Source organism: Populus alba, chromosome 10, assembly GCF_005239225.2.
Source record: "Populus alba chromosome 10, ASM523922v2, whole genome shotgun sequence".
NCBI lineage: Eukaryota > Viridiplantae > Streptophyta > Magnoliopsida > Malpighiales > Salicaceae > Populus > Populus alba.
The window spans coordinates 4,462,201-4,580,415 of record NC_133293.1 but is presented as its reverse complement, the minus strand read 5'-3'; the positions used below and the strand labels follow the sequence as shown (position 1 = coordinate 4,580,415).

Sequence of the window (118,215 nt, the reverse complement as noted above, 5' to 3'; positions counted from 1 at the left end):
TAATGCATATATTCTTGGATATTGATGGGATATTAGGAGATTAGTCATAGTGATTTGATTTAATTTCACTTCAATTTAATTTTACCTATCCTTTCTCAAGGACGAGTGAAAGCTAAGTGTGGGGGTATTTAATAAAACCATATTATTCGATAGTTTCACCCACATTTAACTAGTGTTTTGCCTATTTTTTTAAATATAAAATACCTTGATATTTTTTGTTTTATGTTTTGAAGGCGCTTTTGGATGAAAGATGTAAAAATAAGTAACTTGGAGGTAATTGACAGATTTGACCTTCAGTTGATGTTTTATGCAAAGTGTAAGCTCTAGAGGTCGAAATGAAGTGATTCTAGTGGCATTAAAAATCTAACATCCATAATTTTCTAGACATCTAAGACAAGAAAATAAAATAAGGAAGATCATGAAAATCGCAGCCTTCAAAGTCAAATCTCGCAATCTGCCAATGTTGACCTTCGTCCATTCCAACTTGAATATTTGGAGCTATAGAAGTCCAATTAATGTAAACTTAATGTTTTTGGATTTCTGAATCAAAGGCCTATCAACGCTCCAAATTTTAGCCAAAAAAAATGTTGTATGAAGGAGATATGATTTTTCAAAGATGACAATTGAATTCTACCAGCAAACAGGTTTTGTGAAGAAACAAGCCCAAATGACATTCCGAAGCATCTAACTCAATATCCAAGTTTTATTTCAGCAATTTAGCTCCTCTAAGTCAAAGCTTAAAGATTTCATGCAAGGCCATTTCTTCTTTTTTAGGAAAAAAGTTATTGAAGTACTTAAATGTAAACAATCTACTTAAGGGAGGACTATTTTGTTAAATAAAGACTAGCTAGGGTTTTCTAGGATATAAAATGAATGAGAGAAGAGAAGGGGGGAGCCAACCAAGAAGAGAAAAACACCCCCTTCCTCTAAGAAACCTGAAATCATGCATTCCTTCTTCTTTTTTATTAGTTGTTCAACAAACATGTAAAGCTAAACTCGTTTTCTTGGTGCAAGGACACGGAAACCTTCAGATTTTAAGAACTGTGAGATTTATTTTACTTTTTCTTTTTAGTTTATATGATGAATATGTTTGTTCTCCTATGCTCATTTTTTCTATGATTTTTTATTTTAATTGCTAAAACGGACTCTAAGTTATTATTGTAGACAATATATTGCTAAGTTTGATATCAAAACTAGAGTTGTGGTATATGAACTTGTGAAGCAACTAAGTTTAATAATTGTGGTGGATCTACGTTACTAATCTTAAGGAGAACATTCAATCAAATCAAACATAGACTATGAATAATTATGTTTTCTTGATTAATCAACTTATATAGTTCTTAAGGCTGCCATTGAATTAAATTACTAGTGCGGACACTGTAGTTGCTTGATGGTTAGGATTAATTATACGGCGGATCCGTTAACTAACCAATGTTAAAAAGAGATAAATATTCATAATATAAATTGATGTTTCATTTCCATTATCAATTCTGATTTCTGTAGGTGGATGTGTGCTTGCGATCAAGGTTTGTTCTCTTGATAATTTTCTGATTTTATTTAATTTCGCTTGATAGTTTTCTATTTTCTTTTGCTTTAGCCTAGATAACATCCAAACCCCTCTCCCAAAAAAAAATTTCCTTTTATAGCCTCAAAAGGGTAGGTAGTTGTAAAATCATTTGTGAGTTTGAAGGTAGTTTTCCAAAACTAGATCATAGAGGATTATTTCCTATTTTTACCTCTGATATGCTAAGAGACGATTCTTCTCTCTTCTTCTTATACATTCCCTCTCCCTAGATGTCTAACAAACTCTTGGAACTTTTAGAAAAAATTAGGAACTTCATAACTGGAATTAGGTTGAAAATGGCTGACTAGGGATGCACCTTCCATAAATTAACCATGAAAAATAGGAGGTCAATGAAGCCAACCAAACCATATATCTTGTAGAGGGGATGTAATTCTTAAATTAGGATCAAACCATCCTTTATTTAGTAGCCTGTAGTTTTTTCACCATTGCTCCAGAGTTAGGAGTAACACTGCCAAATTTTACTAAACCAGACAAAGTTGTCTTGGGATAAAAAGTTGAGGGCTTTCATATGGTGAGTGAGGCATAAATAGTGAAAAAGGATGGCACAACCTTGTAAAGGGGAATCTTCTATTTCAAAAGGTGGTGATTTGAGTCCCTAAAGTGGTCTAAGATGACACGTTCATTCATTTAAATGTAACAACTCAATTAGCCATTTCAATTAAAAAAGATATGCAGGGACCAAACATCGTGTCACTTTTTCCTTTCATTAACCATGAGTGACATGTCATTCATCTTAAACCCTAGAAATTAAGGTTTTCTATTTGGGATTTTATAAACTTCAATTTGGTCCTTATTGTTTCAATTTAAGCTTAAACATCTTTAATTGAGACAAAATTGATTAATTTTATATAATTAGGCTCTTGCCAAAAATTAATTGAAATCTTTCAAGTTTGGTGCCCTTTTCAAAGTAGCCCTTAGTTTTTAATTTGTTCAATTTAATCCTCAATTAAGCCTTAAACTTTGATGTTCTAGGAATTGAACCATTGATTGCATCAATTTGGGCTTTTAAAGTTTCAATTGTGTCCTTAATCTTCTAATTTTTGCATATTGATATGAATTAGGCCTCCAAACTTTATTTTCCTTCAATTGAGTCCTTGACTAACTCTTTAAAACCCATTAAAGTTTAAATAAGTCCTTGAATTTAATTAATTCTTCTAATTTTGATCAAGTCGGATTTCAACCTTACACTTGTTTCAAATCAAGTCTTTCATCAGCCCATCTTGTCAATATACCCTAATCTAGTCGTTCTTTTATTATTTTGGTCTTTTGCAGCTCAAAAATTTATTTCCTCATGTCATGAAAATATTTTTGGATTTTAATTTTTTAAGATTTTAAAATAAAAAATATGTATTTTTTTTTTTAAAATTATTTGGGTCCAAATTCAGTTATGACATGTAGGTGGAAAACTATTTTTTTATTGGATGGCATGACAGGTGTATAGAAATATATCTATATATAAATCTAGCGTGAAGGGTTCAAATAATAGATTAGATGTAAATAGAAAAATTGAGAATGATTATGTTGATGAGTGTGACATACATATATGTTGATAAGGAAATTATGCATAAACAAAGTTTTTTATTATCACATTATAATTACTTTTGAATATTATATACTCACTCCCTAAGAACCGGAATGTAAAAAATTAATTTGAACATTGTGTTTGCAAGTTGTTTTTATTCCTCATACTCTAGCTTAATGAAGGAAGATCAAAGTGTAAGAAATAAATTGTAATAGTCTTGTATTGTTTTTTTTTTTTTTAAAGTACCTTGATTTTCTAATTTCAAGGCTCAAGAAAGCTATTTTACGTGTGGAAATTATGGGGTGTTACATAATATTTCATGACAACCCATCTTTGAAAAACCACCATAGAAATTATGGGTGGTTTTATAACTTTCTAGTTTTACTTTAGCTTATAAAAGGGGTATTTTTCCATAAGGAGAGAATGGGGGATCGAAAGAAAGAAAGAAAGAAAAATAGTAAGCAAAAGTGAGAAGAGAGAGAGAGAGAGAGAGAAGAGAGAAATAAAGGGAAAAATAAGAGTATGGGAATAAAGGCTGAAAATAAAAGCTGAAAATAAAAAGAAAATGAGCAATAACATCCAAAAAAAAAAAAGGTTATATTTTGATTGAAAGGTATATCATTTACCCTTAATGAGATGGTATAGCTCAATGGACATACCCTTTTTTAATTCCTTTTAAATCTTTGCTTGAATGTTTAATGTTCATCCATCATAATTAATTATTGGTTTGATGAATAATGTATGTGTTTTGATATGTTTAATCATGTTTTGAAGTAATATGCATGTTTTGATGAATATATGTTATGGTAGACTGTAAATGTAAGGTTCATGGTCTATTTAAATGACAACAAAATCAATTTCAATGGTTAGGTTAGTCAATGGAACTTGGTTCGATTGAAAGTATATGTGTTGGTAAGCATGATTTATCAATATTGTGACCATTGGTTGTTACGGGTTGAAGTTTATGTTTATTCAAGTCATATTCATGATAATTTTGAATGAAAAATGAGTGTTTGAATCAATGTAAAAGTGTAATGTGTTGAAGAAATCTATTTTGAAGTTTTATAGTAGCCATTGGTTTATTGCATTGTATTTTTATTTTTATTTTTTTGTTTGTTTGTTTTCTTGAGGCTTTAATATTTCAAGGAAGTCAATCTAAGCGTGCTTGAGCTAAGGTTGCTAAGTTTAAGCTATGTTTCTGGGGTTTTGGCCATTTTTTTAGGTTAAGGCATTTTTTGGATTTATAGATTTGGTGTTCAAAGGTTTTCATTTTGATTTCTTGCAAAATAAAATTATTGGCCTAGCTTGTGTGTTTCGATCGAAGCCTAGGCATGTATATGAGTGTTCTCTTCTCCCTATTAATTCATTTGAGGTCTGGTTTGGATCAATCGATCCTTAATTCTTTTTAAGACATGGGTTTATGCTTGAGGTTATTGGGTTTGATTCTTGAAATATTTTGCATATTGTTCCTTTTTAATGAGTCTTTAGCTTTAATTTTACATGGTTTAGGTTCCTTTTTAATGAGTCTTTAGCTTTAATTTTACATGGTTTAGTTCTATGTTCCTATAATTTGATGCAACTAAAAACCACCATTTCATCTTTGCAAATTATATTATGAACATGTGTTGTATTTGGCAAGCCTAGACCATGTGACTAGGTTAAGCCTTTAAGATTTAAGATCGTGATTGGAAAAGCTAAGATTTTTCAAAGAAAAAATGCATTTATTAAAGAAGATGTATTTTCAATATTAAAAAAGGCAAATTAAGCTTATATTAAATAAAATAACCACCATGTCTTCTCTCTCATTTTTTTTAACTTTTAATATTTAAGAATTATAACTTATATGTTAGATGTATTTCTAGAATTAAAGGAAACAAAAATATAAAATATAATAAAATATATTTTAGCTTTAGAATGGATATGTTTTAGTCATAAAGTCATGATCCACTTTACTAAGACATGTTTGCTTTAACCAATAGACAAATCAATTATTAGAAAAACACAACAGAGCCTTAATAATAATAATAATAATAATATAAATTAACAATACAGTTTACCTTAAATAGAGTGTGTCAGGGGTGATATTGTTTTTCATATACACAACTAGTCCTCTTATACAGACTTTATAGACTAGTTAGGACTCTTAGTAGCAAAAATACTATGTGACGACTCCAAACCTTTAAACCAAAAAATGATAAGAATTGTTGTTATTTCCATACCCAAATTCACTCCAAGAAGATGATTGTTGCAATGTCACATATGACAACTAGAATATCATGTAAACATATGGTACCTTGTATGAAGCATAAAAAAATTGAAATTGAAGATTTTTTTCATACGTATTATACTATGGGAACATTTAGGAAGACATACTTCGTGGTTACTCATCCATTACTAGAGGTTGTATTGAATCTTAGAGATGTAATTGTACCACCCCCAAACCTGAAAAGCAATGTGAATTGACTAAGAAAAAAATAAAAGAAAGAGAGAAGGACTTGGTAATGTAAAAAAAAAAAGGTTGTCACACTATATTGTAACAACGGCAAACAATATGGCCATAATTCCAAGACATGCCGAAAAGACAGTGATGCCCAACTTAGTGGTGGCAATGGTGTTAGAGTATCCAAAGGTATGAGATGATCAAGGGGTGTTGTTAGGAGATTTAAGGTATCAATGATTGTTGTGAGAGAAACTATGGGTGCTATAAAGGGATCCATTGGTGCTACAAAAGGATCTAGAGAATTAAACAATATAGGCAAAGCTAGTAGAAATAATGCTAGTACATTATCCTCTGCATCCTTAACAGGGATATATGTGGTGTGTGTGTGTGTCTAAACACACACACACTCCTCACATATTATTCATGTTAGTTCTATTAGTTTAGAAATTTACATTTAAATAATCAATCTTTTTTATTTTAAATTGCGTACTTAATTTATATTTTCTTAGCATTAAACACGAAAAAGTTGCATTGAGTGAAGAATATGAAGATCTTTAAATTGTTATATGTGTTTATGATATGGTATATAAACATTTAAGATGTTAATGTTGCCTTGATGTATGCAGCTTTTAAAACATTTGCATTATTAATGTATTAATATTAATGTTGCCTTGATGTATACAACTTTTAAAACATATTTTATAGTTGATTTTTTACTATTAATGTTACCTTGATGTTAATGTTAATGTTTCCTAGGTGTTAATGTTTTTTTTAATGTTAATGCAATATTTATATCTAAATTTATTCCATACATTAATATCATTTATTTGACATAAACATTATAATAGATTTAGGCAATAGCATTGCACATATTAAATTAGCTACCACCATCAACTTTATATATGTAATGCTAGCCTTCATCAACTTCATACTTGCAATGCTAACCTTTACATTATGATTCTTGACCCAAACCCGACATGACTTATCTTTCATTCTTTTTACTTTATTTAGTATAAGCTTAATATCATTAACACATATTGATTTTTTTGTAGTTAATTTAATTTTATTTATAAATTTGCTCTTGCCAATAAAGATATTGTCACGCAACATGTTATAACATACGTAGAATAGCTTGTTTTTACTAGTTGAACTTTAAAATCCTAACAACTATTTTTTCCTATATTTCATGCAATTTTAATTCTTGAACTTCAATCCATCATAGTTATTATAACTTTGTATGCCATTAGTAATTGGTGTAGATGAATTCATGTTATGAATTTATGATTTATAGAGATTTTTTTATGATGAGAATAAATGGTTGATGAGAAGAAGGGGTGTTGTTTTAATTAGAATATTTATGTGTTTTTATATAAAGGAATTTGCAGGTTTTGACCCGCTAAAATATGTATTTTGATGAGAAGAAAGGGTTGCTTTTAATTGGTTTAAGATATATATAAGGATGGGCATTAACAACTACTTTTTCATTAAAAAAAGAAGAAGAAGAAGAAGAAGAAGAAGAAGAAAAAGAAAAAAAAAATAGTTTCAACGGCAACTAGTATCAAACCTTTAAATAATGGAAACTTTTTTGCACTAGAAGTTCTTTAATCTTTTAAAAAAAAATGGTAAACTTTTAAATAATAAAAATTTTATATTGTCTTTTTTTTTTCCACCATTTAAAATGTTATACACATACAAAGTTCATGATTTTTATTTTTTAGTAATTTATGAAATGATAAAGGAAAGTGTAAAACGAAGTGGATTTTTTCTAAAATTAAAAAATATAATTGTAATGTATTTTTTATTGAAAAGTATTTTTTAAAAAATAACCCTATATCATATTATCAATCAAATAATATATGTTTGGTATTGTGATGTAACTTATTTTTTAAAACTTTTTTTCTTAAAAATACATAAAAAAAATTTAGATTTTTTTATTTTGACAACAACATATTAAAATCATAAAAAAATACTAAAAATAATAATTTAATGTTTTTTCAAGTCAAATATACTTTTAAAACGTATTTAAATACAATTTTAAACACAAAAACAAACAAAAATATATGTTTAGCTATGCATGTTACTTATAAAAAATATATTTTACTTAAAAAGATTTTAAATAATTTTTTATTTTTAATATTAGCCTATTAAAATTATAAAAATGCTAAAAGTTTAGTATTTTTTTAAAATTAAATATACTTTTAAAAAATTACCATAAAAACAAATCGTGTCAAAATCTCGATAATCCAAAACATCGATTAGGGCTTTCATTTAAAGAAAACAATTTTTTTTATATTCTAAAAAGAAGTGGCCTTTGTTTTTCTCTCTTTACTGTCTGTGTAGAGAGTTGTTTTCTTGGAAGATGAACTTTTGTCTGTGCATAGAAGAAAAGAAAACCCATCCATGCACACAACCTCTCTCCTTCTCTCTCTCATTTGCGTCATCATCAAACCCTTCGTTTTCGTTGTCCTCTTTTTTCTCTCTCTCTATTTCAAGTTTTTTCCTTTATATTTTCTACCGTCTTTAACATTACTATGCCTTGGTTCTTTCATCTTCTTGAGCAGCGATCCTGTGCCCCAAAACAGCTACATTTCTCCTTCTCCTGAACCCCCCACCGTCACCGGATGATCATAGGTAGACTAGAAAAGGTTTTCAACTTTTGCTTCTGCTTAGGGCTTAGGGCTTAGGGCTCAGGCTGCTTTAGTATTTCCTTTTCTTCTTCTTTCAACTAAAAATTCCTTTCTTTGGAGGTTTATTCTAATTCTTTTGTAAAACGTTTTCTTGGGTATAACCCAGATTAGAATCATTAATCGTCATTTTGAGAGCCTAATTTCCTCTTTAAACACCGAGAGGTTTTGGAGACATTTCGTTTGCCTTTTCCATTTAGGGTTTGTTTCTCAATTTCCGTCGTCAAGAACATGGCTTCCCACAAAATTACTCGTTCCACTGCTTCATTGTTGAATTCATAAGATACCCATTTCAATATTTCCACCATAATTTGCGGGGATGCAATTTTTAGGCCCGTATTAATTTTTTCTCTTTGGACCTCTTGCAAATATTAAGCGTGCGGTTCAAAATTTGCTCTTTTTAGCTCTTTGTTTGCTCGTATGAAACATGGGTTGTGTTAATGGCAAGTGTTGTAGCAGGTACCCATCGTCAACAGATGGTGATTCAGGGGGATACGGTGAAATGGGTTCATGTAGGAATGCTACCAACAAGCATATACTTACACAAAGATCACTAGAGATTGTTCCTGTCCCTTCACAAAACTATGAATTGCAGTACTCTGTCTTAACACAAAGAGGTTACTATCCTGACTCGCCAGATAAGGAAAACCAGGATAGTTTCTGCATTAGAACCCAAATTCAAGGTAACCCAAATGTACATTTCTTTGGTGTGTTTGATGGGCATGGTCATTTTGGTACTGAATGTTCCAGGTTTGTTAAGAATAGGTTATCTGAGATATTAGCAAATGATCCCACGTTATTGGATGACCCTGTTAAAGCTTATAATTCAGCATTCTTAATGACAAACTATGAGTTACATAGTAGTGAGATTGATGATTCAATGAGTGGTACAACAGCAGTAACAGTTCTTGTTATTGGAGATGCAATTTATGTTGCTAATGTGGGTGATTCGAGAGCAGTGATTGCTGTTAAGAATAGGAATAGGATTGTAGCCGAGAATTTGTCTAGTGATCAAACACCGTTTAGGAAAGACGAGTATGAAAGAGTTAAGCTTTGTGGTGCTAGGGTACTGAGTGTTGATCAAGTGGAAGGACTTAAGGATCCAGATATACAGACGTGGGGTGATGAGGAAAGTCAAGGGGGTGATCCTCCAAGATTGTGGGTGCAAAACGGGATGTATCCAGGAACAGCATTTACAAGGAGTGTAGGGGATAGTACAGCTGAGAAAATTGGTGTTATTTCTGTTCCAGAGGTTTCTATGGTTCGCCTTACTCCAAATCATTTGTTTTTTGTTGTTGCAAGTGATGGAGTTTTCGAGTTCCTCTCCAGCCAAACTGTTGTAGATATGGTATGGCATTATGACCCCTTTGTATTTCTCTTTTCCATGTGTTGCATTTATGATTTAGTGGTTACTTTTTGATTGCCTTTATATAGTTAGGCCTCTGATTGCTCGCTGCTTTTGGTTGTCTGGTAATAACGATAGGTTTTTTTTCATGAAAGTTCATAATTACATGGAAAGAAGAAGTGGAATGTAAACGAAGTTGTACATATATTTATGTCAGTATTAACTATCAAGTTTGATTTGCCGCCAGACTTTCTGATTTGATTTAGGAAAGAGTGCCGTCGTATCAAGGAAATTAATCAAAATAGACTAAACGAATCTGCCTTCTTTTTTCTTTTTTTCATCAAAATTCATTGAAATACATAGTCATGAAAATAGCTTTTCTTCACAAGTTTTTTCTCAGAACTGTTGATAGACATGTGTTTGGCATTGCCCCTCACTGCAGTGCCAAATAAGGGTTGATTGGCCTAGTTCATCAAACCATGCCATCATGTGTTGCTATAGATGAATTATTAGCATTTCTAAGTTGCTCGTGGGTAAATTTAATGTACTAGAATGTTCTTTTCCACTAGAAATTGCAAAGCAGTTATATTGAGACATGGTCAGACACTTGATCGGAGCTGACAATTACTGTATTTATTTAATAACTTCTTGAAATGATAAAGAAGCATGTGGATGTTAACTGCATGTTCTACTAAAATGTGTAATCTTCTTAAAAATGAGCTGTATTCATTTTTATTTTTTTCTTTCATTGAAATTAAATTCAGCAACGAAGAAATGATTTCTTGATAAGGTAAAAACATAGCTATTGCTAAGTTTGAGAATTTGTAAAACAAGCAACCAAAATTTAATTAATTGTTATATAAAATTCTATTGCAAGTAACTGGACTTAATGTGATGTTCTTTGTTGTGAAAGCTAAAAAATAGCATGCCACTTGCTATAAGCAACTGGGGGTAGTATATGCCTGTATGTTGATTCACTATAATCTTTTGGCATCAATTTGATGTCCACTGAAATCATGTCAAAAATCAATTCATACCATTGAAAAGAGAGGGGAGGGGGGTATATGGGATTCCATCGGAATTTTGAAGATCATCACTTTCTTCCATGAGGGAATTCTAGTCAAGTTGTTTGTAGACATTTTTATCTATGCTTTTCCTTCCTCTCATTTCTGTTGTTCCTGTCCTTAGTAATTTTACAGTCTTTCTATTGATAGGTGGCAAGATACACAGATTCCCGAGATGCTTGTGCAGCCATTGCTGGGGAGTCATACAAAATATGGTTGGAACATGAAAACAGGACAGATGATATTACGATCATTATTGTTCACATCAAGGGCTTATCTAACGTGAGTGTGATTAGAAAAAAATAAAAATCATCCTCTGGCTTTGCAGTTTTCAATGTATACATCTTTTTCCGATGCTCTAGGTCGAATCTCATGTTTTCATTTTATATTAATCTCTATTAGTGTTAGTGTTGGTGTTCTGTACTCGAGAGATTGTCTTTATATTGGAAACATTCAGTTTTCAAGAATAAGCTCTGTACCACCTGAAAATGCAACTGGTTGTGTTTGGGGTGTACTGTTGATGTGTTTGGGTTAAGATTTAATAAGTGGTGCTTTGCTTGTCTTTTGGTAAATTTAAACACATAAGCATTGGAATCTTGGTAATGCTATATCTGGGCCACTCATAGATCTCAAAGTTGCAATTGTTGAATTATTTTTATGAGGCACCTGTCACTGGCTGATGATTTCCTGATCTCTATTCTTATCGATACAGTCAGGTGCTGGTGACACAGATGGAACCACTGGAGCTAATAGGAATCCCACAAGTTCAAGGACAGGAAGAGGATCTTCTGACAGCTCTGCTGCCTCTGGATCAGAAATATACCGTTCAATAAGAAGTGAATTCACAGATCTGCAACTTTCCATGAATCGAAGCCCGGCTATTGTTGTTCCATCTCCATCTCAGCCCTGGGAATTGGTGGGTCTCCTGATCGGCTTATGCTATTGAATCGTATCTATATTATTGACTTGGTGATGTTTCTTTGTTTGCTATAATAATCCAATTAAATTGCTTCCAAAAAGCTGCTTCACATTCATTTTTATTTTTATGTAGTTTTACTTGTTTCATACATTCGATGCAGTGCATGTTTCCTCATTTGCCTCAAATTTGGTTTTAAAGAATCTATTCCCTTGAAGTCTCAATAATCTTTCTTTTGGTGGCTGTATAGGATGGGGGTTAGTGGCGCCTTCTGCCAAAATTGAAGGCAACTTTTTCTGCATGCTCAAGGATCTCCAGGCTGCAAGCTATTGCTAATGTTACTAATTACACATGACTTTGCGAGGTAAAAAATACTCTCCACTTTGTTGTAGCTTTGCCCCTGGTAATCCAAGCTTGAAGGGAGTTGGAAATCCAAGATTCCGGGATGTTCAGAACTGATAATCATGAATTCCATAATGACTCATCTCAAGAAAGAAAAAATTCCATTAGGTTTCTGGCTTGATTTCTGGATGTCGGTTGTAAACTCAACGCCTCAACCTCCTGCAATTTTGATTTCTTGATGTCAATTGTAATCCCACACACCTTCCTGATATCTCTGTGAACAGTAGACTTGTAAAGATAATGAAGTAATTGTATAATGCATTTACTCCATGATGTCTTTATCGTTATTGCATCTACTGTGTTTGATTTGTATGGTTCATGCTGACATACAATAAACAGATCCAGTGAAATCTTGTTCTCAACAGACATCGTTCACTTATTTGAATGATTTGATGTTGTCACTGTGTCGAAGTTCCTGCAATGACATTGGATTAGCTGTCTGATCCATTAATGTTCTGAGGTAAGGGGTTGTTTTCGTAGGGTTTGACCTCGTGCTTGTGTTATTGTTTCTTCAGTAAGTGACAAGGGTTTGAAGCCCATAGTGGTCCACACGCCCTCACCTTTTGGAGAAAGCATGGATTGATGTTGGCATGCCATTGCTGGAGCTTGAGGTAGTGAGTGGCAACAAATCACTTGATGGCAACTTGTTCTTAATTGTGCATGCCCACTTTATCGGTTGAGCTCACAAATCACAATAATGCAGGAAAAAGAAAATGAAAGGCAACTTTCGCCATCTGATGGTCCCTGGCAATCCAGGAACAACAGTGGCAGAGAGTGGACGAGGTTTTGAGATTTAAAACTGACATTGGTGAGGAAAGAATGAGCCAAAAAGAAACAAAGTCCGAATACAAAATGGCAAAACAGAACTTACTTGAGTGGCTGGAAGAGAAAATAAATAAATTCGTTTGTCATGATAGAAAATGAAAGGTGAAGTTACAAAATGTTCAAAGGTGAACTTGTATTTAGAACAAGTTCAAATATTGCATAACCCTTCTTTTTTCCTGTCAAAGGGGAAAACAACACATCGTCACAAGTGCAATCGAGCAGTTAAACAGAGCTCTCCACTACTATCTTTCACAAATACATGGCAATTCGCAAGTATAGTACAGAACTAGGGATACAAGACCCTCCCCTCCTTTTAAAATCAAGGATATGTTCAGGGAAACAAAATTCGTTGCCTAGTATCAGAAATAAACGGAAAGCTTCTCACCTATTGAGTTTTGCACTACGTTACACTGCTCCAACAACTTGCTTAATTTGTCAGCTTCTTTGGTTACTTTCCTGGAAAACACAACCTCAGTACTACCAGTAGTGTTTAATTGATTACTTACAGGATCAATGTTCTCTGTCTCAAACAAATTGCCATTTTGTGCTGAAGTTCTTCGGTTATCCACCAAGTCACTCGTGTTAGTGTCCTTACAAACATCGCCATTTGAAATTGTCCTCGGTGGAGGCTGAAAAGTTTCTGCGTGTCCTTGATACCTCCCTGACATAAAGAGGCTGCAGCCAGCATCAATTACTTCATCAAGGGTAGGTTCAATTAGATAAGGTGAAGATCCCCCTCCTTCAAGCTGCAGCTCATAGGGAATTCTTGAAGCTGTACCAACATCATGACATCTTAAAATGAAGGCTGAAGAGAAAGCTCCACTGGATAGACTTGTTAATCGCCAATTAAAAATCCGTTTAAATATCATAATCCACTTGGGAACTATATAGTAGCTTGACTCATGGAGCTCAAGTCGAGCACTTCTTTGTAGCATTACATATGCCTCTTTTGCAGCTAAGAGAATACCCATCATCCCACTTAATTCAGTCAGGTATGTCACAAAGCAATTCTCAAGTTGAGATCTCAGGTCTTCAATCTCATTGAACGTATTTGCACCTTTATCCAACCAGGGTATGGTATCGGGAAAATTAGGAAGTTTACATTCCCTTATTGCACTTAAAAAGGGTTCAATTCTTTCTGCCAAGCTCCAACCTATGCTTGGCAAGTACCAGTTCATCACCATTAGCTCATCGCAGCAATTATCCAGCAAGGCAATCTCAGGACAAGGCCAATTGGTAGGATTTGATTTGGCAGCAGCAGCAATTTCTCCCAGAGACCAATCCAAGGCTTCATTGAAGGCTGAGATACAATGGTTTGGACTTACCTCATTATCCCTCATGTTTTCAAGGACATCCAACAAAGGATTTAAATGGGTTAGAACCAAATCCCGTGTTTTTACGCAGTGAACATCAGGTTGTCGTGGTGATTCATTTGCCAACCACCGTAGTCCTTCCCTTAATCGCATGTCACTGAAAAATCCATCCCACATTTCCACTTGTTTGTCTTCAATAAGGAAAACAATTGAAAAACTACTAATCTGTGATTTGTCAATGTCCAGAAGGTCCAGTTCATTGACTATAATAGAAGAAAGATCCAAATCCTCTTCATAATTTGAACCACTTAAGACAAGAAGGGGCAATTTGGAACCGGAAGGGATGTATGCTAGAAGTTTACGAAGTTGGATTTTTTGAATATTCCATGGGATGCTTTCAGATACAAGGAAGATAACCGCACTTGCTCCATCTACTTTCTCATTCAAATTGTCAAATTTAAAATCCTTAACAACTGACAAGCAGCAGTTTAGGTGATTACCAGATTGACTTGGAAGCCATTTTCTCCATATTGCCAGGCCAGGAGATGAAATAAGCAGATCACCATCATCATTATCTTTTACAGAAGGCATGAGCTTTGAAAACACCCATGAGTCAGCTGCCCCTTGCATAACCTGGCTTCTCTGCCCAAGTCTGTCTCCTTGGTCGTTGATCTGAGAACATAAAATAATTTTCCAGCAGAGACATTTGGCATCTGGGTTTCTTCTGATAAGAACATCTGCGATCTCATCTGAAACATTCAGCCTTGACCATGATTGTTCATGTTTTTCATACCTCTCCTTCATGACATGATTGATGTCAAATACAGTAGCAGTGATAGATTGCTATATTGGAAGAAAAGGAGAGTCAAAAAAATAGAAATCACCCAAAAGAGATCTGCTTGCAGGTAAAATAAACCATTGAACAGGATAATAGAGGTAAAGTCTACTGACTATATTGTTGAATAAATCGCCATCAAGAAATTCAATTTGAGATGCATAAAAAGGAAGTGGTGTATAAAAATGAAATATATGAAATGAAAAACTCACATCTCTGGCCTGTCGAATTGGTGGTCCCAATGACAATGAACTTAGTGCGGCATTTGCTGCCATCTGCCTTTGCTCACGCAACTCCCTTCGCTTTAAAGATCGCCGCCTCCATAACCTGGTTGGAGACAAATGCAACAACAGTAAGAATACGGGACAAACCCCCAAAATTTAAGCTAAACAGCTGAACATGTGACCAACCTTATAATCAACTTGAGTTTTGCCTGAGCAATTTCTTCATCTTCATTACTTTCCATAACCTCGTCATTTTCACTTGCTTGATTTATATCAGAAGGTTCTTCATCTCTTGATTCATTAATAGCCACAACCTGGGAAATTGAGTTCTCCCAGTTATAACCATATTTATCACTCGGGGATCTCTCTAGCAAACCTGTTCTTGACACAATTGGTAACGACATTTCTTCTATGCTAGAAGGCATCTTTCTCTTAGGAGAGACTCTGAAAAGAGTATCATGGTTTGGCTTCTCCACAACTCCAAGCTTAGCTGGCAGAGCTTCAGGGGAGCTATGAGCCCAGGATTCACCCCATGGAAAGATATAGGCACTAGCTACCTGATGATCATCTTGACTCGTTTGGTTAACTATAGGCTCTTCGATCATTGGCTCCACCTGTGCTACAATACTTGGGGATGCAACAACTTCGAAGTCAGGAATTTCTTCATCAATTTCACTGGCAAAACTCTTTGCATCCACAAAAGGAGAAGGAACAGCCTTTGTTTCATGCTTGTAGATCATAAGAGGCTGTATCTCTTTAGCTGCTTCAGCAGGCAATGGTACCCTCTGAGAAGGTGGTGAAACATCATCAACAATCCTTTTTGATTTTTTCATATGAACAAGGTTTGAGCACTTGATAGGGTAATCCTTGTCAGCATTGAGAAACAGGCCATCCTTCACCATATATGGTTCTTCGAATTCCCTTATGGCAAAGCCATGATACTCCAGTAGTTTTTCTACTTCCTGATTCCAATCATCCAAGTACAATGTAAGACAGGTAGGATCTTCCTGTGCAAAGAATAAACAAAAGAAAGTAACTCTCATCAAGTGAAGGAAAAAAGATACCTCCATTGCAAGCCACTTGGCAATAAGGCCAACCGGGAGACCTTGGTTATTTTGTAGACCAGAATGCAAAGAAGCAAGTGCCTGGGTTCGTAACTGACCAAAAAAACATAACACATGAGACAACATTATGAAAAACACATCCGTGTTACATGCTCATGCAAATGAATCTGAAATCCAAGCAGTATAAGAGGTGAATGCTTTTATTAACACCCAAACGACACTTAAATGACCGACCCTGCAAGTGGTATCCCCTTGAGTCATATCATGAAGGTTATAGGTAATCAATCGATTATAGCAGTTAGACTTAGTGTGTTTTTTTGCGTTCAAAAAGCGCTTTTGAAAAAAAATTAATTTTTGTTTTGCTTCAAATTACTATTATTATTATTATTTGTGATTTTGGATCATTTTGATGTGCTACTATCAAAAATGAATTTTAAAAAATAAAAAATATATATTTTGATGAATTTTCAAGCAAAAAACACTTTGAAAAGCAATCGCTATCACAATCCCAATCACTATTGTAAACTACTATCTCAACATATTTTCTTCCTAGGAAACCTGGTTTTTTTTTCTCCCTTTTGCAGGAAGAAAACAAATAATGAGAACAAATAAAGAGTACAGACAAGTGACATTTGGCAATAAGGAAAATGAGCACATTGAACATAAGTCTCATGAATTAACAACAATTTATTTGAAAAGAAAAGATTTTAAAAATGTACACATGTTTAAGTACATTAACAAAGCCAGCACTTACATCAAAATATAGGAGTAGTTAACTCTACAGCACAACAGAACAGGAAAGATTGATGTGTGTGTTATGTTAAAAACTGAATACCTTGTGGGCATTATGCAGTCAAGAAGGCCAATGTAAATCTCTACTCTTATGTGGAAAAAAAAGGCAAAAAAAAAAAAAAACAACAATGACTTGTACCTTTGCAAAGTGAGCGTGCATTAAGCATGCTTGAAGGTAAGTTGCTTTCCTTGCAAGCCGAAAAAAGGCAATAAAGTTACCTGTTCTACAAGCCCTGGAGAAGCAAACTGATCCACTTATCAGAAGGATAATTCTTTAACCTAAAAAATAAATCAAGGGGAACTAACTACCTTGCTACATTACGAGCAAAAAGCACTTCTGGGGTTTGCCTTATCTCTGGTGTCATCTTCGCAAGATCCAGTGAGAGTTCTGCAGGTTCAACCTAGCAGAAATTGCTTATTTTCACAGAGAAGTCTATATAAATCTGTAAAACCAGGTCACCACTGCAGATGACTTACTTTATATCCAGGATGCTTATCTAGTTTGAGAAGTGCATAATAACCACGAAATTCTTTTTCTGTTGGCACATTAATCCCTTTCTTCCGATGGTCATCATACATTTGAAACAGTTCAACTGAAGTTTTGTTCATCTGTTCAATGTTAAGGTGCGCATCAAATCCCTCAATTGACCCCTCTCCTGTTTTGTATTTGCATAACTCATGCATGGCAATTATATGAAGCCTTATCTGACATCCACAGCAATAGCAATACATTTAGTCTTGGGAAAAATAAGATCATCGCTGGCATTATCATCCAGCTGATGCACATTGCCGAATACACAAAACAGACTACAAAATTGAAGCTGAGACACGGATGAATTAATATGGCAAAGATTAAAGGGTGGAATTGAGGAAACGGTAGATGCATGCCATTCAACTTTAAGGTGGTGCTGACAGCCAGAAAATGATATACCAAACCATCTTCTGAAAAAATAAGGCATTGCTTCTGTGCATGTGTGTTTGCGGGACAGAGAATGTGTTTGTGTCTATATCCTTGGCACTTGAAATAATACAGATTGAAAAGAGAATGCAAAGAGACAAGCTCATCATTACTGCAAGAGAGATCTGAGGATAGAGTCACTAGACCATGATCACGTAAAGGATCATTCCCCATAAGAATGCTACTCTTACATCAAATGTAGGATCACTGTGGAGAAACTAATATTAATTCAAAGAAAAAGCCATTTGACGTATGTAACTCACATCATAATTCCATGCTAAAAAAATATAAATATAACAAGTGCTGATTTCCATCCTCCAGTATGGAACTGGGAAAATTTACCAAATCAAGTTACAAGAATTAAGCATCATCCACGGTTGACGCTTTACTTTTTTCAGAAGATGAAGTGCTAAATAATTTCAATACTGAGAAAAAAAACAGAACAATGACAAACCATTTGCTCCAGCATAGTAATCGACTCTTGGCTAAAAATGTGCTGCATCCTGAGGTCCATTCGGATTGCTCGCATCCTATCCCATAAGAAGTTATACATGCCAAGAAAGTTATCATTGTAAGGCTGATCTAGCAAATTGATCAAATAATCAATAGTCTTCTGCAGGATTGGCAAGGGACGTATGAAGTTTGCTTCCCTCTCCGCCATCCTATTATACTGTGGAACACAATTATCATAATTAATATATAAATAATGAGCCAACAAAAAGTAGCTTCTGAAATGCTGCAAATAGACAAATTAAAAGTTGAGAAAGAACATACTTTCTTAACAGCAAGAAATTTGTTGGTTTGATTTCTATCTCCATCCAAGCGCTCATAATGGTCAAGATCCCCTTTCCTTTCTCTTTCTGCCCTTTCTGACTCTGAAAAATCAAGATTTTATGCCACATCAAAAGTATGGAAATTTCAGATGCTCTCATAAAACAGAAGCCAGATACCTTGTTCCAGATGACAGGAGATTAAATGAGAGAAAAAATTTAGTAAGAGTTATAAACAACTTTTTTTAATTGTCAGAATTGAAGTTTCTCCTCACCAGGAAATGATGAAGAAACCTAAACAGTGTGAAGACTGAATTATGGCAAAGAAATATAATCTCATGACATAAGAGGTCGCATCTGAATGTCATAATATTAACAAGATTACTCTTAAGTCGAGCAGTTAAGAGGGATACCAGGACACATATACGGACATAACCCAACAATAATGGTGGGTGTTTCGGACCCATCAAACTCTGGTGAAATATTGCTGTTGCTTAAATCCCCTGCTGATTCAATAGAGTGACCACCATAAAATTTTTGACTTCCAACAACAGCCTGCTCATGTCCACTTGCAGAAATCTTCTGGTCAGCAGCATCTCGGCTATTTTCAAAATCATCACTTAATTCTGTCTTGAATCGAGCTAACCGCTTTGCCTTTGCTTGTATCTCTCTGAAAAGTGCATGTGAAAAGAATTGTTCAGCTAGATTGATGATGGATGAAATAGTTTTAACCATTAATGGAAATCAATGCGCTGAGTTTTACCTTTCCACGTCATCTTGGGTGGAATATGAGTTTTCCAGAGAGACTTTATCAACTAAAGGGAAAGGTGGTGATCTTGTTCTTTTTGACATAGCAAAGCTGGTGGTCTTGGTGGGAGTGGCATCAACAGTAGCATTTACAGACAGAAAATTCCTTTGAGGAATTTGAGAATTTGAGGTGCTGAAACTAGCATTTGACCTACTAACTAACCTAGGAGGAGACACAGAAGTCCTGGCAAAGGAGGCGCACAATCAGCTTATAGAGGTGTGGAAAGGGGAAAATATGACTAACAGCCAGTATGAAGAGAAAGCTTGATGCATCCATGTGTGAAAATCAGTTTCCTATTTAATCACTACACAGATCATTAGATTCCCATTTGCAACATCTATAAACTTGTTGAATATCTAAAGGTTGTCTAGCAAAGTGTCTACTTTAAGTACAAAAGAGCAAGATTATATCATTATCTTCCCCACTACTCTCTTGAATTCCTAAAGTTATTAAAAGTTGTCGTTTCTCATATGAAAATGCTGGCAGAAAACAGTGATGAAGAAAAAAACATGATATTGCTTTGTTATTCTAAAGTTTCTTACATTTAAATTCGAAATAGTATTCAAAAGCACACTTGAGGTTCGTAAATAGAAGAATCAACACAAAGATTCTAACTCAAAATCCAACTCCAAGCAGCTCTCTCAATACTGCTACCAGATATATGGTCCTAGGAAAACTGATGTGAGCTATTACATTTGTGAATCACCTTTTATATTCCTTTTGAACAGGAAGATTGTTATTATGTGGAACTTCAGTAGCTTGTGAAACAGGCGGTGACCTAGTTCTCTTTGAGGCATGGATAGAATCGTGAGAGCCTGCATAAGATAGGACTGATGGGTCTTGGTGAGCCAGCAAGTCAGGGTAATTTCCTGGCAACTTGGGCTGATCATCCCATGCAGATGGAGGCAAAGTAGGCCTGTACAACAATTAACAGAATCACTTTCAAAGAGATAACTGTAGGAAAGTCAGCAATACAGTACATAAAAATCTATTGTCATGTGTCCTCCACCAACCAAGAAGGCACAACCATGCATGTCAATGAAGCAACTGGCTGTAACAATATCAAGATATGATCTTTATAATAGTTCACCATTAATGAGCATCCATAAAAGACATAAAGGATGCATCCAAACCAAAAAACAAAAACATAGTTTTGATAAACAAGCACCATCTAAGCATGAGTTACGAGATGAGTGATTAAATTTGTTTCTGCCATCGCCTGGTATTTTTTTCATGATTTTCTTGATAATGCAGTCGTGATCATCCATGCTACCAACACAATCACCTACATACATGTGCACACAACAAAAGAATTCAAACTTACTGTTGGCCTTCGCCAAAAGGATAACTAGCATGCTTAGCTGTTTTATTGCTTTCAAAAGCCAAAGGAGGTGATCTTGTTCTTGGTGGTACTGAGTGATTCCCACTGCCAGCATGAAAATCTGAAGGGCTACCAGATCAAGCAACGAAGAAAAGTCAGAAGTCTCCCAATAAGCTTGCAACATACTTCTTAAAAAAGACATGAATCTGTCCAAAACCATTAAACAAAATATTTAAATACAACTAATGATAACTGAGGAAGATCGCAAAAGCAAAACAAAAGATCTAGGATTTTATAGAGAGTGAGAAAAAGGAGACATGAGTAAAAAGGTACAATCTTTCCCAAAAAAACAGAGAATGAAAAGTGATTTCAATTAAAATACAAAATTAAAAAGTGAGGACGTAAGCATCCCTTTATACTACAGCCATTTGTAGCAAGATAATGTCTCCCACTCTCCCTTTCTAAAATGGAGAAGTCAAGGTTCCATCCCATGTCATGAGCCTGAAGGTTGGAAATTCAGTTGAGCACTACCCCATGCCCTAACCCACCTTTTCCATTTGACCAATGCAAAAGTAACTGGAGTGAAAATCTGTAGAACCAAGGAGATGCCTCCAAGCTCCCAGATTTGAGACAATTCTGAATGTGGAACTTCCAAATAAGCACAATGGGTGTAAACTTCAGCAAAGCACTATGACAACTAATACCAGTTCTAGGAATAGTCATGAAATGAAATGGAAAACCAAAGTGACATAATGGGAAATTGTCAAATAAAACCTGGTGCAAATTCCAAAGTAGTAATCCGTTAATTGGATTTGCATAGAGAATGCTTATGTAAAAATAAAAGAAAAACAAGAACACCTTACCTTGGAATGAAATTTTGAGTGGGATTTCTCGCAATGCCTTCATCAATAGAATGTGGAGGAGGTGATCTGGCCCTCTTCAGGTCCTGAAATCTAGCACCTTTAGCAGTTACAATAGTTCCAGAATTACGTGAAGCAACAAATGATGCGACTGCAGAAGCATCATTAAACAAGGATCCCTGCTCATTGACCCGTCTAGAAGGAGGAAACTGATTGAACGAGGGCTCACTGGATGGGTAAGAAGGGGTAGTAGTCGGACGGGATGGAGGCGACCGTGATCTTTCAACAGCTTCCGGCCTCCTATTACCAAAACAAAATCCACTAACAAGAAAAAAAAAAAACGCAACGCTTTCTTTCTTTTTTTTCCCTCTAGACATATATTGGGAAAATGAGGAAAAAGAGTAGAGTTTTTATAACCTGGGGATCCCGGTTGATTGGTAAGGAGTGGTAGCAAGAAAAGGGTCTTGATAAGTTATCGGCAGTGACCGCACAGCTTCCGAACCCCTATGATTAAAATAACAATAATTTCATAACTGTCTCTAACCACCAAAGGATCACGTAGGGCACAGAACCTTAAGCTGAGCAGAGATTTTACGAAGTTGGGTGAAATTGAAATTGATCAGCATTAATGAGTTGAAATAGATAATAATAGAAAAGGCACGAGAGTACCTTGGGGGGAAACGGGGAAAAGGCGGCTGAGGAGGACCGAAAGGAGATTCGGATAATGAAGATGGGGTTGGTCCTGCTTTCTTTCCAAACCCTGAAGACATTATCTTTTCTTCCTTCTTTCAACTAACCAAGAGCATCTGTCTGTCTATCTGTTTTATTTAATGACGGTGATCACAGCAACTCCGCTCGGTTTGGAAACTGATACTCCGCCGTGGACTGGCCGTCTTTTATTTGAATTCAGTGGAGGAGGTACTCATTGCTCGGCTTCTCGGATTTTAAATTGGGGTTAAAATGGCGTCATTCTTATTGTTGTTCTCTTCAGAAAACACTCGCTTTCTGGGCCGGGTAGTGGGTTTGAGAATCTCTTTCATGGGCCGGACCCAAACCCATGAATGCCAAGACGGAATGGCTCAATAAACAGAGTGGCTACAACCGTGTCCTGAACTTCAGGGACAGTACCCTTCACAGATATCTGAACATATCCTTGTATTTCTGGGTTTCCATCCAAAGATTTATACCAAACAAATTCAGAAAATTTCCTGAAGCGGAGGTGGTGATTCTGAGTGATGGGTTCGTGGTATTAAGTTTGAAGAAGAGTGTGAAGGTAAGGAACACTCACTGGTGAGAAAACAACTGATTCATGGAGAGCGCGTGAATGGACGGAAGATAACAGCAGTAATGCTCTAGTGAATGCTGTGACGATGATGTTGAAGAAGAGGTAGGGGCTAGACATTAGCGATATTAGTAGCAGAAAAGACAACAGCTGTGCTGGTTGTGGAACGCCACCTTACAATTCCACTACTGGGATTCAACTCTGGCTGTGGTTGGCCTGCTTTCCATGAAGGTTTCCCTGCAGCCATAAATCCCTGATGGGAGGAGGACGGAGATCACATGCTCAGCTTGTGGGGGGCCGGGTCACGGTTTCAAGGGCGAGGGTTGCGAGACTCCAGCTGACGAACGCCATTGTGTCAACAGCATCTCAATCAAGTTTGTTCCTGCTGATTAATCTCCTCTGTGCAGCCAATAAGGATTGCAGGGAGAAGGTTGTCAAAAATATTTTTTTAACATGATATGAAATATACAATATAAACTCGAATTATAATTATAAAATTATAAAAAAAATATTTTAACTAATTATATATTAATAATTTTAGTCGTAAATAATAATATAACAAAATAAAAATAAAAATGAAATAAACAATACAAATATCCAAACATCTTAAAATATATAATTCAAATTAAAATTCATACATGGTTTAAATAACTTAAAAATATGAAAAGAAAAAAAAAAGATTAAACAACTATGTTTTATTGATAGAGTTTCAGAATATTTTCTAGAGAACAGGTCTTGAAACACACTGCAGACAACTAGTAAGATGATACAATATTCTATTGTTTGTTTTTGCGTTTCAAAAGCGCTTTTAAAAAAATTTAAATTTTTTTTTACTTTTTTATTAACTTCAAATTAATATGATGATGTGCTGATGTCAAAAATAATTTTAAAAAAATTCATTGGCATGGATTTTGGCACGAAAAGTTATTTGAAAAATAACCGCAACCACACTATCAAATAAGCTACCAACTTCAAAAAAAAATTAACAGAGACCAATACAATGAACCCGTGACAACGAGAACGAAAACATACAAAATGACATCAATTTTATCCCATGCCACCTCACCTTCCACCTTTTTTTATGTTAGTAACAAGTCCTAGAAATAATGTCTAAATATCCCGACATGTATTTCAAGTTCTCTATGAGTCTTTGTTGTTTCTCTTTATTGTTAATAATGGTTAGTCTAAAACACAGTATTTCTATCTATATAATTATTCATATATCTTATTTTACTCATTTTATTCCTCACCATCTACCTCTATCTACCCATGGTTTCGATCCTCCGATTATGCCTTCCCGACCTAAAATATAGTATACGGCTTCCCCATACTCAAGATCCTCTAATGCTGGTGTTAGTCTACTAATGTTGAAAATTTGAGATTTGGGCAACAGGGAAAGGGGAGACTAGGGAGGGGGGACTATGTAGTGAAATGTCACGAGACTCGGATAGGGAGGCAGTAATTTTTTTTACTTTTGTGGGTTAAAACTCAAAATCGATCAAACTCATAAAATCGGTCCGATTTTAACCGAATTGACCATTTTCGACCGAGTTTGACCGATTTCAAGTTTTAACCCTATTTGACACATTATATACATGTTAGCTCGTAAAATCATAAGATTTTAAAAGTCAACTCGTGATTTTAACAACCATGATGGGGAGGTGGTAAGGGGTTGAAGCCTCCAATAGAACAATACAGCTGCGACGAGCATTCTATCAAAATTATTCTAGCTGATATGTCATGTGTCTCCTCGATGGAGTGAATAAGGCTTTCATGTACGCCAATAAATCCCCGATGCCTGCAAAACTAGTCAATAGAAGCCATTGCCTTGTATAAGCACAATAATAGCGAGCTTTGAGTGATGTTGTGCTCACCAATTGTCATATGAATGCTGGTAAAATTGATGCATTTGCCTTGCAATTGTTAGTATTCGTCCTCCCATTTTTTCTAATCAAAAGTAAACTCTTACTTGCGAAGAAGTCCTAAAAATATAACTAGTCTAGAAATCAAGGTTGGAAAATTCATTCTAACAATCTTATTCATTCTTTATTGTCAAGATAGTTGATAAATTATACTTAATGCTTGGTGGACCGAGATAACTTGTAGCTATTACCAGTAAAAAGTCTTTTTTAATGAAAATTGGGAACTCTCTAATACTTAAATAATTATCATTTTAGAGAGAAAAAATAAAAGAATATTCTAGAGAGATATGCTCTGAATACACACACACACACACACACACACACAATAAAAAAATGAATATTGTGAACTTTTATTCTAAAGGTCTTATGATGTACTTATAGCTCACGAGTCTTGTTTTTTATGAAGAGAAGAGTCTGGAATGTAATCATACCTTAATAGCATTTAATGAAGGATAAATTTCCCTTACATCTATATTAATGTGTTGATGGGAATATGATGAGTCTTTGGAGGACTTTTATACACCTAAAGTGTGGAGAGATTAGGGTCTAAGACACCATATGTAGTTAAGCTCACGGAGGCTGAGTTCTTCCTTAAGGTTAGACTCAAGGGAGGTTGGTTATTCCCTTGAATGTGCCAAGGAAGAATGGTCATTCACTTAAGCATGTCTATGGGAAGATAATCATTACCTTAGACTTGATTAACTATTAAGTTCAAATGTTTTAGGTGTAGGTCTAACATGTTTGCTAAACTCACGCTATATTAGACTTGGTTGACTGCTAAATTCAAGTATCTTGGATCTAGCATGTTTGTCCGACCCACATTACCTCATTCTCTTAAGCATGTCAGGGAAGGATAGTTATTTCCTTAAGCATGTTAAGGGAGAATGGTCGATACTTTAGACTTGGCTAACTATCAAGTGTCTTACGTCTGATATATTTTCTAAACTTATATTGTCTTGGATTTAGCTGACTACTAAGTCCAAATATCTTAGGTCTGGAATGTTTGTTAGACCCAAATTATATCATTCCATTGGACGCACCGAGAGAGGATGATCATTCTCTTGGGTGTGCCAAGAGAGGATGGTTGTTACCTTGAACTTGGCTAACTACCAAATCCAAATGTCTGATATGTTTACTAAACCCATGTTATCTTGGACTTTATTAACTACGTAGTCCAAGTATCTTGGGTCTAACATGTTTAATAGAGTCATATTACCTCATTCTCTTGAGCGTGCCAAATAAAGATGGGCATTCCCAAGGCATGCCCAAGCGAGGATAGCCATTAGGGGTGAGCATTTCCGGTTCGGTCCGGTTTTCTTCTAAAAAAATAACCAAACCAAATATTTTTTTTAAAAAAAAAAAAAACCGAAACTGATTCAAACCGACCAGTTTCAGTTCGGTTTGGTTCAGTTAATTAAAGAGAAAAACCGAAAAAACCAGTTCAATTTTTTTGGCTTTTTTATAACTTTTGATGGGGTCATTTAAAAGGCTTGTAAATTTATAATCGATATAAAAAACCTATATTCATTGTTTTACTTTCCTTTACTAGGATTTATCTCAAATGACTGGAGAAATATTTTTAATTTGCACCCAGTGGTTTTCTCAAACCAATCAACTCTAATCAAAATCCAAAATAAAATTATACATCAAATAACACAAACCAAGAAAACAATGCCTCTGATAAAATTAAAGAAATACAATCTGCAAGAGTCTTTGAAATTGAAATAAAATGCATCAACTATCTCTCTCACGGCATTCACAAAAACAAAACAAAAGGAAAGATACTGTTGTTTTAATATTATTGTTAAGTAAACCAAATGCCTTCAACATTTTATTGCTTGTATTTTCTCAGAAACCAAGTGAGAAGAAACTGCAAAGAAAAAAACCAACTATTAAGGCACGCAAGCATGGACATTAAAAGTGCATCTTGTTCTCTTGAATAGTTCACCTGAAAAGTTTAACAAAATAGGTTAATATAAACTGATAAAAACTAAAAAGAAAAAAATTAGAAATGAATAGAAAGCATCAAATTTTTCATCCAACTTGGAGAGGCAAAGAACTTGAAGGAACGACTGCTAGTTTTGATTTAGAGACAGATAATTGAGAGATGAAGATTTGATTGAGAGATTGAACAAGAGGGAGGGGGCGGCGGCTGGGTTTGCTAGGGTTGGAAGAATAAACTAAAAAGTAGATCTTTATATGGGAGAGATGAAGATCTGAACGAGAGATTGAACAAGAGGGAGGGGGGCGGCGGCTAGATTTGTTAGGGTTAGAACAAGAAACTACAAAGCAGATCTGTAGATGGGAGAGAATAGAGATGAAGATTTGATCAAGAGGGAGTGAGGGGGGCGGCGGCTAGGTTTGTTAGGTTAGAAGAAGAGACTGAAGGTGGGAGAGAATAGAGGAGATGAAGATTTAATCAGGAGGGAGTGAGGGGGGGCGGCGGCTAGGTTAGAAACTTAGAAGAAGAGACTGAAATGAGAACTGTAGATGGGTTTGGAAGGTATTTATAGTACTATTTTTTTTTTATTTGAACCGGTTCGGTTCGGTTCGAGTTAACCGGTTCCTGCATTACAAAACCAAAAACCGAACCAAACCGGGATTTTTTCTAACTATTATAATCGGTTTAATCGGGTTTTTTTTTGTTCGGTTTTTTCGGTTAATTTTTTTCCGGTTTTCTCGGTTTATTCGGTTTTCCAGTTTTTTTGCACAACCCTAATAACCATTCCCTTGGACGTGCCAGAAACTTGGAATACTATCAAACCTAGCGTGCCCAAGACTTGGCATATTGTTAAACCCAATAACATTTGGATCTGGTTGGCACCAGACCCAATGCGTCAAGGCTTGACGCTCTTACTCAGCATGTCGGGACTTGGCACACTATCAGGCCTAATAGCATCTGGGTCAAGCTAGCGCCAGATTCAACATGCCCGAGGCTTGGTACACTGCCCAGCCCTCACTCAAGGCATGTTTATTCCTTTCAACGTGCCAAACAGAGGTGGATTATAAGGACTTTTTAGGCCGTTAAAAATAGATTATCAACTTGTATTGTTGATTTCTTGTCCAAGTCCATCCTTCTGTTGTATCGTAGAAGAATCCAATAAGTATGCAAACAGCAGTATTGGATGCAATGTGACAATCTTTTCACCGAACAGTGATACAAGAGAAATTTTAAATTTAATTCTCAAGTTTTCAATAGAGATGAAAGATTTTCAATAGAGATGGAAGAGCAGGCATTGCTTCGATTACCAAGGAGCATCTGCATCTCTAGTCTCGAAGCAACAAGGCCTTGCACGAGTCAATTTAGTTGTTAATTGATGTATAAAAGGGAAACAGAGAATTCTGAATTACATAGTTGGATACAGCCATTCAAATGTTCTTCTCTCTTTTGCATCATTAGAAATTTCAACCAATTTCGGCAATGCTTTTGATTCAATAAGAGCCACCAGCTCACCAATCCCTAAGATCACTATCAAGGAAGCATGCCGGTAATTGCAGTTTCTATGCTATAACTATCACAGCAAATCATGTCCTAGAAACCCAACTTCACGAGGTCATTGCCAACATGCTAATTAGCAGAACTGGCTTCTACCCTGTCTATTTCTCCTCTTCTTTTGCAAGCCCGCAGGCTGATAAGCATTACTTCATATATGTGATTCCCAGTGCCTATATTCCCGCTGCACAAAACTATTTCTCATCTCTTATTACCCTGTTTATTGGACACAATAACGTGTTTCATGAATTGTGATACAACTTTGAACAAAGAAAAGCAAACGCCCTAGTTCTTTTGAATAGCTCAAATGTTTACGGCAATCTATTGCATTACAAAAATTGCCAACCGGAGAATCTGAAATCAAGAATGCTGAAGTCAAGAGTTCATGTGAGCTGTCATTTAGTCACTGTATGGGAGCTTCTGAGTTACAGAAATCTCACTTGTGTCACTTCCCCTTGTCATTCTTCATCCTCTCATTACAAACCTTCAAAGCATGAACTTCTGTGAAGCATTTTAACAAGCACGTCATATGTACGCACTTCTTCAAAAGAAATGATGCAGAATCAAGCAAAAAAATAAAATTATAGCATACCCTTTTGGCAAGACTTCCAGTTCCTGTTGGAATTAACAAGGCATTCCTGAGAATTATAAGAAAAAAAAAATGGGTTTATGCAAATCAGTGACTTATGGAAACTCCCTCGCTGGGTTTAGGGTTTTAGAACTTTATATATATATAGTGGGATATAATACCTGTAGAAAGAGGTAGAGAGAGGAGCATTGTTTGAGTTGCTTAACGTTGTCATCGTCCTCATCTGCATCGATCTGGTGAAGCGGTTGTTGTGGACGGTGTGTTTGGTTTGGAGGCTCAGCCATTGCGGGGGTAAAGTCAGTAACCGCTACCTCACCAGTCGAAGCCTGACCTAGCGGAAAATATATTTGGAAACTGAAAAACTTACATTTCACATTTACCTGACAAGTTTCTGTCGAATAAGTGCCTGTTTGGGACTGAGATTTAACCTATTTTTTAAAAAAATTTAATTTTTTTTTTAACTAAAATTGAGTGCGATTTATACTTTTTGGATCGTTTTGATGTGTTAATATCAAAAAATAATTTTTAAAAAATAAAAAAATATTATTGGCATGCTTTTTCGGCACGAAAAACTATTTAAAAAACAACCGCTACTACACTCCCAAACACCCTCTAAAAGTGTGATGGTGAGATAACGAGAGCATTTGAAAACACGGATTAATTTATATTTTATTAAAAATTAAATTATATATATATTTTTTTTAATGTGTTGATTTCAAAAATATTTTTTAAAAAATAAAAAAAAATATTTTAATGTATTTTAACATAAAAAAATATTTAAAAAATAATCACAACAAATTTTTTAAACAAACCAATTAAAAATAACTTAAAAATACTTGTATATATATAAAAATTTATAGCAATTCATATACCTTTTTATTTTATTTTTTGAATACCCAATGGCTAAAGTACTATTTACTTCAACATTTCAAGCATTCATTAAATGGTGTTTTCTCACAGCATTATATTAAAATTAACTATAGTGGAATAGTTGAGTTGTAATATATAATATGTTGCTTACTATATTTGTTGTCTCTTAATTTTTTTTTTTTAAAAAACAATTTTATCTAACGTTGTCCATCATCTATTTTGTTATTTTCGTTCAATGTTGCTGTCATGGTTTTTTTCTTTTTAAAAATTATTTTTTTATTTTATTATCATATAATTAAATAATTAAATAAAAAATAATATTTTAATAACAAATTATTAAATCTAATGACATGCATGATTTATATCATGAGTTTGATTGATTGACTTAAATTTATTTAAGTTTTGTTTATTAAATTTTATTTTTTTATTATTTTTGTTTTTTAATAATGAATTAATTAAGAAATGAATTTTTTAATTTGCTTTTTTAATATTATCTATACATGTTTCGTACGTCAACTTGGATTGGCTCTGTAGACTCAATGTGTTTTCATCTTAAATATTAGTAAAAATATCATTTAATATGCAATTGATTTTTAATTAATGGTTAAAATCTATTGTTTTTATAAGAAATATTAGTAATTTTTAAATATTTTTTTTATATTTAAAATTTTTTACTTGACCCACAGTGCATACGGGCTAGTTTTAAGTTTTAACTAACCATGGTTGGTTAGTTGGTTTGGTTAAAAGTTAAAATTATGTTAAATCTCTTTTTTTAAAAAAAAAAAAAAAAGAAAAAAGAAAAGAAAAGAAAAGGGAAAAACATTACTACATGGCATGAGAATCCCTCCAAGCCCATATATTTATTTATTTATACAGACAGTGAGTGACGTTCATCGTTCTAGCAAAAACTATAATTATAAAAAAATAAAAATAACAACATATATTTCTGCCCTGTCTGTGATGTTTTGAGATTGTTCCCAAATAATAATATACCCTTTTGATTATTTTTTGTTAGCTCACAGTTCTGGTACGTCTCGATCATTCTTAAATCTTTTTTTTTTGTTGGATTTTTTTTTTAATTTATATCATTTAGTGTTTGCCTCAATTGGTAAATTTTCTTTTTTTGAAGGTGTTTTGATCCATTCATTGATTGCTGTTCAGATTAATATGGTTGGTGTTACGATATTCTCAACTGGGTTTGTTATTAATTCATTGGTTCTTAGATTTTTTGTATCTGGAATTCTTTGTTCTTGATTGATTTTGCGAATCCTGATGTGGGTTATTCCTTGATAGTGAGATAAAAGAGTTTATACGTAAAGAAATGATTTATTTTTTTATTGTTTGATTTGTATTGATTTGCAGTTGTTGGCTTATTTAGCTGTTTTTTTTATATATATATATTGAATTTGAGATTCAATGTTCATTCTGTCATCTTGATGTATTTTGATTAGTTTTCATTCAGGGTTGACGAATAGTTGATTGATAAATTTTGAGTGATAGAAATATTGGTTTTGTTTGCTTGCAGATTAAAATGGCATCAATGGTTGCTAAAGCCAATAGTAGTTGTTCCAGTCAAGTATCGCCATTGGCGTCAATCCAAGAAAAGGGAACCAGGAATAAGAGGAAGTTCCATGGTGATCCACCTTTGGGTGACTTGAGTAAGATTATGTCCTCAGCTCAGAATGAGTGTCAGGGTTACGAATTCTCTGCTGAGAAATTCGAAGCCACCCTGGGTCATGGGATGTCCAGTGCCTGTGACATGTGTGGTGCAAACCAAGACCATTCTGATGGGTTGAAACTTGACCTTGGATTGTCTAGTGCCTTAGGTTCATCTGAGGTTGGGCCAAGCCAGCCTAGAGGGGGAGTAGAGTCAGAGGAATCCCATGATGCTGATTGGAGTGATCTTACAGAATCTCAGCTAGAAGAACTTGTTTTGAGCAATTTGGATGCAATCTTCAAGAGTGCAATTAAGAAAATTGTTGCTTGTGGTTATACTGAAGAAGAGGCTAGGAAAGCCATTTTGAGGTCGGGTCGTTGTTATGGGTGTAAAGATACTGTCTCAAATATAGTGGATAATACCTTAGCATTTCTTAGGAACGGTCAAGATATTGAACTTTCAAGAGAGCACTGTTTTGAGGATTTCCAACAGCTGGGAAAGTATGTATTGGCAGAATTGGTTTGTGTGCTTCGGGAAGTCCGGCCTTTCTTCAGCACTGGAGATGCAATGTGGTGCTTGTTGATTTGTGACATGAATGTTTCCCATGCTTGTGCAATGGATGGTGATCCCTCGAGCAGCTTTGCTGCTGATGGTGCTTCAAATGGGGCCTCATCTGTTTCCACCCAACCTCAATCAAAACCAGAACCCAAATGTTCTGAGCTAAATTTTCCAAATCCTTGTTCTGAATCCAAGGCAAGCACTAACGAGACAGCAGTTCCCAAAATTATAAAACCTAAGAACTCTGCTGTTCTCAATGGACCAGTCTCAGATAAAGAGGGATCAGATTGTACAGTTGATCCTATCAATAAATCCTTCGACATTGCGGGATCTTCTCAATCTACTATATTGGAAGAAAAGTTTATCATTACTAAGAAGGTCCATTCTGGTGGTAATAAGAGAGATTACATAGTTCGACAGAAGTCACTCCATCAGGAGAAGAGTTATCGGACATATGGGTCTAAAGCTTCAAGAGCAGGGAAACAAAGTGGTTTGGGTGGTTTAATTTTGGACAAGAAATTAAAATCTGTTGCAGAATCTACTTCTGTTAACATAAAGAATGCTTCATTAAGATTAAGCAAGGCAATGGGAGTTGATGTGCCTCAAGATAACAGGAACCTGAATCTTCCTAGCAGCCCCCCTTCCCAAGCAGCATTTAATTCAGAATCTTTTAGTACAGGCTCTTCTATCCCTAAGACTGATATCTCATCCACATTAGCCCCGGTAAGTGCCCTGCCAGCTCTACCTGCAGTCAATACCCCGCCTGCATCATCCGCTGCTGATACTGAGCTTTCTCTTTCACTGCCTGCAAAAAGCAACTCAACTTCATTTCCTGCTAGTTGTAGTGCTGAGGCACCTAAATCTAGTTATGCTGGGATATCATATGACAAGTCTCTGATGCAGTGGGTCCCCCATGACAAGAAGGATGAGATGATTATAAAGCTTATTCCCAGGGCACAGGAACTACAAAATCAGCTCCAAGAATGGACAGAATGGGCAAATCAAAAGGTTATGCAGGCTGCTCGAAGGCTCGGTAAGGACAAGGCTGAACTTAAGTCACTAAGGCATGAGAAGGAAGAGGTTGAAAGGCTCAAGAAAGAGAAGCAAGTTCTGGAGGAAAGCACCATGAAGAAACTTACTGAGATGGAAAATGCTTTGTGCAAGGCCAGCGGGAAGGTGGAGAGAGCTAATTCTGCTGTCCGGAGGCTTGAGGTGGAGAATGCTGTGTTGAGACAAGAAATGGGGACTGCCAGGTTACGTGCAGCTGAGTCTGCTGCAAGCTGTCAGGAAGTATCAAAGAGGGAGAAGATAACACTAATGAAGTTTCAGTCATGGGAGAAGCAAAAAACTCTGCTTCAGGAAGAGTTTGCGACTGAAAGACGCAAGTTTTTAGAGCTACTACAGGATCTTGAGCGGGCCAAACAAATACAGGAACAGCATGAGGTATGCTTCCGAGAATGTGGCACTAATTTCCTTCTCCATCTTTTTCAGAGGTTACACACTGGATATGTTGTAACAATGGTCTGCCAGTCATTTGATTTTTAATGTAGCACAGGTGCGTTAGGTCAATCATTGAGTGGTGCAGCCAGTGACAGGTTTCTCATTCCCAATCTGTTGACCATTTCGAAACATTGTAACTTACCATGTGGTGCATAGTTTAGATGGTTGATATAGGTTGTGACACTGCTCTGAAAAAGAATTATGGATGGAATCGTGAATAATGCTCAATCAGGTTGATACCTGATCTGAGACTCTTTACTACATTTCCACGTGTGATGTGTTGCATGCAATTGTGTTCATTGACAGATGCACACGACATACACCATTGGGCTACTTCTATTAGAAGGCAAGTTCATGTGGTAAGCGATGTAGTGGTAATGATTTATGCATTGGACATAGAATATATGCAGAAGAATAAACAACACTTCTCTGCTGGCATTTGCATGCATTGGCATTGAAGCGTTGCAAATATACATTAACATATATATATATATATATATATATATATATATATATATATATATATGCTTGGGTTATGGTGATCAAGATTTTGTCAACAGATTTTTTTCAACTGTATTTCCTTGTCTTGCACTGTTGGCTGCTTAAAAACTGAACAACAAAATGTCTGGTTGGATTGTCCTCTAGATGTTCTTACTTCAAATTGGTTCACAAAACTGAGTTCTTATTTTGTCATTTCATTATCCTTCTCTTGTCTGTGTTCCAAGGAGCATTTTTGTTTGTCTTTGCCTGACCACCTCACCCTTGAAACAAAAATTTTTATCCATGTCCTATTAAACATCTGCATTCGATTGTTCTTTTTTTTAAAAAAAAAAAATCCTCTAGTGTGCATTGCCATTTGGTTTTCACAGATCCCTTCTATTCGTGATAGATGCTTCCAGTAATGACACTTTAGCCATTTCTCATTGAAAATGAAAAATATCTCAGGCTAGATGGCGACAGGAAGAGAAGGAAAAGGAAGAAGTACTCATGCAGGCCAGTGCGACAAGAAAAGAAAGAGAAAACATCGAGGCTTCAGCTAAATCCAAGGAGGACATGATCAAATTGAAAGCGGAAACCAATCTGCAGAAATACAAGGATGATATTCAGAAACTTGAAAAGGAGATCTCGCAATTGAGACTGAAGACTGACTCTTCAAAAATTGCAGCACTTCGAAGGGGAATTGATGGAAGCTATGCTAGCAGACTTGCGGATATAAAAAGTAGCCCTGCTCAGAAGGAGTCAAGGACCCCTTGTATCTCAGAAGTGGCCACAGATTTCCATGAATACTTTGAGATGGGAGGTGTGAAACGAGAAAGGGAATGTGTGATGTGCCTCTCTGAAGAGATGTCCGTAGTTTTTCTACCATGTGCTCATCAGGTGGTTTGCACAACATGCAATGAGCTCCATGAGAAACAAGGGATGAAGGACTGCCCTTCATGTAGGGGTCCCATCCAGCTGCGCATTCCTGTACGCTATGCTCGATCCTAATGTGTTATGGAGGTGAGTGTTTTGAGTAACAAATCCGGGACTCATTGGAGTTGAATAATGCTTCAGAGTTAAACCTTTGGAAAGAGTTGTAAAGACAATCAAATTGGCTTACAGTTGCAATGTTTATGCTTCACAAAGTGCTTTCCCCATATTTTGTGTCTTCTTTCCCTTAAATTTCATAGAGCATAAAATCAAAGCTTGAAATGAAATTCTAGACTAAATTGCTTGGTCATCTCTGTGGATAGATGCCCTGCAACAGTTGTGAAAAATGTTGTAGGTGAAATGTTTTCAGCTTCCAAGGGATGTTTTAAGTTGAAACAAGAGAAGTAAGTTGATGGTTATAATAAACTCTCATCTCTCCTCGTAAAGGGCAAAAACTGGGAAGGAAGGAAGGAACTGTCCATTTGCCATTCAACATCAAGTGTTCTTGTCTGCTTTTCTGTCAGTTGGCAATTGCAAATATGGGAAGGAAGGAACTGTCCATTTGCCATTGATGAAATGCTCAACTTGGATGAGGAGTAGAGTTGCTATTTCAGCTTGAGAAATGGGAATTGAGTTTTTGAGCTCCAGAATCCTTTCCGTAGAAATGGGACTCATTGATTAAGAAGTGGACTGAGCTGACAGCAACGAGATAGAGATAAGATGAGTTGAGAGAGGGCATGATCGCATTTCCTGTGTGGTCCAAGACCGAGCCAAGTGGCTCGACCTATTTGAATATCCATTTTGTGAGAAAAGGCCTCCTGTCCTGCCTGTGATTCTTCTTGTATTCACTCATCCAGTGGATGTAGAGTCTGCTGACCATTCATTTGTTCTGACCTGAAGAAATCTCTATTCTCTGATAAATATCATTTTTTACCTCCTCCTGTCAGGGACCCACGTCCGCCTTGCCCTTTTCCCAGTGTATAATTTTAAAACACAAAAACATTAGATTTTTTAATAGTTTTGATAAGATATCAAAATCATTGAAAATCTTTATTTCTTGCGAAATATAAACCGATATCGTTTAGTTAAATTAATAGGTTTTACTGCCAAACGTAGAATCGAGGGTCTAAGGGTGTGTTTGGTATTGCGGTTGCTGTTGTGGTTGTGGTTTTAAAAAAGTTGTTTTATAAAAAGTATTTTTAATTGAGGTTGGTTTGAAAAAATATATGTTTGGTTAAAACTGTGGTTGAAATTGAGGTTGAACAAAAAGTAGTTTAATGTGTTTGGTTAAAAAAATGCTTTTCAAATTGAGGTTATAAAATAATTAAAAAAATACTTTTAATTTAAATATTGTAGATTTAACTATTATTATTACATCATGAAATAAATAATATTGATATCAAATATTTTTTATTATTCTATTAAACTATATGCAATGTCATCACATACGAAATCTATCCAACAATAACTATATTTTTCATGGTTTCTTAAACACGCAACAACAAAACCTAAATTTTTTGTTACGTCATCAAGTGATCTCCTTCTAATTTTTTTGAATAAAACACAATTAAAATACAAATAAAAATTGAATTTTTTTAATTGGGTCGAACACGGCAAGAACATAATTGGAATTGTGATGAAATTTCACAAATGCTACGTCATCATGCTATATCCTTCTAATTTATGTAGTGTTATTAAATAATATTAAATACTATTTTTTCAACTAAAACTCATTTTTTTTAAAAAAAAAAATTACAATTTCATTACGTACAAAATTCATTCGACAAAAACTACAGTTTTTATGATTTAAAAAAACAAAAAAAAATATTGTTCACGTTCACATGAATAATGCGAGTCAAACCATGTAATTTTTTCTGATTTTTCAGAAAAAAAAAAATAAACTCAACTTTTTCTGGTTTTTTGAAATTAAAAAAAAAAAAAAAAAAAAAAAACGAAACTGATGCACTCGCACTGTACAGTGGAGCATGGCTCCACTGTTCATTGAACAGTGGAGCCATGCTCCACTGTTCCAGCTTTCTTCCATCAGGAGAAGCAGCAAAATGCTGCTTCTCTTGAACCTCGATTTTAATTCAACTTTTCGTGGGCCCTACCAATGAAAAGCAGAATACGGAGCGTTACCAAACAAATTTATGTGTGGCTGCGGGTGAACCTCACCCGCAGCCACGTTACCAAACGGCGCCTAAAATGTTATAGTGCATGTAGTAGAGGGGCCAGTTACAATCTTTCTGTTTTTACAGCTTAACTTATTAAAATCACGATCCATATTATAAATTTTATTGAGTTTAATAATTTTTTAAAAAAATTATATTTTACTTATTATATAATAATAAAAATAAAAGCTCATGGAATTGCACCAATCAAAGGGAGAGTAATAGTCTATAGCTTTTTTTTAACTTAATTATTATTTTATTTAACAAAGTACTAAAGGATGGTATTAAAAAATGTTTTTCAAAATTTTAAAAATAGTGGAAAGAAATAATAAAAGCACCATAATGTTTTTGCATAGAGAGTAACAGCGCATAATGTTTTTAATCATGGGAGAGGGAGAGGAGTTTTTGGTTGTTGAGTTCCAAGGAATTTCCAAGTGACGACAACAGACGAGCAGGGAAATCGTAAACGACGTTATTCTCAATCTTTGGGGTCATATATGGAATTGTAATTTTTAATATTTTAATATTTTTTTAATTAATATAAATATTCAAACTAGTTTATGTTATACATATTTAAATTAATTTTACAAGAATCATGAAATAATTCTAAATTTTTTTTAAAATAATGACTATTAAAAAAAAATCTATTTAAACTGAATTAATTTTTTTAATTTTTAATTTTATGGGATCTCACTTAGACGTAAAAATGCTATATAGTTGCTAAATCAACGATTTAAGAATAGCACAAGCGTGAAACACGTGGGTTTTTGGTTTTTCCAAGAAAAGGGAGCTTATGGAAGTGTGTGTAAAAAGTGAATGTAATTGGCTGAGTGGTTAAGATTTAAGAAGGAAAGGCTAATATACTTCTGAAGTTTGCCGCCCAAGTTTGAATCTACCTTTGTTCATTCTTTAATTTTGGTAAAATTTATTCTATTTTTTCTTTTATCCTATAATTTTTTTTTGTTATTATCTAATTAAATAAAAAAGTTAAAATAAAATTATTATACCATTTAAGTTTATGACCCGAGTCACAATTTTAATGATTTAAATTACAAAACCTATATTGATTCATTATATTATTGTTTTAATATTTTAAAAAAATATCATCTTAATTTTTTTAAAAAACATTTGATTCATTAATAATAGATATTTAAAAATAATAGTAGACGAGGAGTGATAGTGTTGTTACTGAAGGAGGTTGCGATGTAGAAAGAGGAGATAATGATAGAGATAATTTGAAAATATTATAAGTGTATTATTATTTATAAAATATTTTACATGTAATATATTTTTTAGTTATGGTGGTGGAGGAGCCAAGATGGTGGCAAGATAATGATGGTAGTGATGATATTATAAGTAAATTACTATCTGCAAAATATTTTACGAAATTTTAGAAGCTAAAAATATTTTTCAATAAATAAACTAAATTTAAAGGTTGACTATAAAATATTTTTTATTAACCAGTTTCTTGTAAAATATTTTTTGAAAAATATTTTTCAAAAACAAACATATAAAAATCTGAAAAACATTTCCTTCCCTATAAAATAATTTATGGAAAACAAATGTAACCTAAAATAATTACTTTACTCTTGGATGCCTACTATTGTAACATTAAGTCATTCTTCCATGTGATTAAAATAAATATTATTAGTAAAGGTCACCAGTTCGAGTCTTGTAAACCTCAAAGCCACTAGAAACTTACATTGTTGTTAATTTCAGGGTCCGAAAAATTAGTTGAGGTATGCATAAGTTGGCTCAGACACTCATATTAATCTAAAAAAAAACATTATTGAATTATATAAATATGTGTGAACAACTGAATTTAATGTTACATAAAAAAGATAACCTGCTTATTTCAAAAAAAAATCCTCTATCAATTAAATCCGATTTAAAAGGAATTAATAATAATAAAAGAAAGAGAGATAAACTTTTCGGGAAGCAATTGAACTAAACCTATCATCAAACAATGGATTTCACTTTTAAAATATATATTGACGATAACATTAAATCATTTCATCTTTAAAATTAAAAGTTATAAGAATTTAAAATTTTAGATCTAAAATCTTTCAAATTGATGATTTTATAAAATTTTGTATGTTCGAGGAATAGGTTATTTGATATTTAGATAATAGTTAATTAAATTTTCATGTTATTAATTTCCTTCTTAGCTCAAGAAATACAAGGCCAACAGTAGAAGTCTTAATATCTGTAAAAATAGTTCCTATCGATGAGATTTAAAGACCCTTCGATAATAAAATCGATAAATTTAAATGAGAATATAATAAATAAAAGAAAAAGTTTTAAATTCTAAGAACAAAAGTGTTTGTTCTTGTTCTTGAATGTGATTAATACTTTGAAATATATAAACTTTAAGAGTAGAAAAAATTGTGAACCTTCTTTGCTTTTATAACCCTGAACCTTGTCATCTTCAAGAAAAGAAAAGATTAAGAAGTTCTTTTGCTTTTGATAACATTAATGATGAATTAATATCTCTAACACATTATTAATAAATAAAAAAATATTCACACGTTATTAATAATGAGGGATAAATATCACTTATATATTATTAATGAGATGAAAAATGCAGTAAGCTTTTTAAAAAACTTTTATATATTTATAGATGTAGAGACCTCCTACATGAATATTTCATGTATATAGAATCATATGATCCTAACATGGATCTTTAAGTTCAGTTGGGTATGATATATAACCAAATTTAAAGGAAATAGATTTGATGTTTTGTTAGACTCGCGGGGTTTAGCTCATGGTTGAATCCAAGTAGATTAGATTTGACATCTTGTTAGAAACGCGGTAACTTGAACCCAATTCATAGCTAAACTTGAGATTATTTGGTATGATGTCTTATTAAATTCACATTCAATTGGGCTAATATGCTATCTATAGATTTTGTCATTTTCAAAGCATAAAAATATTGAATCGAGAATATTTACCCATCACAAATCAATTTTTAAGGTTTATTGATTGTTTAAATTGTTTTTTGAGATTACACTTGAGTTTAAAAGAGTTATAAGAATTTAAAAGTACTTTTTTTATGAAAAAAATAAAAAAAAAATAACATTTTTTTATACTGCCACGGACTTAGCCAAGAACTGGTCAAGTAGTCAGAATCCGACAACAACAATGAAGAAAAAGATTTACACATCCATGTCTTATTTCATGGCTGGGCCTCAACCAAGGCCTGGACAAAGCCTATTTTCTTTTTTCTTTTTTAAATACTTTTAAATTTTAAATTCATCACATTTATTTTTTTAATTTATAAATACAATAAATATGATATGTATTCTTCTAAGAAAATATTCTTTATGTGTGTAAAAATCATTCTATGAATTAAAAAAAAAACTTTAAAATGTTATAATCTTTTTAATATTATTTAGAAAAAAAAAATCTTGTTTAGTGTTCCAACTTTTAGATATAAATACAATATAAAAATTACTTGAAATTAAAAATAAGTTGTTTTGTAGTGAATTAAACATATCTATTAAAAAATAAGTAAAAAACATTTTCAACCATGTGAAAGCATGATATGCACAAAAAACGACAATGTAAGCATAATTAGACATTTTCTATTTTCTGTTCAATCTCGTCTCCTAAATCCTACCATCAAGCAAAGATAGAAACAAAAAGCTTGTTCTGTTACAGAATTTATTAACTTTTATTATTTATTAGGCACTTTGTTTTGCATAAAATAATTTCCATGACAATGTTTTTCCCATCTTCAAGTGGAAAACAAACAATCAAAAAATTGATAAATAATCTTTTTTTCTACACGGTCAATTTTCATTTTTTTTTTATTATGCTTAAACTTATCTCTTAAAAAAATTATTTTCACTATATCTATATATAACCAACAGTTCATATATAATCAACACTTTAATCAAATATAGAAGAAATTTAGTTACATGTTCTTAACAAATTGGATGTTACAACAATATTTTAAGGGCCTGTTTGATATTATTAAAATAAAATATTTTTATTTAAATTTTTTTTTTGATATTAATCCATCAAAATTTTCTTAAAATATATAAAAAAATTATTTTTAAAAAATTTAAAATGTTTAAAAATATAATTTACATCTCGTTTTAGATACACTTTAAAAGAGAAACGATATTACGGGGATAGTAGAATTAGCCTATCTTACGCTAGTAATATTTATGACATAAAATGAACAAGAAAAAGTCTTGAATTTGATATATTTTCCTCACCTATTAGTAAAACTATTAAAATTAGAAAAAAAAAAAAGAAAAAAAAAAAAGGCAAAGGGCATTTGTCTTTCTTCTCCCAAGGCCAAGGTCAGTCCATACATCATACATGGATATGTTTAGTTGATGACGTGGTTGTTAAGATGCGTGCCGAGAGATAAAGCGAAGCGGCTTCCTATTTTGTAAGGAGGAGAAATAATGTGGAGATGACCCCACTTTCTTTCGCTTCGTTCTCTTCGGTGTGTTGTCCTTGCATCCTTCACAATTTTTATTTTAAAATGTAATTATTTTTTAAAATAATTTTTATTTTAAAATAATTTTTTTATTTTTAAAAAAATATCAACAGCATAAAATAATAAAAAATATAAAAAATATTAATTTTAAAAAAAAAAAATTTTTTATAAATACTTTTGCAAAGCAAAAACAAACAAGACAAGGACATAAACTAAAAATACTTGTTCTTTAAAATAAACAAACAAACAGATATTTATAAATTAAAAATATTCTGAAACATGTAATAACAAAAATTTGTATTTATATAATTATGATTTTCATAATAAAATGAGATAATTCAACATTATAAAAGCACCAAAAAAATAAAATAGAAAAATTTTCTGATCGAACCACTTTTAACATTAATGATATTTTGGTTTATTTTGGAAGGAATATGTTGTAAAAATTACTTTTTAAAATGTTTTTGGTTAATTTATAAATGCACTAATTTTTTTATTTTTAAATTAATTTTTGATATTAGCAAGTAAAATCAATCTAAAAACATAAAAAATATTTTATTGAAAACTAAAAAAAAATTTAATTATTTTAAAAAAATATGATTAGAATAATAAAAAAAACTTATTATAAGGAGTAGGGCAGATTCAAGCAGACACGAAAATTACAAATATCAAGTGTGGTTGTGATGGACACGGCCAATTCATGGGTCGGTGTGATGACACGGCCAATTCATTTCTGATCACACTCTTCTTTGACTCGAGACAAGCTTGATCGAGAGAGAGTCAAAATTTCTTAGCAGGTAAGCTCCAATGGGCAACGATCCAGGACTTGTATGGAAATTCCGTGCAAAATTATGTTTTTTTTTTAAATGTTATTTTTTTATTAATTTTTTAATATTATTTTATTATACTAATATTAAAATATTTTTTAAAAAATAAAAAATATTATTTTAATAAATTTCTAAATAAAAAAAAAACTTTAAAACGCGACTGATGTTACCATCACCTTCCAGACACACAATTAACCTCTCTGTATAATCCTAATTTCTTGTCCACCCGTGTCACTCTATCATACCCTTGGTTGGTCTCGAAAACTAATTTTATAATACACAAAAAAACACCAACCGCCATTTTTGTTTCGAAAGAAGCTAGCTCCCTTTCATCTAATTAGCTCCTCAATTCCTCAGGTCCACAATAACTAACTCCCATCTTAATTTCTCTTTGGATCTTTCAGGTAACCTGGTTTGATCTCCATCAATAGCAGCTAGCATCGTGAATCTTTCTCTCTTCATCTCTCCTAACACTCTTTCTAGCCAGCCAGCCAGCTAGAAATGAACCAATAACTAATCACCATCACCTTCATTTCATTTATTTGGGTTCTTAAAGCAGATATTAATAAAGTAATCATCGACTGGCGATTAGATAGATCGAAGATGTCATCAACGATAAAAGATATGCTCATTAGGACTAGTGCACCGGCAAGGCTATACAGCAGCAGGCGGAGGCTGTACAAGGGGAAGTATGTGGATATCATGAATCATTTGCTCCTAAGAGAAGACCGTTCAATGATACGGTTGAGCCGGGGTGGCCGAGCTTATGGGATCCGCACCTGTCAGGATAGCCACAACAATGGCGGGTTCGGTAACATTTCCAGGCCACCTTCTCAGAACAGAACCCGAGCACAAACTATCAGTAGCAGCAGCCCAGCTGTATCAGACCCTACACCCATCGCTACAAAGGTACTTCTTTCTCCTCTTTGCATGCACGTTTCCTTTCTTTCTACGACTCCAATTAGCTTGGATGATGGGAGTTTAGTTATGGTTCAAGACTAGCAATGTTTTTTTTTCCCTTTTCTTTTCATTTCGATGATGTTAGATATTCTCGAATTCACTTGTTTGTTAGCCGATATCAAGTTGCAATTAAAAAAATATGCATATCAATTTGATATATTTTAAAAGATTTAATAAATATTGAATTTTGAAAAACAACAAAAATAAACCTTTTTTTGTAGTTAATAATGCTGATTTTAGCGAATGATAATAAATATTCTTTCAAAAACCATTTCCTTTCCTGAAAAATCTTAATGGATAGTGAATCCCCATCACATTTTGTTGTTTCGACTTTTTGAGGGCTGCATCTGGGCTTGTCACGTTGCAATGGGCCTACTTGTGCCTTTTTTTTTTTTTTTTTTGGCTATATCAGTCCTACTTTACCTCCATGGAACCAGAGGAGATAGGTTGCCCCGCCGGGCTAGAATGGGCCTGGGTGCTGTCCAGTCAGCCTACAGTGCGTTTTTTGACAACCTTTTATAATTGGAATTCATGAAACCAGTAAAGATGCATCATTTTATTATCATTACTGTCTTTTGAACATGAACATGAACATTGAAATCCTATATTATTGCAGTGTCTACCATATAGTTTGTTCATGGCTTCATGCTAGTTAATGCCAAGATTCAAAATCTGAAGCTATAACACTGTTAAGTTAGTGGTTGCACAACCTTGACTGCATTAAGCGATGGATAATAGATGTTACTGAGCTGAAAAAAGGCCTGCCAAATGGAATTTAATCGTAGAGTTGCAAGGCTGAAACTCATATCTTCTCTGATTTACGCAGCGAGTATTTACTTTTGGAAAAGGAAGGAGCGAAGGCAACAAGACCATGAAGTCCCTGGTAAGCACCCGACTAAACTTGTTTGACTGTTATCAAATTTCATGGTTAAATGAGTTAATGCTACATCTGTGTTTTAAATTATAAGCAATGCAGAAACCAAGTTAATTTTCCGATATCCACTTCTACTTGTGTGTTTACTTTAGCTGGGAGGGAAGGGAGCAAACCTGGCAGAGATGGCAAGCATTGGTTTGTCAGTGCCACCTGGACTCACCATATCAACAGAAGCATGCCATGAATATCAGCAGATAGGAAAAAAGCTGCCACTAGGTTTATGGGAGGAGATATTGGAAGGCTTAAAATTTGTGGAGAAGGACATGGGAGCCTTCCTTGGTGACCCCTCCAAACCTCTCCTCCTCTCTGTTCGTTCTGGCGCTGCTGTAAGACTTTCCACTTTAAGTTTATATAGAGCAACTACTCAAGCAACAGCACTCAGCTTCTGTGGTCTGCTTATGATGATTATGCCTGTAACTTCCATTTTGTTTAGATTTTATACCGTCGTCCTTGACATTAATTAGAATTTGATCTGCTTGCCTAGATTTCAATGCCTGGCATGATGGACACTGTCCTTAACCTTGGACTGAATGATCAAGTGGTTGCTGGTTTGAGTGCGAAAAGTGGAGAGCGTTTTGCCTATGACTCCTTCAGGCGCTTTCTAGACATGTTTGGAGACGTTGTAAGTGCTTGTTGAGTCATTTTCAAACATTGGCATATGATTCCTTAACTTCTAAATTTATTTTTGGGAATGTTTTGGTGTCCCGCGGTCGCAAAACACCATTTAAAAATTGCTCCCTTTGTGTAATATACCACCTTGTTGATTCTGAAGCATATCTGTCACCTCCTCTTAATGTCACTCACTTCATTAATATCTACTGCTATTCAATTAAAGGTGATGGGAATCCCACACTCATCATTTGAAGAGAAGTTAGAAAAGATGAAGGAATCAAAAGGAGCAAGGCTAGATACTGATCTAACAGCTGCTGATCTCAAAGAACTTGTGGAGCAGTACAAGAAAGTCTACCTTGAAGTGAAGGGTGAAGAGTTTCCATCAGGTACCAAGTTTTACCAAATATAAGTTCTAATACTTGTTCCCGGAACAAGTTTTGAACTCATACATTCTACCTGTGTTAAATTCAGATCCAAAAAAACAACTGCAGTTAGCTATGACCGCAGTTTTTGATTCTTGGGACAGCCCAAGAGCCATCAAGTACCGAAGCATCAATCAAATTACTGGATTAAAAGGAACTGCAGTAAACATCCAATGCATGGTTTTTGGGAACATGGGAAATACATCAGGAACAGGTGTTCTGTTTACTAGAAACCCAAGCACTGGTGAAAAGAAGCTCTACGGGGAATTTCTAATCAATGCTCAGGTTTACCTAACATCAGTTTCATTCTATCTAACCAAATGAGGTGATGTTTACAGTTTAGCATGGTTGGTTTTTTGTAGGGAGAGGATGTAGTTGCTGGAATTAGAACACCCGAAGACTTGGATACAATGAAAAATTGCATGCCTCAAGCTTACGATGAGCTTGTGGAGAATTGTGAAATTCTAGAGCGCCATTACAAAGATATGATGGTAAAATTTCATTCACTGTTTGAAGCCTTTGATCATTCATGTCATATAATTCTTAATTTATGTGATTTTTAGGTGGTTCACTCATCAAGTCGAATTTATTTTACATGATTTGTATCTGAGTAGCATATTTCTATAGTGGTGATCTCTCTCTCTTGCATGTATTGGAAGATTTTAGAATTGAAAAGTGAAAAGTGAAAAAAAAAAAAAGAAATAACCTAGGTAATCTGTGCTATGTACAGGATATTGAGTTCACAGTTCAAGAAAACAGGCTTTGGATGTTGCAATGCCGATCCGGGAAGCGTACTGGTAAAGGTGCAGTGAAGATAGCTGTAGACATGGTTAGCGAAGGGCTTGTTGATATTCGCTCTGCAATTAAGATGGTGGAGCCGCAGCATCTCGACCAACTTCTTCATCCACAAGTAATATGCATCTATATAGTGACCATATATATATATATATTGATAATTTTCACACGCGTCAGTTTTACTCACGCAAATGTTTAAAATTTTGGCTAGTTTGAGAATCCATCTGCTTACAAAGACAAAGTGGTCGCGACAGGCTTGCCCGCATCACCAGGGGCAGCAGTGGGGCAGGTAGTGTTCAGTGCAGATGATGCTGAAGAATGGCATGCGCAGGGAAAAAGTGTCATTTTGGTAAGCTCAATCTTCTTGCAATATTAATATGTTTATGGGGAGCCAAATAATTTTTTATAATAACATTGTCTGAAACAAGGCGACCATTTTGATTGCTTAGTTTACAGATGTTATAAAATGAAGCAACATGAAAATTAAATTTGAGGATGATTCTTCCATTTGACATCATGTGACTGCTCAACATGCTTGCTGTCAATGGTTCAGTATCTTCAATTGACTCAACTTCTAAGTGCCCTTATGGTACAATTTTCCTTCTTGTTTGAACATCCATATTAATATAACTAGAGTGCACTTTCAATTACAACTTCTCGTATGACTTTATGACGACTGCTTGTCAGTATGCTTGATCTTGAGCTAGTTCCAAAGAATGATGAACTGTGAAAATGTTGGAAAAATATTATCGTTGCTATGTGATTTGACTTCCCTAGCCTGTTCAAATGTCGGGATCTTAACTTGTTCGTATGAATGAAGGTAAGGACAGAAACCAGCCCAGAGGATGTTGGTGGCATGCATGCAGCTGCTGGAATCTTGACAGCCAGAGGTGGAATGACATCTCATGCTGCTGTGGTAGCACGTGGTTGGGGAAGATGTTGTGTGTCTGGCTGCTCTGATATCCATGTCAGTGATGCCGAGAAGGTGATGTTTTACTTCTCTGCCACCACACAATAGTTACTTCACATGGAGAGTGGATTCTACAAACATATTTGTTGATTTGATGATGCAGGTCGTTGAAATTGGGGATGTTGTTATCAGTGAAGGAGAATGGATCTCACTCAATGGATCGACTGGTGAGGTAGTACTGGGGAAACAGCCACTATCTCCTCCAGCACTAAGTGGTGATCTAGAGACATTTATGTCTTGGGCTGACGAAATAAGACGCATCAAGGTGCCCTTCAACTGAGAGAAGGTTCACATCTATCATTATTTGTTAATGAAGAATCTATCTTATGACTTGGTATTATGATGGTGTAATAGGTCATGGCAAATGCTGATACTCCTGAAGATGCACTAAGAGCAAGAAACAATGGTGCCCAAGGGATTGGACTCTGTAGGACAGAGCACATGGTAATTCTTATGGTCATAATTATCATCAATAAATCATTTCCTTGTATTACATAAAAGCATTTTAAATGAGCCTGAGGAACCCCCGATATGTCACAACATTCTTCTGTTGATGCCATCCATATCATGCTGCATTGATACAGCGAGGTTACATTTTTTTTTTATAAAAAATTCTGTTTGTAATGTTTTCAGTTCTTTGCGTCCGATGAGAGATTAAAGGCTGTGAGAAGGATGATAATGGCAGTTACACCAGAGCAGAGAAAGGCAGCACTAGACCTATTACTACCTTATCAAAGATCAGACTTTGAGGGGATTTTTCGTGCAATGGATGGTACTTTCCGCTGTTGCCGTTTGGATTTTTGGAATCATATCTAATTATATGCTTTTTGGACCATTTAAATTGGATACAATATCAAAGTTTTTTGGTTGCTTCATCTGCTTTGGGTGCATGTATCTTAGAGAAAAAGGAGCAGGCTCTATTTTTTTTTTTTTTTTATTGGTGCACAAGTAAGATTGTATTTTCCATGTCAGGCTTTCCGGTAACAATCCGTCTATTGGATCCTCCACTCCATGAATTTCTGCCAGAAGGTGATCTGGAACAAATTGTAAGTGAGCTGACCACAGAGACTGGCATGATGGAAGATGAAGTGTTCTCAAGAATCGAGAAATTATCAGAAGTAAATCCTATGCTTGGTTTCCGAGGCTGCAGGTTTGGTGGTTCTTCATATGTACTTTCCATCTATTGTTTTCACGAACGTTTCATTAAACGAACTCAATATTCAAGTGTGTAGCCAATCCTAGATGTGTTATCCTATGCTTTTGTCTTCAATTCACCAGGGACAAAAAAGAAAAAAGAAAAAAGACCTGCCAATTGGCAGCCTTGTTCATGCATTTACACAGCTCAGCTTTTAACTGCACGTAGAGAAACTAGTAATTTTAGTCAAGGAATGTTGACAAGTGGAACTTGATGTGAACAGGCTAGGGATATCATACCCAGAACTCACTGAAATGCAAGCACGTGCTATCTTTCAGGCTGCCGTCTCAATGAGCAACCAGGGTGTCACCGTTCTTCCTGAAATAATGGTTCCTCTTGTTGGAACGCCGCAGGCATGAATCCCTTCTACTTCACTGGATTTTATTTATTTAAAATCAAGCACTCAAACTTCCTGATAACTTGGCATTTTTTGCAGGAACTAGGTCATCAAATGACTCTAATAAGGAATGTAGCGAAGAAAGTATTCTCTGAAATGGATGTAACCTTGAGCTACAAGGTGGGGACCATGATTGAGATTCCTAGAGCTGCTTTGGTTGCAGACGAGGTATGTTAAGACAAATGTTGCGTCATGATTATTACTTTCAACCTTGCTTCTAGCACATAGGGCTGGAAACAACTGAGATGTACTTGTTGTCTTTGATAAAGAAATGCAATTTTGTTGCCAGAGGTTCTTGTCAATTATATATGTCGTCTTATTTTTGCTGTTTGATAATGTTAGATTGCAAAACAAGCGGAGTTCTTCTCCTTCGGAACCAATGATCTCACGCAAATGACATTTGGATATAGTAGAGATGATGTTGGCAAGTTTCTCCCCATATACCTATCAAAGGGCATTTTGCAAAGCGATCCCTTTGAGGTTAGTCACATCATCTTCCAGCTCACTTGCTTCGCTGATATTGGTCTAATAGTGAAGATAATTCTTCATGTGGATGAAATCAGAATAATTAGAACTGTTTGCTTGACAATAACCACCATGATGTTCTGCGTCCAGGTGCTTGATCAGAAAGGTGTAGGCCAACTCATCAAGATGGCCACCGAAAGGGGCCGTGCAGCTAGGCCAAGCTTGAAGGTAAGTTATACTGATGGAACCATGTTCATGCCCATCTTTGAAGCAGACACAGGATTTTCTTTAATTTTCTAACACCATTTGATTTTATATTGAAAGAGATAACCAGTATGTTACAGGATAACAGGTAGTTGTGTCAGCAGATGAGATTTATTTGTGCATTTTTTCTTTATACATATATTTTTGGTGTTGATTGAAGAAGGAAAAACCTATGGCAGAATCTTATTTGATTTGTTTTTTCCTTGACAATTGATGAACAGGTTGGAATATGTGGAGAGCATGGAGGGGAGCCTTCTTCTGTGGCATTCTTCGCGGAGGCAGGACTAGACTATGTTTCATGCTCTCCATTCAGGTTCAAAGACTATACATTTCCAAAATAGTCCAAACTTCCATCAAACTAAACCAAATTCCTGACTCCATTTCACTTCGACAGGGTCCCCATTGCAAGGCTAGCAGCTGCGCAGGTTGCAGTGTGAAGCAGGCTTCAACAGAAGCAGCTGCTTTCCAAGAGCACATTTCGCCGACATTACCCACTTGTAAATTTACGATGAATGAAACAACTGCTGTACAATAAGCACCATTGATAGAAGTGTAAATAAAGGTCAGCTCCTGCATCCTGATATTGGAAATGGGGACCAGAGCTTGTGAGCTCTCTACTGCTTACTCGTCTGGAACCTGTATTCACCAAGTTACTTGTAAAGTCCAACAGATTCATATAATGTAAAGAGGCTTGTCATTCTGTGCATGTTTTAGAAGCCATAGTCATCTGTTTGTCTGGTAGGAATTATTAAAAATAACAAATTAAAAAGAAGAGGTTTTACTGAAACTTTCTTCACATATCACTTTTTTCCCTTTCTTGGGCTTTATATATATATATATATATATATATATATATATATATATATATATTTAAAATTCAATTTTATTATTTTATAATGTATTGGTTGGGAAATAAATTTTATAATTTATTTTTTATAAGGTTATTCCAATTTCATGTCTTGAATAGTGGGTATGACAAGTTAACTCGGTTGGTTTCGAGTTTTTTTTTTTTTTTCCTTTTTTTAATGGACCTTTTATCTCAGTTTCATCATTTAACATTGAGTTGATTAAAAATTAGGCTTCGTATTTATTTTGGTTTGCTTTGTATGAGGCTATTTTCATTTCATGAATCGAGTTACAGGTTTGGCGGATTAACCCGAGTTGACTCAAGTAGTTTTTTCAATTGATTTTTTTTTAATTTTATTTTTCAACACTAGGTTGATTAGGAATTAGGATTCAATTTGCTTTTTATTGGGGGTTAACCTAGGTTGACTCATGTAATTCTTTTTGTTCCTTTTTACCGCTTTGTTTTCCATTTTCAATTGTGTCTTTTAACATTGAGTTTATTGAAAATTAGACTTCATAATTTGTTTCGAATTGCTTTATATTGGTTCTCATTGTTTCATGACTAAGCATGTGAATCAACAGATTAACTTAGGTTGACCAAAATTGTTCTAATATGTTATCATTTTAATATTTATAAAAAAAATATTATTTTAAATAATTATTTTGAGTCAAATTATTTTTATTAACTATTTATATTATTTTTAGACTCATCAAGTTAACTAAATCATATCAAAATAATTGCCGCATGATTCAAAATTTTTTTACTAGAAAAAATACAAGTAATATCTCGATATTATTTTATGTTAAATTTTGTTTTCTAAAGATATATAGCTTTCATGGTGCTAGATTAATAGTACTATGACTGGTTGATAATAAAATATAAGATTTTTTATGTATAAAATGAAGGTTGTTCCCAAATCAATAGAGTTAGGACGACAGTACTGCCCATCAAAATTAGGTCAGCCTAGAAATTTTATTCTTTTAGAAGGTTTTTGTTTAAGCGTCAGTTTTAACTTTTAAAGTAAACTGTATAAACAATATGTTTAGTAATGTTAAGATTTAATTTATTATTTTTATAGGAACCATTTAATTTTATGTTGAATGACAAGTTTGTTGAAAACAATTGAGAGCTACTTCTTCCCTTTTCATGCATCTTAATAGTAGAGAGTTTTATTTTTTTACTGTTTAGTTTTGCAAAATGAATAGTGAAGAACGGTTTATGGATGGAAGGGTTCAGCCCAAACTTAAATATATTGGATCGGATTTGATCCAATATAATTTTTTTTTTATTTTTTAATTATATTTTATTTGAAAAACTAGTATTTAACATTATTCAATGGCACTATATAAATTAGACAGAGATTGCATGATAACATAATATTTGCAGAATTTGATCACAATCCTAATTTTATGATATTTTACTTGATGTTGTTGCATGCTCAAGAAACCATGAAAACTGCAATCCTTGTCGGATAAATTTCATACATGATGGAATTGTAGATAGTTTAATGGAACAATAAAAAAATATTTATATAAAGTATTATTTATTTCATGATATAATAGTAGTAGTTAAATCTATAATATTTAAATTAAAAACCATCAATATTAATATATATCTTCCTAGACTCCAATAAATATTGCAAAACCTTATATTTTTTAAAAAATTAAAATAATTCTTTAGTTTTGAATTGAGTATTGATTTGAATTTCAAATGAAATTCAATTTATAAAAAGATGCAAAAGTAAATTAGAGGGGATACCTTCCGATTTATTATAGTAATCTCTTTTAAAATTGACTTTAAAAACAATATTCCAAAAATACTTGCATATTAACACAAACCTTATTTTTACTCTTTTCTCTTTTACGCCTCTTTTTTTCCTATAAAAAAATCTTGGCAGCATAATATCCGTTCTTTCTCTACTTGAAATTAATCTTGCCTCATCAAGATATTCCAAATAGTTCTACAATTCCAGCATAATACTTAACAATGGAGAAAGGTTTTTATCCATATTTTATGGTATTTTATTATGTAAATATATTTATTTTAACAATATTTATTTTGCTCATATAATAATTTTTATTATTATAAATAAGATTTTATAGATTGTATCAATTGTATACATATGAAACATATATCCAAGTTAAGGTTCTCAAAGAAGATGTATCAAGGTATAAAAAAAGGAAAAGTTATCCTACAATGAATGCATTAACTGCTTGCACTTTTGATTTGAAATTCACTAATGTCTTTCTTGGGTGGGAGAGCTCAACTTTAGACTAAATAATTTTAGATAATGATTTAAATAGAGAAGATAAGCTAAATATTTCTTAAGGTATTTAGTTTTTATACATATATTTTTAATAGTGAAAAAAAAATGTTACCTAAAGTTTTTGAAGTCATTTTTTCTAATTGTATTTTTAGATAAATTCTACCTAGTTGATGCTTGATATATGTTGAGATTGGAGTTTATCACTTCACATTAAAGTACTTAATATCACTTGAGAACCCAAAAGAGTTGTTCAACTTAATACATTATTCATTGCATAATGCAATTGAAATGGCTTTTGGTGTTTTGAAGTTAAGATTTTTTATTATAACATAGATTTCACATTATGTTGTGGATATGGTGTGAAATTGCTTTAACTTGTAGTTTACCCAACTTCTTAATGAATTTTGATCCAAATGAAGAAATTATTGCACAAGTTGATAGAAAGCTTATGAGTAATTAACCTAAGGGTGAATTTATTTATAGAGGAATTGCTATAAATGAATATGGAAAGGGGGGGAATTATGAGAGAGATTGTGGTTGCATAAATATGACATGATTACACGTCTCAATATTAACTTGTCTTTTTTACCAAAGCTTTTGATAAGAATTTAAATTTATATATTGTTTGTATTTTACTTTGAATTAGTTATTTTAAATATCGTGAACTTGAGATTAGATGCTTCACTTTTATGTACCTTTTTTTTTTATAATGTCTATTGAATCTTTGTTGTATTATTATAGCCATAGATTTTTTATTTGTGATTTGTTTTTATTTTTAATGAGTAATGTTAGTTAAGGAATATGTTACATGATGTCATATAATAATAGGTAGTAATATAGATGTAGAGGATGTTATTGAGATAGAAGGTGGAAATGATGGTGATATATATTTAAGATGGATTATAAAAATGGATGGGAGGATGCTTCAAATTTTTACAGAGCAAAAGAATAAGGGTAAAAAAAAAGATAGGTTTTTTCTTTTTTCCAAAGATTATAGGAAGGTGATAACTGAAATCAATGGAAAATATTTTTTGAACATCTCTATGATAGAAGTGTTGAATTATTTGAAAACTCATAAGGAGCAAATGATTTTTGCAAAAGGAAATTGAATTGAAAAATGAAATTTGATGAAATGACACAACCAAAATAGTTAAGGCTCTAGATGAGGTGTTGAAATCCTTATTGAAGTTATGAATATTATAATTCACTTGCTGTATTTTCATTATTATATATTTATTAGTTATAATAGTTTTAATTTGTTTATTTTATTTATTTATTTATTTATTGTTACAAGATCAATCCTAAGTTAAGGCTTATTTGAGAAAAACCTCTTCATCACTTGGACAATCTTAGAAAGATATATGAGAAAGATATAACTAAAGCTCAAGTCGAGAATGCTAGAAAAAGGTTCACAGACAGAGTTGAATATTGATGATTTTTATGAGATGCAGGCAAAATGAGATTCATTTAGAGAATTTTTTATCCTTATGATTATAGAAGTTCTCATCATCAAAAGTAAGTACATAAGGTTTCTTATCATCTACTCCATTATTATATGGAACTTCATTTTCAAAACGTACAAAATGAAAAGCACCAATGATAAATGATTATTCTTTATAATTTGAAGTGATGGCATGTGCAATTAATAATACTGCACAAGTTATTATGAACACAAACTATCAAGTTTAGAAGCTCGTCGAGATAATTGAAATAATGAGAAAATTAGAATTGGAGATCATCCTAATCTTAGTGTAATATTTTTTTAGATATCTGAAAGAGTTATGCTTTAAATGGTTTACAAAAAAGATGAGCTGGTAATATATTATTAAAGAGTTCAAGTTATGCATGAAAATTAGAACTAATATTTATGTAATTGTCAAAAATTTATTTTGAAGCTGAAATTTCTTATTGTATGATTTGTATGGTGATATCTTTTGAATTATTAGAACTAAGAATAATGGTATCTTTTTTTATCAATCTTGTCAAAATTATATTAGTCACCAGCTTGTCTATTTAGTAATATGATTTATATTAGTTTGATATTTATTTTATTTAAGTTTGAAATGAGTTAAATATTAGGATTTTTATTGGAATATTTCTAGAATTTTCTTAGCATTCCAATGATTTTGATTGAAAAGTTGTTTTTAACAAATATACACATGTTTTTTTTTTTCCGAGCTTTCGGTGAAGGAATGTAAGATATGAGACTTTTGTGCTTAAGAAATAAAAATTAATAACTTAAGAAAAAAATTAAAAATTAAAAATGGTTGAAAACCAATGTACCACAAGATATTGAGCTCGATTATCAACAAATTGTTGCATCTCTTTTTGGCATATATAACCCCGCATATGCATTTCCACAAAAAACTTTATTGGGTTTGGTTCACATCCAAGAGTCATAGCCTGTAAGATAAAAATGTTATCAATTAAATAAAATTATAAAAAATAACAAATTAAAAAAATAAATGTAATTAAAACAAATCTTACCATTACATGCGAAACGAACAAAACAAAGTTGTTGGTGTGCGTGGTAACGGAATATGAATTTACCGACTATGGTTCCCCACACCAATCTATGACCATTATGTGAAACACTTGGACGTCACGTGTTGATTGTATTCCGCTCATATAGTCTCTGAGATGTATGGTGGCGTACAATCCTTCCAAACCGCCACGCCATTCCAGCTTAGTAGATTGTTTTCTTTTGCATATTTTTTGAATTTTTTTTGTTCATCGTACAAAAAATCATGCAACTTATATGGTTCAAACAAATTATTTATAAGTAAATGACAAATAAAATTTTAATATTTGAAATAAAAAAATTGTCCTAATTTTGATTTTATTTAGTTGCAGCATGATTCTCTAAAATCCTCATTGCAACATTATCATTTGCTCTATCCCACTCAAAATTTTTCCTTGAAGTAAAAATTTATAAAAAGAAAAATTTCAGTAATTTCAATAAAGTAAATGAATTAACATAATAACAATTAAAATTTTAAATTAATACTAACCTTAAACCTTAAAAACCATGCATCAATCTGCGGTTTCCATTCTGGATGTTTGGAAACATGACTCTATTAAAACAATAAAATTTCCATCAACAATTTAAATGCCGATGTTATTATTCGGGCAACCTTAATGTTTATGAACCTAAAATTGGATAAATTTAATGAAATATTATATATTCAAAAATTATTAAACATGTCATTATGAAAGAAAAATAAACTTATATTGAAGGTCATCTTTCCATTACGCCTTGTATTTGCGGGTGAATGGATCCCGCTGTGAAGAAATCCCCCCTCTATGTTGTGGCATTGCAGTCGACAAGGCAACATTGTGAGTTGATGCATGAAACAGATGAATTACTTCTCTCTACAAGCATCAACTTGATTTTTGAGAAATATATTAGCAAATATTCTTCCTAAGAATCTCGAGAGGGGAGTGCGAGCCAGCACCTTGTCTCGGTTTCTTTGCCAAAACTTAATCAATCACAGCACCTTTTCTTCTTCTTTTGAGATGATAAAGATCGCATGCCATAAATTTGGTTGAGCTAAATGTGCAAGGAACATGCAAGTATGGCACAAGTGTGGATTACGTGAATCAGTTTTCGTTTGCTTATTCTCTCCACCACAAAAACATAGTGTTTGGTTAATTATAAGAAGGTGCGATTTAAAAAGTGGATTCCATAAAAAAAAACTATTTAAGTTGATTGATTTAATTTGATTTGATTTGGGAATTGGATTCTTTTGCATGGAATTGGTTTTAAAGGAATTCATTTACCTTGAGTTAGTGAAAATACTCATAGGATGGTAGTGGGATTAATTTTTAATGCGTCAATCAGGTGTGATTTTCAAATCTACAAAATAAAATATCTAATTTTAATTAGCTGTAGCCTTCATTTATGTTACTTAAAGGTTTTCAAACACTAGAATTCGATAAATGTTGTCGAAATGATTTCTTTTCTACTCAAATCTTAAGTTTCCAAACAGCCTATAAAAGTTTCAAAGTTTTCCTAAAATAAATCCATTATTAACATAACCAAAAACTTGTAATTGATTATCCTCTCAGCACATCATGTGGCGAGGGAAATGAGTTTTCGTTTGCTTAAACTCTCATCACATCACGTATTTGTCATTTCATATAACTAATAATATTATTAAAATAATTATGAATGCCACAAAAAAACTCTTCTAAAATTTACATGAACAACTCATTAGCTATTGTATTACCAAAGAATCTAGTATTTCATTATAAAAGTAAGCATATTGACACAAGATTTCATTACTTATCAATTGTATTATAAACAAGTTAAAGTCAAATATATGAAGACATAAGATCAAGTCGTAAATATCTTCATGAAACTACTGAAAAATAATGTTTTTATAAAGATAAGAAATATATTGAAAATTATGAAGAAATCAAATTTAAAAAGGGATGTTGAAAGTATAATGATTTTTAGAAATTAGTTGACCGATTGAGACTGAATAACTAGTTGGATTAAATAATTTGATTGATCGATCTAGTTAGCATAATACAATTCTTTTTCATATTAAAATTTTCTTGTATTAGTTTAATTCCTTGATTATTTAGGACTTTATATTTATAAAAAAGGCTTGTAATTCAACATTGTTAAGTAGAATAAAAGAAAAAAGATTAACTAAAAGAGCTTAGAAAAAAAACACTTAATAAAATTATACCTTCCTCTCAATCTTCTTCTCGAGTTTTTGACATTACCTTAATTTTATTTTATCTTATACCATACTTATTTTTCTTCAAACAGGATGCACCTGGGAGAATATGTGTACCAAGAGCTCCGCTACCCACTAGAAAGATAGACACATGATAGATGAGGGAGGTTCCATTTCTAATCAGACTAGGCCTATAATAGCAAAATCTAAAGATACAGATTACCAAGCTATCAAAGATGAACGCTCCTTTATATGGTGGATTTGTCCAATCTTAGCTTTGATAAGTTGCTTTTTATTTACTTATTGTGGGGTTAAATATGCTTTTTAAATTGTTTTTTAATTAAATAAACATTAAATTAATATTTTTAGATGTTTTTCAATGGTTTTAATATGTTAATGTTAAAAAAAAATAAAAAAAATATTATTTTAATATATTTTACTTTACGTTACATTACCAAACACTAACTTAATCTTAAACAATCATACATGGAAGGATTGATTGATTAGTCCTGCTTAGGTGAAGAAGATGAGCAGAACTAGTCTTCAGCTTCAAATTTACAAATGGAATTAAGACAATTCGCATCACCTCTCTTACTGTGACAAAATACAAACTTATTATACATATTGAAGGGAAATGATATGTCCATTCCTCCCTCTTCTATTCTTAAACAATCATACAAATTCAAAGACGAAGACGCATTCTCAGAGGGTATAGAGCTGCAAATCAGGAACCAATTTCTTTAAGACTTTTTGCAACCTCTTTGTTTATGGTATAGATGTATAGATTCATCACTAAGAATCCTGTGAAGAATCACTTGAAGGGTATCCAATTCCATGGCGCTTGTTAGGGAACAGCATGAACAAGGTACCCGAAACTGCACCAATGGCAGGAGGCAACACCATGAGCAACACCTTCTCCGATGACTCAAAAGAAGGATAAAAGCACTCGACTGTGTTGCTATCCAACAGGGACACCACAGCAAACACGATCAAGGAAAAGAAAGCATGAGCAAAGTCACCTACTCGAAGCTTGTAACTTGACAAGTCCACGGACGACCCAGCAGAATCTGAAGATGGCCAGAGCCCTTTCATGGTTGCGATTCCATAGTGAGTCAAGCCATCACTGCCCCTGTAACTGTCGGTGAAGCAAGAGAAACAGCAAGAGAAGCCACAGAGGCCTATGAGAATGCCACTCAGGTACTTGTTAACGGTGTGGCATTGGCCGTTGTTGGTCAGGACAGGGTTAAGGAACTGGAACATAAAAACTGTTCCTGTTGGGAGGAGCTTTATGAGGTTTCCAACTCCTGAAAATGTCTTGTCCTTCATGGAGCTTTCTCTGGTTTTAGTGGCCATTTGTCTATCTAGCTATGTGCTTGCTGCTTTGTGCTTAATCTTAATTTGCTGATGATTCTTGAAACGCACCTTGCAGGTATATATATATATATAGACAGACACTGGGATATCTATCGATCGTATAGGAATTGTATAGATTAGAATATTAGAGAGCTGAGCGTGAGAGAATGTTGCTTCTACGTAAAATTAATGGTATGTGCAGCAAAAGAAAATTAGTCTTGCTTTTACTCTTCGAAAGGGTGGCAATCTTCTACAAATCCAAACCTTGAAGCATTGGATTTTGTTATGTTTTAGGACCTCAAAAAACGTAAAAGTTGCTCTCACGCAGCTCTTGGATCTTCAACAAATATTTGGAATTGAACACATTGCTAACTAGTGCATGCCTTGTGTATTTTTTTTTTTTTTTTGGCAGTTACGATTTAAGCACTAAGATCAATAAAAAAAATACAAATTATAGGTTTTGTATCACAGAAAGCAAAGCTTAAAATATTGTTTTTTTTTTTGTATACAGACAAATGATCTCTGACTAAATTTTTCATCAAACGTGTGGGAAACATTTAGTGATGACGTACGGTGACATTAATAATATTTAGTAAATGTCACAAGTTTATCCCATAAAAAAGATAACCCTGCCCCTAACCATATGCTTAACAAGTTTGGTTGACAATGTAATATATTTATATTTATATTGTATATTTTAGTTTATCTTCTAGAAATGTAATATAAATATAAATATATTATTGACCGATGAGATTTCAAGTTAACCGAGCTCCACATATTCTTTGGTTTTGGTTAAAAAAGATTGTCAGATGAGATTTCAGATAGATTTGGTTAACAGGAATCGCTAGATAGATCCGATGCCTCCTCCTTGCTGACAGCTACCTGAAACAAAGGAGAAGAAGACGAAACCCATAAAAAAACTAAAGAGCTGTAGATCTGAAAACAAGGAAAGAAAAACTAAAATTGATAGCCTATTGCGTTGTTTTCTTGTTTTTACAGGTCATCGTCGACGAGGAAAGGAAGAAGGGAGGAAGCCATTCCAGATCCACCATGTCCATTGGTTTTTCTTGCAGCGGCGCGTGGGTTCACGTGCCGCCAGTGATGAAGGCGTGTGGAGAAGACGCGCCGCCACTGTTCCTGCAGTCCAGAAGGCCTTCCCTGTAATTCCTGGATTTTTTAGGAGCTATTTTGTAAATTTTAAATTCTTTAATGTGATTTTTGTTTAGTTTTGAATTTTTATAATTTGTAGTGTGGATGTAAAACAGAAAAAGAAAAAAATATAGTGAAAGTGAATGTGTTGTTTGTATTTTTTTTATGGATGTTTTTTTTCTCTTTTTTTTCATAATAAAATTTGCAAGGATTAAAGAAGAATTTAATATTTTGATTTGCTCAATGCTAAGGATTATGAACTTATACGTAAGTCGTATTTCTAATATCCGATGAAAATATAAAATTTTTAAAACTTCTTTAACACATCAAAGTCACGAAGCAGCTTACCTTAGGTAGGGTGCGTTAGGAGTGCTAATACCTTCCCTAACCACAACCAGTCTCTTACCCGTAATCTCTGACAAGATCGGTACATTCAGGTTTCCTAGTAACCCTCAATTAAATACTAGATGGCGACTCTCAAGAAATCAACAACGAAACAAAAGTCACCACAAATGCAGTGCGGGTGACGTTCGACAACTGGGAATGCTTGAAGTTGCTGGTAAAGCATTGCAATGGAATTCTTACCCAATCATTTTACCTAGTCGACCACCTGATTGGGTTTAAACATTTAGTGATGACGGTGACATTTATAATAGTTAGTAGTTCATATTTTTTTTTAGTATTCAAAGGATTTCTTGGAGAATATTATGTATGAAATTGATGCATAAATTTAATTAATCACTTGCTATGCTTAATTACCTTCTCAAGAAAAATAGAGTTGATATTAGGGGTGTTCAAAAAAGCTAATCAACTGAGAAAACTGAAAAAAACCCAAAGAAAATTTAACTAAAAAAATCGAACCGAGATGAAAAATCAATTAAACTAGTTTTCAAAACCATAAATTTTAACACGTCCAGCTCGGTTTCGGTTTTAAAACTGAAAATTATAAACCAAACCAGACCAACCAAAAAACTTAAAAGCTATACAAATTAAGAGTGGTATAAATAGTTAAATACTAAAGTTAACATAACCCTAACATAACCCCCTACCCTTGCAAAAAGCCACCGCCCAGATCCCCGAGAATATTTATCTCAATCTTCCATACCCTTTCAAGTTTCAATTGCTCTATGTTTGTTTCCATCTCAAAAGTCTCATATTATCTAGAATCTAGCCCAACACAAACCCACATCTTCATCTCTCGAGCTTCTCTTCTCTCTTTACTTATATGCAAGCCATCGCGATCCTTCTCTATTCTTACAAGTTGCAACTGAAAGAGATGGCTCCTTCATTAGAGAAAAAGACAGCAAATTAAATTTTGACCCAATACTTAGTGTTTGACCAGGGATCCAAGGCATATCAACAGGAAACAATGATTAAGCTTTTGTTGTTTGTTGTAGCCAAAGATGGATCTATTACAAAATCCTCTAAATGGTTAGCTAAACTGCATTGTTCCTCGCTTGTCGGCTCAAGTTTGTAATAGCAGGAAATATAAAATTCTAAACAAGGAAAGAATAGTGTTTGATTTTTGATGAGATTAGGTTTCTTGATTTTATGACAAAAAAACCAAATTTAACCAAATCAAACCAGTTCGGTTTGAACTGGATTTCGGTCCGGTCCGGTCAATATTTTACAAAACCAATATAACTTGGTTTGGTTGGTTTTTTAAGTTTAAACTGAACCAACCCAAACCGTGAACACCCGTAGTTGATACAATTGTATGCTGGAGAATATTTTGGTTGCTATAATTAATTACCTTCTCAAGAATTTCCTTTAGAATTTTGTAATATGGATAATGAGACCGGATCACAGCATAAAAGTCAAACCTAAAAAAATAACAATGTAAAACTCATATACAACCAAAATAATTAGGGATGAACAGAAAAAAACCATTAAAAAAATTAAAAATATATAGATTTAAAAAGAAAGAAAACTAAATTTGACACAAAAATAAAATAAAACTAAATCATAAAGGATGAAATTGAAAAACAATTTCAATCTATAAAAGGAAAAGAACAACTAAAAATAACAATAAAAAAAATGAGGACCATATTTGATATAAAAATAAAACATCAAATGATGAAATTCAAAGACAAATCAATTTCATAAAAGATTCAAGACCAAATACATCACAATTAAAAAAGTGAATACCCAATCTAATATAGTAACCAGGTACAAAGGGATGAAATTGAAAAAAAAAACTTGAAAAATAATTCAAGACCAAGTACACTATAATTAAAAGAATGAGAACCAAATTTGATACAAAAATTAAATATGAAGGGATGAAATTGAAAAAAAAAATTAATTTAACAAACAATTGAAGGACAAATATCAAAACTTTCTTCTTTTTTTTTTTTGGCGATGGGCAACACAATTTTCTGGAAGGAGAGAGCAGAGGGAGGGAAAAACCCCTAGCTGAAGCTCCTCTGCAATCTACCTTAGCACATGCGCCTCACCATTATGTGTGGGGTGGCTAGGCGCATCGAACCTCGCCCTGAAAGGCGATGTTCAATTATGTTTTGGCATTGCACACGCCACCTGAAAGGCATTGATTACGCTTGCCTGAACCATTTTTGAATATAAATATTAATTTATATGCATAGAAATACCCAATTATCCCTGACCTCACCTAATATTTACAATAAAATCATATAGAAACGACAAAAACATCCCTATATGTAGCCTTAATTTTTAAAAAACCCAAAGGTAATTTTATATTTGCACTGTTTCAATAAAAGAAAAGGATAGAGAAGTCCGTCAACACATGCTTATTTTCCTCCAGGGTCATGGCTGTAACTTCAATGTTTAATTGTTTTTGAAAAGACAAAAGAAGCCTTCAAATCAAATGTTAAAATTTTATGCCCTAAAAGAACAAATTAGCATTTACATTGTAGCAAAATAACCTAAATGAGTTATTTTATCCTTAATCATTCCTTCAATATCAAATATATCCCATGAAAAAGATAATCATGCCCCTAACCGTATGCTTAGCAAGTTTTGTTGGTAATGATAATTTCATTTTTACATTTTTTTTATCTACAATAATATGTGTCTTAGGGAACAGTAAAAAGCCGAGGGTTTTAATTTATTTTTTTGTAATGTTAAGAAATATTAATATATTAATGCATATATTTATATTTATATTACATTTCTAGAAAATAAACTAAAATATACAATATGCATATAACAGAGCACATGCAGCCTGGACCCCTCTTCTGTATGGAAATGCAGAGTCAAATAAATTTATAGAGAAAGGTGCTTGCCACCAACCCTATACATGTCCCTCGTCAAAAACAATACTCCTCTCCTCTCCTCTCCAATGAATTAATTCCTTGCCTTGCTTCAGAATTTCTTTCAATGCAAGCAATAAGAGCCCTATCTAACTTAGCCATATTCTCATTTATAGCTCAATAGCAAGCTTGCAAGCAACTTATGTGTACTGTTGAGAAAAAACACATTTTCGCTAAATTCGTTTCTTCTGGGATTTGTTTCCTGACAAACAACTGGAACCTTTTATTCTTTTGGGAATTCCTTTTATTCTTTCGTTTTTTTAAATATTTTTTATTTAAAAACATATTAAAATTACAGGTACAAGTTGCCAAAAAAAAAAAAAACAAATACCAATCAGTGCGCGCGCCCATTAATGGTTTTTTGGCTGAGATTTTCCAATCTTTTTGTGAAGTGGAGAGGCCCACAGTCCCAAAACTGGACGCGATTTCTATCTCATCAGCCCAACGGCACACAACACTGTATATACGCAGCGTAGGACTCCACCACCTTTTCTCCACCCATATAAAAGAAGCACAAACAGATAATATCCAGGAAAATATTAATGATATTTAGAGTCAAATTATTTTTGGGTTTTTAAAGTTTTTTTTTAAAAAATATATTTTATTTATTTTTTTATTTACTTTAAATTATTGATTTTTTGATGTTTTAACACCTGGTTTTGCAAGTGTAAGGACTTTTATAGTCCATAATGCATGCATGATATGGAAGGGACGGTATAGATTTCACTATCCACACACTCAATTGCCTCTACCAAGCATTCCACTAAAAACCAAATTGCCTATCCTTCAGGTTTCGAGCCTGTCTATTTTCTTGGGTTTTATATTATTATTAAAAAATAAAAAATAAAAAAATATTATTTTAATTCATTTCTAAATAAAAAATATTTTAAAAAATAATAATCTTCACAATATTAAATAAATTTATTTTCAGAATTTGAAATCAATTGAAGAAGATAACCAAGACACTAGTGAAGAAGCTAAAGAGATATTTTTAAGATGCTCCTAGTAATATCTTTATTCATATTCTTATCAATTTTAATATATATGTGTGTGTGAATAAATATGTCCGAAAGGCAACCGACCTTATATTTCAACTTGATTTTGATTTTACATAAAATACTCAAGTAGGGGGAAGGGAAGTCTTTCCTTTTTAGGCTAACGAAGACTTCACACCATTCCACAAACTTTCACTATTTTCTTCCTTCACAACCCCCCTACTCCCCCAAATATTACAACATTCGCCCCCAATTCCCTCCTCCTTTTCATTTCTCAACCCTAGACAACTCCCTAATTACCAGAAGTTTAGCCAATTCGCCCCCATATTCTCCCTGATTTTCAGATCCGCCTCCCATTTTTAAAAAAACTCACAGGAGGATCCGATCTTCACAAACCAAGAGAGACATGACAAGGACGAAACAGAGAGGGGCTAGAGAGAAAGAAAGAAAGATAACCCGAATCCGGACCCGAAGATGTTAACCGGGTCTCAAAATTCGAGTCGAAGCAAACGCCTTAGATCTCTGGTGGCCGAGTCATCAATCGAAACCTGCTTCTTCTTCGAAAAAGACGGCAAAGGAAGCGAACTCGGCTCCGGGGACACTGCAAAAGCCGATCCGGCGTACATGTCACACTTTCCATTCACCGGAGACCTCAGATCCACGATCCTGATCTGTTTTGAAACCACCTTGGGGTCCGGACCCAATCGGTCCGTGCTAGCAACAACAAAATCACCACCATTTCCTTGTTCCTTCTTCAAGGACGCAGTCTCGCTGCTCTTGATCTTCGTGTCTAGCGACTCTCCTCTCCGTAAAATCGTAACTTTCTCCATCGCCTTGTTGTTCCTGGGGATCCTGAGATCATCGACAGTGCCTGATTTCTTTGAAATCGACGGCTCTGGTTGTTTCTTTCTCTGGCCCGATCTCTCAAACCGAACCGCTGTTGGTTTTCTGTTAAGCCTAGGGTTGCTGTTGTTGCAGTAGCTGTTAGTGCTATAAGCGTTAGGGTTAGAAACGTTTCCGTTTCCATAGTGATAATTTCTCCGACGACAGGGAGAAACTCTGATTCTTTCAATCAGGCAATCGTGTGGCCTTGCAACCTCAGTCCCCATAATAATAAACAACAACAATAATACCTTAACTAAACAAGAAAGAGAGAAGAGAGGAAAATCACAAGAATCTCGTTATTGTCGTTGTGATCGTCAAGCTTTTCTCTTTCTTTCTCCTCTAGCAGGGAGAGAGGGAGAGAACGAAGGAAAGGAGGAGGCAAGAGTTGTGGTTGTGAAGGAGAGAGGAAGGTTTGCCTTGGTATTATATAGAGAAGAAAATGGCTGTAGAGGAGAGTTTCCCACCGGCCTTCCTTATTCATTACGCGTAAAGGACCGTGTCCGGGCGGGGCTCTGTTTTAATTTTAACTATAAATCAGTCCTCTTTATAATTCTGTTGACAAGTCACTCCTCGATCTTTTACTTTTCCTTTTTTATGGCTCAATTATGGTTGTTTCTTGCGTTTGGGAGGCAAGTTTGACAAGTCACTTAAATGTGCTATAAAAAAATAAAAGATAAATGTATGAGATATGTAATTAACGGAGTTGAAAAGCCTAGCCAAATAAAGAAGAAACTTAAGGAAATGGGGACTGACTTGTGAAATGCAAATATAGGCTCTGTTTGTTTGCAGGAAAGTATTTTTTTTTGGAAAGTGAATTCCAGAGAAAGTAAATTCCTGGAAAGTGAATTTCAGGAAAGTATTCTCCGATGTTTGGCAGTGTTATGAAAAATAAACTGGAAAACATTTTCCAGTGTTTAGTTGTGTTATGGAAAATGAACTAGAAAATAATTTATTAATGAATTAATTTTTTTTTCAAGTTTATCTAATATATATAAAATATTTAATATAAAATATTTAATCACTTATAATAAAAAAAAATGAAATCTAAAAGGTATTTATAATGATGAATTTTTTTTATTATATCCTATATTCATACATAGCTTATTAAATAATGAGGAACAAATCTTACAAATTAAAAAGGTTGAATGAGAATGAAATTGAAAAAAAATATATAATTTCATAAATTATCTCAATAAAATAAATAATAATCAAATAATAGAGATCAAATCTAAATTTTTTTAAAAAAAAATGAAAGATGAAGAAATTAAAATAATAATAATCAACATTTCATAAATTATTTCAAATAAAATAAGTAACAATCAAAAGAATGAGGACCAAATTTGATAGATAAATTTTTAATAAAAATATGATAAGGAAAAAGCAAATAGCAATTATAAAAAAATAAGGACCAAAGTTAATATAAAAATAAATTTTAAGAGATGAAATTGAAAAATAAATATTCAAAACAAAATATATATATATATATATGAGTAATCAATCAAAAGTTGAGGATTAAATGTAATATAATCAGCAAAATAATGACATTTCTAATTTTTTCACAAACTTCCGAAAAGTGTTTTCTCCTAAATTTTTCAGGAAAACACTTTCCTGAAAACCAAGCCAAATTTTTCTTTTTACTGAAAAGTGTTTTCCATTGACCAACTTTCCTACTGGCAAACAAACACAAGAAAGTTTGGAAAGTGATTTCCCAGAAACCACTTTCCGGAAAACAAACACAGCTAAAAGAAAAACACTTTCTTGAAAACCAAGTTAAATTTTTCTTTGACTGAAATTGAAAAGTGTTTTCCGTTGACCGGAAAGTATTTTTCATTGACTAGAAAAGTGTTTTTTTAATCAACTTTTCTAATGACAAACAAACACAAGGAAAGTTTTGAAAAATAATTTTTCGAAAACAAACATGTCCAGGATATATTTGTAGTTGTCCTTGCCTTTTCTTGTTAAGAAACAAAACTAGGATAACGGCGTTTGCGGATGCACCAGCCAAGGGTTAGTTGTCCGTTTCTATCTGTCCATTTGAAATTATTTTAAGGTGGGGGCCACCGCGTCTGGGCTGTTCAGTTGGGATTGATGATGCTGTCCTGTCCTGGGTGGGTTCGTTTCCGGTGTGGTGCTCAGGCACCAAAATTATTAGCATATGAGTCGCACATATTTCTTTATAAAAATTAAAATATCTAGACTTCATGCAGGAAATTGGTGGGGAAAAAAAAAAAACATTAAGACAATCAACCTCCATTTTATCCCAAAAGAATAATTCCCACATTAATTATTCCTTGTCGTATAGATATAATTTGAAAATTATTTATTTCTTTCCCCTCAGGCGTAATTTATCAAAAAAACTCAATTATTGCTCGTAGGCAATATTTTATACTATAAAAATCTGTATTCATATGTTCATTGAAATCCTTCCAATATTTTTTCCCTATTTAATCATTTTCCACATCTAATTAGGGTATGCTGCCATATTTTCATTAACTCGTTCATTTTTCACGTTCGTTCATTGTATATTTAATATTTCTAATTTAATTATTTTATATGTTCATTTACTTTGATATTAACAATACATGCTTGATTTATTTTCTTTAAACTTTTCCGGTTTTAATTCTACAACCATAATCAACACCCATAATCTTTCATAATGATTTTATTTAGATTTTCAGATAATTTTCGTATAAATTATAAAAAAAATTTTAAATTTATTTAACAGAATTTTAAAAAAAAAAATTAAAAAAATTAAATTTATTATTTTTTTTATGTATGTATGTGTATAGAAAAACTCATAATGAAAGTTATCTTTTTAATTACACATTATACTTATCATTATTTATGTTGTTTATTCTTTCTTTTTTTCATCCTGAATTTCCATTTCCTGCCGAGGTATCATTACCTTCTGTCTGCTCTATATTTATGCGGAGGCTTACAAAAATCATTAAATATATCCTAGATTTTAAGCATAATAACACTTTTTCTCTGTATTTAAACGATTACACTTTACATAGTAAGTCAAAACCAGTTTTTAATTTTAATAAAATGACAAAATAACCATATAATCTATTGTCACATAAACACACAAGCAACATAAATCGCTTCTCAATTTTTCTTCTCTGCCTACAACAACTAACAAAGAACAAATCAAACTAATTGAAAAGTGAGCATTTGAAACACATTTATATCCGTATTTATTTTTTAAAAAAAATTATATATTTTGAAAGTTTTAATGTAGTGATTTTAAAAATAATTTTTAAAAAATAAAAAATATATATATCATTTTAATACATTTTAGCACAAAAAAAACACTTTGAAAAACAATCATAACTACACTCTCAAATCTACTAGCCCAACAAACAAACAAATCTTCTCCTTTTGATTTTGTATTTTCAAATACGCACAGATAGTGTGTTTAGTATTGTGGTAGCTTTTATGGTTGTGATTCAAAATAAGGTTATTTTATGAAAAAAAAATACTTTTAATTGAGGTTGGTTTAATATTTATATATGTTTGGTTAAAACTGTGATTAAAATTAAATTGAACAAATAGTAGTTTAATGTGTTTGGTTAAGAATGTATTTTAAATTGAGGTTATAAAATAAGTAAATATATATATATATATATATATATATATATATATATATGGTTTTAAATTTAAATATTGTAGATTTAACTACTACTATTACATCATGAAATAAATAATACTTTATATAAAATATTTTTTATTGTTGCATTAAACTATCTACAATTCCATTACGTATAAAATTCATCTGACAAAAACTACAGTTTCCATGATTTTTTAGTGTGCAATAAAATTTAGGTAAAATATTATCAAGAATAAAATTGAGATTACAGTACAAGTAAATTTAATTCACTCTAAACTATTTTTTTTAAAAGAAAAAAATTATTGTTCACGTGAACAGTACGAATGAAATCAATTCATTGCACTGTGTTTTCGAGGAAAAAAATATTGTTTATGTGAACAATGCGAGTGAATTAAAATTCATTGCATTTGTTTTTCAAAAAAAAAATATTCATTTTAATGAACAGTGTGCGTGAAGAAAAGTAACACAGAGTTACTTCCATTTTTCCTGTGTTTTAAATGTAATATGTAGTAGGTCCATCAAAATTTAACTATGTTTTTATATTTACCAAATAATTATTTTATTATGATTGTTTCAAACAAAAAAGCAACTATTCAAATAAACAAATTCTTAAGGTTCCAATTTGGAGTGAAGGTAATGACGGAGGGGGTGAAGATGGCAATCAATGGTGAAAATGAGTTTAAACCAAACAACCAAGATTAACCAAAAGAGAGAGAACGAGCAACATTTGAGTGGAAGGGCTAGTTGGGTGCCACCAAAACAACAACACTTACTTTTTAGATAAAAGGTGAGCAAAATGAAGCTTAAATTAAGGGACCAAAGAGTGAAATGGAAGGGCTAGTTGGGTGCTACCAAGAAACGATGAAATCATAAAATGGGTTTTGGGTTTAGTGTAAATTTGAGTGTAGCAATGCAAATAGCATGGTAGATTTGTAAAATGAAAGAGAGTGACATGTCATTTATGAAATTGATAAAGAAAATTTATCAATGTTTTTAATTATTTCGTAATAAATTATTACACCTCTTAATTGTTTGTTGTTATTATAAAGAAGAATAATATGCAGAAATGGTGGCAATATGAAAAAGAAAAATCCACGCGCACGCGAGTGCACACACACACACATATATATATATATATATATATATATATATATATATATATATATAATATATATTGAGCGAAGAATATATTAAAATTGATTTCACTATTGATTGATATTGAGATGAAAAAAATGTTGGTATTTAGGAGGAAAAAAGATAAAATGGTGTTAATGTATACTTATATAATTGTAGGATGAAGAAAATGTTTACTTGCAAACTTGTACTATTTCACTATGACAAACCTATAATATTTTAGTTTTTTTTTTTACTAATTTCAGGTGTATCTTTTATTTTGTATGTAAAATAAAATTAATTATTTAAAAAATAGTATGTAAAAAACAATTCTTAAAAGTATTGAGAGAATTTTATCGTGCTCAAAATACATGATGTTTTTAATAATAAAAAAATAAAATAAAATAAAAATTTCATCTTTTTTTGTAATATTCATGTTATCTACTTCTCATTCAACGGATCTCTTATACTTATTTCTCGTCTAAATATATTATGTGTTTTGGGATTCTATAACTTTTAATTGTTTTATTAAATATAAAAGAGAAATGTTTTTTTTATTATTATTATTAAATTAGCGAATCGAACTAATAAACTAGAACCTCCTCGTGATTTTGTTGGAAATTCATGCAATATTGCGCATTTAACAATTTGTAAAACCAATGCTTGTCCACGTTAGGGAGTATCATTCCGACAGACTGAATCATGACTTAATATTTAATCTAAATAATTCATGTTTTCAAGCAAAAGCAATGCTTTTGCACTCCACATGTCATTATTCTATCTATCTTTATTTATTATTTACATGTTTCATCGTCTAGATCAAGAGCATTGCCACGTGGCCACTTGCTTTGCACTTGTTTTTTTTTAAACAAATAAATATAATTGCAACTTTTTAAAGCAAGGAAATCATGGTTTGAAATAATAATAATAATAATAAAGCTACGCTATGCTATGCTTTACCGCCTGCCAATCCTATTTTTAAAAACTACGCTATGCTTTTTTTTCTTTTTTAAAAAAAAGAAGAAGCTCAAAGGAATTCTCTCTCTCCCTCTTTGTTTCTTAAAATGACTTGTAATCTGATTAGTTTAGGTAGGATTCCAAGTTCTTCATGTGCTTTAAATTAGCATAGGATAATAAGCAAATCTTCAGTTTAGATACGTTATATGTAAGGAAATCAAGTGCTTGCCAACAAAACCACCAGTCAAACGTCAATTGATAGTTCCCACGTTGGGGGCACTATTCTGCACCATAGATAGGGAAAAAAATATTGAGATATTGTATTGATGTAGAACAACCATGGTTAATGTATAAAATTTATGATTTGGGGTATAAGATTGTCACTAACATGTAGAATATAAATCAAAATAAATTAGAAAGTTCACTAGAAGCAAAAAAAGAAAAAAAATAATTAAAAAAAATTAAAAAAAGGTGATATCTAAGCAATTAATTTAACTTAATTCAAAAACATTTTTTAAAAAAAAACTAGATTTAACAAACAATAAAAAATAAAAATCCCCAAAAAAACCTGAGTTATTTTTAAAATTAGTGAAAATCTTATAGAAAATAAATAAAAAAATTAATATAGCCCAATCTCTAATTAAATTAAAATATTAAAAGATAAAACTGAAAAAACATGAGTATAAGAAATCTTATACTTGAACTCAATCAAGAAGCTCAATTTCCAATTAATTCAATGTTGAATGATGAAATTAAAAAATATATCAAATGAAAATTTTTGGCAAATTAAAAATAACAATAAAAAAATAAAAATAAAATTTGATATGAAAAATATCAAATTTTTTAAATCAAAATCAAAAAAACGAGGACAAAATTAAATTAAAATATTTAAATTATGCAAGATAAAAACATAACACATGTTTAATTAAAAAAATAAAAATCATCTTAAATAAAATCAAAAGAATGATGATTAAATTTAATAGATAAAAAAATCAAATGAGGATGTAATTGAAAAACTTCCAATTCTATAAATTTTTAAACTAAAATAATATCATTTAAAAGAATAAAGATCCAAATTTAAAAAAAAATAAATTGAAGGACTAGTATAAAGATTGAAGAGGTTAGATGTGAAATTCAAAGAAGAGAAAAAAGAAAAAGAAAAAGAAAAAGAAAAAGAAAAAATTAATGTCAAACTAAAAGAAATGAAGCTACCCGCACTACTCAATGATGGAGGTCCTACTAATGATTCGGAAAACACCAAGGAAATTCATTTTTAGCTGTTGTAAGTTGTCGAATGCACTATCTATATACTGTAGGGCGACTTATACACTATTGTGTGAAACGCACATACCAACTATTTTTCTTTGTTTATTATTTTTTATATTTATTAAAATATTAAATTTCATCTTTCCAGGTAATAACCAAAAAACTAGGGTGAAGGTATGAAAAAGTCCATTAAGTGAGTGTTTGGAAATACAGATCAACCCGTGTTTTTTAAAAAAAAAAATTTTTTTAAAAATGAATTTTTTTTGTATATTTTAGATCGTTTTGATACATTGATCTTAAAAATAATTTTTTTTTTAAATAAAAAAAATATCATTTTGATGTTTTCGGCATGAAAAACACTTTGAAAAGCAACCACAACCACACTTTCAAATAGGCACTATTTCCCCCTGTTTGTTTTTGTGTTTCGAAAATTTTTTTTTTTTCTTTAACTATCTAGTTAAAGAAAATTTATTTTTAAGGTTAATTAAATCCGAAAATGCTCCTAGAAGCTAATTGTTTGAGTTTTGCTTTTAAGGATAATAATATCATGTTACTCAACAAAAAAAGTGAAAAGATTGTGTTGCTATTAGTCATCTTTATAATAATTAATGAGCACTATGAAAAGATTAGAATACTCCCCAAAATTAAAAACTAATGTTAATGATATTTTTTTAAAATAGTAAAATTATCGGTGCACTGTTTCAATCGATCAATCTTGAATTACAATACTTTTGTCACATCTTTAGATTTTATTAATAAAATTCATTTCACAATTCCACTTCTGTAATATTCTTTTTCAAAATTTATTGGAAACTTGTGCACCTATACTCGTTGTTATTTGTGAGCCTCTTTAGAAATATAATTGCAATTGTTTTTTTAAAGTATTTTTTATGTTAAAATATAACAAAATAATATTTTTTTTATTTTTAAAATCAGCGCATCAAAATGATCCAAAACATATAAAAAAATTATTTTTTCACAAAAAAAATTTGAATTTATTAAATATACAGGTTAAACCGCGTTTCCAAACACAACTTACAAGTTAGCCTTGAAATTTAAAAATTTTTAAAAAATATCAGACACTTTCTTACTAAGTTGGATTCAAAATTTTAAAAAAGATTGGAATATAGATTTTTTTTTTTCATAAATACATCAATTTTAATAAACGAAAGTTAAAGCAAAAAAAAAAAAAAAAAAAGTGAAAAGAGGCAGTATATGCTATATTGAAATAAGATGTTGTTCGTGTTCTTCAGTTTTGTAAAATAGATAATGTATTTAAAATCAAATCAAATGAGCAAAGAAAGTAGCTAGCATTATTTATTTTTCCCTATTAGATTACATTCTAATTTATTGGGTTCTCTCCATCTTTTTCTTTCTATTCCAAGCGTGAAAGATAGGTAATCTTAAATTGCTTATCATAACCCAATTTTTGGTTATTTTATTTTAATTATTATTATTATTTTATTTACTGAAAAAGATAAAAAAAAAAAAAATGAATGATAGAAAAACAAGTAAAATGATAAATGAAGAATGAATTAAAATTTGGGTTAAGGGCAACATGATTGGAAGTTTTGGGGTTTAATTAAACTTTGAAATTAATATAATTAAACTTGGAATTAATTTAATTAATCCAATTGAGGGTTTAATTAGAGAATTGATAAATTTTTAGACTTAATTGATCTTAGAATTAATTTAATTAATCCAATCAAGGGTTTAATTGGAGAATTGATTAAGTTTTGAGACTTAATTAAGCCTGAAATTAATTTAATTCATCCAATGTTTAATTGGAGAATTGATAAGTTTTAGACTTAATTGGACTTTAGATTTAATTAAATTAATGAAATCAGGGACTTAATTGAAGAAATAACAAAGTTTGGGGGTTAATTGGGGGCACTATTGCAGTAGATTAGAGTCCAAGGACTATCTTGAAAACGGCGCGGGAATATAGGGGGCAATTACAATTTGAACCAGAGGCTTAATTACAAAAGTTTCGAAACTTCACGGGTCAAAACAAAATAGCCGCCTCATATCCCAAAACGACGTCGTTTGAAAGAACGTTGTTCATCTTCTTCTTCTTTAAACAGAGACCGTTTCCAGCAGTAATGACCCGCTCACCTCAGTTATGGACGTTTTAATGTTTTTGTCCCTTTGCATGCCGTCTGTTACCACCGATCGGACTCTATAAAACAGAGAAACAACGCAGAAAATGGCGGGGGGGGGACAGAGGCTAAACCCAGACACGAAAAAACCAGGGAAACGGGGAGGAAGAAACAGACCCAAGGGGGATTGGATGAAAAACTAGGGGGAAAACTCAAGTAAAAACCCAAAGGAAAAACGAAGAAAAGAGAGGAACGCAAGTAAGAACAAGGAACAAAAAACCCATAAAAACAGAGGACGAACGGGCAAAAAAACCAGAGGATAAAGCAAAAAAAAAAACATAGAAAAGAGAAGGAAAAGTAAAGGAAAAGTAAAGGAGCAACACAGAGAGGAGGATTGGCTTTGCCATTGCTTTCGTCCCTGCAAACAGAGAAAGACCCAGAATCAAAACCAATTCAAAGCAGGTCGGCCTTTTCATCACCTTCTCGGCTTCAAAAGCTGCTGAGAAAACAAAAGGAACGCGCATGCAAGTGAGCGCAGAAGGAAGATAAAGGGAAGCAGTGGGCGAGAATCCATCAGCGCTGCAAGCATCTTCGGTCTCCAGAGTTAGAATTATTCGTAGATGAATATTCACTAGTGCCAGAGTCAGGAATATTCGAATAAACCATCAGAGTATAAACCAATAAAAATTTAGCAATTTAAGACAAAACCAGCAATGCAGTCTACCTCAAGCAGAACGTTTAAGGGGTGATAATATCTTTCCTTTTACGTAACCAATCTCGTACCATAGAATCTTTGTTGACCAGTTAGGGTTCCTAGTGACCACAATACTAGGTGACGACTCCTTAAACAAGACATTTTTCCTTAAAAGAACAAGATGCCAGAAATTTATTCTTTTTCCATAATCAAGATTTATTTTATGGGCTATCGCGATGTCGAGTGGGACATTGCTAAAGCCATGTCAAATAACTTAATCAATTAAATCGACTGGCATTATAAATTAGCTATGTGCCTTAGCTATAACTAGTTTACAAGTTGGTACCACTACAGTATGAGTAGTCATATTAAAAAATTTTAAACTTAAAAAAATATTTAAGTTGTAGAGAATTATATTGTATTTTTATCAAATTCAATTTGATAGGTTAATTTTAAAATCTCTTGATTCAGCTTTTTATCTAATTTGAGTTTAAAATTAAGTTGTACGATATTTTTTTTGATATGACTCAATCAACTTGATTAGTTTAAAGATATCATGACCAGTCGATCAAAAAAACATGAGGATGAAATTAATAAATAAGAATAGGATTGAAATAAAAATAGCCTTAGGTTTAAAATTAAACTATGTTGGAGTTGCTCTAATATGATTTAGTCGACTTGGACGATTCAAAGGTGATATAGTTTTTGTTCATGTGGGAGGATTGTTGGAGATTTGTATAATTAACATGATTTAAACAAAATATGGATGAATAAAAAATTAACCTACAAAAATCTTTGGTTTTTCTACTAAAAAAACTCTTGGTTTTTCTATATTTAATTATTGATATATGGTGGCTAATCAAAGATTAATAATAATGAGAATTAATTTTTCAACTTTTTAGCTTTCGAAATTCACTATAAAAAAGAAGTTGAAAAAAGAGTTTTTCACTTGAATTTTTTAGGTTTTTTTCCAACCATTTCTCACCTTATCTTTAGTGTTTTCATTCTCTTTATACTTCAGTAATTTCTTTTTCCGCATAAATTTAGGGTTTATATTCATACTTTGTGGAGATCTTACTTAGAAATACATCTAAACTAAGGTTTTGTTGTTGGAATGTTGAGTGAAATATTACAAAAATCATAATTGAACAAGTGAGGAGAAATAAAACTTTAAAGACAAAGACAAATGATTTGTCCCTAATAACAACAAAAGTTTAATTCATTTAAAGTGTTCTAACAAGTAAAAATTATTTTTTATTTTAATTTAAGTATTGTTATTTTTATTCTTAGTATGTATGATAGGACTTTGATCCTATATATATATTACAAGTTTGAATATTTGCTTAGTATGTAAGTTAGTTTATATATATATATATATATATATATATATATATATAGTTTTATATTTTTATTATGATAAACTCTTGATTACTGTTCGAATATATTTACAAACTTTGAATATACACCAAAATAATAATAATCTCAACTGCCACATTAATTACTCCTGTAAAATTAGTGGAAACAGACTTAATTTTCTGAAACTAATTCCTAGAATTTCACTAAAAATAAATAAATACCACCAAATTTCCGTGCAATTAATTATCCACGTCCCAACACAAACAGCCAAACCTAAAATCTTAACTGGATCATTTATAAAAATAAAAATTATTATAATATTTCCATAAATTAGAACGTGAAATAATTAATTACATGAGAACAAACCAGTTTATCACATGAACCATGTGATTAAAGTTGGGGTTTTATTAAATTTTAAAATTGAGTTCTCAAATAACATTGTTTGTTGAAAGAAAGTTAAGTTTTTTCCTTAAAATTATTTCCTTATCACGATTAATTAATTAATTTACATAATTTTAAGAGTATTAATTTATAGAAATTTAAATGTGGTTTATTGAGATCAAAAGTCTTGATTTAAAGAGTAGTCAATAATCAATTTCCGAGTAAATGTACATAATAATTTGAATAACTCATGGCATCCTTTGAAAAAATGGATGGCAATCAGGATGGTAATGAATAAGTAGAGTTGGATTATTTGATATTTATATCTTATTTATTATTTATCGAGTAAAAAAAATTTAAATGTTCATAAATTATATATCAAGTTTTGGATATCTAATAAGGTATTTATTACCTATTATTATTTATTAATCAATAAAAAATAAAATAATTATTGTATATTTGAAGTGTGTGTGTGTATGATAAAAATAATAAATATGTGTTTTATGTTAATATTAAAACATGTATATATAGTATTATATTAAAAAATTCTAAATATTTCATAAATATATTTATAGAATATAATTATACATTCCATGTTAAGTTTGTACGGTTTCAAGTTATGTTTGATAATATTTATATTTTATTTATTATCCATCAAATTAAAAAAAAAAAAAAGCACTCACTCATTTACATCCAATCAGAATATTATCTATCATGTCGAAATTAAATTGTCATCCTAATGACAATATTTGGCATAATTTTTGTGCCGGAATTTGGGTCTCTAGCACCAAAGACAGAAAAGGGTCATAACCTGAACAGTTTGCCTCTTTGTTAAGGCTCACATAATATCCACAGCCCATTTCAAGGCCTATAGATAATGTCTCTGTGGTTGTGAAACACGTGTAAATGGCATATCTTATATCTTATATTTCATGATTTCATCTTTTTTTTTTTTTTTTTTTTTTTGGTAACACACACGGGTGTGTGCATTTTAACTTCGCAAGCAAGCTTTGCATAGTTTAATTACCTCCTATTCTATCCTCAATCAATCAATCAATCAATCAATTTAATGTGTTATTAATTATTCAATTGAAATCCATATTACATGATTGCAATTAAAGTAGACATGACTAAGTTAAATAAGTTGATTTTCTTTTAATTAAATAATAAAAAAATAGAAAATGACAATAAATGGATCAAAAAAACAAAATGATTACAATAACCTAGAAAAAAAAGCCTTTCTTCAAAAGGAGAAAAACAATACATATGTAGGGATAAAATTGGGTAAAAAAAGATATAAAAAATCAGCCCGAGTTAACCCAAGTGAGCATGACAAATCTGTAACCTAGGTTATATAGGCATCAATAGAAAAAATTGAAAAAAAAAAATTAATCACAAAACCTAATTCTCAACAAATCAATTGTAGAATAATGAAACCAGAAAAAAAAAATCAACAAACAAAAAAGACCTACAAAACAATAAATTAGAAATCAAAAGGAAACAAAATAACATATCACAAATCAAGATTGAATGATGAAATTGAAAATAATTTAAAATTTTACAAAAAAACAAAGAAAAAAAATTAAAAATTAAAAGAATAAGGATTGGAATTGAAATATCAATAAATAATTAGACATCATGAAACTTTGAATGGTCAGTATAAATTTTAAGGAAAGAAGAGAGAGAAAAGAGAAAAAAAAAACATCATCGATGACAAACCATCTCACCAACGATGTCACGAGTAGAAAGATGACGTCGTGATGATTCCAACGACATGGCTAAAGAATATTTTTGGTTGCTAGCATCACCCACTCTCCAATGCATGTTTGACATATGCTAGCTAGTTTTGGTTTTTTAATTATAGTTTATATTTATTAAAATACTAAATTTTCTCTTAACTAATTTGATTATAACTAAAAAAATCACAATGAAAACACGAAAAAACCCATAGACGTCAGTTAAACAAGAATATGCTTTCAAGGGTAATTTAGTTATTTTACCATGCTTTAAAATATAGAAAGACCTACTTGTCTCTAATCAATATGATAATAACCAATAGACCTTACAGAAAGACAATATTATTCCCCAATAGTCAGCTCATTGATTTGTTTAGAGAAGGGTAAAATGGTCATTATAATATTAAAAATGAAAAATGAACCTTCTCACATTGAATAATGTTTTTCGCTCATAATTAGTTTTTGTTAATGCATGAATATATAGATTTTTATGAATAAAATAAATAAACATTTATTGATAATTAGAAGACCTTTTTTTAACTTATGTATATAAAGAATTGTTTAATTGATTTGTTATTTTTTAAAATAGTTCTTACCTAGATTCGGTCTTTGTACTCTTATATTTTTTTTTTATTAGAGCCTCACCCTTTTTTTTTGTATTGATTATGTCCATCTATTTTTTATTTTGTTTTATAAATGAGATTTCTTCATAACATCATTGGTTAATACACATAAATAATACCTTTTTGTCAAAGTTTCCAGAAGAATGTTTGCCACATGTTCCTTTGTAGGATGTGTACTAACTTTTTGATTTTTAAAATTTTCTAGGTGAAAATCAAATTATTAATTTTTTTTATTAATTAATAAAAAAATAACTAAATGAATATAATTAATTAAAATAAATTATTTTCCATGTGTTTATTTTTCTTTTTTTTTAATACTATATAATTTCATAAATGAAAGAGTTATTATACTAAAAAGGAGTCATGTATTTTAGTAAAGAGTCAAAACATAAATGCCACATATAATGGGCTGGAAACAAGGCTAGAATGCGCTAAAAAAAAGAAAGGCTTGAAGGTAGTAAAAATAGATTGGAATAAAGGTGGTTTATCAATCATTTTTCGGCCATAATCAAGGTTTGAATAAAGGTGGTTTATCAATCATTTTTCGGCCATAATCAAGGTTGAAAGTGGGAAGGTTTATTCCCCTATTGTCAACTATAAACAGTGGTCATTAGTAATAACAAGACAGAGCCAACATAAGTAGTAAAGGTCATATATAATGAGTTGGAAACAAGGCTAGAATGAGCTAAAAAAAAAGCTTAAAGGTAGTAAAAATACGTTGGAATGGAGATGGTTTGTCAATTATTTATCGACCATAATCAATATTGAAAATAGGAAGGTTTATTCCCCCATTCTCAACTATAAACAATGGCCATTAGTAATAGCAAGATAGAGCCAACAGAAGTAGTTTGCAACATTAACCAAGGCAAAGAGATAGAGAGAATTATGAAGCAATTACAGAGAGTGGGTGAGCATTCATTATTGTAGACTGTAGTTTTCTCTATATATATGAAATTGGTTGCTTTATAAACATAGGTAACTGAACCATGTTAAAATTATGTCTCTTGGTTTTTAACATCAATTTCAGGTCCTAATAACTAGTATTAGAGCTTTGGAAAGAAAATAAAAAAGTGTTTTGTTTTGTTTTTCTAGAAATGAAAGTGATCTAAAATATGTTTTGGACACACCACTGGAAAAAGGATGCCAAGGCAAACATAATGGTGAAAATGACATGCAAAACATAGACCTAAAGAGGTCGTCGGCTTTTCTACACACCAATAAAAAGCTTTCCACGTGCCTTTTATATGCAGTTACCTCCACATAGAGGAAAAATTACCTCACATGTAGATCATCTTCTTCACCTAAAAACCTAAATTCGTGACTTGTGAAATCATTCTAGTTAAGACCTAACCCGTCCATATTAACTACTAGGTCAGTGTCATGCTGCCACCATATAGGTTCCACACCATCTTTATGGTTCGATCATCATGACAAATTGACATACACACCATCAACCATGTTAATAAATGGGTCCCATCATCCAAAACATTAGTAGAGGAAAGCATATTAATGTGGTTAATCCTGCATGTAGTCAAATTATTTTGCTTAATCTAAGTCATCCATCAAGTCAGATTTCTTTTGATAAAATCAGAGCTGTTTAAAATACAACTTAGATGATTTCATATTCATTTATAGCTAATTTGATCATTTTAGATGCAATTACAATTCTTGATTATCTTTATTCAGAATCAATGGTGGATCACACTTTGAGAAGGGATTACCTGGAGATGGAGCAATATAATGTCATCTTGGTGAATAATGATGTTTACAAGAAAGCAATGGGTTTGGAGAATAAGTAATAGTTGTTGGAATAATAAAAGAAAGTTAGATAAATTATCTATGAATGCATTTGAAATCATCTAAATCACATTTCAAACAACTCTGATAGCTCAAATCTAGAATTGATGGTGGATCACACTTTAAGAAGGGATTAACTAGATATAGAGAAACTTAACGTTATCTTGGTGAATGATGGTGTTTAAGAGGAAGAAATGACTTTGAAGAATAAATAGTGTTTGTTGGAATCAAAATATTTGATGGCACAAACTTTGAATTATATTTTGCTAGCAAATAATAGTGATCCAAAAAGCTTGCGAGTTGAATTTTTTAATGAGGGGAAAAACCTAGCCTTATCAAAGATGATTTGACATGGCTTCATACCTTAAGAATAGAATTGAGTGTTTTAAATATCTTAAAGTGTAGATAGATTTAAATGGAGAAAACAGATGTAGGGTTGGTAAAACAAATGATAGCAGGTTCGGGATAAAGTGAAGCAATAATAAAGTTGCTAGATTTTGAGGCCTCGATATGAGCACCAAAAACTCTTTAGTGAAGATCTCCCCAATAAGTGTTACAAACAACAAAAATGGAAATTATATTGTTGTTGTATGTCAACAAGGCCTTATAAAAGGGGTGATGAAATATTTCTTACACAACAATAATAAATAGAAAATCAAACCAAAGTTAGTTGGTGCTGGATTCTACTCCATGTATGCATGGGCAGGTTGAGATGAAACTGCATTTTCACCCATTTTCATAATTAAGGCTGGAAATAAGGAGGTTTGTTCACCCATTTTCAGCTATAAATAATGACAAACTGGATTCTTAATGAAAGTAGGTAATTGTAAAACCTTGTTAAAATTATGTCTCTTGTTTCTAGAAATCTCAAGTTATAATAATGTATATGTGCAGACAAACAATATCATGATAAATTAATTTTTATAAAATAAAATAAAAGGCATAAAGATTTAATCAATAACAGTAAAAAACATGTTTAAATATGGAGAAGATTAATGTTAGAGAAGGTAATGTAGATGTTTTTGTATTTATAAATTAACAAATTAAAATGTTTTACTTATGTTTTTTTCAAGTAAAAGATGAAGTAGAAAGTCCCCAACTCATATGCTTATTTATTAGTAGATTAGTCTCCAGCTTTGAAATTGTGCTAACTGGCTCAATTGTTTGACGTGTGGGATTCATTTTACTCAATTAAAAATAAGAAAGCTAAGTTAACTAATTTTAAATAACTTAAAGGGCAAATTATGTGTTTAGACATTTTTTGTGGTTTTATTTTTCAATTATGTTATTTGCCAATTATTCTTGTTTTATTTAGAGTATATTTGCAAATACAGTACAAATTATATTTTTTTAAATTTTATATTTTTTAATATTTTTAGATTGTTTTGAATATACTAATTTTAAAAAATAAAAATAAAAAATTATTTTAATATATTTTTAAATAAAAAATATTTTGGATAACAAACCATTACTGTAACTCCAAATTATCACATTACGTTGTATTACGGAAGCAAAACTGTGGTCCACAATATATATATATATATATATATATATATATATATATATATATAACAAAAGTGAGAAAGAATAAAAAAAACAAGCATATAACTCAACTTGGCTCTAGATGTTGTTTGAAGATTTATTTTTTAAAATATTAAATTAAATTTTAATCAAGTCGTAAATTAATTCAATTAAATTAATCAAGTCAAGCTACAAGTTTTTCCGTTTTTTTTTTTTTTTAAATCTAGCTGGAGTTTAATAATTATGGCAGTAGCAACCCCCAATCAATACTAAAATTAAAGCCATGGGCTCGAAGTGGCAAAAGTTGTAAAAAGAGCCTTCATGCAGATTCAACAACCTGATTTCATTGTTTGTTTTTTTATTTTTTATTTTTTTTTTGTCTCTTATCAACTCCTCCTCCTATCCATTCCCAATCCTCCTTTATCTGTCACCACATGTCTGTACATGCACAGAGTAAAAGCTCTCTGTCTCACTCATAATAATAATAATAAAAAAAGGAAACAATTAATTTAAAACCAAAACCGAGAAAGAAGAAGAAGAAGAAGATGCTATCGAAGGAATCAGGTGGTTCCGCCTTCGATCTTCCCGAGGATGTCTTGCAAGTCTTACCGTCTGATCCATTCCAACAACTCGATGTGGCCCGCAAGATCACTTCCATTGCCCTCTCTACACGTGTCTCCGCTCTTGAATCCGAGTCCTCCCTCCTTCGCGCCAAGCTCGCCGAGAAAGACGACTTCATTGCCCACCTCCAGGCTCAGATCGAGTCTCTCGATTCTTCTCTCTCCGACTCCTCCGATAAGCTCTCCCGGGCTACCCAAGAGAAGGTCCGACCCCGGTTTCTTCACCCGGTTTGTTTGGATTTTATTGTTGTTGTTTGACTTTTTTTGCCTTGACGTTGTTGTTTAGGAGAGTTTGTTGAAAGAGAATGCGTCGTTGTCTAACACTGTTAAGAAGCTTCAGAGAGATGTTTCTAAGGTAATTAAGTTACAGCTTTGCTTAATTGCAGATTTTTGTTACTCCTTAAACTAATCTAGCTTTACATAATTTGGTAATTAATTAATTTCTTCTTTTTAACGAAATTGGCTGGCTATAATTGCGTCTAAATTATTATTATTGTATTATATTATATTATACATACACTTTACCACTTTGTTTTTTTACTATAGTAGCTGTACATTGTTGTCAGAATTGTAAGTTTCTTTTTTAAATTTTTTATATATTTTTTCAATCTATATTTGATATTTTTATTATTTTATACTTGGCTAATTATCATTATCATTTTTAATTTTTAATACTTTTTTTAGTTTTTCTATATTTTTCTTTACATTGTTTTTTTTTAATATTTTTTTAACTTTAAATATTTATCATATTACACTTAGCTTATTTATATTAATTTTTTATTTTTAATTTCTTTTTCTTTACACTTTTTTTTTTTAAAAAAATTATTATACAAAGATTAAGAAAATCATATTTCATTCTGGTAATTGTAACATTGTTCTATTCTCTTGTTACATTAAAAATTAGTTTAAGATCTTATATGATTTTATTAATATATATGATTTTTACTAAATTATTTATTGAGAAATATATTTTTTACTCAATGTTAAAAAAACACGTTAATAATACCTACATATTAATTCTTTTGTGTTAAAAAAATTATTGGATTTGTAGCGAGACAAGTTGAATAAACATAAACACGATTAACTCTTTATTTTTTGTATTTATTGGCACATATGTTTCTCATTGTATTTAGTTAAATGCATGCATGTGCTTTTTGATTTATAATTATATATATATATATTTTTTAACAAAAAACATGTTTGAAAAGCTTGTATATTTATTTTTTTTGCTAGAAAACATTATTCGACTTGCAGTGAAGGTAACTAATATGAGCTTTGCATTCTTTTTAAAATGATAAAAAGCACTACCGAAGAATAGTATTTGCTAGATAAATTATGAATGCCCAGGTTTGGGTGTGGATTATTTGCCTAAGACCGGAATGTGAAGGGATTGGATTTAATTTTTTTGAATGTGTGCAGTTGGAAGTGTTTAGGAAGACGCTTGTGCAGTCACTTCGAGAGGATGAAGAAAGTTCGGTAAGTTATCCTACGGATTTATTTTGGCTGATGAATAATGTTTTATCTTTGCTCCTTCAAGAAAACTGTTGTGAAATAATGTATGGAGGTTTTAGGGTGATGTTGATCTTGTTTTGTGGCAGGCAGGAGCTCCACAGATCATTGCCAAGCCTACACCAAATGGTATGTGTTTTTCTATTTGTTGACTAATTCAAGGCCTTTAAGATGCTTTCATTTACTACTGGAGTTCTGCTTACAATAGGATAAGCATCTCATTTCGGGGTTTCTATGATGGTTTATTAATGGCATATTTGGCCTGTGCTTTTAAAAAAAATGCTTGTATGTTGTGTAAAATGTTTGATTAAACATTCCAATTACTTTAGACGTTGCAGTTTCTTCATTGATTTGTCTCACAGGATGAATATAGAATTGCCTGGAGGTTTAATCATCGCCAATTTTGTGATGAGTTGTTCTTAATGTACTATAGAAAAAGTTGGTCTGGCGGTATTTGACTTGTCATTTTTTTTCTTAATTTGTTTCAGAAGATGATGCCGCTCTGCCACCTTCAAGATATTCTTCAATACAAAGCAAGATTCCAGAAATGGGAAACTCATTTACAGAGGATCGTGAGACAGATGGTATGCCACAAGTTTGTGGTTTTAAGCTTGTTTCTTAACACAAAAACCCACCAGACTTAATTTCTAATCCAGTACTTATGTTACCTCATCTCGTTATTTTCATGGCAGCTCCAAGACCTGGCCTATCACAGATTCTGCTAGCATCCCAAATAAACACACCCCGGTTTACTCCTCCAGGCTCCCCTCCTAGTTTTTCTGCTTCTGTGTCTCCCACAAGGACGTCTAAACCAGTGTCTCCAAAACGACAATCAATGTCATTCTCTATCACGAGAAGCATGGACGATAGATCTTCTGCCTTCTCTTCTATGTCCTCAAGCCAACATAGTTCTATGTCAAGTGACGCAGGATCACAAGCTGGTTAGCTCTAAAACTTCATTTTAGAATAAAGCTTATGCAGAATTTGATTGATACAGATGCCAAACTCTTATGCCTTGGATACCATGTCAAATGGCCAGTCACTATGATTTGAACCCCGTACTTTTAAAGCTCTTTGAACTTAATGACTCAGAGTTGCAATTTTTTCCGGTAAATGAAAGGATGCAATGGGATTAGTTGGAAAAAATGAATCAGTGATGAGTGTATATGTCTTCAATGGATTCTGAACAGCTTAACTATATGAATTCAAGCAACTTGTTTTACATTTGATGTCACATCATGAGAACGAAACAGTTATGCCTAAAAATTTACACTTTCTTTGTTAATTATAAATCATGTAATCGTTGATTTAAAGTGATGATAAGCCATATTTCAAGTCTTTCCTTGAGACAGAGATGGAGATAGATTGATTAGTGTAGATTTTGCCTTTTTTGGCGATGGTTTTCATATTTGTTACCAGATAAGGTTAACAATACAGTGTATGTACACATACCTTTCATTTTTTTTGTTCTTTGTTTTTTGGAGAACAGCCAAGACAATGGATGGCATTTTTCATGAGCCTACCTAAAACTGTTTCGGGATTTTTCATGTAATTTGTTATGTCATTTTATTAGTTCTTGTTTTTACATGGTTCAGCACGAACTCGAGTTGATGGCAAAGAATTCTTCCGCCAAGTCAGGTGAGTTTTAACTGGGAAAAAACTTGAATCTTTGCACAATTAATAACATCTGCAGCATTGAATTACATCATAATCAATACCCATGCAAATTTAGTTTTATAAATCTGGGTAGCGTTCTTTCTTCAAATGCAATTTCTTCTTTTGTTGATCAGGACCCGCTTGTCTTACGAGCAGTTTGGTGCTTTTTTGGCAAACGTCAAGGAATTGAACTCCCACAAGCAAACAAAAGAGGTAAATTTTCTCTCCACCCTCTCCATCTGTTGTTAACAACTCAACTTGACATCAGTTTTCTTCCACGACTTTCTGTAAAATCTCAGGAGACCCTAAGGAAGGCAGAGGAAATTTTTGGTTCAGATAACAAGGATCTTTACACGATATTTGAGGGATTGATCACCCGCAATGTTCACTGAATATATTTCGCCATAACTGCATCCAAAGCCTGCAAGCACTGGTTTTACAACTTTGCACTCTTGTTGTAAATTCTTTTTTTCAAGTGGAGACTTTTCTTCGGTACTCTTAAATTTGATATTCTTATGGTGTTGAAACAGTTGATTAAAGTAAACTTATGAATAGCCTGTCCACAATGAATTGTACAAAGTGTACAATAAAATTACACCAGGAAGGAGAGTTCTTTTCATCTTCTTTTTTGCCGCAAATGTCAAAGAAGATCTTGTGTATGTTCTTCTGGTTGCCTGCATTCCATGTCTTTATCGATAACAGGCTAATCCGTCACTTTTGAACATTATTGCAATATCTGGTACGCATGCATGATTCCTCTCATCATGAAGGAGCATGATCAGGTAGGCCTATTCATTTTATTTTTGAACTGCCATTGATCTTCCCTCCGTAGAAAGTGGTGGTTGAGGAGTACAGCAGAGAAGCATCTTGAGACCTCGACGCCTTCGTGCATGGAAATTTCTTCATTTATTGAGGCGGGAAACATGAGCACCGGAATTAAGTAATACTCTAAAAGGTAAAAGGTGTGGGAAAGCATTGTAGCTTCCCCACGCACTTCATTTAATAATATATTATATTATTATAATTATTATATTATATTATACAACTATTTTTTTTCAATTTTTTTTTGTTTTTTTAATGAATTTTTTTTATTTAATTTAGTTTATTAATGTTAATTTTTTTTATTTAGTTATCAGATTTTCATGATATAGATTCCAGGTTTGATGGGTTAATCTGATTTGACGAGTTAACCCGGATTTTTTTTTAATTAATTTTTTTTTGTTTAGTTTAGTTTGTTAATGTTAAATTTCTTTCTATTTAATTATCAGAATTTCAAGACACGTATCTTGAGTTTGACGGGTTAACTTAGTTTAATGGGTTAACCTAATTAATTATGTGTAAACCTGTCAAATTTTTTTTTTTTGTATTTAATTATTAAATTTTTATGACGTGAATCTTTGGTTTGAAGGGTTAACTCAATTAATTTAGATTTTTTTTCTTTTTCTTCATTAATCTATTTAACTCAATGAATTATCGCGAATCTCTGGTTTGAAGGGTTAATTCAATCAAAATTTTTTTCTTTGTTTTTTTTTTAATTAATCTATTTAATTATCACATTTTTATGACACAATTTTTTGCTAGATCCATATTTAATATTTTTGGATTCGGTGTTGTAGTCAAGTTCATTTAAACTTGGGTCATGCAAGTTTTATATTATTATTAATATTATAAATATTACTCTTAAGTTAGTTGTTGTAGCTAAAATCTAAGATTTTTGAGTATGGTTTTGCATAAAAATCTAGCACTTTTAAATCTTAGTTTTTTTTTAATATAATTTTTATAAAAAAAAATAACCCGCAATATCACGCGGGTTCATGGGTAACTATTTAGCGTTTCGAAACATAATTAGATGGATTATAACTGTCTGTAATTCCAGGATTAGGAGGAAATTGTGTACTTTCATAAATTTTTTTTTTAAAAATGGAATGCTTATTTATTTATTCATTCATTAAAAAGCCTGTGAATCTTCTTCGGCTTGATTGAGAAATTCTGATTATGAGATCGAGGCAGAATCACAGATAGAATACAAAGGGAGTGCAAATTTTGCTGCAAGATAGGCTTTTCACAACCTGAAGGAAGGCTTTCAGGCAATGCGTTTCTTATGGTGTGTGTTATGCAGCGCAGATGACAATAATCTTCAGTTTGATAGTGATTTTCAAATAAGTTTTTATATTAAACTATATTAAAATAATAATTTTTTATTTTTAAAAAATTATTTTTAATATTAACGCATTAAAATGATTTGAAAACATTAAAAACATATTAATTTGAAGTAAATAAAAAAATAAAAAATAATTTTTTTTTTTAAAAACACTTTTAAAACGTACAAAAACAAAATTTCTTGTCAATCTTTCATTTTCATTTATATGTTTATTTTCCTTAATTCCTCCTGTTTCTGTTTTCTTAACTTCAAATGATGTTACCAAGTTAGTGTCTTATTTTCTTAGCTCCAATTTATGTTTTTTTTTTCCTTCCCCTTTTATTTTATGATTAGAGTATTCTTGTACCAGTTTGCTTGTTAATCAAGACTAGGAATCTTTCCATATAATTTTAAGGGCGAGCCACTCCCACCGCTATGATGTATTTCGAAGAATTTGATAAATTCTCTTTTAAGATTTGAATTTAAAAAGTACAAAAAAGGGTTTTAACACATTGTTTTTACACGGCAAAGTGATTTAATTATGCTTTTAAAATGATTTAATTATAAAAGTATCTTAAGATGTCATCCCAGGGAGTTTTTGTTTTTCATTAAGGGTTTTTTTTTGGTTGTTGCTATAATTAGATTCAATAATTTAATAAATGTAAATATATTATAAAACTTCCATATACATGTGTGGTATGCGCTTGCCTGAGCGACATTGTTCGTTAACCAAACACAGCCTGTCACGGTGAAATTTGAATTTGTCTCGGTGACTTCTCTATGATACGGTGGTGTGCGTCGTCAATGGATCTTTGATTTGACGCACTGATAACTCTTTTTTTTTCTCTCTCTCCTCATCTATTTGTGTGCTTGACCCTTTAAACTTTCAAAGAAGCCTTTTCAATTTGTTTTTCCTTAAGATTTGATTACTATTTATTTTACTTGAAATAATTTATAAAATTATAATTTATTTTCAATTTTCATCTTCCTTTAATTTTTTTTATTTGTCAGATTTTGTTCTCATTATTTAGATTGTTATTTTCTTAATTTGAGATAATTTTTTAGAATTGAATTTTTTTTTTTGGAGATTTCATTCTCCTTTGGTGTTTTTTTTTTTCCTATTAGATTTGATTTGCATTCTTTTGATTGCTATATTTTCTTACATAAGGAAATTATTTAAATTGGTTTTTTTTTATTTCATTTTTTAACATTAAATTGGTTGAGAATTAAGTTTCTTAATTGAATTTAAATCTAAGATTTCACAGGTTGTGAATTTAGAAAAATTAACTTAGGTTTAGAAGATTTGTCAAGATTTGCTTAATTTTTTTTAAACTCATTTTTTTTTAGTTTTATTATTTATTATTTATTTAATTGTAGATTAGACGCTTGTTATTTCTTTTATTTGTTTTTTATTGAATTTTTTTATTGATTTTAAAAATGATATGGGTTATCTCATTCTTCAACATTGAGTTGTTTGATAATTAAATTTTATAATTTTATTTAATTTGCTTTCGACGTAGTTACCCCAGTATCACAACCAGGTCACAAATTTTGCATGCTGACCCGGGTGGATTCGGGTCGAACTTTTTTTACTTTTTTGGGAATATATCTTCACCTTCAATATTTAATTTGCTAGAAATGGATCTTCAAACTTTTTACATTTTAATTCTTTGAGGTTATCGTATTCTCATTTAATTTTTTCTTCGTTATCGGATGAGATCCTTAAACATTTTCTTTTCTTTAAAATTAATTTTTTTATCTCAATTTCATCCATCAACATTTAATTGATTGAGAATTGATCTTTATATATATTTTTTTGCTTTCTTTTCTATGAGGTTATCCCAATTTTATGTCCATGATCGTGGGTTAGCAAGTTAATCTAGTTTGACTTAGGTTTTTTTAGTTGTTTTTTTTTTAAATATTTTTTTAGTTTCGTCCCACGATATATATATATTTTTTTTATATATATGAGCTTCATGATTTTATTAACTTTTTTTTTGACGGGGCTATACCAGTGTCTCAGCCAAGTCGTATATTTTATGCGCTAACCTAGATGAGTTTGGGTCGAGTTTTTTTACCCTTTTTTTGTTGCATTTTTTCACTTTATTTATAACCGTTGTATTTTTTTTTTATTTGTATTATTAAACTAACCAAATTTATTAAATTCAATGATTCAAGTCTCCTAATTTTTTTAGCATTAGACTTTTTTTATATTGGAACATCTATCTAGTATAGTCTAAAACCTTAGGTATCCATACCTTGACCCTTCAAATAAAAGCCTAATAATGCCTTTTCTTTTTATTTAAGGGTGAGGAATATTTTTGTGTCAATCAAGATTATTTTTTTTTTTTCCTGATAATGTTAAGAACACATCTTTTCACAGATGAGAAATTGTTTTATACTAACGTGGCAAGAACCCAGTAGAGAACACTGATGAGATTTTCCCGGCAAACTAAGAGGACGTGCTTGCTTACAAGCCTTCTTCAATCTACTAATTTTATCTATAAAAATTTAAAGCTGATCAGCTCAAAATTTATTATAGAACAATCGACAACAAATCATGGAGGGAGAAACACTGAATGACAGATAAAAGCCGAATTTAGGGCATCCAAATTAGGTAAAGAAGTGTCAAAAACAAGTAATGGGGAATATTTAGAGAAGCAAAGAGAAATCATGCCAACCGCTACTTTCATCTCTCTGTCTGTCTGTCTCTCTCACACGCTTTTCCTCCGTTTCCTTGTTGGTTTTGTATCGTCTCTTTGCTTTGCTCACCTCTTCGAAACATCATGGAAGATGTCCAACAACCTTCAGCTTCTGTGTGGTACTTTCTTCATATCCTCTACAGCCTTATTTTTCCTGGTTCTAACTGGAGTTTAGGCATGTTACAGATTGTATAGAGTTACCACATTGTTGTGGATGAATTAGTACCAGAACTTTTGTGTCATTTCGATTGTTATAGATAAGATAATGAGAAGAATTTGGTGATGGGAAAAGTTTTTTGTCATTTCGACTGTCATTTCAGGCGCCTATTGTGTTGTTTTACAGACGGTGTCCCGCAATGGTTTTCTTTCAATTTCTTCAGTCAGATGTTACATAATAATATCGTCATATTTCACTATCTCCATACTAAATTGTTGGCCTTTTTGTTATCATGAGTTGTTTTAACCTGCTTAGGATCCTTTGGGTTTTCGCGCAATCACTGTTTTGTTTTAATGACGCAAACTTGTGTTAGCAGCAATGGTTCCCAGGACGCTATTGAAGAAAATCAAGAAAAGAAAGCTGTTCCTGTTCGGCGCAATCGACTGACGAGATCAAGGTTTTCTGACTCGTTTTCATCTCATGGTAAAATACTTAGTTACTATCTTCTCCTTCGTGTTTGATGCAACTCTGTCGATTTGTTTTCTTATTGTTATTATTTGAAAGCTTTTGTATCAGATAAGAAATCCTTCACCGTGGAGGCGGAGGAGGAGGAGGAGGAGGAGGAGGAAAAGAAGACCAAGGATGGAACGGAAAAGTCCTCTCCAAGAGGAGTTCTAGAAGATTTCTCTGTTAGCGTAGAATCCGAAACTTCTTCCAAGGCAAGCACTTCAAATAGCTATGAATCTGAAGCAACTTCTCCCAGGGCCAGCACTTCAGGCTCAGAAGGGCAACCGAATGCCACCACTCCCTGGCGTGACTTCTTTCGCGTATTTAAAAAGGGACCTGCAGCGAGCTGCCATCCTCTCCCTCCTCTGAAGAAAGGTACACCAAAGCTAAGTAAACGGAAAAGCAGAAGCAGAAGATTCAGAGAGGAGATTGTTCCAACTCTAACTTCTCCACTAGATGGTGAATTCTGCCATTTCAAATCTTCTTGGAAGAACTTTTCTCTCTCAGAGCTCCATGCTGCAACTGATACTTTTAGCCAAGGTTTATGCTTCTTTCAGAATTTATATTTGTGCTTCGTATCCCTTTTCACCTTCTTTGAGTTAAGATTCAAAAACTTCATTACCGAATTCCGCAGTATAGTCTGCAACTCCAAATGCAATGTACTCTTTGCTATGTTGTAGTATTTGTAGTTGTGGCTGTCTCGATCTCAATATGCTCACGATACCTTGTCTTCTTTCATAAAGAAAATTTAATTGGAGAAGGAGGCTATGCTGAAGTTTACAAAGGGAAATTGGAAGATGGGCAGTTCGTTGCAATTAAACGGCTGACCAGAGGTTCACCAGAAGATATGACAGTCGATTTCTTATCGGAGCTTGGGATTATAGTACATGTTGACCATCCTAATATTGCCAAAGTGATTGGATATGGGGTTGAAGGGGGGATGCATCTTGTCCTTGAATTGTCTGCCAATGGGAGCCTTGCATCTTTACTTTATGGTCTGTTCATTATCCAGATTATTGTGAAGTTCATATCTCCACAAGTTTTCCACCAAAATGATGTATCAGTTTGTTTCCTAACAAATGTTGCCAGGCCCCAAGGAAAAGCTGGACTGGCGAATCAGATATAAAATTGCCCTTGGAACTGCTCGGGGCCTTCTGTATCTTCACGAGGAGTGCCAGAGGAGAATCATCCACAAAGATATCAAGGCTTCCAATATATTGCTAACAGAGGATCTTGAGCCCCAGGTTAGCTTTGAAACCTGAAACTTCACTTCTTACTGCTGTACTATGCAACACCTAAATGATCTCCCCTTAATCTCTGAATTCGGAACTTTATTTCAGATTTCAGATTTTGGGCTTGCAAAATGGTTACCAGAGGAGTGGTCTCATCACACCCTATCAAAAATTGAAGGCACTTTTGGGTTTGTAATCCAAAACCTGGGCAGGGTCTCTGAATCATCAAGATTTTTGGCCTTGCAATCTGATCTCATTTCTTATCTTGACAGTTACCTTCCTCCTGAATTCTTCATGCATGGAATAGTAGATGAGAAGACGGATGTTTATGCTTACGGGGTTCTGCTATTAGAGCTCATTACTGGAAGGCAAGCTTTAGATAGTTCACAGCACAGTCTTGTAATGTGGGTATGTATGCTGCTTCTTTCTGATTCTGCGTGATTCAAGTCTCTTAGGTTGCATTTCCACCAAGAATTTATGCAGTTTTGACCAATGTTGTTGTCAGGCCAAGCCTTTGCTACTGAAGAACAGCATAGAGGAGCTTGTTGATCCAATCCTCGTAGATGCCTATGACTCAGAACAGATGGATCGTCTGGCATGTACAGCTTCTATGTGCATACATCAATCTCCTTCAGAGCGACCTCAAATGAGCCAAGTATATTTTCTTCCCCTAGAAATGCCTCGACAGTTGTTTTTTTTGTTTTGTTTTTTAAAAGCTAGATTTCTCTGCAGGTTGTAAGGGTTTTGCAAGGAGATGAAAGCAGTTTTGAAGAATTAAAGCAACGACAAAGGACACCCTCGATTGAAGACCTCTACGATGCAGATGAAAACGATTCGACAGAGTATCTGAGCGATCTCAATCAACAGATGGAGGTGGTTTTGAGCAACTGTAATGAAAAGTCCGAAGAACACGGGCGATCAACTGAGTGCCTTGATGATCCGAATCAACAGGAGGAGGGAGTGGCTGTTCTGAACCGTTCTGGGATATAAACCATATCCTTTTCTCTTCACAGGGTGTTGACCCCAGGATGTCATTGCTCTCCTGAATCTTTATTCTGACAAGACTCACCATTGGCTCCAAAAGAGCTTGGAAAAGCAGAAAAAAATGAGAGCCAGGAAAGGAACTGTTGAGACCATGTAAACATGTTTCTATCCTGTTAATGCTTGCTTGCTTCATGTATCATTATAATTCTCTGTCATGTGTAGTTCTTACTAGCTGGGCATCAAGTGTTGATTGTGCATTTGTGTAATATCTTTTTTGCTATGAAATCAAAGGTAATTGTTCGCGTGTGAAGTGTTTGATCTAAATATGATCGAAGAGCACCGCCAGTACAAGTATAGTGATTAATGCTCCTGTCATAAAAAGAAAGAGGAATAAAATTTACATGAAAAAGAAATGAGCGCTGCCCTTTCCCCTTCGCTTTTGATGCCACTATCCTCTTGCACTGCTGCTCAAATGGCTGTTAGAAATTTTCTCGTCTCTCTAATCAGGTTGAATTCATGATAGGAATCTTTTTACGCTGTTTTCATGATGCATCAGCAAATCTATTACCTGTTGGAAAAGATCATGGAAAAGAGCAATGCGAGTGTTTTTCATTTAAAAGGGTAGTTATGATCAATTTTAAATGTTTTTTATTTATAAATATATTAAATTATTTATTTTTATTTTTATTTTTTAAAAATTATTTTTGATATAACGTATTAAAATAATTTAAAAATATTAAAAAAATATTAATTTAAAATAATAAAAAAAAAATTTACTTTTTTTAAAAACACTTTTAAAATACAAAAACAAAGAGTACCTAAAGCCTATTCTTGTTAATGAATTATTTTTAGAGTTTGTTTGGTATTTTGATAGTGTATAACAATTGTTTTTTAAATGATTTTTACTTAAAAATAAATCAAAATAAATTTTTTTGTTTTTTTAAATTTATTTTTAAAATTAATATATTAAAAATTTTGAAAAAATATATAAAAAAATTAATTTAAAATAAAATAAAAAATAAAAAAATATTCAATTCTTTTTAAAAACACTTTTAAAACACAACAATAAACACTATGTTAATTACTCAATCAAATGCTTTTCCTTTCATGATTTCTTCACATGTTCTAAATTAAGGTATTGGTCCAGTTCATGTTACTTTTCTTTTCCCGTTCAAGAGTGAAAAGCATGAACATAAAGCTAGAGACAACATAGTTTTTTTTTCTGGAGAGACATTGTGCCACTTAAGTTGTCTTTAGCTTCTCCTTCTCCTCCTCTTTTTTTTTTTTTTTGGCTCAGGTTGATTTAGCTATCTTATGGAGATAAAATAAAAATTTCACAGGGACCAAGCGAGTTTGTTGTATAGAAACTCTAATGTCTACATATCGATATTGTTTTTAAAAGAACTATGTATATATAGTTTTGCAGATCAATATTTTCTAATTTAAAACTGTCAAACTTTTGTCTCTAAACAACATTGGTTAAGTAGGCTTGTAGCTTAGAGAAATGGGGAAAACATTACAGAGGACACAACACAAGTACGGGGATAAGAAGAAAAACACCAAAAACACCGTACGCAGCCAACTGCTGTCCCGGACATGAGCAGCCTCCACGCAGGGTGCCCTGTGATTGAAGGTGAGAAATGGTTTGCAAGAAGTGGATTCATGTAGACTCATTTGACCAGAACGTGGAAGCTGGTGGGAATTGCACTGATCAGAATGAAAGTTGTGAGAGGTGGGCAGCCCTTGCAGAACGCACCAAAAACACCGAGCACACGGTTGGGTCACCGGACCTTCCTGGACATTGTAGGAGGAGTTGCAAGGTATGTTAAGGATATATGCCTTCCACGCTCCTTGTAGGTTTCCTTACAAGTTGGTTGATGATCTTTGTAGGGGGGCCGTACTTGATTTTTCTTTTCAATTACAAACATGCAGACATTGCTCAAAATGATCCACCTTGTATTTTGCTACTTGTATTTTCCTCTCATTGTAGATACAGCCAGCTTTCATGAAATACAGGAAATGCGCTTCAATAGTTCTTTGTATTTTCCTCTCATCGTCACTCTCTTTCTCCCTTTCGTTGGATTCTTACTCATTTTCAACAGATGCTAATGCATCTATCTATCCCATTGGTGAATCTTTTCTCGAGAAGTGACAATTCGGTCTTGAAAAGACCAGTTTCGTTCTCAAGTGAAATGAGTTTCAGACGTGAGAAGACGATGCTTTTCTGCAGTAATGGAATAACTATGGTGTCTTATCACATGAGAAGAATCTCCGATGCAATCTTCAACGATATCTACGAATCATGAAAAGAGAAGAATATCAGCCATTGACCAAACACACACCACACCTCCTCGTTTGCCCTAAAAAGAGAGAGAATAAAACTGGCAAGGATTCTCCTCTCTCCACGTTTATGGTCGGTGTCTGTCACACCTCACAGGTCACAAGCAAAGCAAGCCAGAGAGTGGAGCATGTCCTTTGTCCAGCTGTCCCTTCTGACATGATGAAATTAAGGAGGTGGAATTGATTAGAGAGTTGAAACATGAAACAGCTGTAGCCTGTTAGACGAATGGAGGAGGTGTTAGCATGTTTTATTCTTTTTATCAATTCATCATTATTTTTCTCCATTTTGCAGATACAGATGATACGCTGCCCTTCCCCTTTTTTTTCCCTATTAATTATATTTTAATTATAAAACTCCTGTCAACAATTTATTTAATTCCCATGTTTTCTCTCTTAGATTTAGATGGATCCGAGTTTTAAAAAAATATTAATTTCATTAAAAACAAATTCAAATCGACCCACAACTTAGTCGACTCAAGATGAACTGTTCAAAACACAAGTAATTTTATTCCATCCTTCTCCCTAAAAGAGATTTCCATCTTGCATGTTCTTTAAAATAACAATCATCAAAGAACAATACATACGTGCCGTTAGGTTTCTCATAAGTAGAAGAAGAAGAAGAAGATTGTGTTGTCTTAATAATGGATTTTGAAGGGTCAACGTAGGCTAAAAATCCCCTTCGCTTCATCATGTTCCTAATTCTTATTAAAAAAACACTCGTTGCTTCGAGGTAGGAGGAAAAACAGGTTGTAATGAGAGGGCATGCCCGTGATGCCTCTCTACAATCTCTATTATGTTTGGTAGTGGTTATTTTATGCTAATTAGGACAATTGTTTTTATAGTTTTGAAATTCGGTCTGGTTTGAAGGGTTCGTTCCGGGATCTAAGACTAAAATCAGATCGGATTAAAAAAAAAATAAGAGAAAAAAAAACTGGGATGACTCGGTAAGATTCGGTTACAATTCGTTGACTTTTGTTTTTTATTTTACTACAATGGAGTCCTTTTGATTTATTTTTTAAAAAATTAACTTAAACGACCCGATTAAAACTTGAAACCTAGACCTTGAACCGAACCGGGTCTAAAAATTATGATCGCTTCCGTTTTGCTTGCTGCATTTTGGTTAAAACATTTTCAAAAACTATGTAAGGAAAAAAAAAACAGATCTTGGTTAAAATAAATAAATAAATTAGATTTAAGAGTTACAATTTGTTGTCAAGACTCCCTTTTTGTTTCTAATTAAAAAAAATTATTATTATTTTCTTAGGGTTCTAGCGGGTGATTTTAAGATATTTATTGAGATGTTCCAAATCAATCTTAACTTTTACTTTTCGTTGGTTTTTTTTTTTAATTAACACTGGTAAATGCTCAATAAGAAAGTGCCCAAACATGTTCTTGAACTTGGTTTGATAAACTTGGAACATGTTTGACCTCCACTATACCTATTGTGTTGTGATACGTTGCATTATAAGATTAAACACATTAAATTGTTTGGCAATAAATTATAAGTAGTTGTTAGAAAAATTATTTTAAGGACATGATTAATCAACATATTTAAGATCAAATTAAAAATAGAGTTGGATTATGTTTAGGGTTAAAACTGTCTTTAACATAATTAAAATAATTTATGGATGAACAAGAAAATATTCTCACATAACCTTCATTTATATATTTTTGAGAAAGTCAAAAACCCTTTAAAACTCTATCCCAAGTAAGAAAGAAACAAGTTTTTCTTTTAAGTTATTTAATGGGAATTTAAATAGTTAAAATTGAGTCGAAAAGACATCTAAGATAAAAGAATATCTAAGCAAAGTGGGCTTTGGGCCTTGAATCATCTGCTTACTGCCAAGCTCAAACCTAAGTTTGGATTTGAGTTTACTGGAAAATGATTTGTTGGACTACAAAGAATTATTTTTTGTTACCAAACTTTTTTTGAGGCTTGGACTTGAGTTTATAATTATTTGGTTCATGAAGAATTATTTTTTTGTTAGTTTATTAGTATGTCTAGATGATGAATAACGTCACACACCCATTACTCGACTCAAACTTAGTTTGGACTTGAGTTTATTGTAGCACAATATTTTGGGTTATAAAAAATATTTTTTTTTCCAACCTTTTTCTCTGGGCTTAATTTTGGATTTATAATTTTTTGGCCCATGAAGAGCTATTTTTTACCAGCCCATTAGTATGTCCAATTTATGATCAAAGTTTGATCAATTTTTTTAGTAACCCGACCAGTTTTTTCATCTAAAAAAAATCTTGATTTAAAGTCAAAACTATCATGTTTAATTCTTGTTTTATGAAAAGTAATCAAAGCATATAATGGAATAAGTTTCGGTTTCATCCATTGTAAAAGGAGGTTGAAGGAAGAGTTTTCTTCACCATTTTTGTATATTATTCAAACTCTTCTCCATTACTACATTGTTGTAGAAAGACACTTGAGTCAAATTTTGTTTGATTTATGGTTCTTGTTTGGAAGTGTATATAAACAAGGTATTATTGTTAAAATCTTGAGAGACTTATTGCATACATCCTATTTATACTAAGTGGGGAGCAATAAAACTTTAAAAATAAAAGATTAATCCTCAACAACAACATAACTTGATCATATTTTAAGTATTTCAATAAATAAGTACCCTATATAATTTTAATTTTAATTTAATATATTATATGTTTAGTATACATGCTTGAATGGAGTTTGAGGTGATCATTTTCAGTTTAGTTTGGTTTTTACCTATAAAAACAATCAAACTGAAATTTTATAAAATATATAAAAAAATCAAAACCGAACCAAACCTGTTACAACCGACCGGTTTTGGTTCGATTTGGTTATTTTATATAAAAAATTAAAAATTATACTTTTTTTTTGGGGGGGGGGTTTTTTGGAATTTCTAATGGGTTTTTTTTTTCGATTCGGTTCAATTTGGTTTATTTTTTTAACTAAACTGATTCGGTTTATTTTTTTGATTTTAAGCTTTATGAAATCAAAATCAAACCGAACCGAATTTGTTTAAAATATTCTAATCAGTTTTTTTGTTATTTTTTCTGGTTTTCTTGGTTTAATCGGTTTGTTTTGTTTTTTTTGCTCACCCCTAGGTGTTTCAATTTTTTATATAAGTTTGGATATAAACTTAGTTTTTATAGAATCTTTATATGATATTTAATTTGATTTCATGTTTGCATATATATATATATATATATATATATATATATATATAATATATATATAAAATGCACTATAAAATGTTTTTTATAATTTTATAATAGTTCGGGTTATTTTATGTTTAAATAAAATATAATATGCAGTCTTTCATCATAGAAAACATCTTTTTGAAGTAGAATCTAATACACTTTTAGCCTACTTTTATAAAAAAATCACCTTTCATTTTTTAAAAGTAAAAAAAACTATTTTTAAAATCTTTATTAAATACTTTTTGACATTTTTAATTACTTTGCTTAAAAACAAAGTGGTAAAAGCTAGAAAAGTGGAAGCTCTTAATTGGACTTATAATAAGTTTTTAAAGCAAAGTAATTATAATTAAGAAAAAGTTATCGATGTAATGCAAAGTACATAACAATTTGGACAATTTTGCATTTAGGTGACGGATTTAAATTGGCATGCAGTGAAAACGTGTTGTCCTTGATACTTTTCCAAAAAGAGTGAATTAAATGTCTATTTTTATTGATATTTAGTGTGTGTGTCTATATATATATATATATATATGAATTATTATTATTATTATTTCCGATCAAAAAAGGCATATGAAGGAAACTTATAAACAAGACTTGATTAGCCATCAAGTTTTTTGAGGCTAATAATGTGAATAGAATTTTATTGATATCAAAACTTAACCTCATGAAAAGAAAGGAAGATATGTTGAGTAAAAACTAAATTAGCCTATCGGGAGTTGGAGGGTGATAATATCAACATAGGTGATGTTGATATAAACATTATTTGGTGTTTTTTTTTTTTTTCAAATCAAGGAAATTAATGATATTAATGAGGTTATATTAATATTGGTATTATTGAGAACTTGATTAGCCTATTGAAACTTAGAGACTAATGATAACAACATGGATTATGTTGATATCGATATTACTTGGTGTTTGTGTTTTTTTATGGATCATGGAAGTTAATGATATTAACAAGATTATATTGATATTGGTGCTAATGGGAGCTTGATTAGCCTTTTAGAACCTGCATGCTAATTATATCAACATGGAGTCTATTGATATCGACATGGTGTTTGTATTTTATTCTAGATCATAGAAGTTAATGATATCAACATGGTTATGTTGATATCGATATTAATGAAAACTTTATTAGCCTACTGGAACTTGGAGGCAAATGATATCAATATGGATTATGTTGATATCAACATTACTTGGTGTTTATGTTTTCTTTCAGAAAAAAAAAAAAAGTTAATGGCATCAACATGTTTATGTTGGTATTGGTATTAATTCTAATTTATTTAGCCTATTGAAACTTGGAGGCTAATGATATCAAAATGGATTATGTTGATATAAGCATTACTTGATGTTTGTGTTTTATTTTGAATTATGGAAGTTAATAGTATCAACAGGTTATATTGATATCAATCATAATGATAACTTGATTATCCCACTGAAACTTGGAAGTTAATGATATCAATATAAATTATCAACATGAATTATGTTGATATCGACATTACTTATTGCTTGTTTTTTCTTATGGATCATTGAAGTTAGTGATATCAATATTATTAAGAGCTTGATTAGTTTACTAGAACTTTTAGGCTAATAATATTAATATAGATTATGTTGATATTGACAACATGTGGTGTTATGTTTTTTTTCTTGGATTATAGATGCTAAAAATATCAAAAAGGTTATGTTGATGTTAATATTTTTAACTTTACATTATTGAGAAATTAAATGTATGTTAGCGAGATTCGTCTAAAGGAGATAAAATAATGAAATGAAAATGTAAGGTAGTATATTTTAATTATTAAGATTAAGAATTATCATTTGAGATGTAATTTTAATTTATATGTTTGATTTACATGTATATCTTAATCATGATAAGAATAAAAAATTTTAGCTGAAGATATATTCATTTTATTTTAAATATCTTAATATCTCAACTCAATATTTCATTGAAATTAATAAATTTATTATTATTTATAAATGCATTTACAAACTTTTTAGTTTATAGCTAATTTTTTTAATATGATAAAAATAACATCCATACTTTTTTAAGTGTAGAGAAAAAAAAAGAAGCTCCATTCCGCAGACCAGGGGAATCAAACTAGTGTTATATTACATGGTTGAAGTCACAGTCAAACCCCATGTGTGAACTTGCAACCAGAACCAATAGTTTGTACTGCAAATTGAAATAATTTATTTATTTATTTTTAAAGGAATACCACAAGAAGTAAAGTTAGAATGATGAAGATGAAGGAATAAGGTTGGGGTTGCTTTACATGATGGTACAACACAAGAGCTAATTATATTGGTGCAAAAAAGACTCAAAATAGAACACAGGCATATTATTAGCACAAATCCAGAGAGGAAGGAAAGGTTTACTCACCTGATAGCCAAAAAGCAAACAAAAATCTTTCCATTTCTACATTAAAATTCACTAAATCCCTTTCAAGCTTTCCGTTTCCATACCATTTATACTATTTCTATTACCCACTTTTATTGTGCAATAACTCCCACAAGATCTGTAAATTTAAGCCACAAAGCTGCGTTGAGTTGTCGTAGCTTAAGAAAGAACTGTGTTTTTCTTCTTTCTTTTTGTCCGAGAGTTTTAAAGGGATGGAGGTTGTTCAGATGCAGAGAGCATGGGTTGAATATACCAAGTCCTTGTTTAGAGAGGTAGTGCAAAAAAAAAAAACAAAAATTAAAAAATTTGTGGACTTTCTATAGTTCTTATCTCTGTTGTTTTGTATTCTGTGTTTTTTGTTTTGCTTTTCAGTTTTCTTATTCTTTTTTTGGGTGGATGAAGGGGTTTCTGGATGCCCAGTTTCAACAGCTTCAGCTTCTGCAAGACGAGAGCAACCCAGATTTTGTTGCTGAAGTGGTATCTCTCTTCTTTGAAGATTCTGAGAGGCTTCTGAGTGATCTCACCTTTGCCTTGTAAGGAGACTCTCTCACTCTCTCTCAAACATCTGAACTGCTTGATGTTGATTAAAAGTTCTGAGCTTTTCTTTTTGGTTATGGTTGATTCTAGCTAGCTGACTGTATTTTTATATTGCTACAATTTTTGTTTTTCGAAATGGGTTTTGTTTTACCTCTTCTTTTATAGAGAACAGCAAAGTGTAGACTTCAAAAAGGTTGATGCTCATGTTCACCAGTTGAAGGGTAGCAGCTCCAGGTATATGTTTGCTTCCTATAGAACTAAAACAAGCAATCGTTGATTTAAGTATCATGTCCTCTTTAAAACCATATGAAGAGCATCGAACCTCACAAAAAACAGTTCAGATCTAAGACACGACCTGGAAAATTAGACACAGAATGCTAACAATTATCCCCTTCTTCTTAGCTCATTTTTGTTTGATTGAGAAAAGATGGATTCTTTAGCTCACTTTGGGTGAAAAAATGGATTTTGTGTTATACAGCATAGGTGCACAGAGAGTTAAAAACGACTGCATCGCTTTCCGCAGCTTCTGTGAGGAACAGAACGTTGAAGGGTGAGTTATTTCCCTCTACCTCATTCTCCAGATTGTTTTATCTTTTAGCATCAATGTATTTTCCATTTCTTTTTTTCTCAGTTAGCTATTGAATCCCAGGATTTGTATTTTTTTAAGTGATGCGATATTTAATGCTTCAATTATATGTATTTGGTTACTTGGATTGCAGGTGCCAGAGATGCCTGCAGCAAGTGAAACAGGATTACAGTCTCGTGAAGAGCAAGCTTGAAGCTCTAATCAGGGTGCGTACAGTCACTGTACTCTTGCTCAATGACATGTTCATTTATTTATGTAAACAACTTTTATAATCGTGTTCTTGTTTTTCAAATGCAATGTTGTATCTGTTGCAGCTGGAGCAACAGATTGTGGCAGCTGGTGGGTCAATTCCTATGGAAGAATTGAGTTTTTAAGCCTGTCAATGCACCTGCAAGACGGGTAAAGCTGCTAGTAAAAATGGAGGATTACTGTATGTTAATTCCTATGGAAGAATTGAGTTTTTAAGCCTGTCAATGCACTGAAAGACGAGTAAAGCTGCTAGGAAAAATGGAGGATTACTGTATGTTAATTCCTATGGGAGGTTCTGTTTAGCTAATCATGTTGTGCTTGTATGAATTCTTATGAAGATACACTTGTCATTATGTGTTCTTCATGCTTTTCTCTTATATTTTGTTCTTCTTCATGCCAGACAATCTACCAGTGAATAGTTTCCTCTGTTCATTAATATAATTCAAGAGCCACATCCGATGTGATTTCATGGAATGGATTCTTCCCCACACAAATTTCTAGACGTTAATGTCGACGTTGTAACTATCGCAAGATCATTTACTTGACAAGATTTAATTACTAAACATTTTGTAATTTTTTTATCTAAGCATTTTGAATTTTTTTATTCCTTGAGTATATCAAAATTACAAGTTTTTTTTTCAAACAATTTGTTTTTTATTCCTTAAACATTTGAACAATTTCAATGACAGATCATTATAAGATTTTTGAAAAATACTAGTTTATTATTTATTTGTAAAAAAATTAATGTCTTTTATATCTTAAGCATTCCCAAAATTCTAGTTAGTACTCATTTTACAATTTAATTCAAATGGGTTACATTGACTAAAAGATGGGGTAAATTTGAACCAAATCTTTTTTTATTTATTAAGGATTTATTTTTCAAATTGGTTGGGAAAATAATTTTTACTCTAGTATAAAAACAAAAATTGTTCAAATATCATAAGTACATGAGGTTGCATTTGAAATGCAGCTCTCTAACCCTTGCATATTAAGTGAAAAACGATATGAATGAAAACAAAGTATTTAAAGCGTCATAGATAATATTGTTGATAGTATCATGAACTACGATTGTAGCTTTTCAATACTCGCATATTATAAAATTCACCTAATATATTAAAAAAGATTATATTATCATTTATAAGATATAAATAAGAATTTTATTACATGTTAAAAAAACTAATCCATACATTCTAATCTATTATATCTTGGTGCATGAGGATCATAATTATTTGGATTATGTGTCACGTGGATCTCTCGTAACATGTCTTATGATGGTATTATAATCACCTTGTTATGTTCATGTACCAGGTCATGTAGAGATCTAACTCAATAGAGGGACACTACTCCGTAAATAAATGATCTCTCCTCACATGCCATAAATTGACATAGTGTATATGAACCACCAACCAATCATCTTCCTCTTTATCTTAATGAGTAATAATATGAAAGTCATTAAGTGTGTCAACATCATCAGGTATTTATTGATGCAATCCAAACTGGTGCATTTCTTGAACATTTAATGTCTTAAGCATTTCCAATAGTCTAATTAGTAGTCATTTTACAATTTAATGCAATTTAATTCAAATGGGTTACATTGACTAAAACATGGGGTAAATTTGAACTAAATCTTTTTTATTTATTAAGGATTTATTTTTCGAATTGGTTAGAAAAATAAATTTTACTCTAGCATACAAACAATAGTTGTGCAAGTAGCATAAGTACATAAAGTTGTGTTTGAACTGCAGCTATCTGACCCTTGCATATTAAGTGAAGAATGATAAGATGAAAACAAAGTATTGAAAGCGTCACAAACAACATTGTTGATAGCATCATGAATTACGGTTATAGCTTTACAATCCTTGTGTATTAGAAAATTCACCCAATTTATTAAAAAAGATTATATTATCATTTATAAGATATAAATAAGAATTTTATTACATGTTAAAAAAACTAATCCAAGCATCCTAATCTATTATATCTTGGTGCACGAGGATCATAATTATTCGGATTATGTGCTAGTTGACATGGAGTGTCACGTGGATGTCTCGTAACACGTCTCATGGTGGTATTATAATCACCTTGTTATGTTCATATACCACGTCATGTAGAGATCTAACTCAATAGAGGGATGCTACTCCGTAAATAAGCGATCTCTCCTCACATGCCACAAATTGTCATATTATACATGAACCACCAACCAATCATCTTCCTCTTTACCTCAACGAGTAAGAGTATGAAAGTCATTAAGTGTGTCAACATCATCAAGTATGTGTTGATGTAATCCAAACTGATGCATTACCCGATCAAGACAATGCACCTCAACTATGGCAAAATAGTATATAGGGACCATTAGCCATTACTCACTTCCCTTCATGCATAATAAAGATGCTCTTCCACAAATTGACATCAAATAAAGGGATGCTACTATGTAAATAAGTGATCTCTCCTTACATACCATAAATTGACATATTGTATATGAATCACCGACCAATCATCTTCCTCTTTACCTCAACGATTAATAACATGAAAGTCATCATCAAGTGTGTCAACATCATCAGGTATGTGTTGATGCAATCCAAACTGACGCATTCCCGATCAGGGCAATGCACCTCAACTATGACAAAACAATGCATATGTACCACTAACCATAAATCACTTCCCTTCATGCATAATGAAGATGCTCTTCCAATCAAATCGTCGTTGTACAATGTCTTTATCACCTATAAAACCATGAAACACACACACACACACATATATATTAAAAACACTCATACCAAAAATAAAGTTAAATAAGAAAATGAATAATTGAGTTCATGCATATATGGCGAGGCTCGTGTGAATCCAACTTGTCTCAATAGAACTCGTGAACATGAGTGAGATTTTGTGTAAAACGCTTAGACCTCTCCCCAACCCAACTAACATGTTAAATAGTTAAGTTAGACATTTTTTCATAGAAAATTTAAATTTAATAATGTGTTCATAGTTATTATTATTGAGCTCCAATTAAGAGTCATCTTCTTGTAACAGCGTTGGGTATCTGATTTTTCCAAACATCAGGATGACCGATGTGAAGATGCTCTCTTAACCATAACTTTATATTCATAATAAGGAAATAAAAAAAATACTTAAATTAACAATAATTAATAGAATATAATATAAAAATATACCTATAGAAATAATAAACATTCGCTGATTTGTTTCTTGTATGACATGCATATATGGCAAAGCTAATGGTATGGATATGCAAGCATCGTTGAGCACAACTATAATTATGAATGACAACAAAGTTATCTAGCAGTGGAAGAAATTAACATGGAACTACATTGTTTGTCAAATCGGTGAAGATTGGGCCCAAACATATGCATTAATTATGCTCTAGTATAATAATACAATACAATCTTTGTAGCACCCTTTGGTCCACCTAATATCCCCTTTATATCCCCTAGGAGGTGGCCCTTGTCCTAATAGAAAAATATATAAATCATCTTTGTTGAAAGCTGTGGGGTTTGTAACAAAAGTTGTGGGGTTTGTAACAGAAGTTCCATCTATCAGAAGGTTGACTGGTATGACAACATCTTATAATGTTGGTGTCATCTCTCCAACATGAAAATAGAATGTGTGGGTCTCTCCCCTCCACCTCTCTAATAATGCTGAAATCAATCCATGACATAAGAACAAACACGGTTATCTAGGTCTGTTGGGGCATAATAATAAGGTTTAACCGGACCACCCTGAGATTTTCAATAAAAAAATATAAACATAAATATTAACAACATTTAAAATTATCATATAACCATGTTAGATAAAAAAATTAACTTACTCGTTGAGCCCAAATATCCTCGGATTGATGCTTGTATTGCAATCGCAAGACTGAGAAATCATCAAGACTTGAACATAATGAGAACTTGTCCTCTCGTATGCCACAACATCTTGACATAAATCCACTTATTCTAGCTCGCACCATGACATATACCCATGTAAAAATATTAAAGGATAAAAAATAAAAGGATAAAAAAACAACTTAATATAGAGATATGAAATAAAAATCTCAATTTAAAACAAAAATTTTCTCTTACGTTGTCCACTTTGAATTGTTTTTCTATTATGACTAGTATAATCATTTAGACGAGTGGATCTATGTTGACCCTTTTCAACTTTCTATTTAGTTGGACATCCTTCAACTTGTGGCCTAGCATAATCAGACCATGATGGAATATTAACTAACGATTTGAAATAAAAACCATATGAATTTTTGTGATTGGTGTTATAAAATAAAGTGTCAATAAATTTTTCAAAGTCAACATGTTGCAATGGACAACATACAATAAGGTGTGAACATGGTTGATAATACTACTACCATGTACCACACATACATATTCTTTAATTAAACCAAACTTTTTATTGAACCTCTCTTCGACTACCAATTCCTAGGGGACTTGACTTGAAAAACACCATCTGGATATTAAATATACTCGCAACATTTTATCTTGATTTTATGTATCAACAATAAGTTCAACAAGCACTTGTGAGGGCCACAATACATCACGACTAATTTAATCATCAATTGCAGCTATTTGATTAACAAAATATTTATTAATCCTAAAAAAATGTAATTTGGGTTATAGTTGTTATAGGCAAACCACGAACAATTTTAAAGACATTGTTGAAAATCTTTGACAAATTAGTGGTTATATTTTCATAACGATAACCATCATCATATGAGAGTTCCCATATTTCTTTCGGTTCAATCTCAAGCCATTCTTTGATTTAATCATTCTTGTCAACCATATCATCATATATAATATCAAATTTATATCTTAAAGGCTCTTAACACATCTTATCTAATAGTTTTTTTAATGCCATAACTTTTAATTTTTTGTTGAAGTTACTTACAAAGTGGCAAGAACAATAACGATGATACCCATCTAGCTAGGTCCATATCTATGACATAACATTCTTAATTGCCACATGTTTATTTGAAATTATACATAATCTAATACGTCTACCCGTGACATGTTAGCGAATCAAATCTAAAAACCATGTCCAGTTACTGTTCATTTCTTTCTCGGCCAAAGCATAACCAATCAAGATTTTTGCCTTATATTTTTCATATAAGTGAGTGTCGTCAATACTTATCAATGTCATCAAAACTTCTTATGTGATCCAAACAACCTCTCCAATAATTTTTGTTTAGTTAACCAAGAATTTTTATACAATATATCATACAAATAGTCTTTATGGATAGTTTCTTGAATGGTTACAATTTTAATACTTATTTTAGGTTTGAAAAAGGTCAACAACATAGTAGCAACAAAATAAGAGTCAAATGATGGTTGACTTTTATAACCATTAGATTGTGACATGTGTGAGAATCTTTTAATTTTGAAATCTTAAATGAATTAGAATTATTTTGATATTCCCCACGCAAATATCATTGAAATGATGGTTCATGCTTACAATGTAACTACACATAAGTTATGGTTAAACATTGTACTTTATATTAAAGTGAGTTTTTTACATGTCACCATTTAACTACATTAATTAAATCAGTCTTAGTTCGGAACATTTGTCTAACCTTCAACTCAGTATTTAAGCATGAATTCTTATGACTTAAAGCCCAGTCAAAGTTTATCATATGAGCAAACCCACTAACATATTTAAATTTAGGAACAAGGGGTCTTATTGTTTGGTTTATTGGCTCACCTTGCTCATTTTTATCAACTATATCATCGACATGAAAATCATTTTTCTAATCACTCGGTTTAGATTCATCATAACAATATAGTCTTTACCATACCCAACCAAGGCTCCATATGCACCATTTCTTGAACTGATGTTAGGTTCATTGTATCATTAATTGTCTTACATGAACCTACTGCATGTGATGATTTTGTGGTTCTTTAACTATAACTTAAGACCCGAGTCAATTCTAAATTGAAAGAGTTTTCTACTTTAGGTTTTCTACTAAAGAAGGGCTCTAATATTTGCAATCCATTTATGGTGATTAACTCAACCATTGCTTTAAAACTCATATAACTAGTAATGGGCCCACCAACATCCTCTAAGTAATACCAGCATCAAATTCGGCTAGATTTCACCCAATTCCTCAACACTAAATTTATAAATCCATCAAATGAACTATCTAATCTCAAGCTACATAACTCGATACTTCCTCTATGGTAAATGATATTATTATCGCTATCGATGATTTTACCATTGTAATAACATAAAATTCCTGCTATATAAGATATGTTATGTGAAAATCACAACAAAACATAATGTTAATTTGTTAATATAGCAAATTATTCAAGTTACATTAAAAAAATCTAAAATTAACAAAAATCATAAACTAAACCCTAACACTAACACAACCAACACAACATAATTCATTGATTTTTCTTACTAAATAAGAAAATGCATAACTTACTTAACTAATTTTATATCAAATTAATCTCAAATCATAGTTCAATTAGGAAAAATCAACAAAAACCCTAACCTAAACCCTAAAACCCTTATCCTAAAAAAATCACAAATTAGCCAAGTAAGTAAAATAACAAGATAATATAGGGGAAGGTGAATATACCTTAAATTGGTTAAATGGGTAGCTTTGTAGGTGGTGGTGGCAGCGATAGTGGAGAGAGATCAATGGTTTCCCGGGTGGATGGCTAGAGAAAGAACAAACAGTTGAAAGAGAGAGAGAAAGATGAGGTTTGTCATGGGGGAAGAGAGAAATATAGTCTTTTACAGTGAAGACATAGATCAATTGGCATGAGTTGAGAGTGTCATATGGAGAAGGGAGAAGCAGGGAAGAAAGAAGTAAGGGGAGAAGAAAAGAAATAAGAAACTATCTTTAAAATAATTAACTGTATGGTCATGCATATACTATATGCGTGACCTATAGGTGACACGTTTACTACATGCATGACTAGTTGTTGAGCATATAGTAAATGTACAACTTATAAGTTGCATATATACTACTTGCACGATCATTTTTTTTATGTTAGAGTGAGGATTATTTTCCCAACTATGCTAGTTTGGGAAATAAGTTCGCCCACTGTGCTAATATAGGAAAAAATTCCGATTTTAATCCCATCTTGATAAAATAAAAAGTATTAGTTTACAACCATAAGAAAATACTAGATTTGTGAAAGTATATTTCCATTAATTCCTTATGCTACTGATTAGTACTTAAAAGTGCATATTTATCAAGGTTTTATATCATCATTTTGCACTTAAAGTATCAATAACTCCTTAACTAAAACATGTTTTATAATAATAAGTCTAATACTATAAAATGCCTTAATATATGGTAAATGTTCATCTTAAATGCAGGCCTATCATATAAATTAAAGGATTGATTGATGAGTTCAAGTATGGAAATTGAAAGGACAAAGAGGGGGTGAAGCTTAGAAAAGAGATGTTGGTGCAGTCCAAACTAGAACACTGTTCGGTAATTAGGTCATATCTCGAGTTCTAGATGTCAAAATGATCTCAAATTTTTACAAAAATTCAGTAAGACATAGGCCTACAACTTTCATGTTTTCATTAAGATCTAAGAAGGCCGTTTGCAAGTCCAAATTATAGCAACAACGAAGAAGTTCAAATCTGTCCTGCAGCCCGAACACTGTTCAGTGTTTGACCCATATCTGGAGTTCTAGAAGTCCAAATCACCTCCATTTTTTTTCCTAGAAATCTGAGTCAATTTCCTATAACTTTCATGATTTCAAGTGGACTCAGTTCTGATGCTAGCATTTTCGTTTTATTTAGACAAGAAGATAAAGATTTTCACAAAGTCAAAAGTTGGCCACCCACTCAACAATTAATCATCAAATCAATAATTCTGAATTTTGGCCTATAAAAGGAGGCATTTGCCATGTATTTAGGAGCTTGGTTGTTCAGATCAAGTTCATGCTCTTTATTTCTCTCTTTATATTTTTTGTAATTCTTAAGTTTTGGTTTCATTAATTTCTTGTTTATGCTTTTCATTTCATTTCCTTTCCTTAGTTAACTTGTATCTTATTTATGTTCTTGTTTTGTTTATTTATGTTTCTCTTCTTCATTATGTTTTGCTAAGTTTATTATGTCAAGGTGAAAAGGTTACACTAATGGTGTAAGAACAAGTATGGTGTAAACTCAACATGGACCTTAATGTTTAATATTAACATGTCTTATCTTTTTATCTTGCTAATTCTTAATACCTTGCTTGTTAAATGGTTAATCTAGATTTGTGTTGTATAACACTTGATACAACAAATGCTTGGCACTCTCATAGCCCAACCGTATAGTATTACCTACACCTGGGCTATGAAAGGAACTTGATTTGTTGTTAACATCAGTTAACATCATGAATTCCTGACAATATTTAAAAGTTTGGTGCTATGTAAATAAGATAATTAATATGATCATGTTAATAATTTATAATGAGCTATTAATGACAAATCATCTGATTGGAACCTCTTCCGTGTGTGGTTTTCAAATTGAGTAATAAGAGTTTATACTATACTTGTTTGAAATACCATTGGTGGATCCTCTAACATTGACATTTGTTTTTATCATTGTTTAATCCTTACATTAATCTTCCATTTCAAAGTTCTCATTAATTTCTTTCTCCTTTTCTTTTTATTACTATTACTACTACTACTATTATTACTATTATTATTATTAATGGTTCAATTTATTAATAATTTTTACACGCCTCCTCAATCTAGAGGGTAGATCATGGACATTCAAATTGTGTTGGACTTGTTTAAATCTTATTAGCGGTAATGACTTGGTAAATGCATCTGCTAACTGATCTCTGTTTGAAATGAATTGAACCACTAGTTATTTGTTGCAGACTTGATCTCAAATAAAGTGAAAATCTATTTTGTTCTTGCATGAAATAAAGGATTGGAGGTGAGGTAGGTTACTCCAATATTATCACACCATAGAGTCGGAGATTGTGTTAGAGGTAGACCCAGTTCAGATAGTATTGATTTGATCCAAGTAAGTTCAGCAGCTGCATTTGCTATTGCTTTGTATTCTACTTCTAGCGACTGTAGGTTGTTGTTGTTTGCAACTCCAAGAGATCAAGTTGTAACTTATGTGAATGTAGTATGCACCAACTGAACGCCAATCATTTCTATTAGTTGCCCAGTCTGAATCTGAATATGCTCGTTGTCTGAAATCACCAGTTTTTGTGATGAACAAGCCTGTTGAAACTGCAATATATTGACTTTGTGTACGCGATATGCGCTTGACTGCAAGCCAACGGGAATCATGAGGTTTATGCATAAATTTGTTGACTTTGTTTGCATCAAAGGCCAAATCAGGTCGTGTAAAGGCAAGATATTGCATGCTTCCGACAATATTTTGGTAGAGGCGCTGATATCCTCAAAAGGACTTCCATCTGTAGAATTAAGATGACAATTATTCGAAGTCATTGGACTGTTGCAAGGTTTGGCTGTGTCCATGTTATCTCTTTTAAGTAAATCAGTAATATACTTTTGTTGAGTTAAATAAATGCCCTCTGGGCATCGAAGTGCCTCTCTACGTCAAGGAGGTAATTTAGAGTACCCAAATCCTTGGCAGCTAATTTGTTCTGTAAAGACTGAATTACAGTATGATTGCATCTGAACTTGAACCCGTTATTAAGATACCATCAACGTATAAGAGAATGTATACAATATAGTTGTTTTTGTTTTAAAAACAAATATAGACGTATCAGCCTTAGTCTCATGAAAACCAAAGGACTTGAGCTTGTCTGAAAGCTTAAGAACAAATGAAGCTGAAAATGATTTTCCCTATGCCATAGCCAATTGGATTGAAGAAAACAAGCAAACCGTTGGGTGGGTGAGCTGAAACGAACTCCACCTTTCTTTAGATTAAACTTCGGGACTTGACGGCCATCAAAGAGTGGGTTCGAGCAATCATTTATCTCATACGGTTCATTTGAAGTCACCACAGTTATGTTCATATACTCCATTTCACCAAATTCATTTTCTCCGTTTTGGTTATGCGATGTACGCATGGTAGAAACTGCCACACCAGACATAAAGGAGTCCCACATGAAATAGCTCTGCAAAAGATGTATTAAAATTATGATCATAAAAGTTCTACTTCTCCCTTTCTGGATGAAAAAGATATATGACAATATTTCATATGAGGTTTCAAATGGTAAAAAGTGTGGAAACAAGCATTACTGTATAAAATTGGTCATCAAACCAGGTATCACGAGCCATTTTCAAGGACTGGAAGCAGTATTGTGCCTCGTATGTGTGCTGGTTCTGCTCAAATGCCTTGAAGAAATTCTCATTTACTGGAATGGTATATATTTGTAGCGTCGAGGGGGATATTTAGAAGTCATCAGTGCCTACCAACTTTTTCACATGTCATCGCATAAAAAATTTGTACCTGAGGCAGGAACATCATAGTTAGCATCAATATCTAATCGTTCTCCAAGACGACCTACAGGAAAAGCTTTGGTAAAAATTTAAGTTCTTCTGACCATGTTCATGTTGGGAGATCTGATACAGGCTATTGGAGTGAGACAGGTAACTTATGCCTTGGTGCTGCAAATAGTCTTTTGCTTTTCTTTTTTTGGGTTGACCCGGTTTGATCCATCTAACCCGTGACCCGATCATTAGACTAGATCAACTATCAGGTCGGGTTTCAAAACTATGCTTTCAAGTATGTTCAATATGCATTTTACTAAAAATCAAAATTATTATGGTCAGATTATGTATTCCTTTAAAAAAAAAAAAATTTAATTTCTAATCATCAACTAAAGGATAATCGAACATTAACTAGAATCAACAATGATTGTGTAGTATAAGTTGTTTGAATTTTTTTTTTCTAGTTATAATAGATTTTTCATTGGTTTAGGTTTTTCCAGATTACAAAAGTTTAGTTTAAGTTCTTATACGATGAAATGGGCGAAATGGCTACCTTAATACCAAAATATTCATGATGTTCAGTATTTTATTATTAGTTTCTCTTGCATTACCATCATGTGCGGTTTTTTTTGGCGGAATTGGTAGTATTTTTTTGAATAATTACCTCTAAAAAATATTTTTTTCAAGCATTATTTTCACCAGTAGAAATTAAGAGAAAGAGACTAATAATAATACTATTGACTTTATAAATTTCTTCATAATTTAGAATTTAAAGTTTATAATTTTTTCTTCAAATCCGGCTTTAAATATTTTAGGACTTGAGAATTTCTAATTAAGACAACAATACAATTACAAATAACAGTTTTGCAATCAATATATTACCAAGCATAACCCTTATTATTTATTGACATATCCTAATTTGAATATGTATAAAACATAGGAAAACGGAGTACAATGAAGATGATTATTAATGGAGGAGAAAGGAAATAAAAATTAATGTTTAATTTTAAAACTTTATTCCCAATTTGAATACTTTTTGTGCAAGGCGGGCGTTCTTCGACTTGCCATTGTTGGTTCCTTCCCAATTTAATAATTTCCTTTGATCCTCCTGGAAAATCCAGTTGCGAGTGCTCCATCTTGTCGGCCTTGAATGTGGACATGTTATGGCTTGGTGAATTGGCCAAGATTGGATCTTGTTTAACCATTCACGCTTTAAGGGAACATGTATATGATCACAATTGCTTAAACTATTCAACGATTTGTAGCATCTGGAATGGAAATATGTGAAATATCTCAACAGTACTAGCGAACCCCACAAAGAGATCTTCTTGATAAAAAAAAAAAATACCCAAAAAAATCAGACAAAGAAATTGTTTTGTGTCTGGATTAACCTGACAAAATAATATACTGCTTAAGATTCAAAATCCAAATTATGAGACTACAAAATCTCACCAGAAAAAAGAATTTATTAAATGGTTATTAGAGTTAGAAATTTAAAATAAAAAGATTTCTTATTATGAAAAAACAGGATTTGTCATCCGTAAATTTATAGCGTTCAAAATTGGTGGTTTGAAGTTTTAGAATAGAGAGTTCATACCAGCAAGCCTATAAATCCATCATGGTGAACGTAGAGAAAATTATTAATTTTATAATTTATTAAAGGTGGTTAATTATGAAGAGAATTTATATTGAATGTATAAGGAATTAGATTATGATTACTTGCCTTCTATTCAATATTCTCAAATAAAAAGAAAAAAAAAAACATACAAAAAAACATTGTTGATTTAAAATAAACAGTTCGAATATCACACCAATAACAATAATAATAATAATATTAACGATAAAACTATTACAATCACTGCTTTGCTTGTAGGTATTTCAAGTACCAATGGTAAACAAAAAATCAAGAAAGCTCATAGATTATTATTTTATACTGATTCTTAAGGTCTTGAAGCATAGAAAGAAATTGAGGGTCTTTCATGTTAGACAACCCTAGAAAAAAGAAGAAGATTAGAATAGCAAAATTAGATACAATCAACTGCATTACTCTTCCATGAAAACGGATGGTGAGACTGAAGTCATAATTCAAAACATTAACAAGTACGTGTAAGAAAAAGACATATAATTGGCTGACCCACAAAATTCTTCCTTGTCAAAGACAATTGAAGATAATTGCTTATGTAAGGAACAACCCAATGAGCCGAGGAGTTTGAAACAAATCTTGAAGAACAAATATGTGAGGCTACCCAAACTTCTACTAGGCAATTGAACATTAACTATGATCAATTGAACATTAACTAGAATCAACAATGATGGCCTAGTAGAAGTTGTTTGAATTGTTTTCCTATTTATATTAGATTTTTCATCGGTTTAGATTTTTCCAAATTACAAAAGTTTAGTTTAAATTCTTATACCACAAAATGGGTGGAATGGATATTCTAATGCCAAAAATATTTATGATGTGCAATATCTTATTATTAGCTTCTCATGCATTACCGGACATGAGTGGTTTCTATTTTTGTGGAATTGGTAGTATTTTTTGGAATAATTACCTCCAAAAAATATTTTTTTCATGCATTATTTTCACCCGTAGAAATTAAGAGAGAGACTAATAATAATACTATTGACTTTATAAATTTCTTGATAATTTAGAATTTAAAGTTTATAATTTTCTACACAAATCTGGCTTTAATTTTAGGAATTGAGAATTTCTAATAATTAAGACAACAATACAATTACAAATAACAGTTTTTCAATCAATATATTACCAAGCATAACCCTTATTATTTATTGACATATCCTAATTTGAATATTTACAAAACATAGAAAAATGGAGTACAATGAAGATTATTATTAATGGAGGAGAAACGAAATAAAAATTAATTTTTAATTTTAAAACTTTATTCTTTAGTTATTTATTTAGTTTTGAATCAAGCATATAATATTTATTTAAAAAATCAATCTTCTTTATGATTCAAATAAACATGGTAAATTTTTTATATATAAAACTGAGTCTTATCCTCAAGAATTAATTAATCATAACCGTAAGTTTATTCATATTTTCTCATGTATTCATCCATCATCTTTTTCATCAAAATCAACAGCATGCATTCCAAAAGTATTCTAAAAGTATTTTAAAAACAAATACAAATCACAAACAAATATATTAAATGAAAAAATAATTATTTTATTTATCTATCAAAGTTGTTAGAAAATTCATCTTGTTTTTTCAGTTTTAGCTTTTGAAATTGAGACTTGTATGTCTATATTTATCGGATCTGATTCTCGGATTTAGATCACAAAAGATTCTGGATTAATTATTTTTATTAAAAATACATAGTTTTTAATTTTCTTGATTTTGACCATTTTAAATTTAAATAAAGTCAATTGAATTATTATTATTATTAAATCAATAATATTTTTTTGTTTAAAATCCAATTTGAATTACAATTGAGTGAATGTATGGACTTTATTGGATAAATAGAGTGTTTAAGCAAAAAAGGGAGAATAGTCATTATCATTATTGACCTTTTTGTGCCAGGAATTGTCATTATAAGACCAATCCTTGGCTCCCAAAAACAAAAAAAAAGAAAAAAAAAGGAGACATTATTCAAAACGGGTTTAGTGCAAGCTACTGCACATGAGAGGAACGTTTGTCTAGTGATGCTCATGGGGTTGGAGTTGAACACTTCTTTCTCTAGTTTGGGAATTTGGAAATGGTGAATCATTTGATGAGTATTCAAGCTCTTTAGGGTTTTGTAATTAAAAAAAAAAAATAACTTTTAGATGCCGTTTAGGAGCAATGAATGAAATGTGTACTTGTAAGAGTTTAAAATAATTAAATAGTATTTGATTAAATTTTGTTCTTGTGGCCTCAAGATATAAAATGACCAATATACATCATAAATATTAAGAATATGTTAATAAAATATATATTATTTCATATTAAATAATGTATATTTTTAAAATCTTATATGTTAAGTGTGTGGATATTTACATTTTTTTTATTAGATAATTCTTAAGTTAAAAAAGTTAGGGGGCCAAAATAGGGTGATAGTGTATATATACATATTATGTCAATAAAAACAATTATCAATAAAACCAATATAAAAAAAAGTTTTATCAAATAGGGCTAAATAAAAAAAAAATCTTGATCAAGCTCTATACAAAAGGAAAGGAAGATGCTTCAATTTCCTTTTTTTTGGTCTTCTATGTATAATTAATTAGTTATCCGAGTTTAGATATATGCTAGTTTTTTATTTTTTATTTTTTATTTTTTGATATTTTTAAGTATCCACGTTAGCTTATGTATATCTTAACTAATTTTCTAAAACCTAGAAATTAACGACTAAGTAAACCTCTAGTAATCCTGAGCTTTGTGACACTCGAATTAATAATATCCGAGGAGCAAATTTAGAGTCTAATAAATTAAACTACATCCTTTTTAATTAAATAAATACATACTATTTAATATTTCATGTCTTGCGAGAATCATGAATGATATTCAAAGAATTAATTTGAATTCAAGGGGAGAAAATACATTTGAAGTATGGTTAGTTTTTAGACGAACAATGAGGGGTTTTTGACATTTGGGATATAGAGTTAGTCCCACAATTCAATTTAATAATTATATTTTTTTTTTCAAGATTTTGATACACAGAGTGGCCAAAATCTTGATCTTGAATTTGAACATTGTCTTTTAAAGGACCGGACAGGGAGACTCGTCGCCAAGAATTCATCCATATTATGCGATAGTCAAGCAAAATGGTGTCCATATAACTCGGTATTTTCCCAAAACTTGAAAAGTTCAAGGAGAGATTGAATCTAAACACAGAATTTATACACTTACATTTGGGGGTTCCCAAAAAAAAAAAACTTTCCCATGTAAATAAGAGAGAAATATAACATCTGAAGTCTTAAGTGAAACAATCAGCTTTTCAAG

General features: G+C 32.0%; 10 protein-coding genes across 13 annotated transcripts; 6 read left to right on the top strand and 4 right to left on the bottom strand.

The window, feature by feature from the left end:
• The first annotated feature begins 7,865 nt into the window (after positions 1-7,865).
• LOC118034570 (probable protein phosphatase 2C 35) lies at positions 7,866-12,343 on the top strand. Its single transcript, XM_035039912.2, has 4 exons — positions 7,866-9,579; positions 10,791-10,922; positions 11,353-11,556; positions 11,807-12,343. Exons 1-4 carry the CDS (start codon positions 8,659-8,661, stop codon positions 11,816-11,818), a joined length of 1,269 nt encoding a protein of 422 aa, XP_034895803.1. The 5' UTR covers positions 7,866-8,658; the 3' UTR covers positions 11,819-12,343.
• Positions 12,344-12,936: 593 nt separating this feature from the next.
• On the bottom strand, positions 12,937-22,694 carry LOC118034569 (SAC3 family protein B). The gene is made up of 16 exons (XM_035039911.2): positions 22,398-22,694; positions 22,146-22,232; positions 21,732-22,028; positions 20,872-20,997; positions 20,254-20,463; positions 19,503-19,730; positions 19,153-19,409; positions 18,744-18,844; positions 18,424-18,639; positions 17,489-17,716; positions 17,321-17,412; positions 17,151-17,244; positions 16,220-16,312; positions 15,342-16,117; positions 15,144-15,258; positions 12,937-14,939 (listed from the first exon to the last, which is right to left on the bottom strand). The coding sequence occupies exons 1-16, from the start codon at positions 22,496-22,498 to the stop codon at positions 13,143-13,145; spliced, it is 4,818 nt and encodes a 1,605-aa protein (XP_034895802.1). The 5' UTR covers positions 22,499-22,694; the 3' UTR covers positions 12,937-13,142.
• A 5,916-nt stretch (positions 22,695-28,610) lies between these two features.
• Positions 28,611-29,369, bottom strand: LOC118034571 (uncharacterized). Its single transcript, XM_035039913.2, has 3 exons — positions 29,176-29,369; positions 29,018-29,063; positions 28,611-28,926 (listed from the first exon to the last, which is right to left on the bottom strand). Exons 1-3 carry the CDS (start codon positions 29,296-29,298, stop codon positions 28,871-28,873), a joined length of 225 nt encoding a protein of 74 aa, XP_034895804.1. The 5' UTR covers positions 29,299-29,369; the 3' UTR covers positions 28,611-28,870.
• Positions 29,370-30,701: 1,332 nt separating this feature from the next.
• LOC118034573 (putative E3 ubiquitin-protein ligase RF298) lies at positions 30,702-35,236 on the top strand. Of its 2 annotated transcripts, XM_035039914.2 has the most exons (4): positions 30,702-30,911; positions 31,014-31,054; positions 31,410-33,542; positions 34,545-35,236. In XM_035039914.2, the coding sequence occupies exons 2-4, from the start codon at positions 31,052-31,054 to the stop codon at positions 35,085-35,087; spliced, it is 2,679 nt and encodes an 892-aa protein (XP_034895805.1). In that variant the 5' UTR covers positions 30,702-30,911; positions 31,014-31,051; the 3' UTR covers positions 35,088-35,236. The 2 variants fall into 2 exon arrangements, with proteins under 2 accessions (XP_034895805.1, XP_034895806.1); XM_035039915.2 differs by lacking the exon at positions 31,014-31,054.
• Positions 35,237-42,689: 7,453 nt separating this feature from the next.
• On the top strand, positions 42,690-50,180 carry LOC118034574 (pyruvate, phosphate dikinase, chloroplastic). 2 transcript variants are annotated; one of them, XM_035039919.2, is made up of 21 exons: positions 42,690-42,864; positions 43,020-43,369; positions 44,247-44,303; positions 44,447-44,680; positions 44,839-44,976; positions 45,190-45,352; positions 45,438-45,673; positions 45,751-45,879; positions 46,119-46,298; positions 46,395-46,532; positions 47,004-47,168; positions 47,257-47,418; positions 47,508-47,597; positions 47,787-47,925; positions 48,126-48,303; positions 48,572-48,701; positions 48,785-48,913; positions 49,088-49,225; positions 49,361-49,438; positions 49,696-49,787; positions 49,869-50,180. In XM_035039919.2, exons 2-21 carry the CDS (start codon positions 43,064-43,066, stop codon positions 49,909-49,911), a joined length of 2,925 nt encoding a protein of 974 aa, XP_034895810.1. In that variant the 5' UTR covers positions 42,690-42,864; positions 43,020-43,063; the 3' UTR covers positions 49,912-50,180. The 2 variants fall into 2 exon arrangements, with proteins under 2 accessions (XP_034895810.1, XP_034895808.1); XM_035039917.2 differs by having other exon boundaries at positions 42,690-43,369.
• A 7,494-nt stretch (positions 50,181-57,674) lies between these two features.
• LOC118034561 (protein DMP2) lies at positions 57,675-58,732 on the bottom strand. Its single transcript, XM_035039896.2, has one exon. The coding sequence runs from the start codon at positions 58,626-58,628 to the stop codon at positions 58,068-58,070; it is 561 nt and encodes a 186-aa protein (XP_034895787.1). The 5' UTR covers positions 58,629-58,732; the 3' UTR covers positions 57,675-58,067.
• A 5,395-nt stretch (positions 58,733-64,127) lies between these two features.
• On the bottom strand, positions 64,128-65,359 carry LOC118034500 (uncharacterized). Its single transcript, XM_035039817.2, has one exon. It carries the CDS (start codon positions 65,166-65,168, stop codon positions 64,548-64,550), a length of 621 nt encoding a protein of 206 aa, XP_034895708.1. The 5' UTR covers positions 65,169-65,359; the 3' UTR covers positions 64,128-64,547.
• Positions 65,360-82,614: 17,255 nt separating this feature from the next.
• LOC118034542 (uncharacterized protein At4g15545) lies at positions 82,615-86,501 on the top strand (the record flags this gene model as incomplete). The annotated part of the gene is given in 10 exon segments (XM_035039873.2): positions 82,615-82,647; positions 82,649-82,921; positions 83,004-83,072; positions 84,137-84,193; positions 84,316-84,355; positions 84,715-84,810; positions 84,919-85,167; positions 85,822-85,864; positions 86,017-86,095; positions 86,182-86,501. Coding segments are annotated over 10 exon segments (1,032 nt in total), but the record flags the coding sequence as incomplete, so codon positions are not given.
• Positions 86,502-90,452: 3,951 nt separating this feature from the next.
• On the top strand, positions 90,453-93,929 carry LOC118034568 (receptor-like cytosolic serine/threonine-protein kinase RBK2). 2 transcript variants are annotated; one of them, XM_035039910.2, is made up of 9 exons: positions 90,453-90,843; positions 91,258-91,364; positions 91,458-91,928; positions 92,132-92,383; positions 92,478-92,632; positions 92,729-92,808; positions 92,893-93,028; positions 93,126-93,275; positions 93,353-93,929. In XM_035039910.2, exons 1-9 carry the CDS (start codon positions 90,809-90,811, stop codon positions 93,608-93,610), a joined length of 1,644 nt encoding a protein of 547 aa, XP_034895801.1. In that variant the 5' UTR covers positions 90,453-90,808; the 3' UTR covers positions 93,611-93,929. The 2 variants fall into 2 exon arrangements, with proteins under 2 accessions (XP_034895801.1, XP_034895800.1); XM_035039909.2 differs by having other exon boundaries at positions 91,446-91,928.
• Positions 93,930-101,290: 7,361 nt separating this feature from the next.
• LOC118034560 (histidine-containing phosphotransfer protein 1) lies at positions 101,291-103,374 on the top strand. Its single transcript, XM_035039894.2, has 6 exons — positions 101,291-101,800; positions 101,931-102,061; positions 102,231-102,299; positions 102,544-102,615; positions 102,785-102,857; positions 102,966-103,374. Exons 1-6 carry the CDS (start codon positions 101,741-101,743, stop codon positions 103,023-103,025), a joined length of 465 nt encoding a protein of 154 aa, XP_034895785.1. The 5' UTR covers positions 101,291-101,740; the 3' UTR covers positions 103,026-103,374.
• Positions 103,375-118,215: the final 14,841 nt, after the last annotated feature.

Excerpts from the sequence above, each read along its gene's own strand:
- LOC118034560 (XM_035039894.2), top strand. The coding sequence starts at position 101,741 with ATGGAGGTTGTTCAGATGCAGAGAGCATGGGTTGAATATACCAAGTCC. Across the intron at positions 102,062-102,230 it reads AGTGATCTCACCTTTGCCTT|AGAACAGCAAAGTGTAGACT; the intron begins GTAAGGAGACTC and ends CTTCTTTTATAG. Across the intron at positions 102,300-102,543 it reads TTGAAGGGTAGCAGCTCCAG|CATAGGTGCACAGAGAGTTA; the intron begins GTATATGTTTGC and ends TGTGTTATACAG.
- LOC118034570 (XM_035039912.2), top strand. The coding sequence starts at position 8,659 with ATGGGTTGTGTTAATGGCAAGTGTTGTAGCAGGTACCCATCGTCAACA. Across the intron at positions 9,580-10,790 it reads GCCAAACTGTTGTAGATATG|GTGGCAAGATACACAGATTC; the intron begins GTATGGCATTAT and ends TTCTATTGATAG. Across the intron at positions 10,923-11,352 it reads ACATCAAGGGCTTATCTAAC|TCAGGTGCTGGTGACACAGA; the intron begins GTGAGTGTGATT and ends TTATCGATACAG.
- LOC118034500 (XM_035039817.2), bottom strand. The coding sequence starts at position 65,168 with ATGGGGACTGAGGTTGCAAGGCCACACGATTGCCTGATTGAAAGAATC.
- LOC118034568 (XM_035039909.2), top strand. The coding sequence starts at position 90,809 with ATGGAAGATGTCCAACAACCTTCAGCTTCTGTGTG. Across the intron at positions 91,365-91,445 it reads TGACTCGTTTTCATCTCATG|CTTTTGTATCAGATAAGAAA; the intron begins GTAAAATACTTA and ends ATTATTTGAAAG. Across the intron at positions 93,276-93,352 it reads AGCGACCTCAAATGAGCCAA|GTTGTAAGGGTTTTGCAAGG; the intron begins GTATATTTTCTT and ends ATTTCTCTGCAG.
- LOC118034573 (XM_035039914.2), top strand. Across the intron at positions 33,543-34,544 it reads AAATACAGGAACAGCATGAG|GCTAGATGGCGACAGGAAGA; the intron begins GTATGCTTCCGA and ends AAAATATCTCAG.
- LOC118034574 (XM_035039919.2), top strand. The coding sequence starts at position 43,064 with ATGTCATCAACGATAAAAGATATGCTCATTAGGACTAGTGCACCGGCA. Across the intron at positions 43,370-44,246 it reads CTACACCCATCGCTACAAAG|CGAGTATTTACTTTTGGAAA; the intron begins GTACTTCTTTCT and ends TGATTTACGCAG. Across the intron at positions 45,674-45,750 it reads AATTTCTAATCAATGCTCAG|GGAGAGGATGTAGTTGCTGG; the intron begins GTTTACCTAACA and ends GGTTTTTTGTAG.
- LOC118034571 (XM_035039913.2), bottom strand. The coding sequence starts at position 29,298 with ATGGCTGAGCCTCCAAACCAAACACACCGTCCACAACAACCGCTTCAC. Across the intron at positions 29,064-29,175 it reads CTCTCTACCTCTTTCTACAG|GAATGCCTTGTTAATTCCAA; the intron begins GTATTATATCCC and ends TATAATTCTCAG. Across the intron at positions 28,927-29,017 it reads CTGGAAGTCTTGCCAAAAGG|AAGTTCATGCTTTGAAGGTT; the intron begins GTATGCTATAAT and ends AATGCTTCACAG.
- LOC118034561 (XM_035039896.2), bottom strand. The coding sequence starts at position 58,628 with ATGGCCACTAAAACCAGAGAAAGCTCCATGAAGGACAAGACATTTTCA.
- LOC118034569 (XM_035039911.2), bottom strand. The coding sequence starts at position 22,498 with ATGTCTTCAGGGTTTGGAAAGAAAGCAGGACCAACCCCATCTTCATTA. Across the intron at positions 18,845-19,152 it reads ATGTCCGTATATGTGTCCTG|AGTCAGAAAGGGCAGAAAGA; the intron begins GTATCCCTCTTA and ends TTGATTTTTCAG. Across the intron at positions 17,245-17,320 it reads TTTGCTCGTAATGTAGCAAG|GGCTTGTAGAACAGGTAACT; the intron begins GTAGTTAGTTCC and ends TTGCTTCTCCAG.